General features: G+C 40.9%; 1 protein-coding gene across 2 annotated transcripts; it reads right to left on the bottom strand.

Moving 5' to 3' along the window:
- Positions 1 to 49374: 49374 nt before the first annotated feature.
- LOC126252993 (fatty acid synthase) lies at positions 49375 to 137932 on the bottom strand. 2 transcript variants are annotated; one of them, XM_049954022.1, is made up of 36 exons: positions 137818 to 137932; positions 79719 to 79960; positions 79462 to 79614; positions 79136 to 79309; positions 78725 to 78925; positions 78379 to 78617; positions 77411 to 77641; positions 77118 to 77309; positions 76884 to 77012; positions 76547 to 76777; positions 75101 to 75290; positions 72985 to 73214; positions 72349 to 72653; positions 72089 to 72233; positions 71866 to 71982; positions 71674 to 71782; positions 71204 to 71464; positions 67915 to 68091; positions 67261 to 67424; positions 66857 to 67039; positions 66449 to 66757; positions 65697 to 65893; positions 65142 to 65396; positions 64436 to 64559; positions 64174 to 64350; positions 63541 to 63720; positions 63036 to 63234; positions 62775 to 62955; positions 62518 to 62663; positions 59090 to 59337; positions 55269 to 55755; positions 54684 to 54913; positions 51900 to 52130; positions 51507 to 51764; positions 50679 to 50918; positions 49375 to 50577 (listed from the first exon to the last, which is right to left on the bottom strand). In XM_049954022.1, exons 2-36 carry the CDS (start codon positions 79945 to 79947, stop codon positions 50464 to 50466), a joined length of 7236 nt encoding a protein of 2411 aa, XP_049809979.1. In that variant the 5' UTR covers positions 79948 to 79960; positions 137818 to 137932; the 3' UTR covers positions 49375 to 50463. The 2 variants fall into 2 exon arrangements, with proteins under 2 accessions (XP_049809979.1, XP_049809980.1); XM_049954023.1 differs by having other exon boundaries at positions 67921 to 68091.
- Between the last annotated feature and the right edge of the window lie 6247 nt (positions 137933 to 144179).

Below are 144179 nucleotides of genomic sequence, written 5' to 3'. Positions count from 1 at the left end.
TATGAACAATTAGTTCATGACCCCATTCGAAGCGTAAATGGTTGCGAAAGCATACTTGACCTCTTAGCAACAAATAATCCTGGATTAATAGGGAGTATAATGACGGATACAGGGATTAGCGAGCACATGGCAGTTGCTGGTAGGCTGAATACCATAACACCCACAACCATAAAAAAGAAACGCGAATTACATCCATTAGACAGAGCCGATAAAAATGCTCTTAATGTCTTTTTAAGAGACATTCTCCGCTCCTTCCGATTTGATCATGTAAGTGTAGAAAAGATGTGAAATGATTTCAAAGAGAGTAGACTCGATGGTAATTGACAGATATATACCACATAAATTAATAAGTGATGGTACTGATCCCCCATGGTACACAGAACGTATCAGATCGCTGTTGCAGAAGCAACGAAAAAAGCATACCAAATTTAAGAGAACGCAAAATCCCCAAGATTGGCAAAGTTTTGCAGTAGTTCGAAATATCGCTGGTGCTTCAGTGGGAGACGCTTTTAATAATTTCCACAACGGAACTCTGTTTCGGAATCTGGCAGGAAACCTAAAGAAATTCTGGTCACATATAAAGCACACCAATGGCAAGACGCAATCAATACCTTCCCTGCGCGATAACAACGGTGAAGTTATTGATGACAGTGCCACTAAAGCAGAGCTATTAAACATGGTTTTCCGAAACTCATTTACCAAAGAAGACGAATTAAATATTCCTGAATTCCAATCAAGAGCAACAGACAAGACGAGAAACATAGAAGTAGATATCCTCGGTGTAACAAAGCAGCTTAAATCACTTAATAACGGTAAGGCCTCCGGTCCAGATTGTATACCAGTCAGGTTCCTTTCAGAGTATGCTGATACAATAGCTCCATATTTAGCATTTATATCCAACCGCTCGCTCACAGAAAGATCCGTACCTAAATACTGGAAAATTGCTCAAGTCACACCAATACCCATAAAGGGAAATAGGAGTAATCCGCTGACTTACAGGCCCATATCACTAACATCGATTTGCAATAGGGTTTTGGAACATATACTGTGTTCGAACATTATGAATTACCTCGAAGAGAACGATTTATTGACTCATAATTAGCACGGTTTCAGAAAAGATCGTTCTTGTGAAACACAACTAGCTCTTTATACTCACGAAGTAATGAGTACTATCGACAGGGGATGTCCAATCGATTCCATATTTTTAGATTTCCAGAAGGCTTTCGACACCGATCCTCACAAGCGTCTTCTATCCGGACTGCGTGCCTATGGAGCATCGCCACAGTTGGGCGACTGGATTCGTGATTTCCTGTCAGAAAGGTCGCAGATCGCAGTAATAGACGGAAAGTCATCGAGTAAAACAGAAGAAATATCAGGCGTTCCCAAGGAAGTGTTGTAGCTCCTGATCTATATTAACGACATAAGAGACAATCTGATTAGCCCTCTTAGATTATTTGCAGATGATGCTGTCATTTACCATTTCGTAAAGTCATCAGATGATCAAAACGAAATGCAAAATGATTTAGATACGGTATCTGTATGGTGTGAAACGTGGTAATTGACTCTGAAAAAAGAAAAGTGTGAAGTTATTGATATGAGTACTAAAAGAAATCAGCTAAATTTCGATTACGCGATAAGTCACACAAATCTGAAAGTTGTAAATTTAACTAAATACTTAGGGATTACAATTACAAATAACCTAAATTGGAACGATCACATAGATAATGTTGTGGATAGAGCAAACCAAAGACTGCGATTCATTGGCAGAATACTTAGAAGGTGCAACAGATCTACTAAAGAGACTGCTTACACCACGTTTGTTCGTCCTATCTTGGAGTACTGCTGTGCGTTGTGCGATTCACATCGGGTGGAACTGACGGGTGATATCGAAAAAGTTCAATGAAGGGCAGCTCGTTTTGTATTATCGGGAAATAGGGAAGATAGCGTCACAGACATGATACGTGAATTGGAATGGCAATCATGAAAATCGTCGCGACACCATCATCTCATGAAGTTTAAATCACAGTTTTCTCCTCCGATTGCGAAAACATTCTGTTGGCACCCACTTACTTAGGGAGAAACGATCATCACGATAAAATAAGAGAAATCAGGTCTCGCACAGAAAAATTTAAGTGCTCGTTTCGCACGCAAGCCGTTCGAGAGTGGAACGGTAGAGAGACAACATGAAGGTGGTTCATTGAACCCACTGCCAGGCACTTTATTGCAAATAGCAGAGTAATCACCGAGCAAGGTGGCGCAGTGGTTAGCACACTGGGCTCGCATTCGGGAGGACGACGGTTCAATCCCGCGTCCGGCCATCCTGATTTAGGTTTTCCGTGATTCTCCTAGATCACTTCAGGAAAATTCCGGGATGGTTCCATTGAAAGTGCACGGCCGATTTCCTTTCCCACCCTTCCTTAATCCGAGCTTGTGCTCCGTCTCTAATGACCTCGTTGTCGACGGGACGTTAAACACTAATTTCCTCCTCCTCCTCAGAGTAATCACGTAGATGAGATGTAGACTTCCTAAGTTGGTTCTCTCCACTACATCTGGAATGAGGAAGAAGGGCCTACTGCGTGACATGAAGAGACAACAACAACACCACTGCAAGGCAGAGTCCACTGCAAAGTGTTGAGAAGCACTAAACATCACATACTTACACCAAGTTCCATTCGCTAGTAGTAGCAGTCGCCACAGTTAGACGTTGGAGATCGCTGAAACGCTGGTACAAACAGTCCCCTCACCTCCCAGATGTCCACACGAGGCACACCCGTCCCCTCGTACTCAGAGGGTGGAGAAAACCCTCGCCATGCCCACAGCCGCAGTCGTGGAAGGGACATGGTCATTTTCTTTGCATATATCGGAACACTGGCCACAGTAACTTCAGAATCCAGCACATACTTTATAAGCCTATCGATCACAGATCAGACGTAATCGTCTTATGAGCAACCAGCTATTAAAAACACGACCACAGCGGCTATGTTACTGTCACCTGCATTAAAAGCAGTCTTGGTTCTACAGGCGCCCACAAGTATTGCTAGCAATGTCATGTTAAAAACTATACATGCTTTATAAATCGAGGTATGCTTCCAAATGAAGTGATCTTCCATACAAATACCGTGACATTGAACATAGCACGGTGATCCCGGGGGTGTGTAATAACAGAGCGAAATTGCGGTGCATATTTCCAGCGGTGTAAGCTCGTAATAAAATCACCCTTCTCATCGAATTTAGAAAGTGATTCGCCTATGGAACGTGATATTAAGCCGATATTTGCAGCTCCCTCTTGCCACTGCTAGATATTTCCCACACTCACTTTGTAATGTATTCTATCTTGATGCCACGTAGACAGTGTAACAGAGGTTCTGCGATCTATTCACGCGGTTATAGGTGAGGGAGGATGATGGTTGATCGAGGATGATCACAAACAGTAGATGCTATGTGAGGAATCACTTAAAAAATGCAACGCTAGACTGAAATTGTGAGAAATGTACAAGATCCTATGAGCAATACAATGGCTTTTCAGATATGCAGTGTTACGCTTTCTGGTAGAAATTCAAATGTTCAAATGTGTGTGAAATCTTATGGGACTTAACTGCTGCCGGCCGCGGTGGTCTAGCGGTTCTAGGCGCTCAGTCCGGAACCGCGAGACTGCTACGGTCGCAGGTTCGAATCCTGCCTCGGGCATGGATGTGTGTGATGTCCTTAGGTTAGTTAGGTTTAAGTAGTTCTAAGTTCTAGGGGACTGATGACCACAGATGTTAAGTCCCATAGTGCTCAGAGCCATTTGAACCAAATTTTGAACTTAACTGCTAAGCTCATCAGTCCCTAAGCTTACACACTACTCAACCTAAATAATCCTAAGGACAAACACACACACCCATGCCCGAGGGAGGACTCGAACCTCCGCCGGGACCAGCCGCAGAGTCCATGACTGCAGCGCCTTAGACCGCTCGGCTGATAGAAATGGTGTCTGCGATTGGGAATCAATTGTCTCGCTTCAACTGCACACTTGTGTTGGATCCTATGGAGATTACTTTTAATGATTACATCCACTGGTGAATTTTCGAACCTATCTGCTAAGAACCCCATACAGCAAGAACTCCACCCTGGTTTAGCCAGTCTCACTACATCTAACTGTTCCTCGGTCTCTGCCGCAGCCTGCCGGCAGCTTTGTCCATGTGATCGTTCCAGTTTAAGATGGAACTGAGCAGAAGTCGGAGAGTGCTATATCTACCACTTTCTGGATGCTTCAGAGATACAGAGTGAGCTGGTGAGTTAATGTGACAGGACTGTGTTTCGAACACTCGGTGGAAATGCGAAGATGTTGTCGTTCCTCTGCCAAACATGTACAATGTGTAAGGCCAGCACCAAACGAAGCTTTCTCCTGTAACACGATGTAGTAGAAAAGAGAGTATGTGCAGTTACGCTGGTGTTTGTCATCAGGAAAATTAGGCAGACTTCACACAATGCGGGAAATGGAAGAAGGACGAGGATTTTGCTACTGCACTGCGTTGCGTCTCCACACAACATACAGGTACTACAGTCAGAAAGAGATCTGCATCTCTCAGGTTGCATTCATGTCTGTCACCCAAACATTGTCTCTCTCCTCGTTATTTTGTACCATCCAACAGAGAAAAACTAAAAACTTGAAAAACTTCACTAGCGGTATCCATTAGAGAACTCGATAAGATATTACTGTGTCCCTCTCTTCCGATATGTCGAAAACCAATACTGTGTTCATACTGAAATCGAGCATATGTGGGGATGCTATTACATATTCAGGTATTGGCCCACTGGAGGAAGTGGCCACTGATCAAAGTCAGTTGCAGAGACCAGTGTAAAGTTTCATCACCCTTGCTGTAGGGGGACCATATCCCATAGTTTTTCTGTATGTGTGTGTGCTCCTGTATCAGCTTCACATGGGGACACCCCCTCAGACTGTACTCTGAACCTACCAGCAGTGAATCATCAACCTTCAGACATCGCCCTGGACTTCTAGTGAGTGGATTCACATTTGAACCCTGTCCTGCCTGTAATGTGTGGTGGATCCACCTCCAAGCCCTATCCACAGCCATAATGCATGTTGGATCCAACATCAAACCATATCCCGACCATGACAGGTGGTAGATCCACCTCCGAATCTTATCCCTGGCTATAAGGCTATAACGTGTCATGGAACCAACCTCGACCCCCGTCCCTGACATAACACTGGATCCAACTGCAAATCCTATACTGTGCCGTGCCCCCTCCCCACCCCCCATGTGAAACCAAAACAGGCACAAACCCATGCAAAAAATTAGTGCATTTGTGGCAGGTGTTGACAACTGTGCTACATTTACAAGCAATTTTAGAATACGTGGTGAGAAGTGATGTCATGATCGCATGGGCAGAAGTGATGTAAAATCTACAAAATTACGAAAATTGTCTGAAAATATGTATAAATTGAGGGAAAATATCCCAAAATACGGGGAAACTGAGGGGGAAAGAGGGGGTAGATGGACGCATTCTGCTTTCTGCAGGAAAACTCTTGTACATGGTATCGAGTATGTGACAGCAAGAGGAATATGAGAAAAAGTTTACATGGAAGCAGTGGGAACCAGGGAAACAGTCGTTTTTGGTGAACAGCCATGAGACAGCTGGAACATGTCGTTTAACGTGATTACCACGAAACGTAGAGCAATGAATTTTTACATGTCATATCACATGCCCAGTTGTGACTTCAAAGTTATTGGCAACAACGTCATAGATTTTTATTAAGTGTCCTTAGCTACAGAGCGTTGTATTACCAGCTGCAGAACTGCAATATACAACTACAGACTGCATTTTATGTTTGACCCTATGCAAGACTGTTTAGATGTTTTAAACCCTAACAAACAGAACTTGCAATGTATTTCTCTGTCTCTCTACCAACTACAACCATGTGGTGTCAGCCAACAAATACCTTACAGAACAGTTGGTGCTTGGTTTTTAACAACATTCTGGTGTATGTCTATTGAGGTAATTGTGATACATGTAAGTTGACTGCTGTCTTTGATGCTTTCCTCAAAAAGAGAACCTTCTGTCTCTAAACTGACTTGGATCTGCATTAAAGAATGATAGAAAGTAGATGGAGTTATCAGCTGAGAGGGGCTGTAATGAAGTATGATTTAATTTTAGACTGATGATGCATTCTAAACAGAAGGAGATGTTGCGGCAGTCGTTTATCACGCATTTAACCATATTTTTCTGTTGTCCTTTCGGGGAGTATCAGTTGTATGGTACAACCTGCATTTGACTCATATACAATTGGGTGTTCTGTGTGTGACTTAGAGCGCTATCTACCTGAAATGATAAACAGCAAACCTCTCCATACCACAGTCAGCTGAGGACTTCCATGTGTGATGAATCATGTTCATCGATGGAAAACCTGTTTCAACACCCTTCTCTAGATGAACGAAGATGTATGCGAAGTACTCCATTTCTCTCCCACATCTTCGACATAAATCGAGTCTGTAGTTTCATAACTACATTGATTCTAAGTTAGTGCAGGGGTTTGTAAGGTACTGCAATCTCTGTGTATACATTTTCTTGATAAATGTTATGTATGTGGAAGAGTGTGTGTTCTGTTTGTGAAGTTAGTGTGGCATGGTGTGTAATTTCATATATCAAACACCGCTGCTAAGCATTTGTGTTTACATTCTGTGATCATTTATCTCTTCCCAGTACCTTCTTGGTATGAAATTCACACACTACAACAATTCTACAGAATTGATAGCATAAGTGATTTGCGTAAAATGTTTCAAACTACTTCTGTATGGAGCTCCATTACACATAACTCAAACATTTCTTCTTCCTCCTTCTCTTCTTCTTCTTCTTCTTAATCGTCTGTTATAGCACCACAACACTCTCAAATGTATCAGGTGCGTATAAGAACATACACCAATAAGGAGTGCTAAACTCCTCAGCATGCAAGCAGCTAGAGAGATCGAGTGTAACTGGTTGGGTGACGTAACACTGGTAGGGAACGGTCTTTGCAGAATGGCAGTTAAAGTACTGGAATGACAAAACTTGTCTATACCACTAGCGCTGGTGAATATAAGTTTGAAACAGGTGTTATACACTTTGCAAAAGCAAAATATCGAAGTGTATTGATTACAAGGAACTCAGCTCCTTCCGTTCCTTCATGAGATGTCGAATGTAGTAGGCACAGTGCCCTCATACTACTGATTAGTTTTAAATTAAATTGGAGACAGTATTGTAGGGAGGGTTGACTAAAGACAGAGTAGGAGTTGCGAGATGCAAAGAGAGAGGCCACATACAGTTTTGCTCACGACCCTTAGCCTATAGGTTCAAGAAAGGAGTAGCTCATTTTGAAATAGAGGGCTGAGTGCTAAAGCTTTGAATCTCTGACTTTATCCCACGAATTCATCCACATAGCGCTAGATGGCAAATCTAATAAAATTTTGCCGAATTTTGGCTAAGGAAAGTAATTTATGCATCTACTCTCTGCTGATGGCTGTTTCCTACATCAAGATTCAGTATTTGTGTCATGTGATGTAGACTGTGTAACAAGGTTTGCAATATGTGCACATGTATATGATCCTCACAAAATAATGGAGGGTGTGGTTTAGCAATCATACAGAAATTGAGGGCCATGCTGCAATGTCGTTGGCTGATAGCATCATGAGATCGACGCATTCAGACGCTTTTTGGTGTGATATCTCGTCGAAAGTTGTGGTTAGGACCTCGAGTAATTGAGTAAAATGTGTTGAAATTACGGAAAACCTGATAAAATTGGGAACATTGATAGAGAATACGTAAAATTGATGAAAATATGACAAAATGTGGGGGGATGAGGGTACATACATGCTCGCCTAAGTGTATCAAAATCATTCCAATCCTCCACCGGTGGGATTGACAACTGGTAGTGAATACTACCCATGCTCTATAGGTTTAACTCCTGCACAATGTCACCTTGTTCCACATGTGGTTATGAACTGTATGTCATAAAAATGAAAGAGGACCATATACCTAGGTGCAATATGCACCACCAATATGACGCATCAGTGTTTGAGCGTCCCTTCAAAAAAAGGAACACCGAGACATCTGCTTCCCCATCACTGTGGAAGAGGAGATTAAATGTAGAGATCATCTTTGGACATCTGTTTTTTGATGCTCCACAATAGCATAGCTCTTCCCGTTTCCATATGTTGTGATGTCCTCCACATTTTTGTCGATATGAAACACTGCCTCGTTCTTTTTTTCAAACATCCTGTGTGTTGTGGGGTCAGCATAGTTTACAGTACACAATGTCCAGCTTTCTGTGAGAGCCAATGGATCGAAACACCTTAATGTTGGTTGCACACCTGACACAGACCTCCAAGTTATGGTGGAAAAACAGAATGTATGGCAGTGTACAAAGCTGTAGTCATACACTGCTTGTATGTGTTGCAGTATAAAAACAATGTAACAGATTTCTTATGAAAGAACAACACAGGAACCCTCTCTTGTGATTGATAGTCTGTGGGATATGGTCCTCCTATAGGACGAGTGATGAAACTTTATACTAGTCTCTGCAAGTGACTTCGATTGCTGGCCACATGCTCCAATGGACCATACCTGTATATTGAATAGGATCTCTGCATATGCTTGCTGTCAGCACGCGTGCAGTATTTGTTTTCAACATAACGGAAGAGAGCGACACTGTGATGTCTTACTGAGTTCTCTGTCGCGTAACGTTGATGAAGTTTATACAGTTTTTAGTTTTTCTCTGTTGGATAGTACTAAATAACGAGGAGAGAGAGAATATTTGGGTGACAGTCATGAATGCACCCTGAGAGATGCAGATTTCCTTCTGACTGTAGTATCTGTATGTAGTTTGAAAATGTACCGCAATGCACTAGCAAAATCCTCATGCTTCTTCCAGTTCCTGTATGATGTCAAGTCTGCCTAATTTTCCTGATAAGAAACGCCACCGTAACTGCTCATACTCTCTTTTCTACTACCCTGTGTTATAGGAGAGGCCGGCAGGTGTGGCCGAGCAGTTCTAGGCGCTTCAGTCTGGAACCGCGGGACTTCTACGGTCGCAGGTTCGAATCCTGCCTCGGGCATCGATATGTGTGATGTCCTTAGGTTAGTTAGGTTTAAGTAGCTCTAAGTTCTAGGAGACTGATGACCTCAGATGTTAAGTCCCATAGTGCTCAGAGCCATTTGTTACAAGAGAAAGCTTCGTTTGACGTTGGTCTTACACATTGTACATGCTTGGTGGGACAATAACAACATGTTCCCATTTCCATCAAGTGGTCAAAACATGGTCCTGTCACACTAACTCAGCTTACCATGTTTCTCCATGGAATATGGAAGGAGGCAGATATAGCACTCTCTGACTTCCGCTCAGTTCCAACTTAAACTGGAATGATCATATGGACAAAGGTGCAGCAAGGTGGGGCATAGACTGAGGAACAGTTAGATGTAGAGGGACTGACTAAATCCATGCTGGAGTTCTTGCTCTATAGGGTCCTTAGCAGATAAGTTCGAAAAACGTGACTCAGTTCGAGATATGAGAGTGCCATGAATATGATTCACCAGTGACTGTGATCATTAAAAATAATCTCCATAGGATCCAACACAAGTGTGTGGTTGAAAGGAGAGACTTGATTCCAAATCACATACACCATTTCTATCAGAAAGCGTAAAACTATAGATCTGAAAAGTCGTAAGATAGGTATGGATTTGATGTGGAAAATTGCAATTTCAGCACATCAATAGCCATAAGAGGGATGAATGATTTTACACGGAATTATGTGCAGTCATTTGGAGGATATAGATACTGATATTTAAAAGTGAGATTCGTCCCAGACCCACAGTCATCAGGAGGAGGTATTTCCGATACATCTCTCACTGTCGAATGTCATCAGACGGGGACAGCAATCGTAATATTCAATTGTGATTGCCGTGATAAATATGTGGCTGGTTTCACAGCACGACATCGTTCGGTGTGCAGAGCGCATGCCGGAGGTAGCCACTGGCCAGAACGAATTGAAATATCCAGCTTAAGGCTGTCGCAAGTGTGGGGTACAATGAAAAGTTCCAGTCATTCGGCGAGTCAGTTCTTGCCCGCAGCAGTGGGGACAAGTCGTGGTAGCGGCCTTCATGGCGTCTTCTCGATTGATGAACTGTGAAATAATACTCGCTTTGCATAGGGCTGTCTCTGTGGTCATGTGTATTCCACATATTCTCTATTGACAACTGAGTGATTCCTATCCGTCACTGCCAAGTGTTGGAGCTGAACATGTTGATATGATCCACACTCCTACCACTCCAGTCATCTCTGGATACTCTCCACGGCCGAGTTGGAGCAATCTGGCTGACAAGTGTGTCCATGACTGCAGCTGTGGACATGCTGACAGTTTTCCCCAGCCTCTGAGCATTGGCTCGGGTAATGTATGTGGGGACAGGTGTGCTGTGTGTGGATATCTGGGAATTGGACTGGTTGTATAAGTTCTCAGTGATCTCTAACATCTAATCATGGCAACTAATATTTCTATGGAATTGGAACTTGTTTTAGGTGGTTGGTGTGTACTGCTTCTCAATACATTGCAGTGGACTCTGTTTTGCAGTGGTATTTGTTGTTGTCTTTATCCTGTCATGCAGTAGGCCCTTCCTCCTCCTTCAAAATGTAGTGGAGAGAACCAACTTAGGAATCTACAGTGCTTTAAAAATCCAATCACAAAGTCAAATTCCTGACTGATCAATTTGTTGTTTCAGTGGTATTGCAAGCATGCATTTGTCCAGCCACTCCAACAAATTGTTTAAGGACATAGCATGCAGGTGAGCTGAAAAGTGAAATTTTCAGCTACCTCCAACGTAATGGACTTCCTACCAAATGACTTAGCAAATGACTTAAATGTGCCACTATCCACCAATGAGGAGAAAAAAATCCGAAACTAGGAAGAGTAGGATTTGTAAACCGGTCAGTTGTGGAATCGAATCCTGCCAAATGTACCAGCCCTAGAATTCACCAATAGGATGCGAGAAAAAATGGCCTCACACAAAGGGTATCGATGTAATTTATTAGTCAATCAATCTGATAGAATGAGGGAATATTCTCTTGATATCCACACTGGGTGTTTAGCAGGTATCCACCACTTTGTTCAGGACAAAGGTGTGGTTAATGTGGTACACAACAGGTGCTACCTACTTATTCTTGAATGTCTTTTTTGCATCAGCTACAGGTTTCCCTAGCAGTGGAAGTGTGAGAGCAAAGAGATGTACTGACTACTATTTCCAGGTCTGCATGTGTGTCAAGGGGGCGTGGGAGGTGGATTGAAAGAAGAAGGCGTTGGGGAGACATCTTGGTCTGTGTGTGTTTGAACACATTGGTTCACACAAACAGGAAGCAAGCACTTGAGATAGAGAGAGGCAGAGAGAGAGAGAGAGCGTGTGTTTCAACAGGGATTTCTCAGGTATCAGTATCAAAAGTCTCCCAATCTGTGTGCATGGTAATATGCAAGATGGTGCGACAGCTGACAGTGGTTGTGGGTCTGAGCAGGCAGTGTGGTCTCTCTACTGACCTGCGCATGTGGAAATGTCCAATGCGACTGGCACGTCTGCTCTCCGGTCAGTGTGAAGATGGGATCGAGAGATTTTTAACGGTGTAACAATGTTCAGTGAGTTATATTGACCTCCATTTCGTGACAGTATTGCTTGCATGATCAGAAAATAAAAACTAATTGATTTAATTATATTTTCTTTTTGAAGTATTTTACAAGATCTGCTTCTTCTCAAACAGCAGAGAATGATGAGCTTTTCCCAATGTTAAAAGAGAGATCAAGCTATGTGAATTGAATTTTATAAACAAACAGTATATCCTTTGCTATGTAATTGATGTTGATTTGGATGGCTGGGGTGGCCGAGCGGTTCTAGGCGTTACAGTCTGGAACCGCACGACCGCTACGGTCGCAGGTACGAATCCTGCCTCGGGCATGGGTGTATGTGATGTACTTAGGTTAGTTAGGTTTAAGTAGTTCTAAGTTCTAGGGGACTGATGACATCAGAAGTTAAGTCCCATAGTGCTCACAGCCAGTTTTGTTATGTCGATTTTAATTTCCTGTTGTGAGACCCTTCCTCTCCAGCACAGACTGAGTCCTTTCCCCACCAATTTCCAGATGGGGGAGGGGAAGGGGAGTGGTGGTGGGAGGGGAGGGCTGGTGTATTTCACAGAGGGGGAGAGGATAATTAATTGATCGATTTAATTAATTAGTCAATTAATTCGATATCAAAAGTGTGCTTGTATGAGGGGGGGGCGGAGGGTTGGAGGTTTCAAGAGGGGTGGCGGAGATGGAAGGGGAGGGGTGGGATGGGAGGCTTTCTCTGAAGGACAGATTATCCCCAGGGAATCATAAATCAATTAATAAAACAATACATTAAGGTGAGGGGGCGGTGGTCATAAATCAATCAAGTCTGAGCCTGAAGGTTTGCAAACAGCACTAACAAAATGCGCCAGAACCCATTTTATTCCCCTACTGTATTTCACCATATTTCATCTGAGGTCTGTCTAAAGTTCTGCGAGCTGCTCTTCTTCCTCTAGAGAAAGGTGTGTGGCGCATTCTGGAGATAATAATGATTGTGGAGATAATAATGATTGTGCACCCAGTCATACATGTTTAGGGCTACAAAGTCTAGCTTTTCGACACTAAACATATTTAACAGCCGTTTTCTAAATTCAAAAAATCTTTTCAGGCTCTACATTTTGACAACCTGTGGATCTCAGTCTGCAGAACCAAAGTATCATGTTTAGATCCTGCCACACAGCGTAATTATTTGAGGAGTCTCAAGAGACCTACACTCAACGAAATTTACCATTTTAATGGTTGAATCTAAATACTTTCAAGTTTTGCTGGAATAGTCTTCACCACCAAAACCTCACGATGTGGGAAACGATGTGTTGAGCCTATGGTTGGGAAATCTTGTTTCACTTTTGCAACAAACCATTTGAATCTTCCAGTTACTGCTGGTGCAACATCTATGCGAACAGGAAGACAACGTTTCCTGGGCAGCCAGTTTTATTCCAAGGTGCTGGATATTTTCAGTGTGTCTCAACGAAAGTTCGTATTTGAAGAGCTCTCTGCACATGCGCGACACATTGGGGCAGAGTAGGGGGTACGTTCATGATTTGCATAGAATGTGAAGCCCTTAGGAATTCAGCACTGCTCGGCAGCGGACCGCGCGTTCTCTGTGAGAGAATTTAAAAAAAAAATAAAATAAAATAAAAAAATAAAAAAAAAATTGTTCGGGGACTGTAGCACGGAGGAAATTTTGCAGTGATAATGGATTGCATAATGGAAATAATGCTCACTTTATCCGGCAATGGATCAGAACATTTGAGGGGACAGGTTCAACACTGGCCAAGACGAAACCTATGTTACCACGGTCATCAAGAACGACCGAATCAATTGTGACTATTAATCGATTTGTTCGTGACGATCCTAATCTCTCTATTCGTAGGTGTGCAAGTACTTTAAACGTGCAAACATCGTCAGTGCACCGACTTCTGAAAAATGTCGTAAACTGCAATCTTACAAAATCCAACTGGTGGAAGAATTAAAGCCACAGGATGCCAGACATGGGCTGCGGTTCGTTAATGAAGTGAATGAGTGCCCTTCATTGAACAACATCTTGTTTTCTGACAAGGCTCATTTTCACCTCAACGGTCACGTCAGTGAGCAAAATTGCCGCTACTGAAGTGCAACGAATCCTAAACAGAAGCAAGAGAAACCCCTTCACTCGTTAAAAGTTATTGTATGGGCTGCGATGTTGGCTCCAGGAATAGTTGGACCGTACTTTTTCGAAGACAAGAGCGGTCGTACAGCTATAGTGAATGTGGAACATTATGTAATGATATTAAATGACTTTTTGGTGTCTGAATTACTAAACTTTCCCGGTTATAATCAAAGAATATGGTTTCAACAAGACGAAGGCACAGCACCCACGTCGAATGCGTCTATACCGCGAGTTCGTGAAATTTTCGTTAGTAAATTAATCTCCAGAAGGGGTGACATAAATTGAGCTGCACGCAGTCCAGATTTGAGTCCCATGGATTTCTTCCTATGGAGATATGTCAGACCTAAAGTTTATGTCAATAATCTGACTTCTCTGGAGCAACTGAAAGAAAATATCCGTAGCAAAGTGGGAGCTTAGTGCCGCCATTCAAAATTCTGTTCATCGTTTAAATTGGTGCCGTTGGCGTGCTGGATTGCTTTTAAATGACATTACTTTTAAGAAGTAAATTCCTAAACTGTATTTTTAAAAATAAATAAAGATTTTGTCGATAGACTTCAATTTCTGTTTTGACATGTCAAACGTAAACTTTCTTTTGACACTCTGTATAGAATTATACGTACTGAACCAGATGGCACTGAGGGCTGAGTACACGAAACGACTGTGGATTAATTGTTAGTGTTTCTCCGCACATAACACATTCTGGTAACAGACAGTTTTCAGGTCCAAAGTTTATAGAATTCTCTTGGTTCTAACGAAATACTCCTGATACGTGCACAGCTTTAATGAGATTTACATTCGAAATTGGTTCGTTCTCACTATTGTTACTGTCATTTGTTTCTGTCACTATGTTACCAGCTATTTTCCTTTGAATCAAAAACTTACCCATGCGTAAAAATTAATACACTAACCGGAGAATGTATACATGTATGCAACTGAAAATCAACCTCAAAATACGCCACAACACGGACTATGTGTTAGATCGGCGAGTCAACAAACAAGTTACTGGCGAAGACAGTCTGTGCGCGCGCTAGATGGAGGCTTTCAGTTGCTGCTGATTGTTACATTACCCCCTCTTACTGATGCCAACTAGCATGTTAGTGTGCCGCAGGAACTTTCTATACGTACAGTGTGCCATAAACAAAAATAGGAGTATGTCATAGTTCTGTGGAAACTGATTTCAATGTCAGTAGCAAAAACCATTAAGAAAAAAAATATATTGGAAAATGAGTGTAAGAATTCTAAGGTCTGTGAAAAGGTTTTTGCAAGATTTACAGTCACTAACTTTGCACAATATTATTACTACTAACTTCTGCTGAATAAACACCTTACTTACTTCAGGCATACTGCAGTAGAAAACAATTCCACAAGACAAGGATTGAAAATACGCAACGTAAGTCTAAATTCTTGTCTTTGGTTCAACACAGTGAGATGGATTGTAAAAGCAGAACTTGCTGACCTGAGCTTCCTGGCTATGTTTCTTTGTGAGTTGAATCATCTTAAATAATTACCCAGCTGGACTGAAAGTAATTATACACAGCTTGTTTCATAAGTGTACTACAATTAATGTCCACTTCGGGTGTTAGCAGCTTATTTTTGTTGGTTTGAAATCATGTTTTGTGTGCCCTTATCAGGTTAGGACTTAAAACTGTTATCTGCGAACCAGTTGAAACATTCAGCTGTAATCTGAGCTGTGTCTGGTTAAGATGAGTTTGGACTTTTGATTAGCATGTTTTTATTGTGAGCAAAGATTACAGTTTTTGAACTACCCTTTAAGTCACTGGAAAAACATTGATGTAGTGGATTAAGAACAGTAGCAGGTGCAATACCGTCAGTGGTAGTAATTCTGACTGTCGGGGGAGTAACGTTGACCCTGGTGTCAATTTACCCCTTTCTTTCCGTTTCTGGATAGACTTATGTATCTTCCTGAAAATAAATCTTATTATATAATACAATGTAATTTGTTGATTTGAATTCACACACATTAAAACAAAATTTAAAAAATATTACAGTTCAAAAATTTTTTAAAGCAAGCCCTACATTTCTGCTTATAAATTAAACTGGGAGAAGCTTTCTTGGCCCAGAAGAAATGGTTAATCCTATCATCATCAGATTCTTATACACACATCAAAAAAAGTTTTGCATCACCCCAGTCCCCAGAACTCCTGAAGGTAGACTTTGGTTGTGGATATTGTTATCACAGACCCAGTCCCTTTGACTGTTCAAAGATGTCACTAAACCCAACCAAAGATGAAAAGAACTACTCACGAGCAGCGCCTATTAGACTGAGAGGGTCCAACAGCCGATCAGTTCCCGTCATTCCACCAGGAAGGAGGTACACGGCTCTTCTTCTCTGTAGTTCAACCACGCCTAGACGGTCAATACCGCGGTTCGATCGCGTCCGCATTGTTACTTTGTGCCAGAAAGGGCTCTCAACAAGGGAAGTGTCCAGGCGTCTCGGAGTGAGCCACAGCGATGTTGTTCGGACATGGAGGACATACAGAGAGACAGGAGCTGTCGATGACATGCTTCGCTCAGGCCGCTCAGGGCTACTACTGCAGTGGTTGATCGCTACCTACGGACTATGGCTCGAAGGAACCCTGACAGCAACGCCACCATGTTGAATAATGCTTTTCATGCAGCCACAGGACGTCGTGTTACGACTCAAACTGTGCGCAATAGGCTGCATGGTGCGCAACTTCACTCCTAACGTCCATGGTGAGGTCCATCTTTGCAACCACGACACCTTGCAGGGTGGTACAGATGGGCCCAACGACATGCCGCATGGACCACTCAGAATTCGCATCAGTTTCTCTTCACCGAAGAGTGTTGTATATGCCTTTAACCAGACAATTGTCGGAGACGTGTTTGAAGGCAACCTGGTCAGGCTGAACGCGTTAGACACACTGTCCAGCGAGTGCAGCAAGGTGGAGGTTCCCTGCTGTTTTGGGGTGGCATTATGTGGGGCCGACGTACGCCGCTGGTGGTAATGGAAGGCGCTGTAATGGCTGTACAACACGTGAATGCTATCCTGCGACCGATACTGCAACCATATCGGCACCATACTGGCGAGGCATTCGTCTTCATGGACGACAATTCGCGACCCCATCGTGCACTTCTTGTGAATGACTTCCTTCAGGATAACGAGTGGCCAGCATGTTCTCCAGACATGAAGAACATGCCTGGGATACATTGAAAAGGGCTGTTTATGGACAACGTGACCCACCAATCACTCTGAGGGATCTACGCCGAATCGCCGTTGAGGAATGAGACAATCTGGACCAACAGTGCCTTGATGAACTTGTGGATAGTATGCCACGACGAATACGGGCATGATCAATGCAAGAGGACGTGCTGCAGGGTATTAGAGGCACCGTTGTGTACAGCAATCTGGACCACGACCTCTGAAAGCCTCGCTCTATGGTGGTACAACATGCAATGTGTGGTTTTCATGAGCAATAAAAAGGGCGGAAATTACGTTTATGTTGATCTCTATTCCAATTTTCTGTACAGATTCCGGAACTCTCGCAACCGAGGTGATGAAAACTATTTTTGATGTGTGTATGTCCAAATTCACAAATTTTAATATAGTTGTCTGACCTAGTTAACAGTACAAACGATTTTAACAATTAAAAATTCACGTTTCTTTAAAAGAGGACAACACTCAGTCCTTAACTTTTTTCCCTCAGAGGTAACATTGTCCTCTAAATATTGTCGTCTAATTTCCATTAATCCACATGTATTTGTCCAAATATGACATAAAGCAAAAGTGTAATTTATAATCATCATCATTATCTTGGACAGTTTCCAGCCTCTGGCCCATTCTGTTTGGAACATAAGCCTCTCCATCGTCTTCTATCTTGCCACTATCTCCCCATCTTCAACTTGTTCCAGTCTTCTCCTTTCTTCTGGACGCATTCCTCCACTCCTTTCAGCCATCTGTCTCTTGGTCTTCCTCTTGATCTCTTTCCTTCCAGTTTCATCTCGTGTATCCTCCTGGGTATCCTCTTGTACTCCATTCCCTTAACATGCCCATACCATCTCAGCCTTGATTTCTCTATCTCCTCCTGTAATTGTTTGATCCTCTCATTTCTTAACCTGTCTGTCTTTATCACTCCAGTACTGTTCCTAAAGAATTTCATCTCAATAGCTAGTACCTTGCTTTTCTCTCTTCCTTTCATAACCCAGGTTTCGGGTGCATATGTCAGAATCGGGACATAGTATGACCGGTATATAACCTTTTTACTGATTTGGGGTGCATCTTTGCTCCATATCAGGCTTCTGACACTCTTCCAAAATGCTTCTGCTTTTCTCCCCTGCTCGTTTATTTCTCTGTCGTTTTATTTCCATCTTCCTGTATCAGGATTCCTAGGTACTTGAAACTTTGCACTCTCCTTAGTCGTTCCCCAACAATTTTTATTCCAGTTGTTCCTCTCTCCTTTGTTCTTGTTGTGATAATCATCTCACTTTTACTTACACTAAATTTCATGCCATATTCTTGTACTGTTCGTTCCCATACGTCCAACTGCTCTTGTACTTGCTCCTCGTTATTCCCCCAAATCATTAGATCATCTGCAGACACCATAGCTTTCATATTTCCTTCACAAATTACTTGTGCTACTGTATTCATTATACCATCCATCACTACAATAAAGAAGAATGGTGAAAGTGCACTTCCTGCCTCAAGCTATTCTTCTGTTCAATCCGAGCTGAGCTCTCTCCTCCCACTTTCACACAGCTCACACTTCCTTGGTACATTTCCCTTGTCCTCCAAATAATCTGTTAAGCTACTCCTCTGTTCTCCAGAGCTTTCCACACTTTGCTTCTACATACACTATCATACACTTCTTCAATGTCCAGGAAGATCATTAGTAGATTTATTCCATATTCATAATGCTGTTCCTGCAGGTGTCTTACAGCAAAAATTAGATCCACCATGGACCTTCTTGTTCTGAGCTATGTTACTCTTCTCTCATCCCTCCTTTTAATTTTGCCCAAATTCGTGCTTCCAAAATTTTTTCAAAAATCTTTGCACAATGACTCATCAATGTTATCCCCCAATAGTTCTTAGTATTTTATTATCATTTTTTACAATTTAAGAATGGAGCAACAATGAACTTAAATTAATGGTTAGTCTCAGACAGTCCCAACTGTTACAAGTGCTTTTTTTGTTGCATAAGTTTTAGATTGTGACTGCTGTTTTGTTTTAACTGTAAAGAATTGACACAGTAGGCTATAGCTTTATTACATAGCGAAGTTAAAGTGCAAAGTGTCAGTATGAATAGACATAATGAAGCCATAACCAAATTAAAAATTGAACTGCAGTACCTAGAACTTAACAAAATCTCCAAGTGTCTGTACCTAGATATGGATAAGGAAACATTGGAAGAAGTGAGTCTGTTGATAAAAAATAATCAAGAGACAATAAGGGTGCAGCCAAGAGACTAGGTATATCAAAAAACACAGTGAACAACCTCTTAAGGAAAAATAGACCAATTAAGTTAGGAAATTCAAATGTACTAACATCAGAAAAAGAATCTATATATGCAAATTCCATTGACACAACTGTGGACTGGGGGTTTCCATTGCATATTACAGATATTAAATTTATAACAAAAACCTTCCTAGACTTAGTTGGAATGGAAGGCGATTCCACAATAAATGTACGTAATGATAGGGCCCATAAATTTACTAAACGAAATAAGGTTATCCTTATAGCACAGATTGCAAATAATCTTAGCCGCAGCAAGATAGAAGTGACAAAAGATCAACTTGTCACGTATTTCAACAATTTGGGAACAACTACCACAGATATATAATCCTGTCATGTATTAAATTATGATGAATCTAATCTCTCAGACGATCCAGGAAGGAACAAACTGATATTTCGCCATGGGGGTAAGTATCCTAACCATGTTCTCAACCATACCAAATTTCAACAACTATTATGATGTGTGGATCTGCTTCTCGTGTTTTGTTGCCAGCTTATATTGTTCATAAAAGTTAAAATTTATGTGATAGTTAGACTTACAGATGACCAAAGGGTGTATCCTGTTGCAATGAACAGTGCTGTAGTGGTGGAACACACTACAACAGAACTCAACATGATTGGTTTGACAGTGTTGTATTTACACAAAAGTGCTGCTTGTGTCTCCTAAAAACCTGCACGGAATAAAGATAATGACAGGAGACAACCTAAGTCCACATATCACAAGCGAGGTTCTTCAGTTATGTGTCGAAAATAACATAAAGTGTGTGTGTATCCCAGCCATCACAATTCTTTTAATGCAACCTTTGTATGTGGTTTTTTTTCGTCCCTTGAAGACTCTAGAGGAAAATACTAGTTCAAAATGAACAATCCACAGTTCTTAACTGTACCAAAGGCAATGTTTCCAACCCTTCCTAATAATCTCATAAATAGTCTAGGGCATGTGAAATATTCCCACTCAAAAAAGAAGCTGTACTCTTCAAACTCCCAGTGAACAGGACATGTAAGAGAAGAAGGAAGCTGTAGCTGACTCTCTGATTTCTCATTTAAAGTCTCTATGGGAAAAGACAAAAACAATAGTCCATTCAAATACAAAAAGAAGGAAAATTGATGTAAACCTTGGCAAAGCTGTTTTAGCTGTTCATGCGTTGATCATTGGTCCAAAACCATTGAAAAGGTCATCACATGAAAATGTGTCTGCACTACATAAAAAGTTCAAATTGTCTGCAGTACAAATGATCAAAAAACTCTCACAGGCCAAGAATAATCTCTTTCAAAAGTATGATAATTCTTCAACAGAAGATGAGTTAGATGTAATGAAATTACTAGAGACTCTGAAAACTGATGACAGTGATTTTGATCCTTCGAACAGTCCTGTTGTTGAAGATTTGCTGCCTATTATGTGTGAGAGTCAAGATATTTTTCCAAATGACTTCATTTTAGTTTAAGTAGTTGAGGGTAAAAGTGGGAAGCAACTTTTTACTTAGTTTGCATTACTCAAAAAATTGCAACAAAGGAAAGGATAGCTGAAGTAATGGGACTTCACTCCACTGACTCAATGAAAACCACATTTGTCCCAAAAGAACATGATGTATTCAATGCATGATTCTGTGGTGTAATTGGCAAGCTGCCTTCACCAGAGCTACAGGCTGATGGGTGTAGAATTCTCTATAAATTTCCAGGGATGATTTTCGTGAAAGAAATTAAATGTTTTTGTCAATAAAAGTTTTCTGTAGTGTGTTTTAAATAGGGGACTGATAATTGTATCAATAGAAATGTGTGTTTCACCAATAACTAGCTTATAAACATTTTACGAAAACATTCAGTTTACAGTGGGATCATTGAGATCTGTTTACAGGAGTCATACTCATTCTGCAATACACTAATATTTCTCCCAGGACTATTTGGCACGTGTTTATAATAAAACAAATTTGAGGGGTTAATGTAACCCCACATTGCAGGAAACATTATCCCCTTTCAATTATTTATTTTCTACTAACCTATGAAAAATATAATGTACACAGTGCATTATCAGTCGTTATGTAGAAATAATGTACAATAATAAAAATCACCATTGATAGAAATTGATGTATGCAAGAGATATTCTACTAAAACATCAAAAAGGGGTCAATCTTATGCTGGGTGATGGTACCTTTAGTGTTCAATAATGTTCCAAATTCTTTTCGCTTAATTTTTTGTGGGGAGACTATGTGTTCCTCTTTTTTAACAAGAGACTGAAGAATTTTACAAATCTGGTGGTAATGGATTTTCATCTCTTAATTACAGCTTACCCACTGAATTACATCTCTCTCTTTCTCACACACTATACTTTAATCCCCAAAGTTACATATCCCATATCACTTTTACTATTCAATTTTACCCTCTTATGTTTTAAGGGAGAAGAAAACTCAAGGTTCTGCAGGAATATGTTTAACAAGGGGTTATGTTTCTGTCTACACTGCCTGCTTTGTATAATTTCTCTCCAGTGTTCTTGTATTTTCGTTCGAAACGCAGTGCTCAACTTATTGTTTATGAGTCTTTGATACAATACTATTTGATCTGTATTTGACTGGTATTTACGTATTATTGACTATCATGATTAGATAAACCATTAACTACTGGTTTTAGAGCTAAATTACTATAAGTTGTGCCTAAAAAGAAATTTTATATGGTTGTTGCTCTATGTCCAGCCATCATAGGGATATTTCCTGTTGCATATAACCCAATGCTGGACATCAGTACTACCTGACAAAAGTCCACTCAAAATGTATCGATAAAAATGATTATACTGTCTGCTTAATTTTATTATAACTGTCTCCAGATGCTTCATGAAGATTAAAATATTTTCTGCTGAAGGCCTGTAATTGTCACTACTGTAAAATTGTGTGCATCCTGATGCACTGTTGTGACAACTGAATTCAAAGAGCCGTTCAGGACAATATTCAAAACCTGAAGGGTGTGGGACATATGTCCGTTTCTTGCATATAGTCACTCCCCCTTTCTTTTTACTGGTACTACAATGTTATGATGTTAGCTTGTATCCATGAAGATGTATCTGTTTTGTTTCAGTGAATTCCATGTGATGTTCTGAAATGCACAACAAATCAGCCGACATTCCATCTATCTTTTCTTTCTTCTGCGTGAATAGGTCATCACTACAATTTATGAGACTTCTAGTGTTTTGATGGAAGACACTAAACTGAAGTTTTTTTAAAATGTGTGATTCTGTGCAAACTGCAGTATTTTGTTTTGCTGTAGCCCGCACACAGAGGCGGAGCGGCAGGAAAGCGTGGAAGGGATAAGATCGACGCAATACAGAGTGAACGAAGTCCACGTTGCTGAACTGTGTTGCTGCTGACAACAATCAGATTCGTTTATCTACAGTACATAGAGTTCTACGTTTAAATATATGAGGCGAATAACACATTCTAAAACTAATTTCGATCAATTGTCATGAGAGAAATCTTGCTTCACATCTTGACGACGTTTCGTCCAATGCTCCACAGCTTTAGTCCGTTTGACGTCGAAAGACGAGAACAGCTGACACAGGTTTGTGCAGACGTCAAGTACTTTTTTTTTTTTAAACGAAAATTGTCTGACGAAAAGTCATTGAAACTGTTTGCAATAATAGTCCTTTATTGCGTCTTGCACTGTATTATAAGTAAAAATATAATACACAACAAAACTAACTTCAGGCACAAACTGGAATCATTCTATTTGCTTGACAACTGCTTCTACTCCATATAATTTTTAAAAATGTGTGTAAGTAGTGTATGTGGGTGTCTTTGACTGTAGTTAATTGTAAACACTCAGCATAGAAAAAGATTACTGTTAGAAAAGGCTAATGTAAAAGGCTATCGTAAAAATATTCAGTATGTTGACATATTTTTCGCTGTCGACGGGCATTATGCGTGTAAACCAACTCATTCGACATTACAGTGAAAGACCGCATTAATAATCCATTGAACAAGCATACAATTAACAACTTTGTGCGAATAACTCTAGGGAAGGCTGACCGATAACATCGAAAATCATCGACATCTTGGCAGATAATCGTCCCTGGCATTTTCAAGCATCTTCCAGTTTGTACCTTGAATATGACAGGGGTTCACCTGTGGAAATATCTGAGGTTTTGACGAATTTATCCGGCCGCTTTCTCGCGAGTTATTAGAGCATACAACACGCTGGGGAAGGCTTAACTTCTCCTTGGGCAGTAGTTTGAACATTATAGTCTGCATACTTCATAGGAAACACGTTCTTCATGAACAAAGGCAAGGAAATTGTCATATTCTATATACGCAACTGAAATGTTGACTAAGACTCATATTTTAAAAAGTGTGCTACTCAAACCATGGATCCTTAAATCTAACAAATATTATTAATTTATTCCAAAGTCTACATCGTAATACCATTGTCACTGCTATGCGAGTACTTGTCCGAACCATCTGATTGTAAAGTTACTATGATAGGTTCAAGTTTTATATCCATTTTCACCTCCCTGAAGCTTTTCAGCATGATGCACAGACTGTACCCACGTTGGGATGTTGTCTGTCACTTCAGGCAAAGTGATTCGGTGTCTGTTAACTTCAATGACTTTTTTTCTCCCACATAGTCCTTAACCTTTGCCTAAATTAATTCCATTGGATTATACTGAGAGTTATATGTGGATAAATGCAAATTTGTGTGACCACATTTAAGTGCAAGTATGTCAGGTTTGTACGTTCTGTCGCGTGAATTGTATAACTTAACAAGCTGCAGGAGTTCAGCACGAGTTTGTTTTATACTGTGCGAAATGTTTATATTTTTAAGCCAGGGCAAAATACTCGCTTTCCTGGTGTTTGTACGTGGTGTTTTCTCTGTAACAGGTGAATGATAACTGGTGTGGTAATTACAATGACCGACTTCGAAGCAAGGTATAAGGCAAGAATTGTTCAGTGAATCACTCCACGAAACTGACATAGTTTATTTCCGAATGGTAGTCACTGCTGTTTTTCTTACAGCTAAATCCAAGTCTCGGGAACAAAACCAGGACAGTCAGCATGCAGAGTAATTATCCTAGAACCTATTCCTATGGGAACTTTAAAACCACCTGTACCATCACTCATTTTCCATATCTTTCTGGAATGATTCTGATTCATCCACCTGTCATTAAGGTAATACTCTGTTGAACTACCTCCTCTTCTCGCATCGGGCGTCTGTATAAGGGATGTGGTTCGCGCTGCGCCTATGTCCCTTCTTTCAACTAAAAACTCTCTTCTTAAAATATTTGAAATCCATGTCTTTTGAAATTCCTTGCATTGACGAACCGCGACTTTTAGAGCCACGCATAATGTGACAAGTTTTTGTGGTGTTGGGTATTCACCATTTGCACAGAGCTCTTTAAACATCGTCGTCAAAATTTCCCATTTGTGTTACAAGTTTCTTGTGATTTCGATACTTTCCGGGCGACGCGCCTTAGCTTCTTACAGCTCCGACACTTTCGTTTGCAGTTCTCTTACCGACACCACATGATTCGGCAGTTCGTTTTTTTCTCTTCGAATTGTACAGTAGGAGTTCCGCTGTAAAATTCACATTTGAAAAAGTTATAAATGCTTTAAATAATCCCCTAGCCTGCTTGTGACGCACTTCACGTTTTTCGCAATCACTTGACATTTCTGTAATCACACTAAAACATTTACGGATATACATTATTAGCTAAATTGCTACAAAAAAAAGAAAGACAGTTGATTGATTAATTCGCTTATAGCGAAGTATGGCAACAGGTCAGCATGCAGGTGACAGATTCTCGTCATCTAATTGTATGAGTTGTACGGCTGCGATCACAGTGGTTCCGATATTGGTGGACTCCGCCGACGACCGACATCGCCAGAGACGTCAGATTTTTTTTCAAATCAGTACGTCATTACGTGCGTGGTCACTGTAGCTGATGTTATCTCTCGAACGTTCAGACTTTGGACGACAATCGGTGAAATTCAAATCAGTATGCGAAGTATGGAGCGTGAAGAACTGATAAGTTTAGTCCACGGAAGAGTTAGTTTGTAGCATCGTGAGGATGAAAATATCATAATCGGTTTGTAGTTCTAAATCTCTGGACTGAAATCGATGGTTTATTCGATACCTCAAATAAGCAAAATCTTTATTGGACATTTTTTTCATAATTTGTTCATATCTTATATGGTTACGGCTACTGTACTGGACCTTTTTTGTGGTAGGTTGTCATTAGCTGTCTACAAATTATTATTATTGCGTACTGGCGTTTTATTCCAGTAGGGTAGTGATTCTGTTAACATGAAGTTGTTTTCAAATGTGGTGTACTGTATGTATTTCCACTTTTAAGTGTTTAGATTTTCTACCCTGTAGATGAATGTCTTAACAGGGACTGTTAGACCAGCTTAAGGAAAGACAAGTCCGAGCCATCTTCCCTATGCCAGGAATGCAAATTTCTGAGGTATTCAGTTACTGTTTCTGAACAAACTATTAAACATAGAACCTTGAAACTTGCGCATATTTTCAGTAATAATTGCTTTAATCTAGTACAAATTCAGGCACATCGAATTTGTAGGGACCGTTCGACTTTTTCAAACGTTTGGTTTCTTTTTTTTATAAAATTTATAATTGTTTTTGGCCTACCTCAAAAGAAATACGCACACAATGCCAAATGTGCATGTGTTTATTCATTTTTTGTATTGAACAACTGCACAAAATTTCAACATTCTGTGACAAACCATTCAGGAAATAATGGTACCTACAGGATAAAAAATGTAGTTTTGAGAAAACTTGGTTTGAAGTTCTATTTGTATATTATTTACAAATTTTTGTTACAGTACATACATTTAATATTTTCCTACACCATATTTAGCATCATCTGAATTGAAGGCATCCTCCCTTCTTTTATTCTTGGTTCTTCTTCTTTTTCTTTCTTCTTTTGTGCAATTGAGAGCAGCTATGTCTGCTTTACGAATTCTTGAAAAGTCGTTATTACGCAATGCCAGTCTACTGTTTGGACCTGCATTTACATCTTTTAAGTTTCTCCAGTACCTCAATTTTTCTTGATGCTACATCATTAAAACACAAAAAGCATCTAATACTCCAAATTTTAAAGTTTCATAGTGTACGAAGACCATTTTCGGTAGGCGATTCCAAATTACAGAGTTCAAACTTTCATTCAAATTTTGAGTTTTTCCATGTAAGCACTTCTTGAGTAAATCAGTACTAGCCAAGTCCCTAAATATAAGTTTTATTGCACTCATAACTGCTAGAGGTAAAGAGTGTTTGTGTTTATAATTTTCACCAGAACATAATGCCCAATTATATTTGCACCAAGTTTCAGGACCGTTTGGGCAAAGGCTGTGTTGTGGGTCTTCATCACTTGATACTTTATGGAAAAATATTGCCCATGCAGCTCTTCTCATATTTTCCAAATCATTACAGTTCATTCTTATGGCTAACCCATAGTAAACTTGCAGCTTGTCTATTTCACAGTTTGTAAGACATCCTTTTCCCCAAGTTTTTTTTCTATCTTCTAATTTATTTCCTGCCTTTTCCATTAGAAGCTTTCTCAGCCTTGAACCAAGTATTTTCTGAACGTATCCTATGCATTCTAGTTTTGTAATCTGAATGTCAGGGCCATATGGCTTCTCTTCACAGATTTTTGTGAAGGCTTTACTGTCGCCATCACTGAGATATTTCATGTACATGACACCTCTTGCACTGACAGAGTGCTGAAATATTTTTCGTATTCCATCTACCTCCATACCCCCACTTGGTCCACTATAATTTTTGTCACAGATGTGTTTTGCTCCTGGGTGATTTTGACATAGCAAAATTTACTCATAACTTCTACATCTAAAACCATTCCAGTGTCAAAAGATGCGACAAAGACGACGCCATTGAGAGTCGTGTGCCCTCGTTTCTGCCATGAACCATCAAAACAAGCTGTTATGTGTGTGGAATTATCTTTGGTGTTTTCATTTATCACTTGCTGAGCTGCTTCTTTCATTGACAAGCTACACACCTCACTGATAGCTGAACCAATGACTTTATTATAAACTGAAAATCACGTGGGAGGCTGAGGAACATCTAAAAGTGCACAGAAAATCTTTCCTGCCTGCATACCTTTACCTATTGATTTGAGTCCATATACAAGGCGTATATTATTGTCACATAACTTCTTTGGACCTAGGCTAAACGTCAATGTTGCCGCAGTATATTTGCACTTAGCACATTCGAAAACTAGCTGACTCAAAATACCCTTGCGAAAATTTCTGTTCTCGCCCAAAGATATAATACCACCACACTCCTTACATCATGTACGTGAATCGATAAATTCACTCAGTATCTTCAAGTCAATTTCCACAGTTTTCTCTGTTTTGAAGGTCTATGTTACAGTCAAACACAGAATGAAGTTTTAATTTCAACTTCATTCTTGATGCACTTCCAGGTTGCTTGTTTGAAGTTCGTGAAGGCAGACATTCTTCTTGTTTGGTGCTTTTATTATTTGTGTATTCATTTCCTCTTAATCTTGTCTTTGGTCAAAACTTCTTTATTCTCGGCATTTCCTTTGCAGAAATGAATCACAGCAGCAATTCACGTGAGTAAATAAACAAAACAAAGTGATCACCGTCTGTTGTCCAATGTCGTTCAGTTGTCACCCCGATTACAGTCTGGAAAACCATTGAAATGTAAATCAAAGATACTAACATCACAAGGTCATACCACGAGGTCATATGCACGAAATATTACAGTAACATGAAAACGCGTGTGGTACTTGACAGACAACGTATTGTAAAATTGACGATATCTCGGAAAATTATCGTCAGATTTGCATGAAACAAATGTAATTTCCCAAAAAGGCTAGAGAGCATTTGAAATGACCATAAAAGAAATTTCGATTTTTTGAGCCGATTTCGGGCATGTCTCCCCTTAAGTAAAAATGCCTATTAGATTTCAATTTTGACAGGATTTGGTCGCAACAGTCAAGATTAGGTTTTTTCTGTACAATAAATTTATTAAAAGTGCGTAACAGTGTTTCATTCTGACAGTTTATTAATTCTGTTAATATTAGCTGTTCCAGTTTACCGTAATGTATTCACATATTTTCACAATTTATTGATAAGTGACCAGGATGCTAATAATAATAATAATAATAATAATAATAATAATAATAATAATAATAATAATATGGATACAATATTACTGGAACATACCCACACAAAATCACACATTTGCTATACATGGATGATCTAAAACTACTGGCAGCAACCAATCAACAACTCAACCAATTATTAAAGATAACAGAAGTATTCAGCAATGATATAAATATGGCTTTTGGAACAGACAAATGTAAGAAAAATAGCATAGTCAAGGGAAAACACACTAAACAAGAAGATTACATATTGGTTAACCACAGCGACTGCATAGAAGCGATGAAAAAAACAGATATCTATAAATATCTAGGATACAGACAAAAAATAGGAATAGATAATACAAATATTAAAGAAGAACTAAAAGAAAAATATAGACAAAGACTAACAAAAATACTGAAAACAGAATTGACAGCAAGAAACAAGACAAAAGCTATAAATACTTATGCCATACCAGTATTGACCTACTCATTTGGAGTAGTGAAATGGAGTAACACAGACCTAGAAGCACTCAATACACTTACACGATCACAATGCCACAAATATAGAATACATCACATACATTCAGCAACAGAAAGATTCACATTAAGCAGAAAGGAAGGAGGAAGGGGATTTATCGACATAAAAAACCTACACTATGGACAGGTAGACAATTTAAGAAAATTCTTTCTAGAACGAGCAGAAACTAGCAAAATACACAAGGCAATCACTCATATAAATACATCGGCTACACCACTGCAACTTCATAACCACTTCTACAACCCTTTAGATCACATAACATCAACAAATACGAAGAAAGTAAATTGGAAAAAGAAAACACTACATGGCAAGCACCCGTATCATCTAACACAGCCACACATCGATCAAGACGCATCCAACACATGGCTAAGAAAAGGCAATATATACAGTGAGACAGAAGGATTCATGATTGCAATACAGGATCAAATAATAAACACCAGGTATTACAGCAAGCATATTATTAAAGATCCCAATACCACAACAGATAAATGCAGACTTTGTAAACAACAAATAGAAACAGTAGATCACATCACAAGCGGATGTACAATACTAGCAAATACAGAATACCCCAGAAGACATGACAATGTCGCAAAAATAATACATCAACAGCTTGCCTTACAACATAAACTTATAAAACAACACGTTCCTACATACAAGTATGCACCACAAAATGTACTGGAGAATGATGAATACAAATTATACTGGAACAGAACCATTATAACAGATAAAACAACGCCACATAACAAACCTGACATCATACTCACCAATAAAAAGAAGAAATTAACACAATTAATCGAAATATCCATACCCAATACAACAAATATACAAAAGAAAACAGGAGAAAAAATTGAAAAATACATCCAACTAGCTGAGGAAGTCAAAGACATGTGGCATCAGGATAAAGTTGACATCATACCAATTATACTATCAACTACAGGAGTCATACCACACAATATCCACCAATACATCAGTGCAATACAGCTACATCCAAACATATATATACAATTACAGAAATCCGTAATTATTGATACATGTTCAATTACCCGAAAGTTCCTAAATGCAATATAACATGTACCGTACAGCAAAAAGGAAGTGACGCTTGATCAAGGTCCGCGTCACTCCATTCTTAACCAGACTTCTAAAAAGTCTGAGAAAGTAATCAAATAATAATAATAATAATAATAATAATTTTATTGTCATTCGGCCATTACAGCAATAGACAACGTCATATACATACTAAAATACAATTAATAGTTTGAAAGAAACAACAGGTTTCTTGTTAACATTATAGTATTATATTACAGTTGATAAATTCTCTTATGTCATAGAATGGGTGGAGGACTAGCCAGTCATGAATTGTTTGTTTGAATAATTGTTCAGGTAATTCTTGAACAGATTGAGGAAGTTTATTAAATAATTTGTACCCCATGATTTCGTAGCTGTTGAGTGACTTTGACAACCTGTGGTAAGGAATATAGAGGCACCTATTCCTTCTTGTATTGTGGCAGTGTACATTTTCTCTGGTTTTTGTTTCTGGTAATTTCTTCTTCGTATAAATTAGAACATAGTATATGTACAAGTTTATAACAGTCATGATTTTCTGTTCACAGAACAATGGTTTACAGTGTGCCTTATATGCAGAACCAGTAATTATCCTAATAGTTTTTTTTGCAGTATTAATATGTCATGTACACAGCTAGAGTTCCCCCACAAAATAATTCCATATGTTATTATACTCTGAAAGAATGAAAAATAGGATGTTCTAACATATTTTTCAGGAACACAATCCATAAGTCGCCTTAACAGGTAAATAACTCTAGACAATTTACCACTAATATATTGTACATGTTGACTCCAAGATAATTTATCATCAATGTATACCCCCAAAAATTTGACATAACTTGGATCATCTGACAGAAGCTTGTCCCTAAGACTACAGACCATCTGCTGTGTTTTGTTTTCATTCAGCAGGAATCCATTTGCCTTGAACCAATAGGATGCTTGGTCAATTGTCTTTGCTGCACAAGTTTTAAGGCTATTGAAATCCTCACTAGCATGAAGAAATGTTGTATCATCTGCATACAACACAGTGGTGGACTTGATAAATGATGGCAGATCATTTATCATTATCAGGAACAAAAAGGGGCCCAGCACAGATCCCTGCGGAACACCTACCTTGACTTGCTCTATACTCGACATTTCTCTCCCTACACAAACAACTTGCTTACGATTCTGAAGATATGATTTTATTAATTTAAGGCTGTTATGTCTAATGCCATAGAATTCCAGTTTTTCTAGGAGTGGCTTATGCTTTACACAGTCAAAAGCTTTGCTTAGATCACAAAATGTGAGTTGAGCATAGCCCTTATCCTCAAACACTTGATGTAAGTATTTGACTACAAAGTCTATAGCATCCAAAGTAGACAACTTTTTCCTAAAACCATACTGAGATTCACTGATTATTCCTAATTTTTCAAAATAGACAGATAGCTGTTGGTAAATTACATATTCCAGTATTTTAGAGAAAGCTGGGACTATGGAGATTGGTCTGTAACTGCAAGGTGAGTCCATATCTCCCTTTTTATATATTGGAATTACCCTAGCCACTTTGAGTTCTTTGGGAAAATATCCTTCAGATATGCATTTATTTATACAGAATGTTAAGGGGTACACAATATAGTCTATTACTTTCTTTAGTAAATTACAGGATATGTCGTATATATCTATACTGTCTGAAGATTTCATCCGTTTTACAATGCTTAGGACATGACTAGGTGAGACCTCGGAGAACATAAACGTACCTGTGTCTGTTGGTGTTCTGCAAACATTTTTAGAAAGTAACTCTGATGAATTGATATCAGGTTTGATTATAGTATTTCCTACATTTTCAACAGATTTAATAAAGAAATCATTGAATTTTTGGGGACTTATATTAATTTTTTTGCTTCTTACATCTTTAGCAACACCATTTATTAATTTCCATGCAGCTTTGCACTTATTTGTGGAATTATCAATGGTATTGAAATTATGTGCTTTTTTGGCTTTCACGATGGCTTTTTTATACTCATTCCTGCATTTTATATAGGCTAATCTGGCATGTTCTGTTTTCTGATTGCTACATATATTGTGCAACACCATAACTTGGTTTTTCATACTTGATAATTGTTTAGTGAACCATGAATTTTATCTGTTTGTAGCCCTGTTTGTAAAGCCTTTGTCAGTTAATTTGCATTTCTTTATGGGGATATTGTCATTAAATTGTGTCAGAAATGTTTTAAAAAATCTCTCAAATAATAGTTTCCCTGACAAATCAGCACTAAGACTATAACTTGTGTCACCATGACATTGGTTGAACCAGTCTCTCTCAGCAAGGGACTTACAGAGCTGAACAATTTTGTCATCTGTGACAGGCCTGGTGATTATAACTTTTGGGACAGGCTTAGGAATATTACTATTATCAATACAGAACCTACTTGTATAGTTTAAAGATACAGAGTCATGATCTGAAAATGGAAATGCTGTAACAGTACATGATTGTTCTGTAGTTTTAAAGTTGACAAAAATATTGTCAAGACATGCTTTATCTCTTGTGGGCCTGTTATTGATTGAGTGCAAATTGCACTGTCTTAAAAGGTTTTTCAACTCAGTCACAGTACGTTTATGTGTTGTTATATCAAAATCTGCATTCAGATCTCCACCAATTACTATGTCATAATGCAACCATCTGGTCCCTCTTAGTACATCTAACAGCATGTCCAATTTTTCTAGAAATACATTGATGATACCCTTAGGTGACATTATATTCAAATGTTTCATGTTATACTTCCTGGCATGTCCCACAATTCACGAGGATCATCTCATTTTCGGGTCTATGGAATGAAAACTGAATCTGATCTATGCTACACTTTATGCTTGTCTTTCACTCGTGTGCTAAATGGCAGTCATTCTGGGTCAATAGAAGTACATCTGCACAACTTTAAAATAAATACAGCGAAACAGATTGTTTATACCTTGCATTTCAAGGTCACCATGAATTATCTCGAGTATGTAACAGAAAGTTTCTCCCTTCATTCATATATTCGTAAAAGTTGTCTGTTATTCCGATTACTGAGGACAGAGTGTATAGTACTCGCCACGTTCTTTACGAGACAGAAAAACTCATACACATGCATTCGGCGTGTTTTTAATAGCAGCACTCGTATCCTATCCAAGCACAGAGGCATTGTGGTATCCACCCCATCCTATGAGGTTAGTCGTATAACCTACTTCGTGCATAGAATAGATTCAAATGTGACCTCCTTAACCCTGCCAAAAACTGATGGAGATAGGACCCAATAGGATCACGCTGTTAATGATAACTACATTAATATGCTGTAATCCTAGCAATTCGCAACTTGAAGTGGAATCCATTATTGCAGCAGGTGTAATTCTGCAGCATTTCAATTAAAACAAACTAAACTTAATTGAGATAAATCAGTCTACAGACTTTTATCTTGGGAGACGAAAAACTCATACATTAAAAAAGAGTATTCGAGCAAGTTCTTGGCCCGACACTCGAGGCAGAGTTAAATTGGTCTGATCATGTAAATGATATTTGCAAAAAGCTATCTACTACCACATATGTCCTAAGAAAACTGACACCCTTTCGTAACATTACCATTCTGAGGAAATATATTTTGCACTATTTGAAACCCATCTAAGCTATGGGATAGAGATATGGGGATACAGCAGTAAAGGTAATATGAGTACTTATCCTACAGAAGAAGGCATTTAGAATTATGGGACAGAAATGTGCCAGAGAATCCTGTAGAAATTTGTTCAAAGAATTTAAAATACTAACTGTTCTTAACCTGTATGTACTTAAGATAATCATTAGGGCAGTAAACAGTAACAAAACAGTTAATAAAGACAAAGACGACCACAACACTTAAGTAGAGAGAGACCCCACAATATCTCTCATAGAATCACACTTTATGAGAAAAGCCCCTCACTAAGCAGGCATAAAACTACTGAGTTGCTTCCACCCTAATATCTCGAAATTACCAATTACAGAAACAAAAAAGATATTAAAATTATGGCTCCTAAACAATCCTGTGTATTCAATGGATGAACTTCTGGATTTAGTACATTTCTATGATTGAAGACCCTCTTTCAAAAAATATATGAATCTCAGATCTGAAGACTGTCACAAACGGTAAATTTTTTAATCTATGTGTTGCAGTCACAAATTGTTTTTATGTATAGCCCATATATGTAATATTGTTCCCTCAACTAAATTTAGAAAAAATTGTGTAGATAATAATACCAGGAAATAATAAATACCTTTAATAAGTAAGGCTCTGACTTACCAAGAAAACTGGAATAAAAATTGTAATCAGTTGACATTGGATCGAAATAAATAAAGAAATGAATAAATAAAAGCTGTAGGTCGATGTTATTAGGTGACCCCTGATGATGCTGTCTGACGACTGTTGGTGCCACTGTGAACACAGCCTAACTCGTGGCAAGCCTATAGGGAAGAGAATTAATGTTATTGGCTACCAGTGGTTAATGGACAAGGATGCGCAGATCGGCTGAAAACTGTGCGTCCTTCATAAATGACACAGGATTTATAACTATTTCGACTCAAACTGTATTCTGCAGATCTGTATTTTGTAGGAATTTACCCTAAAAATGTCCTAGGAAACACATTGGAAATCATTCGGTTAGGCTGGATACTAATTTGTTTAGAACTGATGTTTCTGGCAATTAACCATGCAAGTAACCTTTAACTAGAAGCATTCGGATGCACTCTAAGCCATATTTTATTTGATCAATTAAGGGGGATTGCATCCTGGTGCAGAAAACAATTTACCAGTGGGATGTATTTTTTATTTGGTAATCATGTCTACAGGTTCTTCTTTTGTTACTTTCATTAGATAACTTCTCTATTTGTTGTGACTTTGGTGCCAACTATAGTAGTTTTGGAGGCATCCTGGCCCACACTGACTGCTAATGCTGTGCACCTGATCTGCTCAGTCACTGATGGAGTACTGGTTATTCATTGTGTTTTACTGCCCCTGTTAATACACATTGATAAAATGAATGGTGCAGACTAATTTCGAACCACTCTATTGAATGAGCACATAAAATAATTTTATTCGTAACAGGAAACAAACTGATGCTTTCCATCTACAATGGGTTTCACATGAAAGATATAATGAGAAATGTTTGTTTGGGGTGACTCCAGCTTCACATTGCAAAAACAGACACCCTTGTGTTTGAGAATGAGCAGTATTGAATGGATTATGCAAAAAGAAGTCAAGCGAACATATCATTTTATAAATCCATTGCCATTCTCAACATTTATGTATGAACATCTGAAACATGAACAATATTGACTGGCTTGTACGAAGCTGCAGCTTCTTTTACATAACACTTTGTGTGTAGTGCCAACTATTGGTGCCAATCATTGCCAGCCGTTGTGGCTGTGCGGTTCTAGGCGCTTCAGTCTGGAACCGCGAGACCGCTACGGTCGCAGGTTCGAATCATGCCTCGGGCATGGATGTATGTGATGTCCTTAGGTTAGTTAGGTTTAAGTAGTTCCAAGTTCTAGGGGACTGATGACCTCAGATGTTAAGTCCCATAGTGTTCAGAGCCATTTTGAACCAAGCCAATCATTTATTTAAATTTTTACTTCAGCTTCTGTAAACTCTATTCAATCACAATTTCAACAGTATGTTTATGATAAGTTTGTAAAAAAAATGCCCCCATCCCAAAAAAATCAGATACAATCAAGAATGAACTGTTGTAACTAATGTAACATACTGTTCCTATATAAGACATAAAGGCAATACTTGGTTTGATGTGTGAGAAAGTAAACTGATCACATTTCCAAGGAAACATATGTTCAAAAATTAATAGTTCAAGTGCTGCATGATGTCATAGTTGCATCAGATTGTTTTTGATGTCCTAATATGCAGTCATAATACAAAAAAATCATCAGGATACAGTGGATATGAACTGCACCTTAACTTTACTGCATAGGTCCTACACCCAACCATAGTCTTCAGATCATAATTTATTAGGCAGTGGGAGTGTTGTGCTGTGTACCAGTAGAATAATGTTGACAGTATAACAGCATGTATAAGTATTTGGAAGAGCAAAGCACTTTAAAATACAGGGTGTCCCATTTTAATCTATACCGGGCGATATCTCTGGAGTGGCACAGTTCTGCAATAAAAGTCTCTAGTAAACGTTAAGGTTGAAGGGGGTCATGGAGCGTTTACCTCGAAATGACCTTGAACCCTGTTTTCAAGGTCAAACCCAGCTCAAATTCATTTTGCAAATGGTAACACCAATTTTTTATACCATAGCCATATTCTACATGAAAAATATGCATTGTTTGTAGGGAATATTTTTTTCGAAAAACCAATGGTTTATCGCCAGGGGGCCCTTCATTGTAACTTTCCCCAGTTACCAGTATCTCAAGAATGAAGCAAGTTCGGAAAAATTTTCAATGAAAATCTTGTATGGTTTCTGAACTCTGTCCATTTGTGAATTGTTTGTGAACTTGAAATGGCCTTGAAATTCTTCAATAGGGATTAAGTTGAAAGCAAATACCATCAGCATTAGCTGATCCCAATGTGCACCACTTGGAGGATGCCGAATCAGAGACCAGCATTGTGCTAGTGCTGGCACGATTGGAGTAGGGTGGAGCTTTGAGGCTAAGTAATAAGTTTCTTTGTCGGGGAATTTGAAATCATGATCAGAGAAATTTTATCTTTGGAAACTGAAAATTTCTCGGCTGTACTCATAAATTTTTCTCTTACGGACTTAAAAAAATGTGTCTTACGGGATTTGGAAAAGTTTCACCTCATCGAATGCTGATGAATTTCGCCTCATGGGACTGAGAACAATCTCGCCTCGCGAGGCTAATGAGTTCCTGTGAACTGAAATTTTTCCAAATCCGTATGAGAAAAGTTGTTCTCAACGTGAATGTTTGGAGCCCATAAAAGAAAAATTTTATCTGAGTCATCTTGTCTTGCAGTCATCTCTCTCAGGCCAGTCTTTTGTTTCTGCCTTCTCTTCATATTTGAAAAGGACAGCTTACCATTTTATTATTATTATTACCATATTTACATCAATATCAAGATATGGATAGATGCCCACTCGAAAGACACACTTCAGATAGACATCTAAGTAATTTATACAAGAGCACACTTGAATACTGTATGTTTTGGCTTCATGTTGTATTGTAAACAACAGCGAGCATGTGTAAACAAACAGGTCACATACACTGTAATAAGTCAGTTGTCCTGCAACACACTTGACAGATGTTTTACTGAAGAAAAAACCTAAGAAAACCAGTAATAGTACCAAGTGATCAGTACAATTAATTTTTCGACTCTAATCTGTCCAAAATGGTTGATTCCACACTGTTAGAAATAGTGAGAATGATAAAAATTGTTGGCGGATGTCATGCAGCCGCGCAAAGATTGCATGCTGAAAGATATCCCGACGCCAGTCATACCATGAAGGTTACAATTAGGTCTCTGGTAAGACGAGCTGAAAGAGGGACCTTGAAAAGGTAGAGATGGAAGATGGGCCCGAGAAAGGTGATTGTGCTGGATGTATGTGCTATTGTCGCTGAAGATCCACACCTTTCAAGTTGTCAGATTCGGCGAGTGCATGGCATGCGTTGATCAACGGTATCTTGTGTTTTAAGATACTTTAAATTCCCGATATCGGTCACATATCAATGGCGGCCGCTAGTGGCCGAGCGGTTCTAGGCGCTTCAGTTCGGAACCGCACGACTGCTACGGTCGCAGGTTGGAATCCTGCCTGGGGCGTGGATGAGTGTGATGTCCTTAGGTTAGTTAGGTTTAAGTAGTTCTAAGTTCTAGGGGACTGATGACCTCAGATGTTAAGTCCCATAGTGCTCAGAGCCATTTGAACCATTTTGAACCAAAGCAATTGATCCTGGGAGACGCATGGCATTTTGTTGATGGGCCGGTATGCAAATACGTCACGATCCTTTTTTCTTCACACGCCCTCGCTCTACAGACGAGGCCAACTTCGACAACATGGGAGGAATCGATCTCCATAATGCACACTACTGGGTGGAAGCAAATCCTTGCTGGCAACGAGATCACCGAACACGGAGACTGTAATCGATCAATGTCTGGGTGGGCGTAATTGGAAATTACATGATAGGTCCTGTTTTTTATGGTGAAACATTGAACGAGTTGTGCTATCTTCATATTCTCCAGAATCTGGCGCTTCCTTGGCGTGTCCTTGTAGACACATGAGCACATATGTAGTTTCAACATGACGGCACCCCTGCACATCAGGCCTTACACCTGTCAGAAGGTACCTTAATTCAACTTACCCAAATCGACGGAGTGGTATCAGTTGTGCAATACATGAATTGCCACCAAGATCGCTTGACTTAACACCATTGGACTTCTTATGCGCAACTGTACAGCAGAAGGTGTACTCCACTCCCTGACGATGCCACAAGATATGAGAGAAAGGATTGTGGCAGCTTTCCAGGCAATCACCCATCACACATTGAATGTTCATTAGCCAAAATGGGCAGTTGATCAAGCACCTGAGATCCTAAATTTCCAGTGAGAAACAGGTTAATCAGCCTTTTTCAGGGCTAACAATGTGCGAAGTCCACTGGGCAACCTCCATGTGATGAACATTGGGTTCTACCAGGCGCGGCTCGTGGTTTCTATACTGGGGAAGGCTGCGGCATTTATCGATCAGAGCCAACATAGACCTCGGGTTACACTACAGATTAGTCTAACATAAACAACTAAAAATTCAGGGGGAGGGAGGTGGCAGATCACTCTCTACCCATAATTTTACGTACTGCATCTTCTATAATCAGGTATTAAATATGATTAAAAGCTAACTTCGAATTAAAATCTTTGGTTAGTGTTTTTGTACGTCATCATTACATATTCTGACACTTTGCAGCAAATCATATGAAAAGACGCGTTTTGGAGAGATCTTTAATGTGATGAATGTTAACTTTGCGGTTGCTTAATATTTTTGGTGTTTTCAGTACTAAACTTAAGGCGTTTATTGTGGTTAACCTCCAAAGCTCGAAGTTTACGAGTTCGCATGACGATACTGTGATGTTTTCGTGACGTCACAAGTCTTGTGCTGTGATTGGGTGGCATGAGCAATCCGTGCAACTGCCATATTAATTCACAGTTTGAGAAGCGAACAGTTCGTATTTATTGTATATTATGAAAATATGCATTTATATGAAATAGCGCACTAAAGATCTCTGGAAAAATAGGTCATTTTTAGTACGGTTTGTTGTGTGTGCTAAAGTACACAAAATGTGACACTGTAGCGCAACACACTGTACCGGTACCAAAAGTGATTCGTTTCGGAAAATGTCATCACGTTTATGACTGGCTAAACATGACACTACACTTTTTTACTCACTTCACTTAATAGGCTAAGTAGGACTTAATATAAAGAAATTACCTCTTATCAATTATGAATGCACTTTCGCTTACCTCAATTCATTTGTTTATAGACGAAGTCAGCTCGTCTTCCCTTCTGCGCAGCAAAATGGTCTATGACCATTTCATTGAAATTTGGCCGATTCAATAATTCTTTTTCTAGGGAACACATTGCAAGCGCACAAAGTCTGTCCTCATTCATAGTGTTGCGCATGAATGTTTTCACTCGCTTTGACGTCGAGAAGCAGCGTTCTGCCTCGCCGGTCGTCATAGGGAATGTTACTATTATTTGCAGAAGTTTTACACTTTCAGGAAAAGCTTTAGCCAGATTGTTATCGTAAAGAAAGTTCAACAAGGTCAAAGCACCTGACGCCTTCATAAAATCTTTTCGGCTGTACAACACGTTCAGCTCACGACGTAGATCAGAAGACTGTAAATTGAACAAATTAAAAGCTATTTTAAACTCTTTTTCTGGAAAAATAGTTTGATGTTTTGCAAACAACGATGGATCAAACAGCTGTGCAATCGATAAGTGATCATTGAAACTGAATCGTTCTCTGATCTGAGTTGTGATGAGGTCGCAAACGTTTCGTGCACACACTATTCTTGATTCTGTGAAACGTCCCCATTTTGCAGTTAGTTCTACCTGTTCCCAGTGATCGTCGGTTTCAAGTGAGGCCCTAATTTGCTGGATAGAATCTGCAAAGTGCGAAACATATTCAACAGTTTTCACTGCATCAATATTCCTCTGCTGCAGTTGATTAAAGTGAATGTCACAGTGTGGCATGACTGTATTAAAAAAATTTAACCAGAAGAGGAAATCTTCGTCTTGCAGGAAACCCTTCAGTCCCGTGGCCTTGTTTATTGTCTTGTAATCACTGGCATCATCATCAATAATTCTTTCTAGGCACTCAACAATTTCCTTTTGGTATTTGTACACAGTGGTTATGCTCCGTGATTTAAAATTCCATCTGATGGACTGAGGACAGGTAGGAATACGCTTCTTCACTACTTCGTCAAGAATGGCTGTACGGGTAGAAGACCGGGAAAAAAAGGTGGAAATTCCTTCCAAGTTGCTAAAGAAGATCCAAACTTGTTTATTGCCCATCACACAACGTTCAACAATTAAATTTAACTGATGGGCGTAACAGTGAATAAAGTGAGCATTCCTGTACACTTCTCTAATTCTAGTTTGAACTCCACTTTTATGGCCACTCATAACAGGGGCACCGTCGTAACACTGAGCTATCAGTTTTTCAGGTGTTTCATGTACATTCATTTTCTCTAGCTCGCAGAGAACAGCTGCAGTTACATCGTCTGCACTGTGACTTTTTGGGCGTACAAAGGAAATAAATCTTTCATTTATTTGTCCCAGTAGCTCATAGCGAATTATTAGGACCAATTGTGACAAATTTGCACAGTCAGTAGTTTCATCAACTTCTATTGCGAGAAAGTTTGCCTTCGACAGTTCACTCCTGATGAGACTGAGGCATACCTCATAAATTGATTCCAGGAGTTCATTTTGAATTGTCTTCGATAGGCCTAAGAAAACACGGTTTTCTGATTTCTCAATGTGCTGCTCCAAGACGCAGTCCAGTTCTGCCATAAGACTGACTAATCCTCGAAAAATTCCTGGGTTTTTGGAATCTTCTGTTTCGTCATGGCCCCTTAAGGCAAGCTCGAATTTGCCGCAAAATTTAATACAGTCTATCAGTTTACCCAGAATATACCGATTTTTTGATACATTTTCATTATATATCTTTATATTACGGCGGTAAGCACTGTCTAATTGGCACATAATGTCCACTTTCCCTAGCATTGAAAACTCAATGAACCCATTTAAATGTTTTTCGCTGGAATTATGTTTTTTCACCTTTGTGTGAAAATTCTTTAAGTCAGCGATACCAGTTTCAGTCCAGGCACTACTAGCACTATTTGTAAGAAGACAGGTGAAACAGAAAAATGCATTTTTCACTTCACAACCACACAACCACTCAGCTGCATCATACATTGCTCTATTAAAACTGCGTTTGTATCCTTGCCTAGATTTGCACTGTTTCTGTTCTTGATTGATCGTTAGATCGGGTCTGGGTGCACCAAGTTCTTTCACTTTCATCCTGTGGCCGTGTTCCAAGCTTTTACCTATTAAATTGCACACTGAATTCATATTGCGCTGGTTTCACACTCGCCATATGTCGCAGATATTCACAAGGAAGTAAAACTCACTAAAATCTTGCAAAATACACTCCGAAATAGAAACTTGCTAATATCACACGGTATCAGTCAGCATCAGCAAGCAAGGAAAATAAAGTAACGGGACAAATTTCGCGCGCTTTGTCCTCTAATCACTTACGAAACTCTCGCTAGATGGCAGTACTGTTATGTTACTGTAGTCTAGTGCACTCTGGCGGGATATTTGCAAACTTACTGTAAATGTGGATACAATAGCCAATGGCAGAAACAAAACTACTATGTAAAACATTATCAAAACAATAATACTAAACGTCGATTAATGACGAATCGAGTACGTAGTAGAGATGTGCAGAGACAGAGATTGGATAGCGAAGTTTCGGCCACTCTACATTCCTTTATTACATAGATAGTGGAACATGGAAAACGTGTGGTGGTTGGTATGACACCCTTAGGCTGCAAGCTCTGAGCCTTCGGATCGCCCATAACGAGCAGTTCTATGTAGAAGCCACGCCCCCAAACCACTACTACATGCAGCTTACGGACTTTCCAAGGCGCAGCCTAAACACTACTAACCATTCGGAAAACATTCATCGATACAAACAGTTGCATAAACGTTGACCGTCGTTATTTTAATCGGAATGGGAAATATGCGAAATTCGTCCTGATCATTTAAATTATACAGTATAATACATTCTTGCGAAATTTACTTTAAGATATATTTTGGGGCGGCTCCGCCTCAGAGCCTTTAACTACGAGCCGCGCCTGGGTTCTACTAATGCCAACAGTATTTGCTTTCAGGTTGATCCCTACTGGGGAACTTCAAGGCCATTTTAAGTTCACGAAAATGCACCAGTGGGCAGAGTTCAGAAACCATACAAGATTTTCATTGAAAATTTTTCCCAAGCTCGCTTCGATTCTCGAGATACTGGTAACCTGGGAAAGTTATAATGAAGTGCCCCCTGGCGACAAACCATTGGTTTAAAAAAAAATGTTATCTTGGAACAATGCACATTTTTTCATGTAGAATACAAACATGGAATAAATAATAGGGATTACCATTTGCAAAAATGAACTTGAGCTCGAAAACGGTTCAAGGTCATTTAGAGGTAACCACTCCATGACCCCCTTCAAACCTTACAACTTACTAGAGACTTTTTTTTCAGAATTGTGCCACTCCAGAGATACCGGCTGGTATAGATTAAAATGGGACACCCTGCATATACAGGGTGAGTCACCTAACGTTACCGCTGGATGTATTTCGTAAAATGGTTCAAATGGCTCTGAGCACTATGGGACTTAACTTCTAAGGTCATCAGTCCCCTAGAACTTAGAACTGCTTAAACCTAACTAACCTAAGGACATCACACACATCCATGCCCGAGGCAGGATTCGAACCTGCGACCGTAGCGGTCGCGCAGTTCCAGACTGTAGCACCTAGAACCGCTCGGCCACCCCGGCCGGCCATTTCGTAAACCACATCAAATACTGATGAACCGATTCCACAGACCGAACGTGAGGAGAGGGGCTAGTGTAATTGTTTAATATAAACCATACAAAAATGCACGAAAGTATATTTTTAACAAAAACCTACGTTTTTTAAATGGAACCCCGTTAGTTTTGTTAGCACATCTGAACATATAAACAAATACGTAATCAGTGCCGTTTGTTGCATTGTAAAATGTTAATTACATCCGGAGATATTGTAACCTAAAGTTGACGCTTGAGTACCACTCCTCCGCTGTTCGATCGTGTGTATCGGAGGGTCGTGGAAGTGGGGTCGGAGTGACTAATTCTCCAGGCAAAACCAGAGGTTGGCCATACACAAACTCGGCTACGGAACCCTTGAGGTCTTCCTTGAAAGTCGCACGAAGGCCAAGGAGCACGAAGGGCAGTGCCTCTGTCCATAGTGAGTCATGGCAATGCAGGGCAGACTTTAATGTGCGATGCCATCGCTTGACAAGCCCATTGCTTTGGTGGTGGTATGCAGAAGTATGAATTTTGACAATACCACACATTTTACATAAGTCAGAGATAACTGAAGACTCGAATTATCGGCCCTGGTCAGTGGTGAGGTAAACAGGTGAGCCAAATCTAGAGATCCACGAATCTAAGAATGCTCGACTTACTGTCTCGGAGGTAATGTTCGGAACAGGCACAGTCTCAGCCCACCGAGTCATCCTGTCAATACCTGTAAACAAGTGACGAAAACCCTCGGAGGGGGGCAAAGGGTCTACGAGGTCGACATGAACATGGTGAAACCGGCCTGGCGGTTGGGCAAAACAGCCAAGGGGTGGAGAAGTGTGCCTGGAAACTTTGTTCTGTTGACACCAGAAACGTCCACTCCAGCTTGCACTCGGGCGAAAGTTTCACTGTATACAAAGTGGAACCAGAACACTGTAGGGTAGACAAGTTCACTGCACGAAGTACTGTTTTGTGTGGTTGCACTTTATTGGTTGCTAGGCGAACCGGCAGCAAAGAGACGTCTGCGCCAGTGTCTACCAGAAAACATACACTTGATCGTAAATCGCGAACATAGACTCGACCACACTTACTGTTATTGTCCGAAACGGAGTGCAACGTGGGATGGTGCCCGTTGTTTACATCGCAGGAGGTGGCACCGTAGCCTACCTGCGGTTCGAGTTTGGGTAAGTACACGGTGACTGGCATTTGCGAGCTTGCTCCCCGAATCTCGCGTGGAAGAAACAGTAAGGTTGGGCGGGCCTGTGCTCCTGTGGGTAGTTGCTAGGTGACGGAGTATGCGCCCCAGAGTCTTCCACAGAGGCCGAAGCACTGTCGTTGCGGGGAGTTGAAGGTGCAGGCAGGGCGGCTAGTTTAACAAACTTGTTATTAGCAGCACCAGACAAGGGCGTGGCGTCAGAAAGCGTCTTAGTGCGGTCACGTCCAGAATGCAGTGCACGGAGCTCACGTTGCCTGGCGGAGTATGCTCTGTCGGCGGCGCGTAAACTTTCATTTACTGGCCTATCTTCAAACGCAGAAATTGCGGTCTGGACAGGAAAGGCAGCTTTTCAGTCCAGATTTCTGCGAGCGTGTCATCAGGCATAACTTGCTCATCGACGAGAAGACGGATGCACCGCCACAGCTGAGACGGAGACCTGTCGCCGAGACGCTCTTCATAGATGAGCTGCCGCACATTTTCTCTCCTGGTTTTAGAGACGCGCTCCAGTGTCGTCTGTTTCGCCACAGCATACTTTCCTGCTAGGGGGGGTGCTTTGACCAGATCGTAAATTAAATCGACGCGGTCGTGAAGATGGTTCATGAGGCAGGCGAAGCGTGTGTCGTCGTCCAAAGCACAGACATTGAATGTTTGCTCAACCAGGTTAAACCAGAACTCCGGGTGAGCGGGTTTGAAGTCTGGCAATTTCAGCAGATTCGGCACTGCAGTCACTGCGGAGGTGCGCCTATTACTTCAGACGGAAGTAGAGCATGCAGAAGATTGCGAGTCCGAATTATTGGCGTCCCGTAACGCAGGAACCGCGAAATTCACTTGACGCCGGGGGGGGGGGGGGCGGCTGCACACAGTATTCACTCGACCGTGAGTGGTGGGGCTGGTTGTAGATGTTGGAGTAATTACTGTCCAGCACAGAATTGTTGACCTGATCAGAAGCAACACAAGGATCCCACACACGTCGACTAGGATGCACACTCGGTGTGATATTTGCTGTTTGGCGAGCATTGAACACCTGTTGACTAGTCGGCGCGGAAGGATACACACGTGGCGGGAGCTGATTCGAGTTTGAATTTACTACTGGATTTTCCAAAGTAGCAAAACCTCGCTCGAAGCCACGAACTGTATTGAATTGTGTGTTCGACACAGGAATAGGAATGTTCCGACCATCACTCTGTGGAGAACACGTGGGAAGGTCCAGGCTAACAAAGCCAGAGTCCACGACCGTTGGCGGTTGGAAGAAACTGGCGGCACTCGAATTCCACTGCATGTTCTGGCTGAAGGATTCCGAAGATTCTTGCGGCATGTCCACTACGACGGCAGGAGTGCTGGAGAGATGTTGCTGGAATCCGGGCGGCTTTGAATGCTGAAAGGCCATTGTCTGGAGCTGAACAAAGGCCCTCGAGATCGCAGAGAAACCCGACGCGGTAGGCGCGTAAATAACCTTCGGGCGGTAACTCGGACGCGTATTACACAAAAACGGGGTCACCAGTGAGGGAATATGGTATAGTTGTAGGTAAACAACTAGAATTCTCTCATATACAGATTTATTCTCACTTAGCTTCTACACAGATACAAGTCCGGAGGCTAATTGCCGTTAGCGTCCAACATCCTACCCCAAAGCCCTCTCCTCAAAGATAGCACACTTGCGCACAGAACAAATATCGATATTTATGTCGCTCTACGCCACACATGCTTACACGATTCAAATGTCCCAATCTTCGATGCCACAATTCATAACTGTCAATTTCTACAACATTTGCGTAATGATGCACTTCATTTAATCGATACAAACCATTTATTTGAGTTGCAGTTGCTACTGGTGTTCCAGAAACAATCACATCACTTATTGTATACACCGCACTGCACATTGTCAACAACACACACAATCCACGTCTTGTCATCTAACTGGCAGTAGGTTGTAGGTAAGGCTTGGAACATACGCATCATCATTAGCAGTTATCTGTTTATTCTTGTCGTCACAAGTAACTCAAAGATGAACATCGCCTTCTCCAATAGCCTGAAGATTGCTATTATCTGCTACTGTCACTTTAGCAGCTGTGGTCGATTGGAAAGTGTTGAACGAGTCTCTTTGATTCGTCATGTGTTGTGAACACCCAAAATCCACATACCAACCATCACTATGATGCGAAGATGCAGTTAGAGCCATTAACACAGTTTCGTTTTCAGTTCTCACTGCATTCGCAGAATTTGAAAATTTATTTGGTTTCTTCTTTGTTCTACACTCATTCGCCTTGTGGCCAGGTTTCTGACATTTATAACACTTAAAAGGCTTGATCATTTGAACTCACGTTGGATATTTGTCTTCTGGTGTTTACTGTCCTGCTCACTAGCTACGAGCGTTTGGAATATGAAATTAGATGTGACATTACAGCCGGCCGTGGTGGCCGACGGTTCTAGGCGCTAGTCTGGAACCGCGCGACTGCTAAGGTCGCAGGTTCGAATCCTGCCTCGGGCATGGATGTGTGTGACGTCCTTAGTTAGGTTTAAGTAGTTCTAAGTTCTAGGGGACTGATGACCTCAGAAGTTAAGTCCCATAGTACTCAGAGTCATTTGTGACATTACATAAAATGAACCTAAGGAAGTCAGAATATGATTCTTGCATTTACTTCAGAATTGAGAAACAAAATATACTTATTATAGCTGTTTATGTAGACGACTTGATCATTTTCTCTAATAGAAATAATAAGTGGAAAAAAGAATTGAAGAAAGGATTAATGAATCAGTTTAAGATGAGAGATCTTGGTGAACTTAGTTGGTGTCTTGGCATGAGAATAAAACGAAACAGGAAACAAGGGACGATTAGTATTGATCAAAGCAAATATGCAGCAAACATACTCAAGAAATTCGGTATGGAACATTGTAATCCGGTTGCATTTTGAACCTGGTTCAAAGCTGAAAAATTGGGAAAATAAATTGACAGATAAGGAAAACCTTGTGTTACATCACATTCCTTATCGGCAATCCGTAGGATCACTACTGTATTTAGCTCAAAGCACAAGACCGGACATTGCATATGCTGTCCGGGTTCTAAGCAGATTCAATTCTAATTATCGGAAAATCCACTGGGAAGTTGTCTAACGAATTATGCGATACATTAAAGGCGCAGTCAATGTAGGACTAACTTTCCGAAAAAGTGGAACAACTGAAATTGAAGGTTTCTGTGATGCTGTTTATGCATCAGACCTCCATCAGTGGCTATCAATGACCGGCTATATATTCAAGTTAGCGGGACAGCAGTTTCCTGGACTTCAAAACGACAACAAACCGTCGTTCTATCAACTACAGAAGCTGAGTATATGGCTCTATCAGCAGTAGTGCAAGAAGCGGTATACCTTCAAGGATTGCTTCGTGAATTGTGTGTTACGCATAGCGAAAAACCAGTAAGTGTATGCTGTGATAATAGAGGTGCCATTGCAATGAGTCACAATGGTGAGCATCACGCTCGAACAAAACACATTGACGTGACGCACCTCTATATTCGTCATTTAATTAAAACAGGAAAATTCAGTCTGAAACCTGTAAGTACCGATAAGCAGCAAACTGATTTTTTGACAAAGGCACTGCCTAAAGGTAAACATCAGTGGTGCTGTCAAGCTGTGGGACTTTCAAGAGTTCACGAATTGACATCTCGAGAACTGTGTGGGTATTGGGAACATTCATATTTTACTTTTTGATGTGTTATATGTGTGGTAGTTTATGTTTTCTCCTTGATCTTCGTTATGTACATCGTGTTGTGTGTTCCTGGCAATATGGTGTATTTGATTAAAAGGTCAACTTCATAATCTCACAGAGGACTAATTAGTCAATATCTAATAGAAACTACTGGCTATATGCATAGGCTGTGGATTCTTGCCATACAGTCGCAACCTGGACACAATGGTACTGATAGACTATAATTGAAAGACATTATAGGGAGCATGACACCACCAAACACATGTTGGGCTAGAATCTACAAAATTTTGCTTTTGCTTCTTTTGGCTCATTACTGCAGAAGACTAATATATGTACTGCAGTAAAGCCCAACAGTTCAAGGAGGAAGTGACTGTGTCACTGATATTATTCTTAGGGGTCAGACTTGCGTTAGTAATGTGTGAAGAAGCATATGTATACAATGGGGGTTTAGAAAGCAATTGATGGAGATGCTTTCTTAGTTAACAAGTCCTAATTTTGTAATGCTGTACATAGTTCAATAGTTGCATTGGCTATCATTAGTTTGCTATTCATTACAGCAGCAAACATTCTTAGTAAATAAGTCAGTACATAGATACGTTTTTGACACATAGATCCATCAAGCTTAAGTTCCACTGGGAAAAAAAATCTATAAACTCTCTGAAGTGGCACATAATCTGGTGGTGCCAATCTGTTCCCCTTAACACTGAGCAGATATGAAGTGTGGGAAAGGAAGTTGACCTTACATTAAGACTAACAATAACTTAAGTTAATGGGAACTTACGGCGTAAAACAGACCACTCATCCAAAAGCAGTCTTGAGTCGTCAACAGGCACACACAATCCACATCGTCTGCAGCATGCGCTATTCCACACTGGCTTAAACACCTACGCACCGCGTGTCTAGTCCATGCACCAGCCACCCCACCTTCCAGCATTCATAGCCAGCAAGCTGCTAACCACTCACCCCCAACACCTCTTCCTGCCTCCCATCTCTCTCTCTCTTTCAGCCACATTACCCGACAACCCCCAACCCAACCTAATCCACCTGCTGAACTGCAGCACTAGCATTGGGCATACAGCTGGTGCCATTTACGGGCATATGCAAGTCTATATGGGGATGTGTTTTCTGCGTGTATACCTACTATAGCTCGAGAAAGTGTTACTCTGAAAGATAGTAAGTTTTCTTTCCTTTTTGTGTGTGCTTGTCAGTGACTGAACGCTTCTGCTTTTTGGTAAGTGGTGTCCTCCATTACTCCCTAAGTATTTATATTCTATCAGAGCTTTCCTACTGCAAGTTGATCAAGGTATAGCATAGGACTCTTCGTATCAACAAATAAGAAACATTAAGTTCTCAACCACTACACCTGCTCATATTAATTCCATCAAAATTCACTGAGACTTTGGGAAGGTATAAAATATGGAATACTGATGTTGTTCTATTTTATTTAACTAAGATTATTTGTACACCAACAGTCATACAAACATTAAATCACATAAAAAAGAACAAATAATCTTTTATACAATCTCTAAATGCAGCGTGGGAGAAACTCAAATCAGTTCTGGGTCAACTGAATGGGGGAAGTAAGGTCTAATAGACAACATTTTATTTACAACACATAATAAATTATCTGTTTTCAGTGTATACACACAAAAGGAACTTTACACATTTACTACTCTTACAAAGAAATATACTGTACAAATATAGGATTATCACATTTCAGAAATATGAAGATGCAAGCTAATTTTTAGGCTGCTCTATGCAGTCTACATATGATTAAATTTAAAAATGAACTACAAATTCTTATCTCTCATAGTTCTTGGCAATATTTTATTCTTTAGTGGAAAAAAATCACATCAATTTTATATACAGATATCTGTTCACTACGAGAAATGCAAGAACAGGTGAAGTACTTGTGCAGTGGTTTATCAAAATTTGAATATTGTGCAAACATACAATTTACTTTTTATGTTCTATGCACACTGTTTAAATGAATGACATGTAAATATGAAAGACTTAGGGGCAAGTCACCTATTATAAAATGAAAGTTCTTTGTAATTAAATTATTATTAAATAGATTATATTCACACTTAATTTCCACATTCTTCTCTTAAATGAAAAATATGATCCACAATACAAAAATAAATAAGGCAATACACAACATTTTTGAACACAGCAATTATCACAAACAAGCTATACAACAGACCTACTGAATAAACAGATTTTAAATCCTATTAGAGAGCACTTGTGAATATTCATTTCTTGTGGTGGAAGTATCCAGTGTAAGCACAAGAAGAATGATCAGAAATCTCTTTTCTGACTACAAGTGTTCTAAAATGGATGGCAAATGTAGTACATCATCCTTCAGATCACGAAGAATGAAGTTTCTGTATCACTTTGTGATACATGTTCCACTGCCTTACATATGAATATTTACCAACTTGGTATTTATTCATATTCTTAGACAAAAGTTAGTCATTTACAGGAAAACACGGTACTTTCCTATCGAACTGTCTACTGTGACGCACTTGAACATAAAATGTCAGCAACTTTCTTCGCTGAATCTCCAAACAAGATTTCTCGGTGATTTCCTTTAAGCGAATGGATCTTCACTGGTTTCTTACACACCTGAAAATATTTCACAATTAAAAAAAAGAAACAGTACCACAACTGACAGACATGGAGTAACAGAGACATGCTCTTTAGAACAAAACAGAAGTGCAGCATACCTTTGACAAGCCGTAGTCGTCGCCTAGCGATACATAATTGTCCTTCGCACGTACCAATGTGACACTTCCTGCATATTGAGCTGAGGGCTGATATTTATCAGCTGCCATCAGTTTATGATAAAATGATTCTGCAGCCTTTGCAAGCTGTTCTGCTGGATACCTAACATTACCTGCGAGGAACTCTGTGCTCCTTTGCAGTCTTGCCTCCCATGTGGGCAGTGCCATTAGCTCCTGTCTTGTCTGCAACAAAACATTTTCTCCTTACGTTCTTAACATCTACACAAATCGCTTTCACATTTTCCCAATGTTTTACAAATTGTATGTGCTAGTTACCAACTACATCTCAAATGCTTAAAGTTAATGACCATTGTTAAACAGCATTCGTACAGTTATCTTCTAGTGCAAAACTGAAATGTTACAATTTCACTTTCAAGCTCATTTCTTCCATAGGAGCTTTATGTATGTCTAGTGATCCTGGTCACTGATTAGTTAGTTCATTTGTTGTCTACCATCTGTTATAGCATTCAGTCACTTCCTTTTCCTTTCATATTGCCCCTTTCTCTCTCCCACTCCTACATAAAGATAGCTTAGTTCCCATAGCTCAACATGGCACAACTTTTCTATATTGTCGCTGCTACTATACCTCTGTCTTTTTTGTTTAATTACCATGCAATGATTCAATAAGATCATAATATTGAGAAACAACCAAATGAAGATTGCTTTTGGGACAAAAGAACACTATTTCTCTCGTAATGTATACTACAGACTATTTTTATAACATACTATGAAATTATTGTAATTCTTGTTACTGTGAAATTCTGCACCTACCTTCTGGAAGTCAACATCAGCAAAAAGTTGGACGAAGTACGTAAGTGCATCACATTCCTCTCCCTTTCGATCGAGTGATTTGCGTGCGCGGTAGTTGCCAGTATGTGCTGCTACATACGATGGTGAGCCATCAAGAAGGAATAGCGACACTGCTTCGCCAGCATTTTCCAGCTGAAGTGCCATCTCAAATGCAACACACGCACCAAAAGAATACCCACAAAGTGTGTATGGACCCTTTGACTGAATTTTCTTCACATTCTACATAAACAAGAATAGAAAAAGGAAACTGCTGAAATTAATATACCAATGTATTTTTCAGACCACAAAAAATGTGTTGACTAACATAAGAAAATTAAAATCAGTAAACCACTGAAAACATTTAACTTGTCATACCTCTAAGTAAAATTTGGCCAGTTCATGGATTGAGTCCAATGGTGCTTCTGAAGTGCACTGGAGGCCCCAGACAGGTTGTGAAACCTCAGATGCTAGTTCATGAAGTGCAGTCACAACTCCTTCTATTGGATGAACAATAAATATAGCATTTTTCTTGCCATGTGTTCCTTTGGAAGGCATCTGAACCAGAACATCCTTTGGCATTAATTCCTCTAGATTTTCGAACTGTGCCTGTGGAGAAACCATAAGTGTAAAATATCAAATGATGGAAAATCCATGATAGAATAACAACAATATTATGAAAAGGATAGATTGCTACTCACCATGTAGAGGAGATTAAGAGTCGCAGACAGGCACAACAAAAATACTGCCACACATTTGAGCTTTTGGCTAAAAGGATTTCTTCTAAAGTAGAAAAAGCACACGCATGACCATTGTCTCTGGCCACTGAGGCAAGACTGCGTACGGGAACTGCACGTGATCGGAGAATCAATCTGTGGGTGGTGGTGGTGGTTGTTGTTATGGTGTTGGGGGGGGGGGGGGGGGGTAAGAAGGGGGCAGGAATGAGATCAGTAGGGATGAGGGTGGGTGTATAAAGCTGCTTGTGGGAGCATGCAGTGATTTTTTTTTGAGGGGGGGGGGGGGCTGCTAGGAGGAATCTGGAGGTTTGAGGCAGGTTGGGGAAAATGGGCTCAGAAAAGAGAGAAGGGGGGAAATACTGGGTGTGCATTGGTGAAATAAAAGGCTGTGTAGTGTAGAGTGGGGGCAGGCCCTGCTTGCACTCCAGCCCTACACTGCCTTCCATTCCACCAATGTACCCATTAGTCTTTTCCCCTTCCATTTCTCTGCTTTCCTGCCGCCCCCCCCCCCTTTTCAAACCACCCGACAGCACCTAGTACACCTACCCTGTCCCCACAACAACCCTTCATGCTCCGACAAGCAGCACTCACCCTCCCCCTCCCCCTCCCCACCACGACCTCAACCTGCTACACACAGATTGCTTCTATCATGAGGTGCAGTTCCTGTATGCAGTCTGACATCAGTGGCCAGACAGTGGTCATGTGTGCGAATTGTGCTTATGTGAATATGTGTGTTTTCTACTTTAGAACATGGCCTTCTAGCCGAAAGCTCAAATGTGTAGCAGTATTTTTGTTGTGCCTGTCTGCGACAACATTTACTCTATATGGTGAGTAGCAATTTTATAACTTTCATAATATTTTTGTAAATGTAACCTATAACTGACATGCAATACAGTAACTAGATTTACTATACCAAATATCAAAACAAAAACTAAAATTTACATCAAGAAATAGTAAAATATAAATGTCCCAATAAGGAAAAATCATTATTTGTTACCAAAATCTTATGTAACATGGATGATAATTTTGGAGACATGACAAACATTTCAGAATCAGTTCAATATGGCACCTGTCTACAGCTACATTAGTGAGTGACAAGTAATGTTTAACGCACTAGAGTAATTTAATTACTTGTGGATGTCCAGCTAAAACTGGCTGTCATGGAATGATAAGCCATTTAATTAAAATTGTCCAAAAGTCAAAAGTATGTCAATTTTAAACTCGCTTTTTCCAATTTGAGGTATTTAGTTTTGAACTGCAATAATACGACTTTTGTTGAGAATATTGCACAGACACCTTACTTGCAGGCCTGCTAACTGGTGGCTATTTAGGATAATTGATACATAGCAGGAATGACTGTTCTTTCGTTGAAGATACAGGCAGACAAAGATGCTCTTGATGATGACAGACAAGCTACAACAAACGTAGTGGGATACTCTGAAAGTTTCAATTTCTATGTAACACTGTTAACTTGTTGTCTCAGTTTAATATGACTCGGATGATATTTGACCGCAATCTTTGCAAGAACATCATTGGAAAGGACAATTAAAAAGGCTTGTGTGAAAATCAAAAGAGGCAATGTGAAAGTGTCAGAAAATAAGTAACAGCAAAATGTCTAGCTGGTCAGAACTAAAGTTAGATAGAGAATCCAAGGTTCTTGACTTCCTTCCACCTACCTGTGTGTGTATGTCATTACTGAGGAAGACAAATGTGCAAGGACCTATCAGCAAAGGTTGCAAAGAGAATGGGGGTATGAAGGTCAGAGAGCATGCAATGGAAAGTAAACAAAACACAGCTTTTTAGCTCTCTGCAATTATTATTATTATTATTCTTTACTTTCTCAGACGTTAAGTCTGGTTAAAAATGAAAAGTGACGCGGACCTTGATCAGGCGTCACTTCCTTTTAACTGTATGGTATGTGTTATATTGCATTTAGGAACTTTCGGGTAATTGAACATGTATCAATAATTACTGATTTCTGTAGTTGTATATATACGTTTGGATGTAGCTCTATTGCATTGATGTACTGGTGGATATTGTGTGGTATGACTCCTGTAGTTGATAGTATAATTGGTATGATGTCAACTTTATCCTGATGCCACATGTCTTTGACTTCCTCAGCCAGTTGGATGTATTTTTCAATTTTTTCTCCTTATTATTATTATTATTATTATTATTATTATTATTCTCTCTCTCTCTCAACTCTTATTCTTTCCTAGAATTTAGTTTTACCTTCATCCTCTATAAATTGTGAAAAAGTGATTTTATGACTCCATCTGTCAGGTGTACATCATCAGTGTTATTAATAAGTACTACACTTAGAATGCACTGAAAGAGATGACCGTGCGCCAAAAAAAGTAATAGGTTATAGAAAACCTACCCATCTGCCTTATTGTGTAAGAATGTCTGAATTTACAGAACATACCTGTGCCGAATCTACAGGTGCTGCCCCATTTGCATCGGAAACACTGCCTTGTACACCGGAATTACTCAATTCAGAGAGTCTTTGGAATGTAAGGTTTCGAATATCTTGTGCACTTAATACTAAGTCGTAATTTCGTTCTAATGTTTGTTTAATCTCTGCACCCATCAAAGAATCCATTCCAAGATCTGCTAGTGATGTCTGTGCACTTACTGTAGTTACATCTTTGATGCCTGAAAAAGAAAAAACAAAAACAGGTTAACTTAATTGTTTCTGAAAGTAATATATTGACTATCTTGTATTGTTTTTATGCTCTTAATTTCTTTGCTACACTAGAACAGTGAAATGAAATCTGTTAATGTGAAACAGAAGTATTTAAGCTCAACTAGAGACAATAATGCATGTCATTTCGTATTTGTATATTATTTAATGAACTTCAGTAAAATAAAAAAGGTTTTAGTTAAAAAGTGTGTGACAGAAAATAAGTATATTTTTATCAATATATCAAAATATATCAAAATATCTTTAACGCGCACCCACACACAAAATTTCTGTTTTCGGACCACACATTATGATATCCCAACTCACCCAAAATGTTGGCAACGGCATCCAAAAGTGCGACAGTTGATCCTGCATCTGTTGAACGTCCTTTCTTCTCTGCCAATACCATTGATGCCAGAACTGGGTATGGCTGTTGCAAGAAGGTATCCATGGTTGCCAGACAAGATGACATACGTTGTGGCAGAGTTCCACCAACAACAGTGTCATTATCACCCATTGTCTCCAATATTAGACCCACATCTCCAATTGCACCCCACTGTATGGCCAAACCAGGCAGTCCTGCAGCCTGACGAGTTTCACAAAGCCTCTCCATTGCCGAGTTGGCCAAACCATAATTAGCTTGACCAGCATTGCCTCGTCCACAAGATACACTTGAAAATGTCACAAAATAATCAAGCTCTGGGCATAGTTGCCGTGAAACTTTGTCTAGGTTCTTAGTTCCAGTTACTTTTGGCATACACACTGCTTCAAAATTTTCTGCGGATTGGTTTTCCATGAATGCATCTCTAAGGACCTGGGGGGGAAAAAAAGCGTAGTTTTATCTAAATGTCTGTTAATGATTTCAAGTAAGGTTTCTTAACTATTATCTGCTTACAAAAGACTCCTACTTAATGCATAATTTTGTATTATTTAACCACAGCAATACTACGTGTGTGTGTTTTTTATACTTTTACATTATACCTGTTTGTTGATGTTTTAGTTTTCTGTCCCAAGACTAGTTTGATGTGGCTCCCCACACTACTCTATCCTGTGGAAGCATCTTGATCTCCAAATTACTGCAATCCACACCCATTTGAATATGCTTACAATACTACTCTTTTGGTCTCCCTCTGCAATTTTAACCTCCCCAAACCCTCTCCAATATTGTTCCAATACCAAACTGACAATTCCTTGATGTCTCAGAATATGTCCTATCAACCAATTCCTTCTTCTAGTCATGTTGTTGTTGTTGTGGTCTTCAGTCCTCAGACTGGTTTGATGCAGCTCTCCATGCTACTCTATCCTGTGCAAGCTTCTTCATCTCCCAGTACCTACTGCAACCTACATCCTTCTGAATCTGCTTAGTGTATTGATCTCTTGGTCTCCCTCTACGATTTTTACCCTCCACGCTACCCTCCAATGCCTTCTAGTCATGTTACGCCACAATTTTGTTTTCTACCCCAATTCTATCCAGTGTCTCCTCATTAGCTTTACGGTCTATCTACCCAATCTTTGGCATTCTTCTGTTATACCACATGTCAAAAGCTTCTATTCTTTTCTTGTCTAAACTCTGTCATCCATGTTCCACTTCCATACAGGGCTAAAGTAAATGCAAATACTTTCAGAAAAGATTTCCTCACTTAAGTTTATATTCGATGATAGCTAATTTCTCTTTTTCAGAAACACTTTTCTTACTATTTTGCTCCCTTTCTACTTTGGCCAAATAGCAAAACTCATCTACTACTTTGAGTGCCACATTTCCTAATGTAACTCCCTATGCATAACCTGATTTAATTCAACTACATTCCATTATCCTTGTGCTTTTGTTGGTGTTCATTTTATATCTTCCTTTCAAGATGTTGTCCATTCCATTTAACTGCTCTTCAAAGTCCTTTGCTGTCTCTGACAGACTTACAATGTTGTTGGCAAACTGCAATTTTCTTATTTCTTCTCCCTGAACTTTAATTCTCTTTCCAAATTTCTTCTTGGTTTCCTTCACAACTTGCTCAGTGTACAGACTGAATAACATTATGGATGGGCTACCCCCGTGCCTCACCCCTTCTAAACCACTGCTTCCCTTCCATGCCCTTTGTCTCATGTAACTACTGTCTTTGATTCTGTACAAGTTGTATATAATATTTTGGTCCCTGGCACATTCAGAAATTTAAAGAGTGTATTCCAGTCAACATTAGCTTTCTGCAAATCTACAAATGCAATACATGCAGGTTTCCTTTCCTTAATCAAACTGCTAAGATGAATGGTAGGATCAGTATTGTCTCATGTGTTTCAGCGTTTCTCTAGAACACAAAATTATCTTCCCCAGGTCAGAATGTACCAATTTTTGTGTTCTTCTGTAGTTATTTGTGTCAATGTTTTGCAACCACGACTTATTAAACTGATAGGTGGGTAATATTTACATCTGTTAGCACCTGCTTTCTTAGGGATCTGAATTACTACATTCTTCCTGAAGTCTGAGGGTATTTCTCCTGTCTCATACATCTTGCACACTAGGTGGAATAGTTTTGTCATGGCTGGCTCTCCCAAGGACATCAGCAATTCTGATGGAATGTCATCTACTCCAAGAGCCTTGTTTCCTTAGACCTTTCAATGCTCTGCCAGATTCTTCTTGCAGTATCATATCCCCCCATCTCACCATCATGTACTTCCTCTTCCCTTTCTGTAATATTGCCTTTAAGTTCATTTCTCTTCTATTGCTTCTCTATATATTCATTCTACCTTTCAGCTTTCCTTTTTATGCTTGGTTCTGGTTTTCCATCTGAGCTCTTGATATTCATACACCTGTTTCTCTTTTTTCCAAAGACATCTTTAATTTTCCTGTAGGTGTTATCTATCTTTCCCCTTGGTAAAAATGCATCTATACAGTTACACTTGTCCTCTAGCCACTCCTGCATAACCCTATTGCACTTCCTGTCAGTCTCAGTTTTTAGACATTTATATTCCTCTTCGCCAACTTCATATGCTGCATTTTTATATTTTCTCCTTTCATCAATAAAATTCAATATCTCCTACGATATCCAGTGATTTTTATTAGGCCTTATCTGTTTTTACTTAACTGATCATCTTTTGCCTTCACTATTTCATTTCTTAAAGCTGTCCATTTCCCTTCTACTGTATTCCTTTCCCCTGTTTCAGTCAATCATTGCCTAATGCTTCCTCTGAAAGTCGCAAGAACCTTTGGTTCTTTCAAATTATCCAGGTCCCACCTCCTTAATTTCCTACCATTTGAAAATTATATAGTTTTAATGTTAAGCTCACAACCAATAAATTATGGTCAGAATACACATCTCATCCTGGAAATGCCTTCCAAATTTAGAATCTGGTACCAAAAATCTGTCTTACCTTTATGCGATCTGTCTGAAACCTTCAAGTGCTTCCATACCTCTTCCACATATACAGCTTTCATTCATGATTGTTATACTGAGGGTATGTGATGGTTAAATTATGCTCTGTGCAGACTTCTATCAGGCAGCCTCCTCTTTCATCCCCCCCCCCCCCTCCTCCCCAACCACCACAGTCTAGTTCACTAAGCTTCTCATACAAGCCTTTTGTAAACATTTTAATCTAGTCATGTATAACATATTTTATAATTTTTAAAAAGCATGTTTCTATTGAACTCTACCAGATTCTGTAATAGTTTTAAATTTTTTCTTTCATTTAAATTTAATTAAAAAATTTAAGTAGTAGTAGATTGACTTTTCACAAAGAATGACTTATTCAATATTTCATGTTTCTGGACCCTATTTACACATCAGTACCTCTTTAAAAAGTATGTTGTTAACAAAAGCAACAACAGTTAACAAACTATGTATTTTTTTCTTTTGTGAGGACACTTAGAAGGTACGCCCCCCCCCCTCCCCTGTTGAACATATACTGGTATTACTATGAGTTAAAATCATATGAGCATAGCATCACTTACAATAGAGATTATGTTCTGCAGTCCAAGGTATTGTTTACTATTAATTTTGGTTTTATTTCAGATTAATTACTAAATACCAATTTGTATCAAGAAGGAAATACAAACTGAAAGATACACAGTAATACTTTATTTTAAAAATCAGAACACTGCTGTTCAAAAACACCTAAAACAATTTTTATGACTTCTTTGAAAACCATCTCTTAATACTTACTGCTGCAAGATTGAAGATTCCTCCAACGGGGCCAAGTTTTGTGGCTTCCTTGATGAGCTGTTCAGCACCTTTCTCTTTGCTGAAATCTGCTGTTGATATATGCACAACAATACCAGCTTCCCTCCAGCGTCTAATGCACAGTGACTGGTACCCTGTGCGAATGCCACTGCGTGACGTCAGGACTATATTAGTAGCACCACGACTGATCAGCCAATTTGTAAGCTCCAGTCCAAATCCTCCCAGACCACCTGTAGAAAAATAAAAAGTCATTTATAGCCTTACTCTGAAGTCTATATACACAGAAGACAACTAACAGACCTTCTAAGTTGCTTTTTTGGCAATAAAACAATTTAAGTTTAACATACAGATTTACTGAAAGAGCCAACATCAGATTTATCAAGAAATACAAAATGAAGGACCCTGCACTCTCAGCTACGCAATGTGGCACAGGGCGAAGACACTGGACTAAAATTTGGGAGGACAGCGATTCACATCGCCATCTGGCAATCCAGATTTAGATTCACTGTCATCACAAAAATGTATAAAAAAATAACAAGACATTCTACACGACTTCTATCATGACTAACAACAACACCAAACCATTACAACAGAAAGTGCTGAAATAACTGACTAACTCTTCTACTTTCCAAATTCTTTGAACTGCGAATCCACTCATCCTGAAGAAAAGCAGCTGAGGCAATCATTGAAGAACACTTCTGCAGTGAAATGCAATTTATGGCTAACTAGAAGAACTCTTCCTCCATTTCACTGTATGGAAATTATTTCTCAAAAGGTTTATGTAGTGAGTGGTAGTGACTATCAATCTGGTTCAAACAACAACAATAAAACATAGCTACCTTACCACCAATTTTTTGGACAGCAAATCATGTATTAAAATATTCATGCAGTAGTCTCTCTAAAGATTTATGCTTGATGGTTAACACCTACATTTTATTAAGTTATCTTCATCTAATAACACTGTCAACTCTAAAATCTTTCACTGCATATTCTATTACATTCATTCTCCCTCACACATTTGGCTGTCAAGAGAGCAATGCATGATGTCTTCAGTGACTACTGTAGCAGAATATTGTCAAGTGGTTTTTCACAGAATGCAAAGAAATTTTGGTCATATGTAAAGGCTGTTTGTGGCACCGAAGTTAGCGTCCAAACCCTGGCGAAAGAGACAGTAACTGAAGTCGAGGGTAGCAAAGCAAATTTTTGAATGTTCCTTTACAAAAGGAAAATCCAGGAGACCTGCCCAAATTTAATCCTCATACCACTGAGAAGAAGAATGAAAAATATTAGTTTCAGTGGCGTTGAAAAACAGCCTTTTCTTTTTTTTTCTTTTTTTTTTTTTTAAAGCAAAGGCTCCATACCCCGATGGAATCCCTATCAGATTCTATACTGAATTTGCAGCCGAGTTAGCCCCTCTTCTAACTATAATCCATTGAAGATCCATCAAACAAAAAACGATGCCCAGTTCTTGGAAAAAAGCACAGGTCACAACCATCTACAAGAAGGGTAGTAGATGTGATCCACAAAACTACTGACCAATATCCTTGATGTCAATTTGTTGTAGAATATTAGAACATATTCTGATCTCAAACATAATGAGGTATCTCTAACAGAACAACCTCTTCAATGCCAACCAACATGGATTTCGGAAACATTGATGCTGTGAAACCCAACTCACATGTTTCTCACTTGACATACTGAAAGCTTTGGGTCAAGGTAACCAGGTAGATGCAGAATTTATTGATTTTCAAAATGGATTTGACTCAGTGTCACACTCGTACTTATTGTTAAAAATACAATCACATGGGGCATCAAGTGAAATTTGTGACTGGATTGAGGACTTTTTGGTAGGCAGGACATAGCATGTTATCTTGGATGGAATGGGCCCCAGAGTGTGTGCGGTGGAAGTGTGTTGCGTCCCTTGCTGTTCATGTCGGATATTAATGACCTTGCAGATAATAATAATAATAAAATCAGGCTTTTTGCATATGATGCCTTTATCTACTATGAAGTACTATCTGAAAGAAGCTGCATAAATATAGAGTCAGATCTTGATGAAATTTCAACATGGTGCAGAGATTGGCAGCTAGCTCCTAAGTTCAGAAATGTAAAACTGTGCACTTCACAAAATAAAAAAAAGAAGTGTCCTATGACTATAATACCAATGAGTAACTGTTGGAATAAGCCAACTCATAAAAACACCTGGGTATAACACTTTGTAGGTCTATGAAATTGAATGATCACGTAGGTTCAGTCGCGGATAAAGCAGTTGGTAGACTTCGGTTTATTGGTAGAATACTGGGGAAGTGCAATCAGTCTACAAAGAACACTGCTTACAAATCACTCGGCGACAGGTTCTAGAATATTGCCAAAGTGTGAGGGACACATACCAGATAGGACTAACAGGGGATACTGAACATATAGTGAAGAGCAACATGAATGGTCACAGGTTTGTTTGATCTGTGGGAGCCTGTCACAGGGATACTGAAGGACCTGAACTGGAGGACTCTTGAGATAGACATAGAACTATCCCAAAAAACCTATTAACAAAGTTTCAAGAACTCGCTTTTTTACTCTAGGGAAATACTACAACCCCCTAAGTATCACTCACATAGGGATCATGAAGAAAAGATTAGAATAATTACTGTATGCATAGAGGCATACATACAAACAAACATTCTTCCCGCACTCCATATGTGAATGGAACAGGAAGAAAATCTAATAACTGGTACAATGAGACATACCTTCCCGCATGCACCTCACAGTTGTTGGAGAGTATGGATGTAGATGTAGATTTCAGATAGACTACAAATGGTTTCTCACGTTGTAAATGACAGCACTTGCTTTTCAGAGATTAAATGATGGGCAGCTCCTCAGTTATTTCTGTTGATGCATAGGCAGTACAACTGTATGAATTCCTTGGCGACCATTCAACTAAGTCTCAGTAATTTTCGTACATTAGATTCCAATGTCACACACATTTCTGTACCCACTGTGTTGCCTCATGATTAAAAACTAATTACACTGACCTGATTTATATTTGAATTTATCATATATTCTAGTGACACCTATTTTATATACATTTTCCTATACTGTGCAGACATACTGCACCTAGTTTAATCAGCTCATAGGGATGAGCAGACATGGTGAAGTAATATCTATCAAGACTCAATATTTTTTAAGAAGAATGGCAGGTTCTCATTTTATCAATCAACAATCTTATTAAAAATTTAGGCAATGAATTGCATTTTGATGAGGCTACACGTTGCATTGGAATTGGTACTACCTCTGCTTTTCTTCTAATAGTACAATTAACTGAACTTTTCTTACATAGGAACACAATCCTTATAATAGCAAAATGGATAAACAAATATTTCTGTAATGAAATATACTGTAGTATATTTACTTACCAGCCAGAATGTATACTTTCTCAGGATTCATGTATGTGCGGGGAATGGCAGGCACCAACTTTGTAATAGGTTTGACATGCTTTTCTGCTTCTTCATTTCTGATTTTTAGAACAACTTTTCCAATATGTTTTCCAGAGCCAATAAATCTATAGAACGTAAGAAATTAGTATGTTGCCTAACACAGTCGAGAAGATGAGAGTGACAGACAGCATCTGTACATCATTCTGATTTCCATAATAATTAACAACTGTTGATACCTGAATGCTTGCTCCACTTGATTTTCAGAGTACACAGTGGCAGGAAGAGGCCTCACAGCACCAGACTTAATACCCTCAGTGACTAGCCTAAAAACTTCTTTCTTTGCCACACTATCAGATTCAAAAAGAGCATCTAGGAGGATCCCATGGAATGTTGTATTCTTCAGGAAAAATGCCATTCCTGAAAATGGTCCAGTCTTTTAAATAGTGCAACATAGGTATTTAGAATGAAACCCATTATACACATTTCATAGTACATACCTAGAGGATTGTTGTTTGAGAGATCATACTTCCCAATTTCAAGGAATCTTCCATCTTTAGCTAGGCAACGAACAGATGCTTGGAGCTTCTCTTCAGCAAGAGAGTTTAGGACCAAATCAACACCTCTACCATCAGTTTCCTTAAGAACATGCTGTTCAAAACTTGTGTCTCGAGAATTTGCAATATTCTTGTCTGTTAGCTGCAAAGTATAAAAGAATTTCAAATTTGGAATAGTGGTAATAATGAACTCTCATACAAGAACTTACTTGTATTACTTCATTAACATAAATGTCAACAAATTGGTACAGCATACACACATCATCATTCCAAATTCCACATATTCGTTAAGTATTCTGTATTATATACGTATCTACTTCGAAGGGTGTAAAATTCCAGTTTCTTTAATTTGTGAGTAATAATTCTCTTATCAGCTCGAGAAAGCTTTTTGTTTTGAAACCCACTAATTTTTATGTCGAACCGGGGAAAAAGTTTTTAAAATACTAACCTGAGGGAAACGCTGTTTGAGGAAAGCTCTCTTTTCTGCACTACCTACAGTAGTGAAAACAGTGCAACCCATATGCAGTGCAATAGCAATAGCTGCTTGGCCAACTCCTCCGGTACCAGCATGAATCAGCACTGAATCACCAGGACGCATCTGACCTCTTACCACAAGGGCATAATAGCTCTGTAAATACCAACAATCCAATCTCATATTTATTCCACATTAAATATTTTCACATATATGGTTGAAAACAAGGTATTTTTGAAAGGAACAGAATAACAATAATAATTTATTTAAAAAATTGATATGAAACACTGTTTTTATAGGGTGACCTACAGGAAACTGGTGGGTTTCAAATGAACAGTAAGATGTTCATTTTTAAGAAAAAAGTAAAGCTTGTATTTATCCCAAATCAAAGGTTAACATCTTCTATTTGATTAAAGTCACAAAGTGACTGATGTATATACTGTCATCTCCTACTTCTGACAATGGGGATCAGGCCAATCTAAAAATGTCTGCTTCCTGAAGATCACCCTGTAAATGGTGTGTTGTAAACACTGGGCTGAAAAAGTAAAGGTTATCATAAAGAAGTTAAATAACATGAAAAAATGAATCTTTGTCAAAAACTCCACTAACCGTGGCATAGACAACAGGAACAGTGGCCGCTTCCTCCAGGGACCACTTATCGGGTACTTCCCACAAGAAACCAGGATCCGCCAGCACAGTTGTAGCCAGTCCCCTGGCTGCAACCATTCCCATCACTCTCTTGCCAGCAGAATTCCGACCAGAGAATTCCAATCCAAGAATGCAGTCCTGTGCGAGAGAAGGTAGTGACAATGAAGTGAAGCATGGACATTTGATATAATGAATTGAAGAAGGTAGCACATATTAAAGTTACCTGTCCTGCAAGATCACCAGGCAGAGCATCAGGAGGGAGTTTCCCTGTTGCCAACATAACGTCACGGAAATTCAAAGGTGCGTAATATACATGACACAGCTCCTTGCCTGGGAACCTTTCTGGCCTAGAAAAAAAAAGCATAGGCTTATAAATGTTTAAGTAAGCACAACTGTTGCCAGTAAACAATTAATTCTGGGCAAAATAATGTGATTGTTCTAAATAAATTTGAAAATAAAACAATGGGAATCCAGGATGGAATAACAACAATATGGAAAGGATAGGTTGCTAATCACAACACATGGATTTTGAGTTGCAGACAGGCACAATGATAAAGACTGCCAGAATATTTTAAGTTTTTGGACAAAGTCCTTGTTCTGAAGCAACACAAAGAGCCAATGTCTCGTTGCAGCTGGGCTTCAATGTCCAAAAACTTGAATATTTGGCAATCTTTATCACTGTGCCAGCTTGTAACTCAACACCTTCTCTAAGTGGTGAGTAGCAATATATTGTTTCCAAATTGTTGTAAATTTAAAAATATATTCACAAAACAAAAATGGGTCTCTTAAAAACAAAACTGTTTCGTTATTTCATAATTCATAGAAAATCATGGTAATTCCTTCATGCACCTGGTGCACGGAAATTTCAGAACTGAAGAGCGATAAACAATTCAAATGAAATATTATTCAATACTTCTAATGTGGCTTACCTGTAATATGTAAGTGGTCCTTCAATCCACCGCAGACTAGCAAGATCTCCTCTTGTTAGTGCATTGATGTAAGCATGCTCAACTTGCAGAGCAGTGGCAGAGTCCTTGAGAACAGAATCAAGATGCATATGTCTGTAACTACCCCAAATACCATTCTTGAGGACATTCAACACCAGATTCTTTCTCAATTGTGCTGCATAGACTTCATGACTTTTTGAAAATGCTGGTGCCTTTTCATCTTGCACAAAAACACACCTGCAAGTTATTATCCATAAATAAATATTAAAATCGTAACAACTATTCTTCTATTCAGTATTTCTTTGATGCTGAATAATAAAATCACTTCTTGTTTGGTTTACATGTGTAAAAGTATGACAGTTATGAAAAGTAATACCAGGTTGTTTCTAAAATATAAAAAGAAAATTTTAGGGTTCTGTGGGGTTCCTATGAGAACTTAATGTTTGTAATCTTACAAAATATAGTGTCATCAAAACTTCTTTCATTATCTACAGAGTAAAACTTGCCAAAGAGGTGCAATGATTTAATGACACATACCGAACATTGTTACCACCAGGCTCCTGTTTGATGCAATTTATCATCCCAACTATTCCACATTGATTTTCTCCACAGCAGACAATAAGTATTTTAGTACCTTCAGTCTCACTTTGTTTCATTGCAGATTTCAGAGGTTCCACCCAATCAAAATTTTTCTCTGTAACTTGAATCTGAACTGCGTAATCTGAGACCATGGGCTGAAAAGTTAAGAATGTCTAACCACAAAAGTTACAATTCACACACACTTTTTTTACAACAAGGAACATAAAATGTACTGCAAATTTGGTATAATTTTAGATTTTCCCTGTTATTTTACCACACCATTTATAAGAAGTTTACTTCTACCACTAGAAAGATTAAAACAAACATTTTTTCTTCATTCTTTCCGCACTTTTGCTAATGCATGATGATGTATTATTACTTGGACACTATGAGCAACACAGTAAAGAAATTAAGTTTGTGTGCTGTAATATGCACCACAAGTTGCAATGCCAGTTACAATTTTTCATGAGTATACAATTTCATATTTTAGACAAGTTGGCTGGGGCACTAACATTTAACAACAAACTTGAAAAAAGAAAAAGGAAAGCACTGAGTACCATAAATACTGAAATTTACTGTTTTCTATATTATAATATTGGAAACTGATGTACTGTACCCTCCCACTAGCCTCACATGCATAAAAAACAATGGTGTACATAGGTAATAGATACAACATATGCTAACCAAGTCCAATTTTCAGCATCACTCACCTTACGCAGGAGAACAAACGAATGTAAGCCTGTATCCTGTCTGGCAACAAGTTCCCAGTCATCTGGTAACCTACAGCTTTCAACAACTGATCGGCTTTCCTCCAGCAATATGAAACCACCTTCTTTTAGTGATGCAACCATGTTGTCCAGTACACCAGCAGGTCGCTGCAGTATTCCTGTTCCCACGACAATGTGGCAATTTTGATCCACTGGTTCAGAGCTTATATTTTTGGTAACCATTTTCACACCTAGTGGTTCAACTGTACTAGCAAACAAATCAGGATTTGCAGATGCCACAGTCATGTCAACCTGGTAAACAAAACATGTACTAACACTGTAGTGGAAACAACCCAAATGAAAAGTTACAAAATGAAGGAAGAAACAATAGCAGATAAAAGTCAAACTTACAGTAAGGATTGGTTCAGATTCTAATATGTCAATTATCACAGGTGCAAGAAGAGTCTCTGGTTGCCTGTCATCTGCCACTTCAGCAACTTTCATTTTCAATGCTCCACCTGAGTTCTCAAGAGCAATCTGCAAGCACACTGTGAGTGCTTGTTGTCTTACTCTTGCACCATCTTCTATTGTGACCTGCAATTGAATCACCAATTACACAACTTTCTCGAATAATTATGAACATAATTCTGTAGGCTACAGACATATAGCACAATGATTTACTATTTATAATCTATAGCGACTTTAATCGAACAGTGTTGCAACGAAATACTGAGGAAAAAAGAAAACTTGTTATCAGTCCCATGAGATGATTTTATATGAAATGTATCAGTAGTGGCCTAAAGGCTGTCACTTACCTCCTTTTTGCTTACATTTGCATATGGTACAAAAGTATACTGCTCAAGCTTAGGAGGAGCCTGAGTTTGCTGTCGCCTTGGTGCTAAACTGGCTTTCAGACCTCTTAACTCAATTCCACCAGACTTCAGGATGTTAATATTGCGGTACATATGAACAGGAATTCCTGCATAGAACAAATATATAGGATGTTAATATTGTGGTACATATGAACAGGAATTCCTGCATAGAACAAATATATATTCAGTGTAGAGTGAAGAAGTCATATTCAAAGTACACTGATTTTGAATATAAAAATTAGTAAAACTAACTACAATAACCGCAGTTTGATAGATTAATATGACTTCAAATTAGACTCACATTACTGAATAGGAAACTGATAAAAGAGAAATTTGCTTTCTTAGTATTATCAAAAAAAAATCTAAATGATACCTGTGTTACAGAAAAAAAGTCACATGTTGAGGTAAGTACAGCAGATATAACACAATGAGTGAGAAAACTTTATGACATTAACAAAACCTCATAATGTGATATAAATTAATAATTTTAGCACTCTATGCTCTCCTTATTGTAATAAAGGGAACACATGTGCTCATAATACAAACAAGAATTACAGAAATAAATAGTAACGACGTAATTCATTACGGTCAACTAACCATCACCTTCATTAAAGCTCTCCACTATTTGTTTATGCTTCTTAGGATTGATGACTGCTCTCTGTAGCCGAGTTGGTAAGTACAATTCTCGGGTGTTTTGTCCCAGAATAGAGAACTGCAACATGGTGTCCATGAAACTAATCCAATTGTTAACCCAGTTCAACTTTCCATTCACACCTGTTAAGGCAAGAAAAATGGTTTTTAAATGGCATATTTGTACGATTTTCAAATTATTAAGCGAGATATTCAGTACGTATATCAGATTCATATAGATAAATCTCAATTCTCTACAACTTAAGAAAAGAAATTACCAGGGTAGTTTGTGGTGTATATATATGTAACATACTACAGTTACTACTTAATGTGGATTGTGAAAGAGAAACATATGAGATTTAACACCTCTAATAGACCATAAATGCCAATAAAGAGCTATTTCCAATTGTTCAGTTTCTCACAAAGTGCTATGACAACTTCTGTAGGCAAGTAAGGAATGATGCTCTTGCAAATGGTACAAATAAGGGTGAAATCTGACTATAAGAAGATGGTGGTAGGAACAGGAGATTAACAAGTAAATCCCAATCTATATTATTTAGGAGGTTATGAATAGACCATTATTTGATGACAAAGTATTTTATACTACATTATATTATATCCAGATATTTATAGTTAGTTCTGTCCTACACATTAACAGTGAAACAAATATTTTACAACTAAGGAATTGTTGGTTTTAATTGATCAACTGACAATGCTATACTTAAAGACTGATCTCAAGCTCAGATATAAACAATGTTGGGGCAAGAAATCAATCAGAAATAGAATTTTCAAAGGAACCATCCTTGCATTCACACTTAAGTGATTATGGAAACTCAAGTAGCTATATTCCTGAAAGTGTAAGCTGAATCACCATGATGAAGCAGAAAAAAATGCTCTTGACTTCATACAACTGGGAAAATACACAGTTATTTTATTTTACTGGTATCTCTCCTTTGAAGCAGAAGTCATTATAGTAATAGTATGTGCCAGCTGTGAAGCCATGGCTGATGTAAGCAGACAGAGTTACCTCGTTGAGGAGCAATTAGTATCTTTTGAGTGTAAGCACCTCTGTTTGAATGGGAGAAACATGCTTTTGTTCTACACAGCGTTAAAGAAAGGCAGTGTAGTGACACAAGAAAACACTACAGGAAAAGTGTGCCAATGTTGCAAGAGTAGGAATGGAATCTTACCACTGTTATGATATGAGCCAGGATTTCGTCACAATACATGCTAGGATTTGTTTTTAAGGAAGTTCTTATTTGGACATGCTACAAATGTGCTTAATACCTCAGCCTGAATACAAGGGAATTACTGTTATGTGTTATTACAGCAGAATGGAGCTTCAGCATATTTTGCTATTTAAATGCACGAGTTCCTTGCTGAAAAATTTGAAGGTTGGACATGATTAAGCAGCTTATCCAGCCCCACAACACCCACACTTTACCACACCACAGACTAATTACCAGGAATAAATAAGTCATATGTGGCTCTATGTGTGTACATGACTAATGAAGAATTGTGCAATAGCACTAAGGAAGCCTTTCGTAGAATAATGCCAGAGATGCTTCACGAGATGTCATAAAGGTGAGTACTCCTACAGACAATTTATTTTTTCTAAGAAGGGACACTGGATTTCTTGGACTAAATGTACATGACATAGCTTGAAAGGTATGAAGCCAAAAACATATCTTTCATGTCACTTTGGGTTTGTCTTATGAGTGCTTCTAAACCACTGACAAACATGGTTTCAGACACCATGTGCCACAGCTAGTAATGATACAGCAAAATAATTCGTCACCTTCAGCACTGGTATGGATCAGTGCCTTGCTATTTCATTTTCTGTCCTATTGTCCTTATTATTGCCCACCTCTGTAGCTGGTCGGCCTATGTGTCTGGCTGCCATATGGAGGACCCAGATTAAATACCCAGAATATTTTCTTGGCAAGACAACTGGAATAAAGTGCACTCAAATGATGCCAACTGGGGTGCTAGTTGTATGAGAATTAGCAGCTTCAACATCTGGATAGCTGACAGCAGAGCTTTGTGCTGACATCAGGCCCCTTCACACCTCATCCAATTGATGCCATATGGCAGAGGATGACACAACAGCCAGTTGGCATTGTGTGGTGCTCTGAGTCTGCTCTGTGTGGTTGTGTCATTGTGTCACAATGACAATCACTGTGTCATTGTGTGGTGCTCTGTTCATGGAGTTAGATACTATTTATAATCAATATAACTTGCACTCATGAAGCACCTACTTTTCTCATGCTTAATACTAATAATTTTATGAAGACTTGTTTGGAAAATCTTTGGAAACTGGATTGCACAGGTGTAGCGTTCATGAAATGTCTGTTGTCTGTAACCTCACTATTAATATTTTACTGCCAGCATATGTTAGTTGTGATGGCTGCTGCCAACATTAGTCACCATCATGTACTAAATTATATAGCCTATTCATTCCCAATGATGGGTCACAGATCAATTCTTGTACCTCCAAACCTCACAAACCTGAGAAGTGCTGCTGCTGTTTATTTTATGTTACTTATTGTTAATAATGCTGTCTCCGAATCTAAGGCCAACACTGAACTATCACCTCAGAATAAAAAGTAACTTAATTATTTGGTCAACAGAATACGTCAACTGTCCTGGTACACACCAACTCCCACACCATACAGTACCATAACACATCACTACAGAAGCCACAAAAAATTGCATAGCCCCCTGATAAGAGAAGATGGGTTGCACTACTTTGTTTTGGCGTTTCCCGAGGCAAGCTGTGATCTAATGATCTGGGGATTTCAATGTGTATCAAGAATGCTGCAAAAAATAAATTACATAGTTATTTTTTGAAGTGATAATTACAACTTTAAGCTACCCCACATGCATATGCTGATACCTGGGAGCACTGATAAAGTTTGCAATATTGTGTGGATTAACTTTTTTAATTACACAATAAACAAACCCTGTCTACAATGCTGTAACCTGAAATGTAGTTTTATCGCATTTTGGAGAAAAGAATACTATTCTGTTGTGGCATTATGCCTCATGACACACTTCTGTAACTATACTAATGAAAGACTAACTGCATCCCTAAGGATGTACTTGCACATTCCGTATATTAGTTGCAATTGCGGACTTCCACTGCACTCTTAACTGAGCAAGATGACTTCAGCTACAAATTCTTTGTTATGATTACCATTTGTATCCAAAATTCTCCCTTTTGTACCTGAAATATTTTGTTAAATGTCATGCTTACCTCTATTATCAGATTCTGCAATTCCACGGAAGATGCCACCGTAATCGTAGCCTCTTAGTCTCAGTTCTTTGTAAACATCTGAAGTTGTTAATGGCAGCATTTCTTTGTTTTCTGGCAACTTGGCAGGAGCAGGAAGATTTAGCATCTCATGGTCAGGGTCCTCTGGCACATATATTCGCCCAGAGACAACCACAGCTCCTCCTTCACATAGTTCAAAACTTCCCGAGCCATCAAAAATGTTCACCAAAAATTTTACAGAACCTGTAGAGATCAAAGTTTGTTTTACAGCAAAATTCTTCATCCACAGTAAAAGTTAATTTGTAGTTTGGATATTCTATGGTTCACTTTCATGCACTATTAACATTCTATGCATAAGTTTGGCTATAACCTTGTCAGAGTTGCACAAAATATATGCAGTTGATGATATATCTTCTTTCTTCTTATTAGAAGGGTTGTAAGAATTATCTTACCTTCTTTTGGCATTATGGTGGCTCGATGGAACTGTACATCTTCAAACACAACACTCAAGTCTTCAAAAGAAGTTCCCTGCAGTTTGGCGAATGTTTTCCATACAAGAGTCTACAACAAAAATTACACAAGAAAATTTTAAACTGAAATAAAGGTAGAATTTAAGTAAAAAATAAAAGAGAATGTTCACTTACCAGGTAGCCAGTTGCAGGGAAAAGTACTCTTCCATCAATGGCATGTCCTGATAGGAAACTGTCCTGCTCCTTACTAAGATCAATTTCAATAATGCATTCCCCAGAGCGAGATCCACCCTACAGACACAACATAAAGCTTGAAAACAAGCTAACACATGAACTGTTTCACAAACAAGATTAAAATAAGTAATGCAGGACAATAAAAAATAACATGTATCCTTGCCTTTCCACTAAAGCTAGCAACACTCCATTCTGAAGAGTGATCCCACTGGATCAATGGTGCAATCATTGGAGTGCCCCTTGCAACAGGATAGCTTATTTTGTTGTAGAACTGAGCTAATTTTGGCTGAAGTCCAGCATTGTACAACCTGGAACAAAAGAGCACATCAATGATGACCTTGTTCTCCTTTGCTCATCACTGCACAGTTACACTTAGAAAGTTTAAATTGGTATAAAATTACTAAAAATCATTTCAAAACTTACTTTCCAATATTTGAAAACAGGAATTCCTTATTATCTTTGTGGCCCCGTTTCATAAGTCCAACATTTGTGCATGTCGATGCAAGCGAACGCTTCAAGATAGCCTGGAGCAGACAATGTGGAGCTACCTCCACGACAATTGCATTTTCAGGAACAAATTTTAGCGCTTCATTGAAGAGGACAGGTGACAGCAAATTGTTAACATGATAGGCAGCTGATGACCACTGTGCAAGAGATGTCCCCCAAGCACTTTCTGGAATTGATGAGCTAATCCAGCGAGAGGTACGTTGTTTCGGATTTGGTATTATCTACAATTGGGAAACAAATATAATTATAATTGTGAAATGAGACAGCACAATTAAGTTAGTGACATTGTAAAATACTTCTGAAAAAAGTCTCTTTCCAGAAATGGAAGAGAGAAGTGAAAGAGAATACAACAGTAATGAAGATTACACACAGTTTTATATCACTGCCTCAGGTTATCGTGCATAAGAAAGCTAAAGACACCATAAATTTGCACTGTGTATGACCATTAACCCTTGGGGTGGAAAGGGTTAAATGTACACCAATTAACACAAAAAGTATGCTCAAGACTATTAATTGTTATTGGCAAGTATTTGAACTGTAAATAAAGCAGACCTTTTCAAGGCATTTCCTCAGCTTTGGGCCAGCATCAGCAATGTAGCGACTGTGAAACGCCACACCAGAGCTATTGACTTCCTTTGCAAATATTCCCTCTGCCTGAAGGGTTTTCACAAACTTAGCAATGGCATCAGGAGGGCCAGAAACTGTCACACTATCAGCACTATTATGACACGCAGGAACAAGTTCTGGTGGGCATCGAGCCTTAGCGTCCTCCCAAGTTAGACCTGTTCAATGAGAGAGGGAGAAAAATAGTTACTTTGATTAAGTTCAACTGCCTAAGAAATACAATCATGAGTGGGTCTCTCTCTCTCTCTCTCTCTCTCTCTCTCTCTCTCTCTCACACACACACACACACACACACACACACACACACACACACACACACACACTATTATACACTCCTGGAAATTGAAATAAGAACACCGTGAATTCATTGTCCCAGGAAGGGGAAACTTTATTGACACATTCCTGGGGTCAGATACATCACATGACCACACTGACAGAACCACAGGCACATAGACACAGGCAACAGAGCATGCACAATGTCGGCACTAGTACAGTGTATATCCACCTTTCGCAGCAATGCAGGCTGCTATTCTCCCATGGAGACGATCGTAGAGATGCTGGATGTAGTCCTGTGGAACGGCTTGCCATGCCATTTCCACCTGGCGCCTCAGTTGGACCAGCGTTCGTGCTGGACATGCAGACCGCATGAGACGACGCTTCATCCAGTCCCAAACATGCTCAATGGGGGACAGATCCGGAGATCTTGCTGGCCAGGGTAGTTGACTTACACCTTCTAGAGCACGTTGGGTGGCACGGGATACATGCGGACGTGCATTGTCCTGTTGGAACAGCAAGTTCCCTTGCCGGTCTAGGAATGGTAGAACGATGGCTTCGATGACGGTTTGGATGTACCGTGCACTATTCAGTGTCCCCTCGACGATCACCAGTGGTGTACGGCCAGTGTAGGAGATCGCTCCCCACACCATGATGCCGGGTGTTGGCCCTGTGTGCCTCGGTCGTATGCAGTCCTGATTGTGGCGCTCACCTGCACGGCGCCAAACACGCATACGACCATCATTGGCACCAAGGCAGAAGCGACTCTCATCGCTGAAGACGACACGTCTCCATTCGTCCCTCCATTCACGCCTGTCGCGACACCACTGGAGGCGGGCTGCACGATGTTGGGGCGTGAGCGGAAGACGGCCTAACAGTGTGCGGGACCGTAGCCCAGCTTCATGGAGACGGTTGCGAATGGTCCTCACCGATACCACAGGAGCAACAGTGTCCCTAATTTGCTGGGAAGTGGCGGTGCGGTCCCCTACGGCACTGCGTAGGATCCTACGGTCTTGGCGTGCATCCGTGCGTCGCTGCGGTCCGGTCCCAGGTCGACGGGCACGTGCACCTTCCGCCGACCACTGGCGACAACATCGATGTACTGTGGAGACCTCACGCCCCACGTGTTGAGCAATTCGGCGGTATGTCCACCCGGCCTCCCGCATGCCCACTACACGCCCTCGCTCAAAGTCCGTCAACTACACATACGGTTCACGTCCACGCTGTCGCGGCATGCTACCAATGTTAAAGACTGCGATGGAGCTCCGTATGCCACGGCAAACTGGCTGACACTGACGGTGGCGGTGCACAAATGCTGCGCAGCTAGCGCCATTCGATGGCCAACACCGCGGTTCCTGGTGTGTCCGCTGTGCCGTGCGTGTGATCATTGCTTGTACAGCCCTCTCGCAGTGTCCGGAGCAAGTATGGTGGGTCTGACACACCGGTGTCAATGTGTTCTTTTTTCCATTTCCAGGAGTGTATGTACATAACAAAAATGATTGATTCTAAAATTCATTAAAGACATAAATACAAATAATCTTCAAACTTCTCATTCTTTAATCACTTCATTTCATAGATCTTAAATGGAATGACAACATGATTTAGAGTAACAAGAATAGCATTAACACATGAATTCCAAAAAGATCTATTAAAATCACTCACTTAAAGCCTACACAAAATAAAGAATATTTAATCTACTACCTCTAAGACATGCATCTAAAGCTATTCCGAAATTTGAGTCTCTTAACGCTAAATAGGCAAAATTGCTAACCAACAGCCGCCATGCTTCCACGAGGCAACTTAGACTCGAGAATACTGCGCCCTCGCCAGTATGCAGCAAGAACTGTCTGTTCTGCAGTGAATGTGCCATCAGCATATGCACATCCTAATTCCCCAACTGAATGTCCAACAATTCCATCAGGGTGTATGCCGAGTGAAGAGAGTACGTCCACCAACGCTACCTGTTTTGAAACACAAGTTCTGTTGTTACATACATAAGCAAAAAGTATTAGCTAGTAGTAAATATGACAATTACAAAGCACAAGCCAGTACAAGGCTCTGTTTTTCTGAATTGTAGTTCTTTTGTTTAATATCTGGAATAAATAGAGAGAAGAACAGAAACAGGATAAAGTGCACTTAAGGTGTTGGCAACTCTTCTAATGCTGGCAATTCGTTTCCATTTGTTGTAGCGCATCAGGTGATAGTGTACAGTTGCCAATGAGAATAGCTCGACCTAATGACTTATTTCAACAGAACATACAAATTTATTTCTTTTGTTTTCAACATGGATAGAGTGAGATTGACAATTACTGATATGGCTATATTAAGTTGGTAACTGCTTTCTGTATGTATTTCTTGTATTGTATATTTCTCAGAATACGACAGAATTTCTTGGGATATTGTTTCTTATTCCAACATTTGATGTGAGTTGACGAAGTCGACAAATGTGAGTGCAAGAAAACTGGCTATGGTGATCCGTAGCTTAGCCAGAGGTCTATGTTAGGTTGAAATGTTATACTCTGACTGAGTATTAGCAAATCCAATGAATGTTACTGGAGGAAAACTAGTTGTGGAGACAGACTGATTTGCAGTGCAGCCCACTGATCAACTGCAGTCACAAAGGAAACTAAGAGTATAGTTTAAATTTTACAGAATTTTTTTGTTTTATACGACAACATTCCGCACAATAAGTTGCGTTTTAACTCCACATAATTTTATAGACTCCACATCACAACAACATTTATCGAACATTGCTTTCTCATTGGTTTCGTCATCTGTCTAATCATCCTACTTATCTCTCTTCATGTTCCACTTCCAATCATTCACTGTGTGAACTGTCACCAACTGTAGTTTGCAACAGAAAATCTGCTTACACCATAAAGTGTACTTTTACCTAGAAATGTACACTTGAAGAGGGTACACATGTCACTGTCACTTGTAGCTGTAAGAAAAGAACTACAATCACAATTTTGATTCCACTTGTGTCTATCATGCAAACTTTGAAAATCCCACAATACATCTTCACTGTTATTAAATATATTACATTTTGTTTATAACATTTTTCTTAGGTTCAGATAAAGGGACCCAGTTTTATGCATTTGAGATTTAGGCCCGCTCTCAATCATCCCACTTTTGATCACTGATGTCTACTCATAGTGAGGGAATAATATTTTTCTTATGCAGCCAATATAAAGAATTTACACTTTAAAGTGCACACCTGAATTGCTGCAACTGAAATGAAAGAATTAAGAACATTGTCAAATGTCGCTTCTGTTCCATTGACGATGGTGTCGTACAAGTTTACACCTTCTGGTTGTAGTGCTTCAGAACATTTTCTAATTGCCTTCTCAAAAACTTCAATCTGGAGAAGATCACTTCCCATTCCAGGCCATTGGGTGCCCATTCCAGAGAAGACAAACCATACAGGTCGCTTTTCTCCATCAAAATGCTGAAATAAGATTTCAGGGAGAAAAAAATAAAAATTAGTTTTGTGTTTTAAGTATCCAATGAAAAACTGTAGCAATGAAGAAAGGCAGAAAGCAAACTGTACTTACAGAAATTTCTCTCAGAGTGGAACTTCCACCCAAGACCGTAAACCCCCTGTAATTATGTCCTGTTATATTTGTAGCATGAATCTCATGAAGCAGGCTGATTAAGTCGTCATCTCTAGGAGAGTTTTCGATCTACAAAGTAAGATATGACAGTCATAATTAAGGATGTCAAGAGTAAAACAAGATAGCAAATATTCAATTCGGGACTACCATTTACAACATATGGCTCATACATACTTTTTCAAGAAATGCTGAAACTGCTTCATCTGTTCTTCCTGAAACTGTAACTAAACGGGGAACACCATCTTGAATAGCTGGTGTCTTTGGTTTTGGGTTTGAACGGAGAACAATATGTGCATTTGCTCCCCCAAAGCCAAAAGAATTTACAGCAGCTAGACCACCATTCCATGGAATTGCTTTATCAACAACCTACCGAAACAAGAAAATATCATGTACACATTAAATACAACCAAGCACTAAGTGAGGAACTGTCAGAGATTGAAGTAAGATTTTCTGATTTCTTTTAGTACCTGAAGCCGGCCATCCAAGAGAGCAGGAATATCTGGATTTGGCTCTTTAAAGTGCAAATTTGCTGGCAAAAAGCCTGCTTCCATAGCTATAACAACTTTTGCTATGGAACACAGGCCAGATGCTGGCTCTGAGTGACCCATGTTGGACTTCACAGAACCTATCAACAACGGAGAGTTGCGATCCTTGCAGAATACGTCAGCAATAGCATTCACTTCCTGAGGGTCTCCCACCTGGCATTGAAAAAAAAAAAAAAACCATTCAGTAACGGAGAACAGGATGGAAAACTGTAATATTGTTGAAAATATAAATCTACAATTCTATACTAGAACAATAATGAAAATCAATAATTAATTACTCCTCGAAACATGGCTATGTACAGAGGTCTCAGCTAACTGACAAGGGCCATCCTCATGTTAGACCAACCTAGTCATTATGGGTCATCAGTCAACATAACAAGATGTGAAAATGTAGCAAATGAAGACAAAGACCATTACATTCCAAAACACTGCCATTATTTCTACAAACTGAAAGATAGTTCTAAGTGCCTTATCTACTATCTAATCCACTGTTGTCAATTTGCCTTAGTCTGTGCAATAACCAAATAAAAAACATTTCTTTGAAAAAAATGTACTGAGATGTCAGATTTCAGTTGGGCGTACAACACACTGAAACGCCAACTTTCATATTTCTGTAACGACATACTGCCCCAGAACAGTGAGTCATGTAGATGTGGCTTGACAGAAAAATTTTTATTCTACAAGTCTAGTGAACATTTTACCAGTGTTTTGAAACATTAGGAAAGAACAAGTATAGGCCTACCCCATTTGACCTGGTATCTATGCTGTAGTAATTAATATGATATGAATAGTATGATATACTGATGAACATGCATATTTACGATTTCTTATAACTGTCACTTCCAACCTTTTCAAATATATGCTTCATAAAGATTTTACAGCAAACTTACTTTAGTGCCTGTACCATGCGCCTCAACATAGGATACATCTGAAGGGTTGAGTCCCACTTCTGCGTAAACTTCTTTAACAAGTTTCTTCTGCATTTCTCCAGAAGGAAAAGTTATACCTTGAGTTTTATAACCATCAGTGTTGGTCTTTGCATTCACAATTGTTGCATAAACACGTTTGGCTTGTGAAGATTTCTGGAGATAAATTACAACTGCTGCTTCACTGCGTACATATCCATTGCCTATAGAGGAAAATATCAGATTAGTTTAGTGAGCATAATTGGCACACTCAGAGCCACACAAAGAAATTAATTTCCAAAATTAGTAACTCAAATGTTATCAAACTTACCTGAGGCGTCAAACGCTTTACACATTCCCTGAGGGCTGAGCATGCTTAACCGATGGAACTGAAGTGAACATGTGGGCTTTAACAACAGGTTAACACCACCTACTATAGCTGCATCACATTGTCCTGTGCGCATAGCATTCATAGCTTGCTGGAGAGCAAACATACTGGAGGAGCAAGCTGTATCAATGGCATAGCTAGGACCTAAAATAACATGAAAGGTAACATTCAGATTTCTTCCCAGTAGCAAGATGGCATAAATATCCAATATGATGTTTCATGCTAATTACATGTCAAGTTACGGGATCAAATAAAATTCAGTGCCACACAATAATATTTGTAACAACAAACTTCGAACTCTGATTTTCGATCAGATACAGTTTCTTTAGCTCAGTAAAATACAGGCCTACATACCTGAGAAATCAAATGTGTACGAGATTCTGTTTGGGAACATTGCACGGCAGCAGCCTGTAAGACCATATCCATTGACTTTCTCTGGGTCAGCTGTCCAATACTCATCAGACTCGCTGTCAGATACTCCAATGAAAACTCCTGTTCTTGATCCTCTGACATCAACGGGGTTTACTCCTGAATTGCAACAACATATCACACATATATATATACATACACACACGTTAGATCCGGCCAGAATGGATTCAAGAACGTTAAGAAAGTAAAACCGTGAATATAAAACAAGCTGCATCATTATGAGGTAATTCATACATGTATATAAGACAAACCTGCATCAACTATAGCCTCATGTGTCAATTCAAGCAACATTCGCAACTGGGGATCCATAACATGGGCCTGCTTTGCATGTACTCCGAAGAATGTAGCATCAAAATGCGCCAGATCCTTCAGTTTTCCAGTTCGAGTGGGCAAGCCATACAGGCCTAGAAACAAAATGGTACTTTAACTAACCCACAATTTTTCACACTGAAGTAACAATTATTTAAGCAATAATAATACTCGCAACCAATAAAGAATGAATGCTTACCAGATGGCCACCTTCTCTCATCATCTGTCACTAGATCAACACCTTCAAAGAGTTGCTGCTTAAATTCTTCTATGTTGGAACTTTCTGGTAACCTTCCTGAGATACCTGTAATAACTATGTCATCATCCATGTTCCAGTGACCATTGGGCACGGAATTTACTGTAGATGTGTCAACTGTTCTCACTCCTACCGGAGCATGCACTTCAACTTCTGGGAAACGGGCTGGCATGTTTTCTGTTTTCCTGCAAAGTAAATAACATACCCCTGTTCTCTTAATCGCTTAATTACCAAGTGGACAACTCCTTAAACAATAATCTGTTACGAAAGAAGTACACTTAACACTTAATTAGCAGCTTAGTGAGAATAAAGAAATTGGTTTATTAACTTAGTTAAAGCTACAGCAAAGCGAACACTTACATCATAAAACATTTTTTCTCAAATTAAGAACGGGTTCATGCCGATGTATTTTTCAAATGTTGTTATATGATGTATACAGATAAACCTCGCCAAAAGAGCCTTTAAAACTTGTTGGCACTGTCACTTTTATTTTTATGCCTTTTTGGTTGTGTAGAAATACGGCACGCACAGGTACAACAATGGCATGATTGTTGTTTCAGCTAGGGTGTAAAGTGATACGACTCTCAAAATCTATTATACGACGGATTCCAACCATCTTAATTACAAACAACAACGTGTCGCAAAGATACCATAAACATGCCACAAAACAATGTTTTACTCTATGAATTTTTGGCACACACGCTACAGATTGTTCAGGATCTCTGATGACAAGTAAGGTTTACTGGTAAAATGTGAATGTTTGTATTTCCAGAGCAAGTGCTGCGTGTAAACTGCCCCGATTCGACTACCACCACTGAAGGCAGATCTGCAAATTCGATCACCCATATCGTTTTCAGACTGCGTCGATTGGCACTTCTTTCTTTACGAATAGCAGTAACATTCCGAGTAACTCATCAAATTGCCTTATGGGCAGACTTGGTTTTATGATATCCACCCCTGCCATTAAATTACTCTGTTCTTAACATTATGACTGGGTCTTTTAATACGAAAGATCCGAACAGAAACGGGGATGCTAATTTTCATTTTTCATTACGTCCAGATGTGCAGTGTATTGCCGCTGACGAGGTCCTACGAAACGATACAAATGAAAATATTAACAAGGTGAACGAATGATGTATAGAAATCCTGTTTTGTTGTAATGGGTGGACTTTGTTAGAATATAAATGATTAGACTGCAGAGCTTTGCAAGGATTCTCGCATAGTATTATTCTGATACGTTAACGAACAACTATACTTTTGTTACTTTTTTTTTGCCCTGGTAAGGTCTTTGGTGTAACTAATTATAAAATCACCATTTTCGTACGTAGAGATGGAACATTTACTTGTTTTTCATATATTTTCAAGAGTGTACCCGAACGGACCATCAGGCCACACGGAACTAGCCTAGGTATCAGAGATTATTTACAATGAAGCACAACGAAATTATTCTTTTAATTTTTGAATACATTGCAGATTTTACCAACTCTATCCTCCGCTCGTGTTCTTAAAATCGTTTGTGCAGTTTGATTTAAAATTTGGCATATTTTCTCCATTATTCTGTGTGATTACATTTATTTGTTGCCGGCTGCGGTGGTCTAGCGGTTCTAGGCGCTCAGTCCGGAACCGCGCGACTGTTACGGTCGCAGGTTTGAATCCTGCCTCGGGCATGGATGTGTGTGATGTCCTTAGGTTAGTTAGGTTTAAGTAGTTCTAAGTTCTAGGGGACTGATGACCACAGATGATAAGTCCCATAGTGCTCAGAGCCATTTTTTTGTTGCAAGGACTTCAACTAATCAACATAGGTTTTGTTCCAACGTTGCACCCATTTTAGGCGAGCCTTAAGATGGAAACAGTGGGTTTCGGGCTTCACATGCAACAACCTACGTGGATGGTGTTTTAACGCCAGCTTTATAATCACACAAACTGACCGCAGTAAAAGCAAATGATTTAAAGTATCTGAAATAGAAAAAAAGCATGTAAACTTAGGCTAGAGACGGGTAATAGTGTTTTTCCCAAGGTATGAGAGTTGAAAATTTATTAGAGGAGGAACGGTAACGATGAGAATTGTTTCGGGTAACTGATGATCCTATGATAATGATTCTCTACTATTCGAGCACCAGAAAAACGTTTTCGGTTGCTCCAACAGCCAACACGCCGAGTGTCAACTTGCTTTACGCAAATGGTACTGGTACCACTCATATACACGACTATTTATTCAGTATATCGACCAAATACCGTATCCGGTATCATTCGAGCACAGAATGACACGATGAAAGAAAATATTTAACTCGTGACCCTCAAAGAAAGAAAAAAAATAAAACACTTAGAGGTCTACTTGCAGGGTTATTCTACTGGCGTGTTTATTCTATCGATAAAATATTAGAGATGTAACTAATCATGTCAAAATTTTGGCATCCCACTCCATAACCATTTCTGTAGGTAACGCTACGCGTATCACTTGTCAATACAATGGTACTGAAGCTTCATCGTTCATCGCCGAAAGCCTTCAGTTGCAACTGATACAGCGAATAAGTAGATCAAATGTTAAACACGGAAGATAGACGACTAGCGGAGCACTAGCTCTGACAAGGATGGAGAAGGGAATCGGCTGTGTCCAGTTCAGTGGCATTGGCCGGGAATTCTAATTAAAGATTTAGGGAAACAATAGAAAATCTACATTTGATCGTCCGAATGGGAATTTGAGCCCCGTTGCTTCCGGATACGAATGCAATGCCTCCAGCGCTGTCCGGCTTTCCCAATAGCCGGTAGTCACAGTAGAGTGAGTCTGTGCTACTCCACTTCCATACAGGGGATCGCTGGACTGTTACTAGGTTTCGTCCATATGTTCATAATGTAGATCTCTCTCAAGTCCTACCATGGTAGAACGATGTGCGGCCTGGTGGTCGGACGTTAGTTAAATTTGCAATCTCAGGAGACCTGCTTGCCAATGTAATATGTAATGCTACCGTATCCCTTACACACATTTATCCGACCAGCCGATCTTGTTGACAGCCTGTTAAATGAAGTGACATGCATGAATACGAGGAAAGAAACAAAAAGCACGTGATTAGAAAGAGGAAACTTCATTTTAGGTGAGATTGTGCAATGATTCGCCGCTCGGAAGCAGATAGCGCAAGTTTATTATATCTGTACCAACATCCGTTAAAGAAGTCAAACTGCTTCAAGAAGTACTTCGTCTCATCTTGCCCTGAGCTCAAGAAACCTACGGCCTTATTACACTGCGACAGTATTGGGCGTCAGTGCCTTGCGGCTATAGCAAGATGTTACGAATTGTGGAGATTGGTTATTTAAATGGATAGTATTTTGAAATTTAGTATCAAACTTTTATGTCCACATTTGTCTGACGTGTATTATATTTTAATAGAGGGTGAGGTGTTCCGTTCGCCTCTAATACAAACACTTCGAATTGAGTCACACAGCACGTCGCTAGCGACGTCCGTACCTATTGGGCAGCGAAAATAGCATTCGCAAAAAAATGTGTGCCGTTTATATGACAAAAACTGCTTCCAATTTCAAGCTGCGAATTATATTGCAAAATAAGACTGATTGAAATGACAATACGGTAGATGGTACATAACTGGAAATACGTGCATAAGCTGACGACTCGAGTAGCTAACTCCGGCAAGTAGTGTAAGGGAAATGCTGAGCGATCAGGTTGAGAAAAGGTCCGACATTTAAGACTAGTGTGGACGGTGTAACAAGCTCCTTCCTGTGTTGACAAGTACAGGTCTCTCTCTCTCTCTCTCTCTCTCTCTCTCTCTCTCTCTCTCTCTCCCCCCCCCCCTCCACTCTTTGTGTGTGTGTGTGAGAGAGAGAGAGAGAGAGAGAGAGAGAGAGAGAGAGAGAGAGTGAGAGGCAGGCGAGAGGGAGGGAGGGAGAGAGAGAGAGAGAGAGAGAGAGAATTTTACCGCGCACACAAAATGATCTCTCAAATTCAAGTTTTGCGTAATCCTTTCAGGTAGTTGCCACCTTGTCTTGCTGCACTGGCTGTCCTCCGCCTGTGTTTTTTCCTACCCTGGAAAATCCAGTGTACATTTTTCCCAAGTTATGATGCGATTGCTGTGCCAAAGCCGGTCCAGGAATGCAGGCTCCACCATTGCAGCCTAACGTTTAGTCCACAGCCGCATAACGCAACGTTGCTGTACAATGTTGGTCATTAGTCAGTCGACTCACTAATCAAAACAATGACAAACTGTCCTGGCGATTTTCCCATCGCTCATTAATGAGGTATCTTGAGCATGTCATGGTGACGTTTGAGCTCCCACCGACCAGCTGATACCGAGTGACGTTACATCGAACGGAATAGTCCTGTTCAAACTTGTCAGGGGTTAGGACGAAAGTAGGCTCTATACTCGTTCTCTTCCTTCTAATGCAAAGCCTGTGGCTAATACAAACTTAAAGAAAAAGCAGACTATTCTGTATGTTGGGAGATAGTTTTCATTCTTTTTTCCTAAGGTTTCTTTTGCAATGCCGTTAGCGAAATAAGAAGTTTAGAGTTACGAACGACATTGTGCTATCCACTCTTTGCTGTTCTCAATGTGTTTAGATAATCTCTGCTGCACACAAAAACGTTTGTCAGAAATTAATGGCTCTGAGCACTATGGGACTCAACTGCTGTGGTCATAAGTCCCCTAGAACTTAGAACTACTTAAACCTAACTAACCTAAGGACATCACACAACACCCAGCCATCACGAGGCAGAGAAAATCCCTGACCCCGCCGGGAATCGAACCCGGGCGTGGGAAGCGAGAACGCTACCGCACGACCACGAGATGCGGGCCAGAAATTAATGCTTATCCGGAAACTCGTGTCTTCAGCAGTGCGTCGAAAACAGGACGTCCTGTTCACGATCAGATAACAGCTGAACCGGTTTATAGAACACAGAACTATTTTTATTTTTGAATAATTGTTATTGCACATGATCATCAGATTTCTGCCTAAAGGCAGGTTTTCACATGGTAGTTCTCCAGGCTGTCCGGTCTTCTGCCAACCTCTTCAGGTCTGCATAATTTCCTCTTCCCTTTATGTCGTCTATCATCTTTTATCTCCTTCTTCCTCTCAGTCTTCCACAAACCAATCCTTCCAACGCATCTACTAGCAAGCACTCCCTTCTCAATGAATGTCCCAACCAGTTCTTTTTTCCTTTCTCTTACAACCTTCAGAAGACATCTTCTCTCACCAATCCTTTCCAATACTCTTTCATTACTCACTCTTTCCATCCAGCGTATTCTCTCCATTCTCCTCCACATCCACATCTCAAATGCTAACCTTTTTTCATCCTCTCGTCTCAGTGTCCATGTTTCTGTCCCATATAGTGCCACACTCCAGACAAAACATTTGCCAAGTCTTTTCCTTAGTCCCTTATCGAATTTGCCACATAAGAGTCTCCTCTTTCTGTTGAATGCCTCTTTCGCTATGGCAATTCGAGTTTTCACCTCCTGGTGACATCTCAAGTCTTCAGTTATTGTGCTTCCGAGATATTTAAATTCACTTACTTGGCTAATGGTAGATTGTCCTATTTTAATATTGGACAGTCTACGTCTTGTACAGATGACCATACTCTTTGTTTTTGCTGCGTTTATTTGCATCCCATATTCCACACAAGCTTCATTCAGATCTTTGAGCGTGTTATTCACTGTCCGCTCACTTTCTGCCACTAATACCATGTCATCAGCAAATCTTATACATTCTATTCTCTTTCCACCAATACATATTCCTCTTTTCACATCTAAGCTTTTCGCAATAATCTCTTCAAGGTGTACGTTAAACAACAGTGGGGAAAGGCAACAACCTTGTCTAACACCTCGTCCAGTGCTGCTTCCTTCTGACATTTCATTTCCAATCCTTATCCCTACTTTCTGGTGTAAATATAGAATCTGTATCAGTCGTCTTTCTTTCCAATCTACTCCTTTCCTCTTCAAGATATCCATCAACTTGTTCCACTGAACTCTGTCAAAAGCCTTTTCTAAATCTATAAAAACAGCAAAGATTTCTCTACCCTTTTCCATATATCTTTCCCCTATAGTTCTTAGCAGGCCAATAGCATCTCTTGTTCCTTTTCCTCTTCTAAATCCGAACTGCTCCTCTGCAATCCCTCTATCCAGCTTGCCATATAACCTTCTATTCAACACTCTCAGCAAGACTTTAGCTGCATGAGAAATTGGACTGATGGTCCGGTGCTCTTCACATTTTTAGTGTTTCTCTTTTTCTCTGTTGGTATCGTAACTGTTGCAGCGAAGTCCTCAGGCTGTTCCCCTTTGTCATATATCTCGTTACAGAGGTAGACTATTTCTTTTCTTGCCATGTTTCCCAGGCTCTTCAACAGTTCTGCTGGCAAATCATCTATTCCACATGCCTTCCTATTCTTCATCTCCTTCAGCGCCTTTTCTACTTCTGCTTCCAAGATGGTAAATCCCTTTCCATCTTCCGGCACATATTGCTCCTCTTCAACCTTAATTTCGCTTTGCATTTCATCCCCCTTATACAGACATTCAATATTTTCTTGCCATCTGTTCAAAAATTCCCGTGGTTCTTCTGCTAGAGTACCATCCGCTCTTTGTATGATGATGTTATTGTACAAATATATAAGAATGAGAGGTCCAGACAAAATAAAACGCCACAGGCAAAATTCCTTAGTTTCCACATTTATTACAGACCAAAGTAATATATGACTGGTACGTAGATTATGGACTTAGTTACTTCACACTTAATAGTGTCTTTTCACATCTCTCTCCTATCGCAACTGTCTCAACTGCAACGAAGCAAATCATCGACACCTAGAGAAGGAGGACATCTCACTTCAAAACAAATAGTCTTTTGACACTGAAGTACCTCCCGTCGGGATGAGAGAATAGTTACGTGCGTGGCGCACATTACAGGAATGGAATACAACCGAGTGTGTCACGGGGAAAAATTGAAATGGAGCTAGAGAGAGAGAGAGTGAGAGAGAGAGAGAGGGGGGGGGGTCAGATGCTGCAGACGTTCGGACATCTGTACGCGAGAGATGGAGCTTTTATAATACTAAACACTATGAATTTAGCGCGAACTCGATATTCTGGTAATATGCAGTGGCCTGTTCAACGATCTTGCCGAATCAACTCGTTTGTCAATGTTGTTGTGCTTGGTGTTAATGGACGAAATTAAAGCAACAGATCCATAAACGAATCAAATATTATACCAGACGTATCTTTCGTTAGGCCTAACATATTACGTTTTAGGTTGCGCTATGATGGGACAGCAAAAGAAATATTTCCCGTTGATTCAACATCTCTGAGAACTTTAGGATATTCCTCCATCTGTTGTTATTATTTATTTCTCCATCACTACAGTATACAGTTGTCTGTCTAGTTACATATGCACTCCCCTGTATCATGTGCAACATGCACACCGGACAGCAGCAGCTTTTCTCTGTCATTACTGCATTATAGGTACAAATCAAGAAAATTAAATGCTTTAATTTCAGTCAGTTATTGACGTTAATCAATAGCGCATGAACCATTCATAAGTGGTTTGTTAATGTTTTGCGCGGCTCGTCGCCTATGTTCGAATTTTACTCTCAGAATTGGGATTGTGTGTGTGTGTGTGTGTGTGTGTGTGTGTGTGTGAGAGAGAGAGAGAGAGAGAGAGAGAGAGAGAGAGAGAATGTAATGTGAGCGCGCGCTTTCGCAGCCACTATGTTCATGTAAAGTACTTGCTGTGGTACAAAGCTTTTCGTTGAACTGTTGAGACTAACCATATTCTCATCGCGCTAATCCTTAGGATTACACTGCCAGTTCCTGTACACAAGCGTGGGAGGTCATGTGCAACTCTGTAGTTACAGGAGAGGAGGCTAACGTATACCGGTTTGCGGCCGGTGGTGTGAGCGTGACGTCACGACTTGACTCACCTGACGTATCACGTGACAGCACAACACCTCAATCTACGGTGCTCCACCGAGTGCCTATCCAAGAATTTCGCTGCAGCTATTTGCAGAAATTTCGCGGAGACGTTATTGACAGTATAGCCGCGAAGAGTTCTCAGTGAGAAATTAGCGGTTAAAGGCGCTGCAGTCTGGAACCGCAAGACCGCTACGGTCGCAGGTTCGAATCCTGCCTCGGGCATGGATGTTTGTGATGTCCTTAGGTTAGTTAGGTTTAACTAGTTCTAAGTTCTAGGGGACTAATGACCTCAGCAGTTGAGTCCCATAGTGCTCAGAGCCATTTTTTTTTGAGAAATTAGCAGTAAGTATTGTGGTATGAACAATATGACTGACGAAATCATGGTTAGCGACCTTAGCTTATCATCGAACAACTTCATCGAGCCACTTAGCGAGACATTTCAGTTTGACGCTCCATAATTACATCCGACTGTTAGCTCTGTCAGCGTCCTCTAACTGTGAGCACTTTCTGTGTAGTCCCGTAATTGGTTTCACAATATCTTCCCGTGGGCCGGTCTGTTACTCCTTGTACACAATACATTTTTAAATAAACTTCCATAACATCACAAGCTTCGTACTAAGTGCACCACCGTCTCCGCTAGCCCCCAGAAATAATTAAACAGGTTAGCTCGGCCATAGTTTTTTTTACAAGAGGGTTGAAGTAGGATGTGAAGGTTCAGTATCCGGAGGTAGATTGGCGGTTTTGTTTGGAGGCGCTGCTGCAGAAAGCGGGCGGGGCTATCTGCACACAATGGGCAAACGCATGGCCTAGGCTCGTCGCCGCCGCATTAGACTCACTCCGCTAACTGTAGGAACGCTGGACATGCTGGCCAAGGTCATGCCGCGCCAACGTTATTGTGGACTCCCGCGGAGGATTTCTAAAGGGGGGGAGGGGGGGGGGCGTCCCAGCATCTAAATGTGTGCGCATTAAAATTCATCTTAACTCCTGCAAGAGGATTGTCGGTCTCGGCGCTTACCATATTGCAAGCGCCCAATGAGTAAATTCGACATTTTTATTTGACGCGCGATTCCCAACGCTGTGACTACACCGTATGTTCCCTGCACCACTAGCTCAGGTTGTTTTCTAAGAACGTAAAATAAAAAGCGCTTGTAGTGTTCACATACCACGATTTCTCGCGCATATCTGAAGCTAGCCATTTTGTAAGTTCTATGATACTCTTTTCGTTCAGCTTGTTTCCAAATTCCCATTGTAGCTTCGCATTTGGACGCTTGAGTGAAAAAGTGGCCCAAGTCCAATATCGCTATTTTTGAGTTAGTCATTGCTTGTTGTAGTCGAGACAATGATACCTCGGGGGCCGACCGGTGTGGCCGAACGGTTCTAGGCGCTTCAGGCTGAAACCGCGCGACCACTACGACGCAGGTTCGAATCCTGCCTCGGGCATGGATGTGTGTGATGTCCTTAGGTTAGTTAGTTTTAAGTAGTTCTAAGCTCTAGGGGACTGATGACCTCTGATGTTAAGTCCCATAGTGCTCAGAGCCATTTGAACCATTTTGAAGATGATGGAGTTAATACAGGCCAGAGAGACGCTGCTGAAAATGAGTTTATCAGCAGCTCCAGTGCTGGCAACAAACGAAATGCGGTGATTCGGTAAATGTTTCGGTAAGCATTCTAAGGTTTTTTGCCTCTATCTCCGCTGTCAGGTGTGAAAACATGACGTTTTCTGTAAAACATGCTATGAGTTAAGTGTGTTCTCTGATTTATCAATAGACACGGCATTACGACTGAAGGCAAATACAAAAGTCAGCTTTTTGGCAAATAAAATAATGAGTGCACTCACTGGATGTGAAATACGGAAAGGGAGGTGGGGGGGGGGGAGATGGGGGGTAGAGGGGAGGGGGAGATGGGTGGTAGAGGGGGGGGAGAGCTGGTCGTTAAGTTCCAAATACTACTATCAGTTTTCGCAAGATATCTTCCCCGTACCATTGCTGGCGGACAGAGCTTTTTTTCTCATGTTTCGCGCAGCTTGCATAACGAACGATATGCAGCTGGGACTTCGCTGTAAAAGAAATGTGGTTCTCCCCATTCGGAAACATTCGTTCAACGCAGATTTCAATTTTTTTACTACACGGCCCGGAAAAGGAGATGAGGCTTATTGTTGTTGTGGTCTGTCGGTAGCCAGGCTAGCTCTCCACTTTAAACTGCCCTGTGCAAGCCGCCCGTCATCTCTGCTTACTACTGTGACCCACATCGAACCAACCTTGGTCTCCCTTATGATTGTCCTATCAAGCGATTCCTTCTATTACTCAAGTTGTTCCATAAATTTCTGTTTCCCCCCAAACCGATTCAGTACTTCCTCATTAGATATCCAGTCTAACCATTTAATCCTCAGCACTTTCCTACATCACTTTTGAAAAGCTTTTATTCTGGTCTTGTCTGAACTGGTTATCGTTCCGTTACTTCCGTGCAAGACTGCACACCAGATAAATACCTTGAGACGATACTTCCTAAATATATATTGGATGTAAACAATTTTCTCTTCTACAGAAACGTTTTTCTTACTACTGTCAATCATCACTTTATATTTTCTCAACTTCGGTCACTGTCATTTTAATGCACAAATAGCAGAACTCATTAATTGCTTTTAGTTACTCATTTCCTAATGTAATTCCCTCAGCATCGCCCGATTTAATTCGAATGCATTCTGTTATCTTTGTTTTACCTTTGTCGTCGTTCATCGTATAATCTCTTTTCGAGATAAGTTGCATTCGACTGAACTGCAGTTCCAATTCCTTTGTCGTCTCTGACAGTAGTACACTGTTTTCCGTAAACATTACAATTTTAATGTCTTCCTCCGGAACTTTAATTTCATTTCCCAAATTTCTCTTGGCTTCCTTTACAGTTTGCTCAATGTATAGATAGGATGGGGGCATGCATTTTCAATTTTTCGCGGCGTAATGTATAGTCCATTAAATTTCGGGCATGCAGCCGCGCAAATAAAGTTTTTTCTTCCACTGTATTTCGGCCGCGTATCGTCCGGCCATCCTCAGAGTAAGTTGCAAGAGTTACAATGCAGTAAGTAATGAGATGCATCATGTAGTTAGTAATCCAACATTGACGACTTAGTCCGAGGATGGCCGCACGACACCCAGCCGAAATACCAGTGGAAGAAATTTATTTGCGCGGTTGGATGCCCGAAATTTAATGGAGGATCGGGGTAGTCTACAACCGTATCACAGACACTTGTCAGTTACTGCCTCCCTACTGATATTGTTTAAAATTAAAATATACTATTTTTCCGACTTGCTTGTCAGTTTCAAACTCCTTTATTCGCAATTAGTAGCCAAAGAGTGTTACAGTCAAACATTCCCAGGCGCCTTTCAGTCACGTGAAATAGGAACCCCTGTCTTGAATGGGTCAATGCTGCCTCGGCGAGGACAATGCAGTCAGTAATGCGCTGCATATTATGTAGTTGGTAATCAACATGGACGACCGTCTCTTCCACATTCTGCATCACAACCCTATTAGCAAACACGCGTCAAAAATCTACATAGTGTTGTTCTTTTGAAGTGGTCAAACGTAAAGAAAGACGACCGCGTCTGGTCAGTATGGGATCGTACTGCGACGACAACGTGACATGTTTGAACACTGAAATGAGAACGAAGCGCGCCTCCCATAGTGGCAGACGTAAGAGGCGATTCCTGTCACAGTGAGGGCAAGGCACTGGGTACGCACCATGCGCAGGAGACGTGTTCGAGACAACGTCGCTTCTCACGTATCGCAGTCGCCTATACAATTCTGCGCCGTCAGAGTGTGACGTGAAGAGCGTAGCAGCATGGCGAACGTCTTCGATCCTCAATACTAGTGCTCGCCAATGTGCGTTTTCACGCTCTGATCTGTCACGAAAGTCCACATAGTCGTACTGTCAATTCTGAAAACTTCTGGACATCCCCCGAAGCTATTTGGGCATTCACTTTCAGTAGATAATCTTGGATACTAATGGGTGAAAGCAGTTTGCAATTTGACTCTTATGTAGATTCTAAGTATAGCGGGTGAAAAATGAGAAACTGCAGTTCCTTCGTCGTTTGGCAACTTTTATTTAATTTTCTTATCGTAAAATAATAAGCGACCAAACTACAAATAAATATAACCATTTATGCTAGACTCTTAATGTCTTTCAATAGTCAATCGATGCTGTTCCTAGGACGATATGCCTAAAATTACACGATGAGAGCGATCACAGGATTCTGGATAAAAATAAGTTGCGTTGACAGGGTGATACACTGTGCGATTCTCACGCAAGATGACAAAAGGTCTCAGGACTATGCCGAAATTAGGGAATAACGGTAAAACTGTTTCAAAATAAAGTTTTAATTACACGTGCTCTTTCGTGAGCAACTCTTTAAGCCGTTTCGTCCATACCAAACGAATCTTCTTTCACTAGTTGTTATTCTATTCTTTGGTATCTCAACGGTGGCAGTCACCCCCCCCCCCCCCGCCCACCCCTCAAATTCCACAATACTTTTTGGAAAAATTTATGGTAAGATCTTACGGGACCAAACTGCCGAGGTCATCGGTCCCTAAGCTTACACACTACTTAATCTAACTGAAACTAAAGGCTACTCCGCGCGGCACAATACCTTTTGTGGAACTTTTCCCCCCACGAGTCTTCTGCTTCTATCTCCGGTTTAAGAAAGATTAGACATTTTCGTTTAGGCAGTTCTTTAAGAAATGCCCGCAGCGTCTTATCAGCAAGTCACGTAGCTTGTTTACTTGATTGAAAACCTGTTATTGTCAACTTATAAGGAAGAGTTTTTCAAGAAGTCATGCCCGAAACTGAGTGATCGCAAATTCAGAAATCATCCCGCCATTGGTTTATCGCACTGGGAACCTTCTGGAGAACTATTTGTAGACATGTAGTCATCTCAATACGGATTAATTCATGCACAATCTGTTTTAACTTTAATAACGAAAAGTGACTATATTATTCAGTCGCGTATTCATCATTTTTTAAAAATATCTTAAGACATATTTTTGCAAAGAAAACTAAATTAATCAACGTCTTAGTTTTCCAGTAATTCCTTCGAATTGCATATTTCCATGATTTCGAAATGCGATGCTTGCAATCGTGGCAGTAATGAAAAAAAGACTTGTTCGGCCGTTAGGTATAAGGTTTGAAAAATCAGTAACCCTGTTCGCAGGACGATACTTCTTTACGAATGTGTACGAACTTCTTTCTGCATTATAAAGCGTAGGGATTTGTTGCAAACAAGGGAAAGAGAGATACAGTCCATAGACCCAGATGAATCTCAGTTTTTTTTCTTCTCACGCTGACATACGCAAATAATTGTTTGTTGACAATGTTCTTTTAGTTTACCGATGTTGACAGAGATTTCACGTATCAGCGATAAAATGTGTACCCCTCCATAATAATGATTTCGTTATGAATATTTTACTGTTTCTGAGATGTACCTACCTATTTTGCACATCACACCGGATAATGACAAATATTCTCAACATTGTGTACATCTGTTACCGACATTACATGGTCAATGTCTATGTGTCGTAAAAAAAAAAAAAAAAAAAAAAAAAAAAAAAAGCTCTGAATACTATGGGACTTAACATCGGAGATCCTCAGTTCCCTAGAACTTAGAACTACTTAAACCTAACTAAGGACAGCTGCCCGAGGAAGGATTCGAACCTGCGACCGTAGCGGTCGCGGGGTTCCAGACTGAAGCGCCTAGAACCGCTCGGCCACAACGGGCGGCACCTAAGAGTCCTGACTTAATGATAACGTTACCCTGTGTCACTCGTCAATGTATCACTTTGAAAGTTCGAAATAATTATTAACAAACAAAGTGGTTGGTATGTGTTAATTCCAAATTTCTGTTCTTAATTACCTGGTGGTACATTTTTCTTCGACCCGTTTCCTTGGTGGGAGTCTCAGGGAGTCAACAAGGAAGCTGTTCAGTTTCGTACAACTATACGTGACGGAAGGGAGTTATATAGAAAAATCACTAGACTGGCAGTACCACCATCATAGATTTTGTCCGGCCTCAGAACGTAAGTTAAAATGTCGATGGTAAGTGTTACCCTGCAATATTCAAGAGTATTTGCTTGGCAGAATCGTTAGGCAAGCAAGTTTCACACTTTTGTCACCAAAAATGTGAGGACGATAAGAGATTTTTCGATATAATTTTTTCGGAAGTTTGCGCGTTGTATTTATATCTCTGTTGGATTGCCAGTCGTCTGTGGTAATCACATGTCATGCTCAGGAGTTACGACTGATGCTTGACAACGTGGAGGAGTGATATAAAGCCAACAAGCGAAAGGCGGCTCGTGGGCCGTCCAGCTTACCGTTTGAAGCCCAGTTCAGTTCAGTCCAGTCATTGTCAGCAGTGTTATTGCAGCTTCAGACGAGAGCTAGCCTGCAAACTCAAGGTTCGCAGTTGCTCCGCAGTGCTCGTTGCATAAGGACGACGAAAATGCTGCATGTCATTAGGATTCGAACCTGTATGTCTGGTCGTGAGTTAGTACGAAGGCAGCTTTGTCGCTAGCGCTATCACGAGCCACAGATCGAATTGCAACCGAGACGCAATTTTGTATCATTTAATCTCAGAATCCGAAAAAAACTGCCGGAAGATCACAGCGGGGATATTATTAGCCGTAAATGTGACAAAAATTTAAAGGGAAGAGAGCACAGCAAAGAGAGTGAGAGAGGCAAGCTGCTACCTGTTGCGATCGTCGGTCCCTGGCTGCGACGCCGGCGCAGCGCTCGTAGCACTGTCCGTACTGGCCCAGGGAGCGCGTCGCGCTTCGCAAAACACGACGGGGGAGGGAGGGCAGTGCCGCGGCGGGGGAGGGGAGGGTGGGATCGCGCGCACTTCACGTCACGGGCCGCCGTCTTCTGCGAGGCTCAGCCCGACTGGCTCACCAGCTCCGTGCTTTGTACAGGACACGTGCACTGCGAGGTAGGCCAGGGTAGGCACGTCCCAGCCCTGCATGGTTAGGGCTGCCAGGTCCAAAAGCAGAAAAGCCGGACTCCGCGCTATGTTCAGCGGGCCACTTTTCACTCAAAGCCGGGCTACCAATTTTAAACAGAAATAGTCATTTGGGTATTTTCAATCTTTTATTAATAACCAATTACACTAAATTTTTTGCTCGAGGGGGTTGGTTTGGAAACAGTGCCCTAACTATAAGTTCATTGAGCCTTTAAAGTTCTTAAACTAAGGAAAATCGGTAAACGAACTTATAATTTGTCAGTTATGATAGCAACTACGTTGTCTTCCTGACATAATCTTACGCTGAAATGAACTAAAAATTTTTCATTAAACAAAAGAAATAATTTTCTTCCGGTACGGAAAACGAAAAGATATTCAGCAACTTCGGTCATTTCTATTACGTCTATAAAGAAATAACAATCATCTGCAATTAAGTATCAATATTTCTCATCTGAAACAATTTTCATCAGGAACGTTATTTTTCTTGGAAATCATTTCGTGGAGCTCTTCACAGGGTAATTTAAAATCACGCAACAGCAACATCATCTTTGCACTTTACTGCAGTCCTTTATCCATGGACATTTATGAAAGAGAACACCTTTTTGACGTCGGCGTAAATGGTCTGGAATTGCAAATTAATACTCTGCCAATTTCAATAATTCCAAATAAAATTCCTTTCATAATTATGTGATTTCAAATAAGCTGCCCACTTTTCATGAGCCAAAAGCTTTATTTTTGTTTTCCTTTTTCCATGAATTCGCGAAATATTACCACTGATCAAAGAATTTACTGTGATTCAACTTCATAGTTATTCTAGAAAAAACAATGGATGGTATATCTATACATCCTGAAGGTTAACTCCTTATTCCTCTGCATATTTATTTCTCGTGCTTACGTCATTAGCTAAGAGTAGGTCTTAACTGTGTGTTCTCTACTCATCGTTAAAAAGCTTAACAAAAGCCGGACAGGCCGGACTGATATATAACTGGCCGGGCACGGGGGTAAAAAGCCAGATGTGTCCGGCTAAACCCGTGCACCCGGTAACTATGCATGGTAGCTTATCGAGGATGGTCAGGAACATTCTGAAAAGATTGTAAGGGTCATGCGGGGTAGGTTTTGCTGAGAAATAATTGTTACGAAAAAATATTCGATACGTTGCGCCGTTTCCGAGTTAATTAGCATTGAAGTTAGCCTATCAGTCGGTTACAGGCGCAAATTCAAGCGGTCCGCTAGAGACTGCGCCTCCAAAGGTATTCTTAGTTTTCTTTCCTAAAACCGAACAAGAGAGCGATAGAAAAATTGGACATGGGAGAGCAGTAAGGATCGCACACGGTCCAAAGGCTGAGCAGTCTCGCGCGCTGTCATCTATGCTATGAGAACAAGTAGAGGCCGCGCGCGACGGCCTGATTGGTGAACTTCGCTGCTAATTCTCTCAGAAGGGAACCTCCCCATCGCACCCCCCTCAGATTTAGTTATAAGCTGGCACAGGGATAGGCCTTGAAAAACTGAACACAGATCAATCGAGAAAACAGGAAGAAGTTGTGTGGAACTATGAAAAAAATAAGCAAAATATACAAACTGATTACTCCATGCGCAAGGTAGGCAACATCAAGGAGAGCGTTGGCTTACGAGCGCCGTGGTCCCGTGGTTAGCGTGAGCAGCTATGGAACGACAGGTCCTTGGTTCAAATCTTCTCTCGGGTGAAAATTTTAATTTTTTATTTTCAGATAATTATCAAAGTTCAGGCACTCACACATAATCAACTTCGCTCTCCAAAATTGCAGGACATGTTCAGATTTGCTTGGACATATACAGAATTTGACGGTCTACGCACGGAAACATTTGAAAACGTAAAAAACATATGTTTTGACAGAGCACAGGGAAAACTGTGCGACTCTGAAACTGTTGCATTCATTTGATGCAGTTTATGTGACAAACTCTTATGTTTTCATCACTTTTTTTGGAGTGATTATCACATCCACAAGAAAACCTAAATCGGGCAAGGTAGAAGAATCTTTTTACCCATTCGCCAAGTGTGCAAGTTAGGTGGGTCGACAACATATTCCTGTCATGTGACGCACATGCCGTCACCAGTGTCGTAAAGAATATATCAGACGTGTTTTCCTGTGGAGGAATCGGTTGACCTATGACCTTGCGATCAAATGTTTTCGGTTCCTATTGGAGAGGAACGTCCTTTCGTCTACTAATCGCACGGTTTTGCGGTGCGGTCGCAAAACACAGACACTAAATTAATTACAGTAAACAGAGACGTCAATGAATGAACGGACAGATCGTAACTTTGCGAAAATAAAGAAAGTAAAATTTTCACTCGAGGGAGGACTCGAACCAAGGACCTTTCGTTCCGCAGTTGCTCACTCTAACCACGAGACCATGGCGCTCATCGCCTAATATTTTCCTTTATGTTGCGTATCTTGCGCATGGACTACTCAGTTTGTATATTTTGCTTATTTTTTCATAGTTCCACACAACTTCCTGTTTTCTCGATTGATCTGTGTTCAGTTTTTCAAGGCCTATCTACTGTGTCAATTTATAACTAAATCTGAGGGGGGTGCGATGGGGAGGTTCCCTTGTCAGAAACGGTGCAATGTATCAAATTTTTTTTCCTAACAATTATTTCTCAGCACAAACTGCCCTGTAACACACTTAGCTTTCCAGACTGTTTCTGACCACCCTTATACAGGTATGCCAAAACGATACTAATACCTTGGGGTAAAAGGTCTCATTTTCGGAGCTTGTTTTCTGACGTGACGTAACCCAATGGCTGCCGTCTTCTTTTCACCTTTTACTATACGTGTCAGTTTACGAAGCCGCTTCTACGCCTGTAAAGTTTGCGGTGCCGTATTGCTCTTCTTGCATGTCGAGGCTTACAAACTCCCATTGAAGGTAAACTGTCGAAAGCCAAGCGCATGCATACAACTTCAGTCGAGTAACTGTTTACTTGTGCGTTAGAAAAAGGATGATGGGACGCTGTGGTGGTGCGCATGCAGTCGAGGCGATAGCTACTCGACGTATGCAAATACCATAAAAACTACATCGACCGTCTTTCGACTGAACTACGACCGAAGAGTTGTAAAACTATCGGTCGAATACGTAGATGACCGTGTAATGGCGAGCACGTACAATATATCCGCGATCGTTCAGATGCGTTTTTACAACCAGAACGGAACGTCACATTCTTTATTAAAGCTGTCAGAGCAGTGGTGCTTATCACTGACGATATTTTTTTTATTGAAAGTATTGAAAATAACTTATGTCACGATTTTCGATCCTTCAAGAAAAGTGATAATATTTGGGGTAGATTTTTAATGTGTTGAAGTATCTAATTAAAGCAGCTGATAATTATTGAAACTATTTTTATTTACTTTAAAGTAACACTGATGATTCAGAACTGTAAGGCATAGCACATAAATTCATTTTAGGAAATATCTGTACAAGTTTGACTGAATGCACATCCTTCCAAGTAAACAGCTTGGTCGAGCTAGCTAGCGGGGCTCATCGATTTCGACTAAGATGTTTAGTCGATAGAACAATCGAATGTACGCGCCTGTGTTAAGCTGTTATTCATAAGATCAATAAAAAATCTATAGCTTGGTCTAACAAATTTGAGCACTTGCCCATGAGAGCAGCAGTGTGGGGTGTACTGTGGCGTGAAAGACAGGGAATTTACTCGGGAATTCGGTGCAAATGAAAACAAAACAGTCGGTATTTACGTTTTCGGGCAGAATACAACTTTTTAAGTATAATTTTTTTATAATTACCGAAAGTAATTAATGATTTTCTTGCTCTTGGTTTTTTCGCTTCTTAAAGACGCTTGCTAACGGCTCATGAGATGTTCGGGGGAAAACTGACGCGGGAGACCTCATGTGACCATTCTGTGAACAAATCGTGTCATTGCCACAAAACAATCCGTTGCGATTAATGACGTTAAGTGTGAGGTAACACCTGGCAGCTCCTCTGTTCCATTTGCCACAGATTTTTAATCTCGCGATACCTTTTTAGAAAGCACAAGAAGCAATGATACAAAACTTTCCTCTCTGTAAGAAATCTCACTTTCTGTTGTTCAAGCCCTGCGTTCTGTTTGCGGTGCTGAGGCGAGTTATTTGCCATTCCTGATGCGACAAGTGCATCGTCTCGTAATCATTATCTGTCCATGCCTCCTAAGGACTTATCTACGAACAAAACATGTGGCTCGATTGATACCAAGTAATTTTGCTGTCGTTAGATACCAGTCCGTAGGAGGCACGACTTATGACACGAACTTCCACAGCTGTCTCAACACATGATTAAACTCCATTCTGATAGTGATAACCTCTCAGCTCGCCCTCTCTTATACAAATTGCGTAAGGGTTGCAAAAGCAACTACCACGTCAGCGATGTATCTCCAGAGCGACTTCAGGAGTTGCGTCTGACCTAGTTGAGTGGGTTCGGGAAGATTAGCGAAGGGCAGAAAAAAAAAGGAAAGATGAAAGATACAAGTCGAGCTACCTGCAGCGACAGGAAGTGTAATGAATTAAATTAGCGACTTGTTTTGTATTACACTACCTATACGTGGCAGCGGATGAACTGCATCCATGCAAAAATCTGGTTATCTGTTGTAAGAACAGTTGTACCCTGTAACTGTTTAACTAAGGTTATCAACTGTTATACGTGTATAAACAAATTAAAAAATACGTTGGTGACTGAATATTTTACTAGGGACTTTTTCAGAGTTCTGTTACGCTAATATTTGCCATCAATATTTCAGGTAAGAAATTTCTTAAAGAATAGCGAATGTTCACAAGGTTGAAGTTTGTTTGCAGATTAGAAGTAGCTGGAATTATTTTATATAGTTTCAACCTGACGCAACGTTAAGTCCCACGAATGAACAGATTCCGCACATACAAGACCCTGAAGTCATTATTTCCTAAAGGCTTCCTTTAGCTGAAGCGAAATCGACGTAAATGATGCTCATACATTTGAAGAAAAGTGTTTTTCCCGGCGAAAGATGTATGACCTGGATTAGCTCGAACTGCTCAACAGAGGTCATTGTCCGGTATATACAGGGTAGCAGTAGCTGTTTTTGGAAATGTAAATGTGCGAATGGAATTAGCAGAATCTGGGATTCGACTCTCAAACTATACTTGCGTGTAAGACTAAACGTCTAGATGGGGAGACGATGAGAACAGGCCTTCTGTAACCTCAGGGAAATCAGCGACAGTCACAGAACCATCTTTTTGCTCAAAAAAAAAAAAAAAAAAAAAAAAAAAAAAAAAAAAAATGGACGTTAAACACCTTAGTAACGTAAATCTGAAATATGCTACTTCAGAATCACATTGGAAGTGTGTGTGGATGAAAATGGAGTATACCTGCGCAATAGATATTTTCGTTTCCGATTAATAACTATCAATGAGCATTATAATCAAGCTGTAGGAACTTGGAAATTGTGGCCTTTCCATTGCGGAAAGCAGTCTCTATTTTTGGTTGAAGTCTGCATTATCGTTCAGATGTATAATGCACTGTCGTTAGCGAGGTATGAGATCTGAAACACGATCTTAAAATAAAAACCTCAGTTTTAACACTGAAACACCCCTATCGACATGATTTAAAGGCAATTTTGGTGACTTACTTTCAAATACGATTTTTCCCATAGGCGGAGAACTGCCTAAGATACTAACAAACCTACACAAATAAATCCAGCTACCACGTCACTCTCTTTTATTAGCGCACAAAAGCTTATTCTCCCCACAAGAAGCTTTTAACCACGTACTGTGCTCGTTGTGTCAACGGTTTCAGAATTGTACGTACGATTACACAATACGTTTGCCTATGATCGACTTGTGTGCTCAGCACGGGAATTTTAACTGAAAATGAAGGATTGTGGACGCTACTTCACAGTACAAATTTTCCGTTGAAAAACAAGTAAATTAAAAAATAAAAAAACCTAAGAAGAATAGGTCTTTGTTATCAGCCATAGCATCTCGGTCAGTGAGATAGGCTGTTTTCCCGCTTTTGCATTGACGCCTGAAGAGATCTATACCCACGCCAAAACTCTGTTGTTATACGACGTCGTAAGAGATCTTTGTAAATAGAAGACACGCCAAGCTCTTTCCTCCGTATCGCATCTCTGCAACAAACACAATAAAAAGACAACGCAAGTGGATACCAATGCGTGCCTACAAGTTACGCAAATGTTACAGCATCAGCAGTTGAATCGACAAGAGCAGGATATCACAATGGATCCGATGAAAGTAGTTCGATACGTCGTACTACCATAGTAAGAATCATTACTGAATTTTCCTCCGACATTAGCTGGGTTTCCCATCGGCACATATCGACCGTTCCACGAACACAGACTACCACTTCTTTGCTGTTCACATCTACAAAGCCCTTTTTCTTCTAAATTTTTATTCGCCCTCTATGCCACCAGCGAGGTAAAGAGGAACTAAACGAATGATTGCGTAGTTCAGTGCGATATTATTTTGAACACTAAAAAAGACGCTGAAAGCTAGAACTAATCTTTTTCTCATAATGACGGAAAACTGGTCTCAAGGGGATGCAGTAGCTAATATGATGGCGACGAGAAGTTTCGTCAAATCTGTCTGAGGCTGATTCTTACGTTTAGGGAAATTATAGTCTGTTGGACGCTGAGTGAGTCTAGTTAAGACAATTGATTATAATATACATATTAACTTAGAGTTTCACAGAGTTATGTGAACACAGTATCGATGTGACGAGCAAGATATTACAATAACATAACTGACAGGTCCAGAAGGAGCGATAACTTTCCGATAAATAGTATAGACCACTTTTTCCAGCAGCACACACATGTATTTGGAGTTTGCTGTTACTGAAATGAGTTTGCTTACTGGCAGGAGCACGAAGTGCGAAGCCAGAACCTCTGAGGGACCTTTGTATGCATCGAGAAAACCGCAGGAGAGTTGTGACGACCGAAAGTGCTTAAGTCTGGCATACAATCAGATATTAAGTGACTAATAATGTTTTTGCGTACTTTCTACACAGCGAATCCCACTTACGCAAGCCATATTCACTACAGACGTCTGGACGGCGGAATATACGCGCGGAAATTCGGAATTGTCTAAGGAGTTAACATTACAGTCAGTCGATTGGTGGCAGGCGGAAGAAACCAGGAGAATGCGGTCTTTCCTGTATGCGAGGACGACTTGTTTCGGTGTCTCACGTAAGCACGCAACTAGTCAGCCCAGTTACAAAATCTGCTTCTGCAATCCGCTGACCAGTGTACTTGTACGGTAAGATGAAGAGGAGTGGGAGGTGATGTGCGTCTTATATGTGTACACACACACACACACACACACACACACACACACACACACACACACACACACACACACACACACACACACAGAGAGAGAGAGAGAGAGAGAGAGAGAGAGAGAGAGAGAGAGAGAGGGGGGGGGGCAGGAGGGGGGGGAGGGGAAGGGAGTGGGTCGCATATGCTGGGAAGTTGTGGCACTTCAACGCTTATTCATTCACCTTTGTGTCTTTGTTACACTGTTCTACATTTGTTGTAATTTTCCTCTTTTTTTAACCTATTTTATTACCATATTAATTTTCGGTGCTAAAAGCCTGTTGTTGAAACAAAACTATATAAATCTGTAAAACTGCATAAATTTTTACATTTCCACGATCGTAGTGTTGTACCCCGGAATACCTACTCTGCATCTTTTTTAGTTTCTATAGCGTCTAATTTCATCCTGCGTCGACAAAAATATTAACTACTTCAGGTACCTAAGCTATTTGCAGATTTCAATGAGTCGTTAACCTCCGTGCTTACACGCTGTAAATAGAAAGATATCGTGAGCGCGTACGACATTAACAAGCGAAAATATATTTTGAATTAGACACGGCAGTTACAGGAATAGCCGATACAGTGCGCGCGCCACCGAAGCTGTCGTAAACTCAGATCTCGACCAAGGACAGGAAACAAGGTTAGGCTGAGCGGCAGTTGCTATATAACTACATGTCCTTTGAAATATTGGCGTTCAATATATGCCAGATCGATTGCGGCCTACATCGACAGATGATATGTATGGACTCTGCCATGTACTGATGGAAGCAAATGTACAAACCTTGAATACGTTGGCCAATCAATGTTCGTCACGAAAAACATGCATTTTTTTTATACTGTGTATTATATTACTGAAAAGATCGTTCACAAGTTGGCCACTGTGTTCTCCTAATGCAGCACGCCTATCATGAAACTATCGAACTAAACAGCTCAGATCTGATTTCAAAAAGCGCTCAAGCCATTCCAAAGAGAGAGAGTTAATCGCAAAGGAACGTAACATCAGCCTTACCTCACGAAAGCGGCACAATCGCTATTCGGTAATCATAGCAGCTCTAGAACATTCGTGGACTACACTAAAGGAATATCTGACGGGCTCCTTTGCGAGGGATTCTAATGGCATTGTATCCCCTCTCTCAAAAATGCTATCTGTAAAGATTGTAGTCAGAAAATTAGGAGTAGCCGTCGGTAACGAGCCAGAGTGGAACGACTGCATAAAACTAGTTGTAGGAAAAGCAGATACCAGGCTCACTTTCACTGGAAGAAACCTGAGAAAATAACTCAGTCACGACAGAAATGGACCCGTCCGGACAGCAAAGCGCCTTGAAGTGTCGCTTCTGGGGCACGTAAGGAGAGCCCACCTCGGATAGAATCCGCCTCGCGGATTAACGACAAGGGCTGGTTTAGCCGGTCTGCCTGGCAGTGGTGTTTAGACCTCTTCCCACATTCCACTAGGTGAATACCGGTCTGGTTCCCACGTCCCACCCCAGATAAACGCTACGCAATTATTTAGAAAACGTTCTCACTCTTACACATGACATACTCTAGACACATATGGAGTACACATATTCCGTCCTGAGGAGTGAATAAGAAACTGCATGATCATCATCATCATCATCATGAAAGACTTGGCGTACAAAACACATGCTCGACCGATTCCAGAGTATTTCTCAACAGTTTGGAAGCCGAAGATACAGCGAAGAGCGGCGAATTTCGTCATGGGTCCATAAGCGCGATAGCGTTACGGAAACGCTCAACTTCAGTGGCAGACGCGTCAAGAGAGACGTTGTCTTTCACGGACGATTTATTGTTAAAATTCAATATATTAGTTCCACAAACATCTCGCGTAAAGATCATGACGGGTACATCAGATAAATTAGAGCCCTTACGGAGGTTTGCACTCGGTCTTACCACGCAGTATTTGCGAATGGAATAGGAAAGGGGGAAGGGCAATGAGCGGTATGAGAAATTCTGTCCACACTGTAGGCTTGCATAATATAGCTGCAGATGTACAGCAGTTTGAGCACAGACAAGTGTTATGTAAATTGGAAGTGGAGGGATGAGAAGAAAAACGAAAGGAAATGATACCAGGTCCATCGGGACTCAGTGCGGAATCATCGGTGACGGGTGAAAATGTGCACCGGACCGGGACTCGAAGCCGGGATCTCCTGTTTATTATGCAGCTGCGCAGTCCGGACACAGTGTTCATCGCAAATGCGCAGATTACCTGGGCCGAGTCTCACTGTCACCTAGAGGCACCGCAGTTCCAGTTCATGTCCTCCATGATGGCTAATTTTAGATTCTACCTTGGAGCTTAAACGATATTGTGCATTCGCGGAAGATTGGAGATTCATTGTCCATGCATACGTCGTGTCCGTTCTTCAGGACCACACATTCATGTATCAGACAAGTGTGTTGACTATCTTCTCTATCTTCTAGTCCTTAAGTGGCACTCGTGTAGGTACGAGGAAGACCTGGTGTAGATGTCCGAGATGGCAGTGGAGATATTTGCGGTTCGCAGGTCCATTTTGTCGGGCAGAAGATGCCGGACCCATTTCGCCAGCAGTGCGGGGGTTCCCCTTTAAGGGGGGCGCGAGGCCCCGCCCTGGCGGGTGGCGTGATGCGCGATCGATAGCGAGCTCGCGCCGCCAGCGACCCCGCGCGCGTCCGTGGGGCAGGTCGCGTCCTTCCAGAAGCTGTGGCGCCTCCCACTCACTAGCGGCGCAGGAACTCGTCCCGACAGCTGTACGCATGCCGCCAAGCAGGTTACTTCACCCGCAGCCTTCACTTGCCTAACAGTGCGTCAGCAGATCACGCCACTCCAACTGGACGCTCACCATTGCTCCTGTTCGTTACCTGGCGGTCCACGTCTTTCCGTGCCATTGTTACACGGTCCAGAGACGAAGTTCGCTGTTCCATGCTAATCGCTGTGTCGAAGTGTCACCAAAGGGGCGCATATTGGTAGTCAGCAGCTAAAGCTGACACGGTCCATTTGTCGCCGAACTCACAGGCCAGTATTGTCTCACTTGCGCGACTGGATTCGTGATTTGCTGTTAGAAAGGCCACAGTTCTTAGTAATCGATGGAAAGTCATCGAGAAAGCAAAAGTGATGTCTGGCGTTCCCCAATGAAGTGTTGTAGGCATCTGTTGTTCCTAATCTGTATGAACGATTTATGAGACAATATGAGCAGCGCAACTTGTACATACTGGGACAAAAGCGGGGCCGGCCGGAGTGGCCGAGCGGTTCTAGGCGCTTCAGTCTGGAACCGCGCGACCGTTACGGTCGCAGGTTCGAATCCTGCCTCGGGCGTGGATGTGTGTGATGTCCTTAGGTTAGTTAGGTGTAAGTAGTCCTAAGTTCTAGGGGATTGATGACCTCAGATGTTAAGTCCCATAGTGCTCAGAGACATTTGAACCATTTTGAATATGAGCAGCCTTCTTAGATTGTTTGAAGATGCCGCTCTCATTTGCCGTACAGAAAAGCCTTCACATGATCTAAACCATTTGGAAAACGACTTAGAAACGGTACATGTATGGTGCGAAAAGTGGCAGTTGAGTCTAAATAAAGAAAAGTGTGGAGTCATACAGATGATTTCTAAAAGGAATCTGTTAAATTTCGGTTCTACGATAAATCACACGTATTCATACAAATACGAAGGAATTACAGTTAGGAGCAGCATAAATTGGAAATATCACATAGATGACAATGTGAGGAAGGCAAACCAAAGACTGCGTTTTACTGGGGGAATGCTTAGATGATGCAACAGGACTAAAAAGGACAGGGTCGGTTCGAGAACATTTTTTCGAGACTAGCTACTTATTATTTGGCGCTCCCCCCCCCCCTCCAACCACACCCCCTCTCCCTCGTATACATTCACTCTTGTCATTTTTAGCTATTAATGTGATACGCACCGTGTACAAATTTTGGGCGCCCCTGGAATACCTCTCAGTTCGGCGCCCCCAAGCGGCCGCTGACAACTGTGATACGTTCTGTTTAGCAATCTCATAGTTATGGCGCCTCTGGCGCTGCTCTCCGCATGACGTCCGAAGTTGTGGGCTTGTGTCGCTTGGACCTCACCTCGGCCCTGCTAAAAGAGACGGCCTACATTGCGCTTGTCCGTTCTCTACAGTATTCTTGTGCGACAGGACTGACGGAGGAAATCGAAAAGTCCAAAGAAATGCAGGTCATTTTGTACCATCGCGGAATACACATGAAAATGTCACGGATATGATACGTGAATCTGGGTGGCAGTAATTAAAACAAAGGCATTTTTCGTTGTGGTGAGATCTTTTCAAGAAATGTCAACCACCAACTTTCTCCTTTGAATGTGAAAATATTTTACTGACGCCAATGATCATCGTATAAAATAAGAGGAATCAGAGCTTGTACCGGAAGGTGAACGACAGAGAAATAGTCTGAAGGTGGTTCGAGGAACGCTCTGCCAGGCACTTAAATATGACCTGCAGAACAGATGTAGACTCTCGATCGCCCGGCATGGCTCTGCGGAGGCGACGTTTCGCCCGCTCGTCAAACACTTGTGGCGGTTGTGTGCGGCAGTTGTGTGAAAACATTGTTTCTGCGACACTTAGAAAATGGAACAGATCTACTAAAAATACTGCCTACACTACGCTTGTCTGTCTTCTTTGGAGCACTGCTTCGCGGTCCGGGATCTACCAGATAGGATTAAAAGAGTACTTCGAGAATGTTCAACGAAAAGCAGCACGATTTGTATTATCGCGAAATAGGGGAGAGAGTGTTACGGACATGACACAGGATTTGGGATGGACACCATTGAAACAAAGACTTTCATTGCGGCGGCATTTTCTCAGGAAATTTCAATCACCAGCTTTCTCCTCCGAATGCAAAAATATGTTGTTGACGCCGACCTACATAGGGAGAAACAATCATCATATAAAAATAAGGGAAATCAGAGATCGCACGGAAAGATATAGATGTTCGTTTTTTCCGCGTGCTGGCCGAGAGTGGACTAACAGAATTATTTTGAAGGTGGTTCGATGAATCCTCTGCCATACAGTTACGTATGACTTGCAGTTTATACATGTAGATCTAGACTGAAGCAGCCAGTCGAAACACTATTGACCTCTGAGAGGTTCTGAATTACGTGACACTGCGATTGCAATAACACGTTTTGAGCCCAATTACGTTACTTTTGCCGTCCATAAGCTGTATTTTTACTTCCATATTTATTCATAATATAAAAGCAAACCGTTTTCTGAGTATCAACCATAAGGTTGGTCCGATGCAGCGCTCCGCTCTTGTCGCTAGCCAACTATTCTCTCCTCTTCCTTTAACAGCCCGGATAGCAGAGCGCTTTAACGCGCCGCTTCCGAGACACGTGGAGGCAAGCCTGACTCGGATCGAATCCGTTTCGATCATTAAAGACAAGGCCTATGAGTCGGTCAGCTTGGATCTGGTTTTTAGGCGGTGTGTCACATCCTACTAGGTAAATAAGAGGCTGGTACCCACATCCTGCCTCAGATACACGATACGCAAACGTTTACAGAACATTTCACACTTGTACGTGAGATTTATTTTAGACGCAGACATATGGGATAAGCAGATTCCGTCCTGGGTGGTGAATAAGAGACTGATGACCATAGTCTCTTTAAATTCACGATCCTCATCATCGTCTTCCCTTCGCCATAACTGCCGTATCTCACATACGACTTACACGGGTTGAACCTGAACACCACCGACAAAATTTCGGAAGTTGTTCAGAGATATTATCCGAGTATTGTAGTATAGGGTGCCCGTGGTATGGAGTGGCTCGTTGCAGAGTAATGACGTAATTATGTTGTATTCGCTATGTTACCTCTATTACCTTTATTTCTGAGAAAATTCCTCGTTCATTTGTTCCAAGAAGTCATTCCTTGATCGATCAATTCATCTTATTTTCAATAGTTTTCTGTAACACATTTCAACTGCTGCAAACTTTTTAATTTCTGTCTTCCTCACTGTTCATGTTTGGCACCCAGACTGAATTTTATAGCTCTTTCTAGTCTCAAGGTTTATATTTTTGGATGTTAGTGGCTTTTTTTTATATAGAATACCCTTTGATTGTCAATTCTTGTTAATACGTCTTTATTGTATCCTCCTCTTGTGTATTCTACATCGGAGATTGTAAAATTCGTACAGCTGCTCAAGAGTTTTTTTTTTTTTTTTTTTTTTTTTTTTTGTTTAACATACACCCTTGCAAGGTACCTGCTGCGCAGATGCGCATATTATAGCCATAATCTAGTAGACGCTCCATTTTATTAAGCACCCGACAGTTCTTTTTCACTTTCGGCGATTGCTGCTATGTCATCTCCGAACTGTAACATACGCATTCTCTGTCCGTGTGACACAACTCATGCATGAAGAAAGTCCTTTGCTTTCTCCACTGTCTCGTCTACATATCTAAAATATTCTTACGATCTATTTAATCAAATATTCGTAAGATCTATTTACAAATCTGATAGTTGGTACAGGTGCGCCAGATAATCGCAACGATTAGAAATACGACAAATGTGGAGGCAGTTACACGTTATGGGCGTTGTTCCCCTGTTGCCATGAGGGAAGATCAACTTATGACGTCCTGTGACAGCGAGTTCGCAAGAGACTACGAACAAGCTCGCGTGCACATAAATGGAGAAGGAAATTGGCTAAAGCCTTTTCAGTAAACTCGACACGGCCTCTGCCTAATATAATTTAGGGAAACAACAGAAAACAAAGCGAGACAGCCGAACAGCAGTTTGGCCGCTGGACACTGGACATGATCTTCCAGAGTCTGAGAACCATAAGGGTGACTTTTCACTGGAATGCCCTGTCCTGATCTGGTACATTGAGTGGTCTGCTGGTAATGGTTCATATAAAGTTTTCTACACCGTGGTCTGTACACCACTCTACAAATTTTTGTACTCATCGGGTGTAACATCCAAGCCACCAGGTAGTGATTGCATGGCACTGATTGTACACCAAATACCAATAAATAAAACACAAGAACTACATAGGCGACCGTTGGATTGTCGTATTTAGAAAGCAAACATAATATGAAAACCATTTAGAATGCGGATTAGACGAATCACAGGTAAAGGAACTAGTAGAATAGATTATTCACGCACCGTCGTCGTTGACGGAAGAGCTATGGACATCGACATAAGATCAACTGTAGATGTGATTTATGAACGCATGGTTTTAGAATTACGCAACTGCTATTTTTCTGCAGAAATTTATGACTTGTGTCACAACGTTGAATGCTTGTTAACTAAGGAAAACAGGAGTGTTTATTTAAACATCACTGCCCGGTTAAATTCAATTCAGTGTACAGGTTAGGTCTGAATGCCTTCGCAATAACGGCGTACAGTATAAAAAAGAGTAGGGATCATGATGGGAGAGTTGGAGAGAATCTGACATTGTGCGCCGCTACAGTACTCCATGCAAGCAGTAGCCTACTAATTAGGCAACACACTATCCAACAACGCGACATGGTTGCCTAACGGGCTCTCAGTCGTCTGAGTTAACAGTTCGCATAGCTTAAATTGGCTCGTGTTAGACGTGACTTGGTCAAGCTTAAGCGTTACGTTATGGTACAAGTGGTACAACGTAATACTTGATAAAATATAAAACTGCTTTCAGAAGACCAACATTTACGTAACAAACTGCAAGAATAGTTTGTTGATTACCTCGGTGTTTGCATGTGAACAAACAGCTGAAACAATCCTGAACTGCCGGCCGGAGTGGCCGAGCGGTTCTAGGCGCTTCAGTCTGGAACCGCGCGACCGCTGCGGTCGCAGGTTCGAATCCTGCCTCGAGCATGGATGTGTGTGATGTCCTTAGGTTAGTTAGGTTTAAGTAGTTCTAAGTTCTAGGGGACTGATGACCTCAGGAGTTAAGTCCCATAGTGCTCAGAGCCATTTGAACCAATCCTGAACTGTAAAGTGGGATCCAGTATAGAAAGGGGAAAACGAGAAAGAACATGAGGGCGTTAAATCTTAATAATAATATTGTGATCATGATAATCTGCGTATATTCCACTCTTCAATACAGTGTCGCCTGCCTTGCAGAGACGGGCGGGCCCTTACAATCTAAACTTGAATGACAAGTGCTGCACGCCTCCTAGTTTTTCCTTTCTTCTGTAATGTAATATGAAAGCACCGTAAAAATTTCACTTCATATATTTCTTTTAAGCTTTAATAATGTTATGTTATGGAAATAGAAGAGGATGTAGATGAAGATGAAATGGGAGATACGATACTGCGTGAAGAGTTTGACAGAGCACTGAAAGACCTGAGCCGAAACAAGGCCCCGGGAGTAGACAACATTCCTTTGGAACTACTGACGGCCTTAGGAAAGCCAGTCCTGACAAAACTCTACCATCTGATGAGCAAGATGTATGAGACAGGCGAAATACCCTCAGACTTCAAGAAGAATATAGTAATTCCAATCCCAAAGAAAGCAGGTGTTGACAGATGTGAAAATTACCGAACTATCAGTTTAATAAGTCACAGCTGCAAAATACTAACGCGAATTCTTTACAGACGAATGGAAAAACTGGTAGAAGCCGACCTCAGCGAAGATCGGTTTGGATTCCGCAGAAATGTTGGAACACGTGAGGCAATACTGACCCTACGACTTTTCTTAGAAAATAGATTAAGGAAAGGCAAACCTACATTTCTAGCATTTGTAGACTTAGAGAAAGTTTTTGACAATGTTGACTGGAATACTCTCTTTCAAATTCTGAAGGTGGCAGGGGTAAAATACAGGGAGCGAAAGGCTATTTACAATTTGTACAGCAACCAGATGGCAGTATAAGAGTCGAGGGGTATGAAAGGGAAGCAGTGGTTTGGAAGGGAGTGAGACAGGGTTGTAGCCTGTCCCCGATGTTATTCAATCTGTATATTGAGCAAGCACTAAAGGAAACAAAAGAAAAATTCGGAGTAGGTATTAAAGTCCATGGAGAAGAAATAAAAATGAGGTTCGCCGATGACATTGTAAATCTGTCGGAGACAGCAAAGGACTTGGAAGAGCAGTTGAACGGAATGGAGAGTGTCTTGAAAGGAGGATACAAGATGAACATCAACAAAAGCAAAACGAGGATAATGGAATTTAGTCGAATTAAGTCTGGTGATGCTGAGGGAATTAGATTAGGAAATGACACTTAAAGTAGTAAAGGAGTTTTGCTATTTGGGGAGCAAAATAACTGATGATGGTCGAAGTAGAGAGGATATAAAATGTAGACTGGCAATGGCAAGGAAAGCGTTTCTGAAGAAGAGAAATTTGTTAACATCGAGTATAGATTTAAGGGTCAGGAAGTCGTTTCTGAAAGTATTTGTATGGAGTGTAGCCATGCATGGAAGTGCAACATGGACGATAAATAGTTTGGACAAGAAGATAATAGAAGGTTTCGAAATGTGGTGCTACAGAAGAATGCTGAAGATTAGATGGGTAGATCACATAACTAATGAGGAGGTATTGAACAGAATTGGGGAGAAGAGGATTTTGAGGCACAACTTGACTAGAAGAAGGGATCGGTTGGTACGACATGTTCTGAGGCATCAAGGGATCACCAATTTAGTATTGGAGGGCAGCGTGGAGGGTAAAAATCGTAGAGGGAGACCAAGAGATGAATACACTAAGCAGATTCAGACGGATGTAGGTTGCAGTAAGTACTGGGAGATGAAGAAGCTTGCACAGGATAGAGTAGCATGGAGAGCTGCATCAAACCAGTCTCAGGGCTGAAGACAACAACAACAACATTGTTTGTCTGAAAGGTTTACTGTTCAATATTTTTTTCTTTTCAAAACAGGTCTAGAAGCACGAATTAAGTAGACAGCTCTTGACCCTATGCGATTCACTAACACTTTCTCTAACTCTTCGACTGTTACTGTGTAGGTTCGTGAAGGAACGTCACGCACTGAAATCTCCAATGCGCTTTCGAAACTAAGAACTGTAGTTTTGTAATCGCTAAGACGTATTTTTTTTATATCTTAATATATCGTCTCCTTACAACGCATTTTTGGATTTTTTTTTTAACACCAGAGATTTCGTCATACCTGTTTCGTCACTTTCTTACGCACTCACACGGGCTAAATGTAATGACAGGAGATTATGAGACTTGTAACCTAACGGTTCTGGCAGTTAGCGAGGTCAAGTCACTAACAGTTATGTTAGCAAAACAGTCTTTCAATTTACTGTGGAGAAAATTACTCTACGGCTTTGATGACGTATTCCACATTCCAAGAGTGATCGCTTGAGCGTCCATGGTAAGAAACTGTGCGGGTTTTCACTGCCGGAAGGACGAGGCTGCTCTGAAAATGTCCTACTGTCAGTATTTTCGTCGTCTACGTCCCATTTCCAAGAACCTAGGTGGGCTTGAAGGTTCCGGAGAAGGACGAAGAAAAGATGAATTACATCCATTTGGCAGGAAACAAGTCGCAGAGCTTTAAGCATCAGAAGACAGCCAAGGTTACAGAGCGATAGTTGCAGTACCAAAGCACGAAAGTATATAACGCGTATACTACAATCAAATATGGCACATATTCGCGAATTGGGGATATCTAGCACTGAAAAATACCAATGCTATTACACTTGTTACAAATATTAAGTAAGAGCTGTTCAGCGAGATAAGATCAATGCACGTGATATCACTTAGACAGCACATGGGACAGATAATGATCTACTATTGAGCCTCAAAAGCGTACCCTTTATCACGTAATTAAAGCACACTTTAAAAAGAGTCACTTATGTCATTTCTGACTCAAGTGAATCTCATTTATAAGTCAGTTTGCCACGTGTCCGGCTAGATTCTCTAATTGGGTGCTAGGTAATAGAACTAACCACGGAAAACCGTGATGAGCGTTTCGTAAGACAGAAGGCAACATCGTAACACATCGAGTTCGAGAGACTGATAAATGCTGCGCACAGCTAAATTAAATAAGTTACCATTGTACTTCCTATTCACTAACTAGTCAATTTACTCGCAGAGATGTCGGTCCTGTTAAATTTTGAAATCCACGGCCTTTTCTTTAAATGCGAAATTAATAGAAGTCAACACCAACAGAACGAAGAGCTTTTAAGCCAAGAAAGTTTATTTTATAAAGGTGGTGCTCTCACAGTTCAATATTTGAAGAACGTCATGCTTTACCGGCAAGATCTGCTGATAAAATTTATTTATTGAAAAGTCAATTTCGGTCCACGGACTGTCGTCAGGTTCATAGAATATTTACATCAATAAAGTAATTATCTGTGCAGTCAGCAGTATGCAGAACGCCTCCGTTCGTAGCCTTAATGCTGACTGTGAATGACATGAAAGAGTGTACTAACCGCCACATTTTTATGATTGATTGACTATGTAATTTACATTATTGTTTGACAACAGTGACGAATTCATCCATTTTGTAATTTGACGCCACTTATTTTATCGCCTAGTATGGTGGTGTCAGTACTTTATGAACCTGATGATAGTACGTGGAGCGAAATTGGTTGTTAAAGAAATTTTATCAGCAGCTCTTGGCGGTAAATCGTGACGGTCTTCAAGAAAATTTATGTTCGCTCTTGGCCACACGGACGTTTGAAACGAAGAGACTACGTATGAGGAACTGTTTAAATATTTGGCAGGAATGCACTATCCCCAGATTATTCCATGCTCTGATGTCTCGACAAGTGGAAATTCCAGGGAACAAGAAAACTGCTTAACCTCGCAAATATTAATATTTTATTTAACACAGTCGACATTTCTTCCTCGTTCCAGTTATCAACGCTTCAACACTTGTGTAATATTTATAAATTATTTCAGCAACTACAGCATTTACTAATACAATGTCGTAACGAATTTTGGAAATTTTCTGGATAAATTTTTCAGAACAGTACAAAAAATAGTAATGTCATAGTCAAAATACACAAGGTGCAACTATAGATGGCAGAAAATTCGCGTCTGCTGTCCTTAATGTAGGCTAAAGTACATCATACGTCATTGGTTTTAATAGAATGATTCATCGTATGTACCATGTGCGCAGCTAACATCGAACTTAATTTAGACCGAGTTAGACATTCACAAAGGTCCCTTTAGCAATAATTTTTGGGTAGTGATGTTCTCTATGTCATTTATCGGGGTTTGCATGTAGAAGTACAACTAAAAGTTTCCAATTGTAATAACGACCCCAACAAAGCTACCTTTGCACTTTTCGTATGGAGCAGTAAAAAACAACTTTTCCTTCTGCGTAGAAAGTATTCGTGGGAGGCGCGTTTGACTTTCGTGTTCAGGAAAATTGGCTCTATAATGTATGGGAAAAGCATTACATGCTTCCTCTTACACAAGCGACCGCATGAGCTCTTCTCCGAAAGCCAGGGAACCAACAGCAGTCCCTGAAGGACAGTGCGGCTTATGCAATATTGTCTGTCCCCGTCGCGTAACCGCGATAACCAAGTGCTACTTCCCTGAGCCAACATCGTGCCACCTATTCGCAACGTAGCGTGTAAGTAAAATTCTTGGTACAGATTGTGTACCAATTATACTTTTAACCTAGAAGTTCAGTGGAGTAGGGACATTTTGTTAACAAGTATGTATATCTGAGATTATTGTTCAATCTGATTCAGAGATTTCACATATGTTTCTGCGAATAGATGAGCCACGTCACAGACGCGATCAACTGTTGCAATTTTCAAAGTTAATAGATATGAAGGCAAAGTCTACGGAAAGGGGGGAAAATGTAGGTTACAGATCGTAGCCTCGTCCAGATAGAGGGTGACCGGGCCAATGTTTTTTCAGAGACCGCGAGTAGCGAGCAGGCCAGGTTATCGCTGGATTGGCAGTACAACTGACCGTGCGTCCCCATAGCAGCTACTGGCGTCCAGCACAGCTTAATCTTCGCTTGACTGAATGCATCGTCTCTGCTAGACGCTGACAGCATGTATACAATAAACTGGTTCCATCTGTACACAACAGTGGGCAGTGTTTCGTATTTCTGGCCCCCTCTATAGACCTTTTAAAGATGTTTTAAAAGTGTTTTAAACGTTTTCAATGCATTTATGGATCCTAATCAACTTTGTATTACGTTTGCACGTAATTTACAGTTTCTTATTTGCAGGGGTGTATTTGTGAATTTCAATCGTTTATGTTAAAGATCACGTGTGGGCGGAGCTCTCCCTTTATGACTCCTACCATTCACTAGCTAATCAGCAGTTGTCGATTGGTACTTACGGCCAATTCGCGAACCGGCTCACATCATCACGGGTATACACATCTGTTTATTTTGTAACTATGATGCTTACATGTTTATTATTAGGTTGAGTAGTTTTGTCACGCTTGAGCCATTTTGTTATACATTTAAGAGCTTCCGGCGTGAAGATGATAGCTTTGATCTAAACCGATTACAGGAATTAATACATCATTTTCGCTAACTGGATAATTTTTTTTTATAATCGCGAAAGCATGTGACATGTTTGACTACCCTGTGGTTGTCCGTCGTGCGTTCGGTGCAGGGATACTGAACATTTGTTAAAGGTAAAGGTAAGTGTAAAAAGTATGCAACGTCTTATGTACAGTTCTTAAAAGATATACCCTTGTAAAATTGGCTGGTTATTTTGAAAATAAAGTCTTTGTAATATTGTGCGTAAGACGAAAGGTGCCCTAAGTTTTGCTCTTCATTCGTGTAGAAATTACAGTCTTGTAAAAACGGGTATATGTCAGCACCAGATTGTATCCTGATTGTTCATTTCTGTTTGTATGCTTGTCTTTACGCACATAACAGAAATACACAAATATACAGGGTGATCAAAAAGTCAGTATAAATTTGAAAACTTAATAAACCACAAAATAATGTAGATGGAGAGGTAAAAATTGACACACATGCTTGGAATGACATGGGGTTTTATTATAACAAAAACACCCCATATTGCTAGACACGTGAAAGATCTCTTACGCGCGTCGTTTGGTGATGATCGTGTGCTCAGCCGCCACTTTCGTCATGCTTGGCCTCCCAGGTCCCCAGACCTCATTCCGTGCGATTATTGGCTTTGGGGTTACCTGAAGCCGCAAGTGTATCGTGATCGACCAACATCTCTAGGGATGCTGAAAGACAACATCCGACGCCAATGCCTCGCCATAACTCCGGACATGCTTTACAGTGCTGTTCACAACATTATTCCACGACTACAACTATTGTTGAGGAATGATGGGGGACATATTGAGCATTACCTGTAAAGAACATCATCTTTGCTTTGTCTTACTTTGATATGCTAATTATTGCTATTCTGATCAGATGAAGCGCCATCTGTCGGACATTTTTTTAACTTTTGTATTTTTTTGGTTCTAATAAAACCTCATATGATTTATTTAGTTTTCAAATTTATACCGACTTTTTGATTACCCGGTACTTTCATACCCCCACCCCCCAATTCAATTACATCGACGTCGCTATATTGCGAAGAAAGGAGATTAAGATGCTGAATGTACAGCAGTCGCTCTATTTGTCAGTTAGCAGACGTAACCTGGGTGTCACAATCCCAGCGGTTGAAAAATATTTTTTAATCGAGTAGTGGCAAGTCGAACGTAATACTGCTACAGACGAACTGCGTTTCAGCTCTGTTGTGAGCTAGTATGGCAACGCGAAATGAAATCCCAAACAGAAAGTTTACCGGCACGGGTTGCTCATAATCAGGTGCGTGGGCGTTTGCTGGCGCGAAGCGCGAGTCCGCGCGCGAGAAGCCCGCGAGGTGGGGCGGTCAGATTGACCTTTTGTACTGTGGCCATTCAGGGCTGATTGGGCGACAACGCGCCGGCCGGAAGCGCCAATCACCAGACCCGTCCTACGGCTTCGACGGACGTCACCACGCTGCAAAAACACCACGCCTCGCCGCTCCATCTCTGCCACCCGCCCTCGATTACTAGTTCCCAGCTCCCGGCCCACCCCTTCTCTCCTTTCTCGCTACTTCTTGGGCACAATTCTTCGTCAGTTTATATGGTCATTGTTATATGAAATGACTAATAGCCAAATTACGGGAGGCGAGGCGAGTAGTAGTATTAGCGTCCAGTCCAAAAAATGGTTCAAATGGCTCTGAGCACTATGGGACTCAACTGCTGAGGTCATTAGTCCCCTAGAACTTAGAACTAGTTAAACCTAAGGACATCACAAACATCCATGCCCGAGGCAGGATTCGAACCTGCGACCGTAGCGGTCTTGCGGTTCCAGACTGCTGCGCCTTTAACCGCACGGCCACTTCGGCCGGCGTCCAGTCCCTAGGCGCCAAAGTCCAGGATTTAATTTCGTCAGTGCTTCATCGCTATCAAATCCCACAAAGAAGACCTTTCACTTTACCGGATAAATGTCTGAGCTTTTCTTTATTCGATTCCATCTTCAACACGGCGAACGATTCTGTAGCTAGTATGGCGTAGTGTGGTTTGGTTCTCAGTGAGAACTGTAACTGTCACAGAGATGTTCCTCAGGTGAGTGATGCGTGTGGTTTAAAGGGACGTAATGAGGAGCTTATTAGTTGCTCCGCAGATATAGTTGTCACCAACCCGAGGATTCGTTTGAACACTACAATGTTTTACTATATGTAGTCCTTTTGGTGGTGGAATGTCATTGCCTTCCTCCGACCTTTGAATTGATTTCAACAGCCGTTTACAAAGGAACCTACGACCCTGGTTCAAAATGCCAGAGATGAAAGAAGTTTGTTTATTTATCCGGGTCGAAAGAACACTAGAATACAATATAATAAAAATACAATTTAATGTTAATTACAGAGAATGGCCAGTGTTCAGCAACCAGAATGGCACAGTTATTCGCTGCAAACAAGTCTTCTCGGTCACAGGGTTCAAAAGTGTGTGAATTCCTAAGGGACCAAACTACCAAGATCATCGTTCCCTAGACTTACACACTACTGAAACTAACGTATGCTAAGAACAACATACACACCCATGCGCGAGAGGACTCGAACCTCCGGCGGGAGGGGCCGCGCAGTCCGTGACAAGGCGCCTCAAACCGCGCGGCCACTCCGCGCGGCTACAGGGTTCGGTAAGGTTGTATGTTAACCGAGGACCTAGAAACGACGGAGAGGCTCCGTTCCCGCCGCAGCCGCAGTGGTCTACAACCCCACGACGACTACCGCAGTCCACTTCACCCCTCCGCCGCCTAACACCGAACCCAGGGTTATTGTGCGGTTCGGCCCCCGATGGACAACACCCCCCGCCGCCCCCAGGGAACGTCTTACACCAGACGAGTGTAAACCCTGTATTTGCTGGTTGCGTGGTAGAGTAATGGTGGTGTACGCGTACGTGGAGAATGTTTTTGCGCAATCGCCGACATAGTGTAGCTGAGGCGGAATAAGGGGAAGCTGCCCGCATTCGCCGAGGCAGATGGAAAACCGCTAAAAACCATCCACAGACTGGCCGGCTCACCGGACCTCGACAAGTCCGCCGGGCGGATTCGTGCCGGGGACCAGGCGCTGCTTCCCGCTCCGGAAAGCCGTGCGTTAGACCGATCGGCTAACCGGGCGGGCCGTCGGTAAGGTTACTGCAGCCAAACAAATGTTCAAAGTTCTGCCTCGTCCAATATTCACAACATTCGTCGTCACTGATACCCCATTTGTTCAAATTAGACTTGCACTTTGTTACCCCTGTTCTCAAGTGGCAAGCGACAGATAAAAATCATAGGACTGGCGTGGTACTGAACCCGTCTTTGGAGCCGTAGTCTGGCACTTAATCACTACATAAACGAGCCACACCATGAAACAAATGTCTTAAGTAAGATAACAATGGGAGAGATCAAAATAAATTTGAGTAGTAATATACCAGCATGAAGAAGGGCACGTTTCAGCCACTACGGGACAGTGGCGTGGAGCGAATACGCATCGTCGGCAATCTCCCTATATTGACTTAATTTCAATAGGCGTACAATAGAGAACGTCCAGAATGAGATTTTCACTCTGCAGCGGAGTGTGCGCTGATATGAAACTTCCTGGCAGACTAAAACTGTAAAGTTTGGAAGGTAGGAGACGAGGTACTGGCAGAAGTAAAGCTGTGAGGACGGGACGTGAGTCGTGCTTGGGTAGCTCAGTTGGTACAGCACTTGCCGGTACAAGGCAAAGGTCCCGAGTTCGAATCTCGGTCCGGCACACAGTTTTAATCTGCCAGGAAGTTTCTTTAATAGAGAATGTCGTTTTACGTGTTAAACTGTAATATGTTAAATGAATGTAATTTGAGTTGAGTCAGGGGCGAAACGGATTTGGAGAGCCTTCCGGGGCCACACTCAGATCATTGTCTACACAGACCACTCCATTATTAATATTTACATCACCACGAAAACTGCAAGGGCCATACACAATATTAGTGGAAACTATGCACTTGACGAGCACCTCTTCTTGGCGTTTGACAGCTTCATACACTGTCATCTACCAGCTCTAGCGCATATGGTTTGTTTCAAATGGTTCAAATGGCTCTGAGCACTATGGGACTTAACATCTGAGTTCATCAGTCCCCCTACAACTTAGAACTACTTAAACCTAACTAACCTAAGGACATCACATACAGCCATGCCCGAGGCATGATTCGAAACTGCAACCGTAGCGGTCTTGCGGTTCCATACTGAAGTGCCTAGAACCGCTCTGCCACACCGACCGGCCATGGTTTGTTTATCTATGTTACTGGCGAGGCAATGTATATAATTTGAAGGAAAAAAAATCTTTCATTAATTTATGTCGTCAGATTTCTAACAGTGGCGCAGCTGCCAGCCATGGTTAGCTCATAAAAGCAATCGCCCACAGAGTATTAATTCATAAACCAGGTTCCACAGTGAGATAAACGTTAAACATCTGATTACAGGGAATCCTCTACCACCTACTTGACGTCGCTTCGCACAGTGGTGGCGGACGGCAATGGTTTGTCCGAGACGGACAAGGTAGGAGCAGTACCAACAGAACGCGTGAGTTGAGCGTGGGCGCTGTCGTACTGAGCGAAAAACGGGCCCCGCACGTCCCGCGTGCTCAGGCTCGCCACGCACGATAACGCATCTGGCGGCTTACGCAACCACGCACCAAGGTCTCGGTCTGGGCCGCTCTCGCACTCTCTCTAGCTAGAGGCCGGCCAACGACCGCGAGCTCACACAATCGTTTTCGAGTGCAGACAGACAAGTTTGTTGGCTGCGGTAGCATAGGGGCCGATCCAGTAGCGGAAAAAACCGTATGCAGTTTAGAGGCACCCTACTAAATGAACATAAACAGAGCAAAATCTGTAATACTAACCGTAGTATTAGTAATTGGGTAAATTGATAAGGGGCTTTAAAGTAGTTTTGTAGTGGTAAAAACTAATTTTAGTATTAGCATGTACTATTAGCATACATTTTTCTCTCTTTTCCTGTTTATAAGTACTACAAAAAAATTTGGGTAATGTGTCCTATGTTAGCTTCCCAGATAATAGATTATACTAGGGCTGAATAAATAAATAAGTTGTTGATGCCGTGCTTCCATTTTACCAATGATCGCGGGATCGCGACTGAAGACACAGGGGCTCTTCTGTACAAGTCGACCCCGAAATCTATCGACAAGAATTCAGAGGAACCGGGCGACCGCTACGGTCGCAGGTTCGAATCCTGCCTCGGGCATGGATGTGTGTGATGTCCTTAGGTTAGTTAGGTTTAATTAGTTCTAAGTTCTAGGCGACTGATGACCTCAGAAGTTAAGTCGCATAGTGCTCAGAGCCATTTGAACCATTGGAATTCAGATGTGCTTGAAAATTCTTTTCTTAGTATTTCGATATGCAGACACTGGCTCGTCACAGATTATTACCGTAACTGATTTATTCGGCTTGGTATTTCTGTTACCTTTGTTTCTGTGAAAATACCTCTAGAACTGTGGAAAATCCTGTAACATGCAATAACCAAAACGCACAATATAAAACACAGAGTAATGCGCAAACGTTAGTTGAAGAATTACTGTGACGTGGTTGCTGCCGCTGCAGGAACAGCTCAGTATAAGCTTCGTCGTGCCGCTCTTCCATACAAGAGCTGCATATCGGTCGACTACTCACCAGTAAACCTATCCATACTGCTGTGTATCACAGTTAACGCACAAGCAACACTGCCGTAAAACCAAACCAGAGAAAGAACCGAACACTACGAAATGGAAGTTTGAGGGTAAAGAGTAAAGTCCACAATAGTAACTAGCGTCAGTGAATGGAACAAATTTATTTCCTCTAAGTCCACCTTCACTCAAATGATTGCTGGACCTCGTCTCTCCAAAATAAGATGTCGATGAGAATCCATTTTCAGCGCTACATTACTACCTCTTTTAGCCCCCCGACAGATGTGTAGAAAAAATCCCATCTCTGGTCCAGTCAAAAGAGGGATACCAATTACTGAATGACTGGACCAGAGGTTCTTCCTACGCGTCGGTCAGGGGCGTAATGAACCGCTGAAACTGGTTGCTCAAGTAAAATAACTGGAAATTTAGACGACATGAAGTGTTTTGATTCGACATTTCAAATTTGTTTCCAAACAAGAAATACGGAGCACACTGTTGAAATTTGCACAGTAGTACAAATATTTTCAGTGCAACACAAAGACAAATGGGGCATGAAATCGAACGACATGCAGTTACTCCAACGATCCGACAGAGACCACGGGACCCTTACATCAAAATAATCAAAACGTATCCCCAAAAGACGTTCCAATACTCTAAACAGTATACGCAACTTGTGCAGTGCCATTGTTCTGATTTGCGAGCACACTCAGTACCAAGCCGTCCATAGCACAGGCATCTAGTTTAACACATTTGAACCAGTGGTAATAATGAGTTTAGTCTAGTAGATCCTGAGCCGTGAGAAACAAATAATTTTTTTATACTTCGTCATTTATTTGCAGTTTTCGCACCTGAACTATACGACAAACTAGGAAGAGAATCTTCATCTAGAATACGTAATATCGGTATAGGAGCAGTTTGCTCTAAATGTAGAGAAACGTAAGTTAATGCGGATGGGCAGGAAAAACAATCCTGTAACGATCGGCTACAGCATTAGTAGGGTGTCGCTTGCAAGTCAGGTGTAACGTTGCGAAGCGATATGAAATGGAATGAGCACGTCAGCCTGGTAGTAGAGAAGGCGAATGCTCGACTTAGTTTTATTGGGAGAATTTTGGGAAAGTGTAGCTCATTTATAAAGCAGACGACGTATAGAACGCTAGTGCGACCCATTCTTGAGTAGTGTTCGAGTGCTAGGGATCCGCACCAGGTCGAATTAAAGACATCGAAGCAATTCAGAGGCGTCCTGCCACATTTGTTACCGCTAGGTTCGATGAGCATGCAAGTATTGCGGAGATACTTCGTGGACTCACACAATCCTTGGAGGGTGGGCTATATTCTTTTCGAGGAACACTGCTGATTAAATTTAGAGAATCTCGGCATCTGAAGCTGGCTGTAGAACGATTCTACTGCGAGCAACATACATTTCGCGCGGAGACCATGCAGATGTGCAAGAAATCGGGGCTCACACGGAGGTATATAGACATTAGTTTTTGCCACGTTCTATTTGAGAAAGAACAGGATAGGAAACTTCCAGTGGTTTGCGGAGTATGTATGCGGAAGCTGAATATATTTTACAGCCCAGTTGTTCAAGCTTTAAAGCACTTACATAATCTACAGCACTTAGCTGAAACTTATTGAAGCATATCAAGACTGCACTGAAATGAGATGAAATGGAAGAGTTAGTAGCTGAAAGTCAGTCGACGCTGATACGAAAGGTTGCCGACGGAATTCCCGCTGCATATACAGCCATTCCATATTTAAGAATATAGCAAGTCCTGTCGCACTGAAATAATTGCCCGAATGTTTACGTCAAGTGGATAAATGAGCAACGTCGTCAACTGCACTATGCGAGAAAGAGTGGACGAGTTTGCACCTAAATGTAAACTTGTAACTAAGCAAGCAGATTATTTGGCTCCTGACTGCGTGTTGTCCGGTTCGCACCCCAGGTACTCAGTAAAGACGTCAGATCACCATCAAGCGCTCATGTGTCGCACATTAGTATGTTTTCGGCTTGGTTAAGAGATTAATACCCATAACATCAGTGTACGATCCCAAGCCAGTCATTTCGAATTACTTTCTAACAACGCTAGAATTTCGGTGCTGGCATTCGCGATGGCACAGCTGGAACAGTAGCCGTGCCGTGCTGCCTTCCGGTCAGCAGGCGAGCCGCGGAAGTGTGGCCGCCATAGAACAGGGACGAGGCCACGTCACAGCGGAAAGTCACGTGGCTGCCAGCGCACATCTAGCCACGCGGATATCTCCACAATTACAGTGTAGATGTGTAGTGAATAATGACACACCGAAGCACTGCGCTGTTCTCCATGAAAAACCGACTATACATTTTTTTCCGCGTACCCATAGTCCTCACGAAGATTCATGTACAATAACAATTTTCTGGTAATCTGAGAAACAAGTTAAACTGATGTCCGTGGTACAGTTGGTTGACGGTACTGGAGCGCTGTGAAAGGATTTGAAGGACCCCCGCGGTTAATAGTCGTGTTAGGAGGTTGCTATGGCCGGCCGCGGTGGCCGTGCGGGTCTAGGCGCTGCAGTCCGGAACCGCGGGACTGCTACGGTCGCAGGTTCGAATCCTGTCTCGGGCATGGATGTGTGTGATGTCCTTAGGTTAGTTAGGTTTAATTAGTTCTAAGTCTAGGGGACTGATGATCTCAGATATTAAGTTCCATAGTGCTTAGAGCCATTTGAATCTGGGAATTACTCTACTCTCCAAGCGCCAGGATAATTGTGTGTGGTGTAGGTGCTGTAACAGGGCACTCATTCCCTCGGGACTAATTACTTAGAAAACAAGCTAACAAACAAAATTTGGTGCACAGCATTCTCTGCAAGTCGACTGTATCTTCGCTTATAATGTTTGTTTACGTAAGAACTGGTATCCCTTGTAGCCGCTAGTTAGTTACTTCCTGAAGATGGCCTTATAATCCGAAAACTAGTTAGAAACCAGCAAAAGTGAGTAGTACAAAAACGGCGCACTTGTTATTCACGCCGGCCGGAGTGGCCGATCGGTTCTAGGCCCTTGAGTCTGGAACCGCGCGACCGCAACGGTCGCAGGTTCGAATCCTGCCTCGGGCATGGATGTGTGTGATGTCCTTAGGTTAGTTAGGTTTAAGTAGTTCTAAGTTCTAGGGGACTGATGACCTCAGAAGTTAAGTCCTATAGTGCTCAGAGCCATTTGAATTTGTTATTCACCTTAAAAGCCTAGAATGTTTGGTTTGTCCAGCTGCTGCTTACGGATATCACCCCGCAATTTATTGATGTGTGTCGCTCCCTATTCTAGAAGAAATGTAATTTTTTGACCAGATTTATTCGTATGTTAACGTGCAGGGAAATAGAAGAATATATGAAAATTGTGCCCAGTGAAATTTGCACCCAATGTTCCTGTGAAGTACAAACTCAGTAAGTCAAGTCCTACGTGCACCGGAAACGCTCCGTGTGGCCGCAGTCAGGTGCTGTGCGGCCTGTACGAGCCGCGTCGATACCGCAGTGCAAATGGCCTGGCCAGCAGCGTAAACATCCTGCAGCCGGAAGGAGAGCGCTCCGAACGGTCGACGTAGCGTTCTACGCCAAGTGCCGTCTTACATACGCATATTGCACTGGTTCTAGTTGTTGTATCTTGAAATCATTCCTTTATGATGCATACTCTGCCCTTTGGAGAAGAAATAAAAACTCTGAGGTATGCCGATGATGATATAATTCTGTTTGAAGAGCAGTTGAACGAATTCACAAGTGTCTAGAAAGGAGGATATAAGATGAACACCAACAAAAGGAAAACGAGGATAACGGAATGAAGTCAAACTACAGCAGTTGATGGTGAGGGAATTAGATTAGGAAACGAGACACTCAAAGTAGAAGATGAATTTGATAAATGCCGAAGTAGACAGGATATAAAACGTAGATTGGCAATGGCAAGAAATGCGTTTCTGAAGAAGCTAAATTTGTTAACACAGAATATAGATTTAAGTGTTAGGAAGTCATTTCTGGACGTATTTATCTGGAGTTTAGCCATGTATGGAAGTGAAACATGGACGATAAACAGCTGAAACAAGAAGAGAATTTAAGCTTTTGAAATGTGGTGCTACAGAAGAATGCTGCAGACTAGACGGGTAGATCACGTAATTGTAGAGGGGGTACCGAATAGAACTAGGGAAGTAATGTGTGTCACAACCTGACTTTAAGAAGGGATCGATTGATAGGAGACTTTCTCGGACATCAAGGGATCTGCGATTTATTAGAGGGAAGTGAGGGGTGTAAAAATTTTAGAGGGAGGCCAAAAGACAAATACAGCAAGCAGATTGAAAAGGATGTAGGTTGCAATAGTTATTCGGAGATGAAGAGGCTTGCACAGGATGGAGTAGCATACAGGGTTGCATCAAACCAGTCTTTGGAGTGAAGATCACAACAATAACAAACTCTAGCCGTAATTTTCTGACGCGTAGTGTGTCTGAATATTTTAATTAATATGTCTGTCTCCGTATCTCGGTGGTCATGTGTAGCTGCTGCATGGAGGAACGTGGTTCAATTCCCGGTCTTCCCGGGGATTTTTCCTTAGTGGGAGAAGTGGAAGGAAGCGCACTCAGCCTCGTGATTCCGATTGAGAAGTAGGGGCTCCAGGGTCAGGATAGCGGACAGTGGTCGGGAGAGCGGTGTGATCATCCCATGGCCCTTCACACCGCATCCGAATAACGGCTGCAGAGGATGACACGGCGGTCAGTCGGTCCCGATCGGTCCGTCTGCGCCACAAAGCGGAATTTTACTTATTTTTTTATTTTTTATTTTTTTTTTTTTGTTTACTGAATATACAGGTTTATAACGCTCGTACATCTTCCACACGGCAATACTTACAACGATATGCAAAATTCGAAATGTAAAGTACATTTGTTTTCTTGTTTCTAAATCACCAGACCCACCAATAGCGATAGGCATGGAAAGAGAACCTATGTATAGCTTATCTCAGCAGTATACGCACATACTCCTGATCTTTTAATTAGTGTGACAACGCATCTTGCGTACATCGCCATATGGTGATCCACGGCTATAGGCCATTTTTATGGTATATTTATTGTAAATATGCTTTTTCAAGTAGAAGACATACTATTTTTTAATTCCGTGTTTGTACTTTGGTTTTGTGTTTTCCGTAGCAGTTTCTGAAGACCTGGTACTAACTAACACGTATGTGATTTCGTCCGGCAGAAAATAAAATAAATTACGATCACTTCCAATTGTAAAAAAATTTGGCATTACAGTTCTTGTTCGAGCATCTCCAGTCTTATTCATCAATAGTTGTTATGAAGTGAAGCCGGCCGGAGTGGCCGTGCGGTTCTAGGCGCTACAGTCTGGAGCCGAGCGACCGCTACGTTCGCAGGTTGGAATCCTGCCTCGGGCATGGATGTGTGTGATGTCCTTAGGTTAGTTATGTTTAAGTAGTTCTAGGTCTATGGGACTGATGACCTCAGATGTTAAGTCCCATAGTGCTCAGAACCATTTGAACCATTTTTAGAGAACCGTCCCTCGCTCTTTTCTGAGAGCTAATTTCACTGTGCGTGGTTTACTGGACAGCAAAGTTTAAGAGTAATGTGCTCAAGGTATGGGCAATTTTTTAAAAGTATCGATACATTTGTATCTATATTTATAAAAGATTTCGATATTATCGAGACAAAAATATCAATATTACGAAATATTGATGTTTTTATCCCACCTCTACACGTGAGAAGTCTCTGGAGTGATGTGTGTTCTGCGTATTAAATATTGTATTCACAGTAAACACGTCGCACAACAAGATTCTATTTTTCATTAAATAACTGTGCAGTAATGGGTGTGACTTTTGTTCAGAATCTACGTTACTTTTACTGTGCGTCTATCTTTTCTTGATCCAGACTCTCAAGGGGTAAGGAGAACGTACAATCTGCATCATAGATGGGAACAGATAATGGTAATGTCCACCATTCTCATACCTTGCTGTCACCAACGTGTTCGTTTTGCAATTCGTAGCTATCATTTGCTATAGTAGAAATGACACACGGAAGTAAAACTTTCATGAATATGCCGTACAGATACATTCATGTTATATATTGGTACGCATTTGTAGTGCTGAATATGAAATTAAATTAAGCCCATTATAAGGCCGCCTTTACTGTTAGGTTGTAAAGATCGGTAGTAGTGGAATGGGCAAGAAATCTTCCGATGCTATGAGTCAAGAAAAGACCGAGAGTAAAAAATATCACTTTCGGTACTCAATATTTTATATCGATTAATCTATATGTAGAAAATCATACATCTTAGACAAGTATCGATACTTCAAAGGAAACGTTCGATATTTTGATATGTCGATATTTCCTGCCCATCGCTGTGTGCTCGGAAAGTTGCGCTCACTAGACAGCCCTAATTATGCAGCGAAGGGCAGTGGCTGAGAGAGAGACACCTGCTCGAGGCGAGCGGCGCCTCGCACAACCGAGCAGCGGGGGCGCGAGGTCGGGAAAACTGCGGGCCCGACCAGCTCTGGCAGCGCCGCCGCGGCGTGGCTTGCCGATGGCACGCAGACCGCGGCCCACGTCAGCCAGCGTCGCATGACGTTTGCCCTCCTTACAGCGCTCGCATTCCGGCACTACGGGCACCTCGCCGCCTCAGTACACACACAACTCGAAACTACTGGCACGACTCCCGGACAGCGTGTCAAGTTCGCTTACTAGCAGAGGCGAAATTACGTGTTAGTTACATGTTCCATTGATCATATGAACGATTCTTTTATAGAAATCGTGTGGAACGAGTTATTTTACAGGATATGTACAGATGATCAGTGTTAGCATTATCACATTTTTAATTCTATTCATGCAACCACACTGCCAGTTTTTCAATAGGAATTCGTCTATATAGTAGAAGGAGCTGTCCAGGAGAAATGATATCATATTAGATTATTTGCTTCGCTACCCGTAACACATCTTTACGTTACTGCCGGCCGGAGTGGCCGAGCGATTCTAGGCGCTACAGTCTGGAACCGCGCGACCGCTACGGTCGCAGGTTCGAATCCTGCCTCGGGCATGGATGTGTGTGATGTCCTTAGGTTAGTTATGTTTAAGTAGTTCTAAGTTCTATGGGACTGATGACCTCAGATGTTAAGTCCCATAGTGCTCAGAGCCATTTGAACCATTTTACGTTACTGAGCAATTGATCAAAACTTTTTGTTGCTGCATATTGAAATCTCGTCTGAGTCACTGACAGCTATAACAATGGGTAATAAGAAGGTCGTTTATCCCCTCTAGTGTTGTAGGTATGCACACCTCGGTTCTTCTCAAACTCTGATGGATTATTAATGACGAATTTCAAAGTTTCATTGCCGAATATGTGTATGCATTGTGACGGCGCAGTGAAGTGATACTTATATGACGTCGGTGGGTGAACAATAGACATTTTTCCACTGTGAAGATGGTCCTTGATCGAAACCGGTAGTGAACAATTGTAAGACAGCACAGTCTGCATCACGCATTTCTCCAAGTATATAGAGGCTGTTGCCTGCCTAAAAAAATAAATTCTTCCAATCTATATGTGGCATACAGCAAACCAGTGCTTAACAGTATTGGTCAAAAACAGTCTTGGTCCTTTAGACAGTGTAGCCAAAGGGCATCGTCAATACATCAGGCCAACATCAAAAAAATGGTTCAAATGGCTCTGAGCACTATGGGACTCAACTGCTGAGGTCATTAGTCCCCTAGAACTTAGAACTAGTTAAACCTAACTAACCTAAGGACATCACAAACATCCATGCCCGAGGCAGGATTCGAACCTGCGACCGTAGCGGTCTTGCGGCTCCAGACAGGCCAACATCGCCTTCGTTAAATTCCGTAAGTTTTTACTGAGTTTAACGAAGGCGATGTTGGCCTAATGTATTGACGATGCCCTTTGGCTACACTATCTAAAGGATCGTTCTAAGAAATATCAAATTAAGATCAAACCTGAAGATGCTTAAATAAGGCGAAACGCGTAGTTGAAAAATTTAAAAAAATAAAATTGCAACCAAGACTGTTTTTGACCAATACTAAAAAAATAAAAAAATGATTCGAAGAGAAGATTACAAAAATATAAATATAAAAGCTAAAGGAATAGAAAAATGTTATACATAAGTGCCAAGTGATGTTTTTCTGGAGTAAGTTAGGAGACCTATTTACACAATTACTTGAGAACTTTTGAAGGAAACTAATAAAACTATTTCCCTTGTGAAGAGACGTTTCAGAGACGACCGCTAATAAATCTTATGGACTGGGTGAAAACGAAGACCCAAATTGTGAAAGGCGGCATTGTACGTGGTTTTTGCGAGCAGCGTTGTCTCGTCGGTGCTCTTTCCGCGGCCGGACAGACGCGAAACTGGCACGGAAAGCGTAGAGGTGCGAGGGCGCACTAGCTGCTGTCGGATAGCACGTTCCTAACGAGTTCACCGGCTGTCGTCACTGCTACGGGAGAATGGAGGAAGTATCCCTGTGTCACTTAGCGTACGGCGTCATACACTTCGTCACGGCACTTTGAGAAACAGCCCCTAATCTCCCCCTCATTAGGTACTCCGCTGTCACCGTCATCTGCAGCCGGTAATATGCTGAATGGGAAGAAAGAAGTGTATCCTAAAACATCTGCAAGCGACATATTGACCGCGTTTCAGAAATCTAATGTATTCGTAGTATACAGTTGCTGGGCAGCTTTAATATAGTAAGTGTCTGACGAACAATACCTGAGTCGCCCGCTGCTACGAAAGTGCTCTCATCCTATAGAAACACAATAGTACATATTTGAGGCACTCACATCAACGCAGAATGCTCACACGGGATTTTATCGAACTACCTGAGGTATTATTATTATTTCTTTTCCGGTTTATGGTATACGACCACAAACATCGTAAAATTAGTCTCAGAAATTTAGAGAACATAAATTAATAAGCACTCTAACAATAGCATTATCTTTTTTTCTTGATAACGAAAAAAATGACTTATTTGGATGGAATCGGGTTGAGATTCTACTTCAGCCGTTCTGACTTACGACATCTGTGATTTTCTCAGAGCTACTTCTGGGGTGCGTCCAGCGCGGTTTCTTCGATAGTGTTATGGTCACTTCATTCCTTCGTACCTCCTTATCCACATAAGTTTAAGCACTGCGATTCACAGCTGGATTTTAAGTCCCTAAAAATTGAAAAACAACGTAAAGTATTTGTCTCAGCTCTAATTATTGCTTCAAATGGCTCTGAGCACTATGAGACTTAACATCTGTGGTCATTAGTCCCCTAGAACTTACAACTACTTAAACCGAACTAACCTAAGGAAACCACACACATCCATACCCGAGGCAGGATTCGAACCTGAGACCGTAGCGGTCGCGCGATTCCGGATGAAGCGCCTAGAACCACTCGGTCACACCGGCCGGCGTTAATAGTACGTTTTACAGCTCAGCGTCATTCAGAGGTCCGGCGACCAAGCTCCGGGTGGGTTCTATGATATTCAGTGACACCTAATACTTTATATTCCTGGGAGAACACCGCGAACGTGAAAAACGACGAACCACACCGCTGTGCAGGTTTTCATACAAATGCAGCAGTCACCTGGTTCACAAGTCCGATGCAGAAACGACATGCCAACTCTGAGATGGCCATAAGTACCGCGGTGTTCAAATCAGTCCATGAATTGAAATTTCCTGGCGGATTAAAACTGTGTGCCGGACAGAGACTGGAACTCGGGACCTTTGCCTTTCGTGGGCAAGTGTTCTACGGACTTAGTTACCAAAGCACGTGCTTGGATAGCTAAGTCGGTAGAGCACTTGTCTGCGAAAGGCAAAGGTCTCGAGTTCGAGTCTCGTGCCGGCACACAGTTTCAATCCGCCAAGAAGTTCCATATACGCGCACACTTCCTGCAGAGAGAAAATTTTATTCTGGTGTCCCTGAATTGTTAACTGCTCTATGTTAGTGCAGGAATTTTTTCGCGTCAGTTGCAACGAATCAAAGTGACCTGCAAAAGAAGAGGGCTGTCGAGAAACAGACATCGTGATGAATGTTGCCACCGCACCGCTCTTCACGTGCGAAGCGGAAGCAGTGCGATTAGCGCGTTAACTGGCGGAACACGCGTCGTGGCTTACGTCACAGTGGCGTTAGTTTACTTCCAGGTAGACCCGGGCGTATTTCGTCGCCAAATGAATCACACCCGAGATTAGATAAGATGCAACTTCACGGCCGCGTCTACGACATCACTTGGGCTGCCAACGGATAAAACGAAGGAAATGGGGATGCTACAGTTTTTACGTAACAGTTACTATTCATTCTTTACATTTTATGTGAAAACCAACAAACCAGTTTCTTTTTCACGTAATTTTAAGCTTCAAATAGTTGTTGAATGTGTGTCCGAAAGTGTCAACTCATGCGAAAACTTACCGTGGCAAGGTGTCTTCAACTTAACCTTACACACCTGTCCAAGTGAAAAAGTAAGAAGGTTTTACCAACTTACTGTCTTCTTAAGGCGTTGAGTTGTAGAGAGATGTCGCTTTATTTGAATACAGTTTTTTTTTAGAAATACCTGCAAACATCTGTTAAACTATTATACTGCCTGTGGAATAGGGTATGTACAACTACAATAATTTGTATGGAAAAGTAAATCACAAACAGCGAGACAAAGGCTTAATGCTAGGTTTTTAGCTTATCTTGTAAGTATTTAGTGATTCTAAATGAGTTTCGCGACACAGCTCGTAGCCTGCATGTAATTATCTTGCTCCGAGATTTCAGATAATGTTAATTACTACTTATTCTATATTCATTTTACAATTGTCACAACAGCAGTAGAAATACCATTTGATAAAGGAATATTGTTAAGTTTAAAGTAGTTAATAAACAATTAACTATGTCTAGTCAGGTCTTATTTTTTTTTTTTTTTTTATGTCCTACGCGTTCCAGAATTAAAAATGCATTCTCAGAGACCATCTTTTGGTGTTCACAAGTAAATTTCCTCTGTTTTTTACCCTTCTTAATTTACTGATATTTGTCGTGAGCATAATTGAATGACGCCTATTGAACATAAGTATTTTCGGTAAATTTTCAGTTTACGAAAAATACTGGTGATAATGTACTGCTGCATAGGAGAGCGCTGAGTAATGTCAGGTGAAAAACTTAACGGTTTAGAAATAGAATTGTTGGCCTAGAGAACGCAGTTTAACCTTGACACTCACTTGACATAAAGAAAGACATAATGGGAGGACAGTTTATTATTAATTACTTAACCTTTAATATCATCCATGCTGTGTTCAAGAGACTAAAATTCCTACATATTAATAAACACGTCTTTTAGCTCTCCTCTTACCCACGTCATAAACAGGAATCGTCATCTGAAAGTCAATAAAATAAAGGACGAGTTTAAAGCATCCACTCATCAGTGGAGTATTCATTGATATGTCACCTTTTTGCAGGCTGAAACTGTCTTTCGAATAGGACAGATGATAAGACGTTGGCGGCCGAAGGTAGAGCTTCGGATTCGTGCGTTATGCTCAGGCACACTTAGTGCTGTCAAATGTTATCGAATGATGTGTATGGAATCTCACAAATGACGTCAAGGAAATACGAAGAAGGAAGGAAGGAAGATTAAGGTTTACCATCTCGTCGATATAGACGCAGATTGGACAAGGACGGGACAGGAAATCGGAAGCGCCCGTTTTAAAGTAAGCGACTACCATCCGTATAGCAGGATGAGCGTTCAACCGTTGGTCCTCCCGAATGCGAATCCATTGTCTACCGGAGGAACTGTATGTATTCTTCGACATGTTCCAAATTTGTGATTACGAACCACACATGGAAGACGAATTAGATGACTGTATGTATGAAGTGGTTATACTAGGCAATACGCAAACGTACTGCATTAAAAGGGACTTTCTTTGGAGTCGGTGAATTACGCAGACCATCTCGTCCCGGCAGCTTTATTGTCCAGAAATGTCAGCTGCTGGCGCTTTCGTTTTCTGTTGCTCATAAGTTTGTTAGGTGAAAATTAAGGAGATGAAATGCGGTCAGGGCTAAGTACCACCGCAGGAGTCAATGAATGATCCTGAAACTAACATGACGGGAAAAACTGGTAACTTTTTCGTTAATAAAACGAAAGCGTCTACTAATTTTGTACATCCTCCTCTTCATCAAAGGGCTTGGAACTGTTTACACAGGATGATAATGTACAGGTCAAAACTCATTGAACGCGTAGAAGATCTAAAATCGGAAATAATAGCACGAAACGGAAAGATATCCTGCTGCTGATAGAGCCGAAGTGCCGCAATATGTGTGGGTCGGGGTTCAGAAAAGATTTCTTTTTACAAAAACCGGTAGATCTCAGACCTAAAATTGTTACTTTCTCCTAATGATATATCAGTCTGAGACGGCAAAGGACTTGTAAGACCAGTTCAACAGAAAGGATGGTGTCTTGAAAAGATGCTCACAAGATGAACATAAACAAAAATAAAACTATGTTAACAAGACTAACGGGTTATTTAAAAAAAACTGTTGTTTTCTACTTATGGCTTAAGCAGATATAAACGGAAAATGACGCCCTTTACAAAATTTATTGAGACTGTACGGCCATGTTACAGGAATAGTAATTAAGTTTAGTCGAATTAAGTCATTCGAAAATGATGGAATTGAACGAAGAATTGGTGCACAAGATATAGGAAGAAGAGTTTGCTATTTTTGCAGTAAAACAATGACGACGGCGGAAGTAAAGAGCATGTAACATGTAGAATGTGAATAGGAAGAAAAGATCTCCTGAAAAAGATCGATATTATGACATTACAGCATACATTTAAGTTTTAAGAATTCTCCTTTTGAAAGTATTTGTTTAGTAGGCAGTCTTGTACTGGTTCGAATGGCAAAGAAAAAAAAAATGGCACAACTTGACTAAAGTTTTAAACACTTATGCAGTAGTTCCGAAAATATGAGGAGACTTGCACCAGTAAACTAGCGTGGAGAGGTGCATCAAACCAGTCTTCGGACTGAAGATTAAAACAGTGATATCTCAATTTTTATAATAGGACACACAATTGTTATAAGCATCTGTCGTTTTGATAACTACATGTAAACGTCCGATCCTTTAAAGAATCGAACTCATATGAAGAAAACGGCTTGAAGGTCTGATTATTTTCGCGCATCTCAATGTTTATGACGTTATATCTTCTGACGTATATGTTTTACACTGCTATAATTTTGCTGGTACATTCAGCGATATAAAGTATTTGTTGCTTAGGCATTCAAGAAATGTTTGTTTATTTGTATAGACAACTAGAAGGATGCCAAAACACAATGAATACTCCGTTGACGTGAGACAAGCTGTTTTGCAGGCTTTGAAGAAGGGAAAGTGTCAGTCTAGCGTTGCTAAGGACTACGGCATATTACAAGAACTAATAAGTGTGTCAAACCGACGGCAAAAAGGAAGGAATATTAGTCAATAAGCCAAGGCCAGGTCGTCCTCGAAAACCAACAAAGAATGACAGAATGATTTGTAAGCAGCACCATGGACTGAGCTTACATGACTCATCGCCTAGTAGCAGATGATTTGGATACGTCCATCATGTAAATCACCCATAAATTCAAAAATAGGAAGACTAGAATACAGTTGTAAAAAAAACATCAAACTGGAAATGCTACAGATTGGTCAAAAGTTTTATCGAGTGATGAGAGTAAATTTAATGTATTTTCTTGTGATGGTGTGGAGTGTACAAGTCGATCAAAAAACCAAAGAGAGAACAAAAAGTACTAGGTACTGACCATTAACCACGTTGAGGGCAGCGTCATAGTATGAGGATGTTTTTCTAGACACGGGGTTGGTCTCTAATTCATACAGAAGGCAAAACGGGTCGTTTCCTGTACAGTGACTTTTTAGAAAATATGGTTCCATATAAGAGAAAGAATATGCAACATAATTGGATATTTCAACATGACGGTGACTCAAAGCACATTTCTGACCATTTAAGAAAAATTCTTTTCAGATAAAAAAAGAGTAGACTTTTTGAGTGGCCAGGCCAGAACCTGGATCTAAAATTGAACTGAACTCCAATGGGACGCACTGGATCGACGTGTTCGTCGTAGAAGCTAGTCAAACAAGATCAGCTTGCTGTTGCGTTACTGGAAGAATGGAAAGAACTCCCACTTGACCTTTTACGAAAGCTTGTGGATTCAACTGCAAATATAATTATGTGCAGTGTAATAGCCCATGGGTATGCAAAGAAATACTCATTTGTCCTTCAGATTCCAGAACAGTTTTGAATTATTTTTACATACTCAGAAACTTACACTTACAAAATACTTGCCAGCCAGGAGAACTGTTATTTGTTTTGGTCTACGATAACTTTCTTTAAAGTAAATGTAGTTTACTACATCGATTATAATTACATACTTTTCAATTATACACTGGTAGTTTTTCTGTTACACACTTATCTTTATGTAAACGCAACTAATGCTTTCTGCAAATACTTTTGAGTGCTACTGTATGTAGATATCGTCTGCAAAGTTGTGAGAAAGTGATATACTAAAATGTCATGAACTTTTTTCATTTCATCATCTTGTGTTTGTATGGGGGGGGGGGGGGCATCAGCGAGAAAAAGTTTCTTGAATGTTTGAAATTATGTGTAAAGTTTGTGAGAAGCTGCTAAGTGCACTTATTCCCAAATACTGGATGAATAAAGTCCTTGTATTTGCGCGCCGCCAATTATGTTGGCTCGAGAAAAACCGTTTCTAACTGTTATACGTGTAGGATCGTGTTACACTTTAAACATAACATTGTACCTCTTAATGGCAAGTTTAAGTTTTTAAATTCGATCAATAATTACGTGCAATATTGAAAAATCAAACCGAAACCGTTAGGTAGGCAACCCGAGACCTAACCATAGTACTGTTATAATTCTACATAACAGATGTTGACAGGCGTTGAAAAGCAAAATATTTATCAACAGCTGGAGATTAATGAACTGGTGCAGAAGACAGTCTGCAGCACTTTTCCGCGAAGCCAGTGCGCCCCTGGCGTTGATTTGGAAGTCTGAGCTGCAGAGTTTCCATCCTGCTCCGGAAGGTTCGCAACACAGCGGCGGAAGCAGCGCCAGGCCTACCGCTGTTGGCGAAATCGAGCCGGCAACGCGGCACAATTCCCCCCCCCCCCCCCCCCCCCCGCGCCCTACTCCCTCTCACCTGCTGCTTCTGCGGTCTGCATGGCACCACTGAGGGCACAGTGACTCACTCTATCTGAACCTGACAGAACGACACCGGGGCAGCCGTTGACAGCGGGACGCCGCACACACTGTGGGTCGGTCCTCTAACAAACTGGCCGCTTTTTCTCCAACAGAGGGAGTACGGGCTTAAGTGAACGATCAGTTACTGACAATGTGTGTTGCTTGAGACAATGGTCCGATGTAACTAGGCTAACTCGCGCCATTTATCTGCCGCAAGCGCGTTGGCGTTCTGCTGATTCGATAATTCGTGGAGACGAGATGCCGAGAAACCGCCGCATGCTGAAACTTTAGGCGATGGTAAATTCTACATATGTCTTCGGAGAAGCAAGACGCAAAACAGATGGCCCTGGTTCTCCAGCTGTTTTTGCAGTGACTCAGAAGCGTTAGTCCTAAAGGAGTCAAGAGACTTAGGGCATATTATTTGCGACATGAGAGACTGGTTAAATTGGTAAAAAGACAGCCAAGGCAGTCAGTTGAGTCTCTGGCTGCACATCACTCAGCCCAACCATTTCACTACCGCATGTATAAATTGGATATCGCAATCACTATTCGTAGATTTCACGTAAATTGTTATACAATCTAAGCTCACTGAGCCTAGAGAAGAGACATCAACAGTTACGCTGAAATGAACCCGCTACACAACTTGAAAATCACTAATGTTGGCAGGATATTATTTCTGTAATTTGGAATTGTTCCGTAAGTTTTATTGTATAATAAGGAGATCTGAGAATACGATGCACTTTTTATTATATATGAAAAGCCGAAACATTGCTCGGTGCTGATGTGGACGCTTTGTTGTGTACTTCAGTTTAAACAGCATGTGCCCTTATTTACCAAGGAACTTTAAATACCTGTATAGTGAAGCTGGTTGGAAGCAATTGCAGACCTTATCACATAGGCTTCGATTCATTGATAGGTTGCTGACAAACTGCAAGTTTATAGTGAAATTCCATACATTATATGTGTATAGCCTGTACCGAAATTCTGCTCAAGTGTATAGAAAGCGTCTCGTATTAGATTAACTGCACAGTTCGAGAACACAAAAGAGCAACACGAATGGTGACAGGTTTGTCTGACTCGCGGGAAAGTACTGAAAAAACACCAGTTTCTGAAGTGGCAGGCAGTTTACGAAAGACGTAAATCATATCGCAAAACTTCACTACGGTGTTCTCGAATGGGGTATACGAATACTATCTATTCCCTTCATATTACTCAGGCGGAAACGGCGAAGGAAATATTGGAGTAATAACAGACTGCAAAGAGAGTCATAAGCATCTTCTCAAACTACATGCATGAAAAGAATAAGTAGAAACTGTAATATATATGCCATAGTGAAAAAAATCTCAGATACGCATATTGCGGTGATATTTCCGAGTATATAAGTAGGCAAAAAATAAACATAAACCTAATCAAAACACGCGTGGGCTTTGTATGAGCATAACTTTTCTTAATGCCTTCTAACCGGTACTATTAAAGCTTGGAAGCATGATCAATAAAAGGCCACCGCAATTTTCATCGTCAGGTAACTGGCCGATAGCACACGCTGAGAATTAAGCCCTACCGGCTTTCGCTGTCGACTCACCTTAGTTAATCGCGAACGCTGTTTGTCTTGGTTAATTCGAGGAAGCTCCTTTCTTGTGTAGTTAAGCGACGGCAAGTCTTCCCCTGTGCAGCCACCGCACCAGACACAGTCACTGTTAGGACTGCCGAGGGCGGCGGGCTGGTCGTTTTATGTCCGCGGAGATGGTCCGATGTCAGACTACCGGCCGCTAGCCAATCAGAAGGCGGCGCGACCACGCGCAGTTGGCTTGCGCATGCGGACCGCGCCCGCTCTCGCCACGCGGAATACGGCGGGCGCGTCAGGCGTCGGCTGCGTGGCGCCTCCGCTACCCTTAGATTATTTCTGCAGCTTATCTGGACCTGGAGCACGCTGCGGAAAGAAATTCTTGCGATGTGCACAGGCCGTGCCGCTTGCGTCAACCGCGGGTGACCAAGGCGTGCCGCATCTGCGGCGTGTTACCGTGCTTCGAGCGACCAGAGGTGCTCTATGACGCGGCTTGAGTGTGATCGGCGATTGTTCTCTTTGCGCGCCAGCGATCACTTTACGTTACACCTAGAAGCAATACTCCTCAGCTGCCTGAAACAGACTGCTTGTTTTTGTACTCGGACAAGAGGGCCCCGCGGCAGCAGTGGATGATCGTGGCAAAACAATGCAAATGCACTAATACGCACATATTTGTGAGTGGGAGGCAGAAGGCTGGCCAAGAGTAAGCATGCACGTTCGTTTATTTCTGTGTGTGTGTGTTTTAAGGGTATTTTGTGGAAGAGAATGCCACAGCAACACGAAACAAAGTTTATTCTCGTCGGCATGTATAGTTCTCATGTTAAGCCCGGTCCACACGCAACGATCTGTCTGCGCAGACATCGGCGCAGATATCTGTACATGCAAAAGATCGCTGCAAATGTGGTGTGTTCACACGACACAAACCCCAATCTACTACTCTCCCGCCATCTGTCGGTGTAGAAATGAAATATCAGTGGCAAGCGACTACGCTCCCCGTAAACGTCAAAATTTAATTCAGTTATTTTGAAATATAGAAATGGAGGAAGATCTGTTGTGGTCTGTGTTCGCAACTTGTGTTGCAAAAAACATTCAGACGAACCGCAGGAAACAGAAAAAGCGGTCAAAATGGTGTAGACAGTGGCTGCTAAAGCGAAAGCAGTTTTCTCACGTAAATTTACTGCGAGAGTTGCAGGGCGAACCAGTTTTGTTTTACATTACCTCGTGTTCCATTTCCTCGCACATTGACACTCCAATTTCATCTTCAATTGTATTCCTGCTTGGTCTTGGCGTTTCTTGATCACTAAGAAAGACAAGCAGATCAAAATACCATAACGTTGGCTGGTATACTTGATCTACTCCTACACCAGATCTTCTAGATTTCTGAACTTTGGATAACTCTTTTCGGTAAACAATTCGCTGACAGACTTAATTTACTTGACTTGCCTTCATGAACTCATCCTTCAGGAAAGCGTAAATAGCTTCTCATCTGTTGGGTATTATTTCACTCAATGCTTGTTTCGATATTGCAGATGAAAATTCCAAATCCTTGTAGCTTCTTCCTGTTGCTAGGAATCTTAATGTTACCGCCAGCCGTTCATGAGGAGAAATTACCCTTCTCATACAATTATTTTTTCTCATAATATGAGGGGTTACAAGCTTTAAGAGATAATTATAAGTTTCGACATCCATCCGCAAATAATTTCGCCAATTCGCAACGAAATTATTTTTTTATTACCGTTTCTCTGCTTGCCGAGGCGTCAACTGCCCGCAATTTTTCAATTAGAGCATTGTATGCTGCTGTCTTTTTGTCTCGGTCACTATATTCTTTACTTTTAATCTTCCACAAACATGGGTGGTTTCTGTATATTTCAATGAATTCACTTACAAACTATCGAGAACACTGACGAGTATCAGCCATTTTAATGCTCTGTGCGTACAAATACAAACACTAGACTGAGAAAACAGCTGTTTCGCGCCAGATTTGCGGCGATCTCCTGTCCACACGCTCCAACTTGTCTGCGCAGATGTGGTTTGAACCTACAGATTTGAGAGGTTTCGCTCAAACCTCCAACTCCAACTTCCAGGTTTGCACACACCTCAGGTTGGTGCAAATCTTCTGTCGACACGCAACGATCTGTCTGCGCACATGTGATGTGCGCAGACATTTGCGCAGACAGATCGTTGCGTGTGGACGGGCCTTTACGCACCTGCAGCGCTTCACGTGACCTGACGTGTTTACGTCTCGGCCCGGATGTTACCGGCAGTTGTTCTTGTTACCCGCCAGCGAGCTCCTTACCTGCGAACTACGAACAATGCTGCTAGACTACCCAGAATGCATATTCTTGAACATTTGTGTGTTTTAAGGATTTGTCGCACACGAAAGAAACGTTAGCATCGTTCTGTATTGTTACTGTTTATTACACTTAATTTGTAATCTAATCTGTGGTGGTAGGCCCTTGTATTCACTTGTACAAAGAGGCAATGCTTCCGTTTTCGGTCTACTGCGACGTTATACCGCACGTACTTTATCGTCCTGTTAGTAGAATTTTCAGTGTGTCAGAGTTACAATTAAAGCTCGTAGGGAATTACTTTTTGTAATGTGCTGCAGCACTACATTTACTACTGACTACGATGAAAGTGAAATGCAGAACTAAGAAAATGACTAACTCTGAAGACAAAAGAAGTCTTAGGAAGTATGTATTACATTATAAAGGATTCAAACTTAGGTTTGTGTTTTGCTTCCTCTGCAAAAGCAGACACAACAGTTCACCAAATGACCTTGAAACAACTGAACTGAGCGCTTTCGCACTGTTTTGTCATATCGGCGTCTGTGAAAGTTGCTGTTAGAAAATACGCAGTTACAACACTATTAGTACAGTTTACACCAACGTTCGGTGTCCATATCATAAGCCAGTCTCTCGTGATCCTCTGTTACACACCTTTCTTTTGACAGGGAGGTCATTACGCTTGCGATTGGTGCGTGCGGTAGGCTTTCCGTTGCAATGTTTGTTCACGTCTCAAGAGATACAATTTGCTCTGTGAGGCGTGTGTAGACTTTAATGGTGCTGAAATAATAAAGAATAAGTAAATAACAGTGTGTGTAACAGTCCTGATAGTGACGTCCCTGAAACCAGTAAACAAACGAAGTATAGAAACACTGTATTTTATAGATAATACGTGAAGATAGTATGCTTAAACCAAAATATTTCACAGAAGAAATACATCTGCCTGACTGCTGCTACTAGTTACTGATAAAGCAGTGTAAATGGCCACAGTGGTCTGAATTTGGAGATATAACTAGCTGTCAAAGCATTGTTTTTATGTGGATAGGTGATCCAGCCACTACAAAGGTTTTGTGATATGTGCTACGTAATTGCTTCTCCCATATGCCACCATTCGCTGTTTTTCTCTCCACTGTGGAAATTTATATAGTACGAACTAAATTGTAATTTTTGATGGGGCTCCCGGTGTACTTTCATACATATCCGCATCATATACGTGTCTCGATCTCTCTGTTTACCTTTGTATATAGTTTCTGTATTAGAACAATTAATATAAAGTGCAAGTGTGTAAACAGCTTTAGCGATTTTTGTAACTTCTGCGGAAAATTGAGTTTATTACGAAAAAAGGAAAGACAACGTGGAGGTGCAACTGTACAGCGACTCTCAGAAGCCTCTGCAAATACTTTTGAAATTTATGAACTCATCGAAATCTGTAGCAATGTGCAAGGCCTCAAGAAATCAGTGCATTTAAAATTCAATCCGAACGGTCGTAGTGCACTATAGTATGCTTTCTAATTAGGCCACAAAACTGTCTTGTAGAATAATGCAGTATTTTGCATTCGCTTTAAATGAAAATAAAAAGGAGACTTTTGAAAATATGATAATCTGTCATTTCAGGTTTTACAGCATTTCCGAGAAGCACTCCGTCGATCAAAAACCCGTGGCCATTCGTGCTATCATTTGTATACGTTCAATATCCCTTTTCAATCCTATCTCATATGGGTCACCCACAACTGAGCAATATTCTCGGATGGGACGCACGTGTGTTTTGTACTTGTGTCCTTTGTGGACTGACTGCATTACCCGGTATCCTATCAATCAACCGAAGTCTGCTATCTGTTTTATCTACGACTGATCTTATGTGATCATCCTATTTCATATCCTCATGAATGGTTAAGCAAAAGCGTTTATCCTGAAGATGATTGGCTCGAAGGATCTTTTCAAAACTGCAGCTGCACCTCGAGGAAGTTCGCTATAGGGTACTGGATGACAATTAAAGGAGGGTGAAATAACTGACACTGACCAAAAGCAAATGCGAGAATGATTTTTTCGTCAATATTTGGACCGCTTTGAATAGAATCCAACAGATTTACTCTGAAGCGCCAAAGAAACTAGTATAGGCATGCGTATTCAAATACAGAGATATGTAAACAGGCAGAAAGCGGCGCTTCGGTCGGCAAGTGCCTTTCGACCGTCCCAGCCGAATGAAAGGACGTCATGAAGCCAGGTTCACACTCGCCAGCTTGGAGAAATAACTCTCCATCGAACAACAGGGGCCCATCTGTCCCTGTCATGCAGCAGCAGTCGTTAAATAGGTTACCGCTGCTACGATGCCAGGTTATCAACATTTAAATGAGTTTGAACGTGGTGTTATAGTCGGCTCACGAGCGATGGGCCGCAGCGTCTTCGAGGTAGCGATGGATTGGGGGTTTTCTCGTGCGATCATTTCACGAGTGTACCGTGAATATCAGGAATCTGGTAAAACATCAAATCTCCGACAGGGCTGCGGCCGGAAAAAGATTCTGCAAGAACGGGACCAATGACGACTGAAGAGAATCGTTTCAACGTGGCAGAAGTGCAATCCTTCCCGCTTTTGCTGCAGATTTCAGTGCTGGATCATTAACGAGTTTCAGCGCGCGAACCATTCAATGAAACATCATCGATATGGGCTTTCGGAGCCGAAGGCCCACAGGCGTGCCCAGATGACTGCACGACACAAAGCTTTACACCTCATCTGGGGCCTTCAATACCGACATTGGACTTTTGATGACTGGAAACATGTTGCTTGGTCGGACGAGTCTCGTTTCAAATTGTATCGAGCGGATGGACCTATTAGGGTATGGAGACAACTTCCTGAATACATGGACCCTGCATGTCAGCAGGGGACTGTTCAAGCTGGTGGAGGTTCTGTAATGGTGTGAGGCGTGTGCAGTTAGAGCGATATGGTACCACTGATAAATCTAGATACGACTCTGATAGGTGATACGTACGTAAGCATCCTGTCTGATCACCTGCATCCAATCATGTTCATTGTGGATTCCGACGAACTTGGGCAATTCCAGCAGGACGATGCGACATCCCACACGTCCAGAGTTGCAACAAAGCGGCTCCAAGAACACTCTTCTGGGTTTAAACACTTCCGCTGGCCACCAAACTCGTCAGAAACTAACATTATCGAGCATATCTGGGATGCCTTGCAACGTGCTGTTCATAAGAGATCTCCATCCCCTCGTACTCTTACAGATTTATGGACAGCCCTGCAGCATTTATGGTGTCAGTTCCCTCCAGTACTACTTCAGACATTAGTCGAGTCCATGCCACGTCGTGTTGTGGCACTTCTGCGTTCTCACGGGGACCATACACGATATTAGACAGGTGTACCAGTTTCTTTGGCTCTTCAGTGTAGTACGCCGTTGGTTACTAACAAGGGAACAGCACCTACTCGTCATCACCGATATCGTCCAGATTTATGGTATATGCAGGGTTTGTGCAGAAGCAGATGGGACAGAAGTGGCAGCTGCAGATGGCCAAGCGTTCATTTAAATAGCATTTTTGGCGCGGGTCGGGGGTGTCAGTCATTTCCGTTTGTATAGTTTCCAGGCAGATGTTGGCGATGCGGAAAGAGTACGGAACGGTAATCCGAGAGCCGTGGAGTGGAGTCCCACTGCGGAAACCTATTTTTATTTTCAATTTCTATGTTACTTACACGGGAAATAAACCGGAAATAGGAGTAATGTTCAGGACATTATATTCATTAATATTTTCATAAAAAGCACGAAAGAAAGGGCAAAGGAGAATTTGAGATTGGAAATAAATTTCCAGGAAGGCATTACAAGGCGTACGTGCACGAGAACGTAGTATATCAAATTATATACTTTTATTATTTTACAGTTAATGATTCTCACTTCATGGGGTGATAGTGATGGTAAAAACAGAGCAAGCAGTAATTTTGTCTCGATCTTGCGCAGGTTACATTTTTACAGTTACATGGATGTTTGAAAGTGCCACGGAAAAACAAAATTGATTTGCCTTCATAAAAGGCTCTTTCTGATCGCACGGCTTGGCAGTAAACCGAGCGTAGCAAATAATTGCACCAAA

The sequence above is a fragment of the Schistocerca nitens genome, chromosome 4 (genome assembly GCF_023898315.1).
Source record: "Schistocerca nitens isolate TAMUIC-IGC-003100 chromosome 4, iqSchNite1.1, whole genome shotgun sequence".
Lineage (NCBI taxonomy): Eukaryota > Metazoa > Arthropoda > Insecta > Orthoptera > Acrididae > Schistocerca > Schistocerca nitens.
This window is presented reverse-complemented; position numbering and strand designations above follow the sequence as displayed.

Coding starts and splice junctions, on each gene's coding strand:
- LOC126252993 (XM_049954022.1), bottom strand. CDS start 79,947: ATGCCAGCCCGTTTCCCAGAAGTTGAAGTGCATGCTCCGGTAGGAGTG. Junction 68,092..71,203: donor TGCAGAATCTGATAATAGAG/GTAAGCATGACA, acceptor TTGCCTTAACAG/GTGTGAATGGAAAGTTGAAC. Junction 67,040..67,260: donor CAAATGTAAGCAAAAAGGAG/GTAAGTGACAGC, acceptor ATTCAATTGCAG/GTCACAATAGAAGATGGTGC.